At 37.0% G+C, this 144,179-nt stretch overlaps 2 protein-coding genes across 4 annotated transcripts; one reads left to right on the forward strand and one right to left on the reverse strand.

Annotated features, from left to right (window-relative positions):
- Nucleotides 1-21,448: 21,448 nt before the first annotated feature.
- On the reverse strand, nucleotides 21,449-100,404 carry arid3c (AT rich interactive domain 3C (BRIGHT-like)). 2 transcript variants are annotated; one of them, XM_084413906.1, is made up of 9 exons: nucleotides 100,118-100,404; nucleotides 98,125-98,757; nucleotides 86,791-86,877; nucleotides 48,044-48,116; nucleotides 35,964-36,147; nucleotides 32,946-33,193; nucleotides 27,070-27,357; nucleotides 25,070-25,159; nucleotides 23,065-23,848 (listed from the first exon to the last, which is right to left on the reverse strand). In XM_084413906.1, the coding sequence occupies exons 1-9, from the start codon at nucleotides 100,154-100,156 to the stop codon at nucleotides 23,676-23,678; spliced, it is 1,815 nt and encodes a 604-aa protein (XP_084270032.1). In that variant the 5' UTR covers nucleotides 100,157-100,404; the 3' UTR covers nucleotides 23,065-23,675. The 2 variants fall into 2 exon arrangements, with proteins under 2 accessions (XP_084270033.1, XP_084270032.1); XM_084413907.1 differs by lacking the exon at nucleotides 86,791-86,877 and having other exon boundaries at nucleotides 21,449-23,848.
- An 11,547-nt stretch (nucleotides 100,405-111,951) lies between these two features.
- Nucleotides 111,952-133,146, forward strand: npr3 (natriuretic peptide receptor 3). 2 transcript variants are annotated; one of them, XM_084414478.1, is made up of 8 exons: nucleotides 111,952-112,931; nucleotides 119,398-119,520; nucleotides 119,949-120,124; nucleotides 125,621-125,756; nucleotides 127,830-127,924; nucleotides 128,082-128,199; nucleotides 128,331-128,415; nucleotides 131,237-133,146. In XM_084414478.1, exons 1-8 carry the CDS (start codon nucleotides 112,253-112,255, stop codon nucleotides 131,346-131,348), a joined length of 1,524 nt encoding a protein of 507 aa, XP_084270604.1. In that variant the 5' UTR covers nucleotides 111,952-112,252; the 3' UTR covers nucleotides 131,349-133,146. The 2 variants fall into 2 exon arrangements, with proteins under 2 accessions (XP_084270604.1, XP_084270603.1); XM_084414477.1 differs by having other exon boundaries at nucleotides 128,328-128,415; nucleotides 131,237-132,618.
- The last annotated feature ends 11,033 nt before the right edge of the window (nucleotides 133,147-144,179 follow it).

Consider the following 144,179-nt stretch of genomic DNA (forward strand, 5'->3'; position numbering starts at 1 on the left):
TGTCCAGCAGGTGGGGCTCAGAGCAAATCTACCATAACCAGGTTCTGTTTATCACAGAGGTTTTCGTTCCTGATCAGTTTTATTTCTAATGCTTAAAACTAGGATTCTTATGTTAGATCTAGTCCTGGACCAGCATAAGAAAGTACCTTATTCCTTGAGTAAGCTATTAACTGATGAGTAGTGCAGAAAGCTTGCCTTTAAAGTGAGAAATGGTGTAAATTGTGAAATTTATGACATGATACAGGTGATATTTATGCAATGAATTAGTTTACTTGTATGTTGCCCTTTAAAACTTTTAAAACAGAATTGTTGTAATCCACTTGTTTATGTCTGAACCACTGTCAATTTTGGTAACACTTTATTTTACAATGTCCTTGTTACGCATATTACATGTACTTATTATAGTAATAACTAATGCATAATTACATGCAACATACCCTAAGTAGCCTACATATTAGTACATAGTAAGTAGATGATATTAATTAATATTACTCAGTACTTAATTGTATAATTACAAGGACACCTTAAAATGAAGTGTAACCTAAATTTATTTTGATCCATGTTCCATATTCTGTTTATATGATTAGATTTATAAGAACCCATTTGAATACCTGCTGTACTTTCTCTAAAATCTGAGACAATTTTCTGACAGAAAGACAAAAAAAATCTCTTTGTATTTCTGAGATATTATAGGTATTAAAGAGTATATAGCTAAAACTGCATGACTGGAATGGGTTGTTAACTTGGAATGACTTTAACAATTTCCAAATCATTTTCAGAATGCTTAGATATGGTGGCCTCACAGTTTTAACTTTCAACTGTTCCAGTGGGCTAACCTCAGTATCACTGCTAAAGAGATATAAGCTACACATTTACATGACTCATTCAACTGCCACATCATGGAAAACTATACATCTGGACAGTTTCCCAGAGAAGTGCATGTATGTGCATGAAATAAAGGCAAAAAACAAAACAAAACAAAAACGCTATCGATTAATCCTTCTAACCTCTAAATCATACATTTGTCATGTTGTTTTTAAAATTAAATGATATTTTTGAACTTTCAATTGGGGCTGGTTTGCACCACAGTGACATTTCCAGTTACCCTTTACTTTAAATTTATCAGTAGCTAACAGCTCAATCACAATTTGGATTAAAACAAAACTTGATATCACAAGTACCAAAAAATAAATATTTGGCCGATGGAACAAATATAAGAATAAATATTATATCAGATGGCAATGATTGCTTAATAAGAAACTGTCAGTCTCACTGAACTGTTTGTGGAGTCAAATAATCCTTCACATTACATATTTTGTTTTATGAGACACTGTAATGCAATTCGAAATACAATTGGAAGTAAATCTTTAATATCTAACTTGTGATTTATGAAAACTGTGTATGACTCTCCTTTGTGCTGTTTCACAATACAAGGTTAGCCTATATATTTGTGATTGAAGAGGTTGAAGTGTGTTGAAGTCCATGACCTAGGTAAAGCGCCCATGGCATCTAATTACCCAGCCTTTCCCACTTGAACAACCTGCCATAAGAAAACACTCACACATACAGACACATAAATACCTGCCATAGAAAAAAACACACATAGAGGCGAACAAACACCTTAGCCTTTATTAACCTTAGCTCGTGTTATTGGCAGTACTAGACAGAGACAAGACCCCAATTACTGTTGAAATCAAAGTTGCTACCGTTAGGGCTGCGGTGGAAGCGTGTGGAGGTTATAGCGCTGGAGTGGCTTGTTAGTCCGCTTAGTGCTCGTCCATTGGGACTCTCCGTTTCAAATACCTGTCTCTCAGAGCATTGTTATTCAAACGGAAAATCGAACAGCCCAATGTTGCTCTGGTCATTCTGGCAAGTACACAACATGCTGTGGGCAATGGTTAACAGTAAATTGTAATTTAGACTCTAGTTCAGACACAACACCATTTTATATGTTTGCCCATTTGTATTCTTGGACAGTGTGGCATCATCACGTTAATTAATTAGAAAAACTTAAGTTGATCTAATTGTACACTGATCAGACAGAGAGATCAGTTGACCGATCTGTTGACATAAGTTGGAAAAAAAGGATAATGACTGGCTTACTACATATTAAGCTTTGCTCTTAAATCTGGTAATCACTAATCCCAAACCTTGTCTTAAAAGCTAATATAATGCATTTATCTGATGCATTCCAAAAAGCACAAACCATCATTACCATTTGAAGAAAGGTAGACAGGGAGGTAATAGACATGGGGTCTGTTCTTGGAAGAGCATATCTACATCAATGCAAGATACGACATATTTTAGACAGATTCAGAGTGGCTTGTAATCTTGCTTTAGGAATTAATGCCCCCGAATAAGATGCATAAGTGTCACATGTTTAACAACAGATGCATTAAGGAGTTATGCAGTTAAGCTTAAACAAAACCAAAACAAACTTTAATCAAAACAAACATGGTTTTAATCTTAGACTGAAAGGATTATATCCTACCAAAATATTGGTAGGTTATTTCACCTGTCCAAACTCTAACGGTTTGCTTAGTGGGAGAGTATAGGCTGGCGCGGATTAATGCACAGGCTTGCCTAGGCTGCAGCCTAGGGGCCCCACGTGTGCAGGGGCCTCGGATTGGCCAGACAATTTTTTTTTTTTTACTTAAGCGCAAAAGCACAGCGCCAGGATTCCAGTTTTGAATGGGCCAGACCAATTGTGGGTGGGCCTTAAATTAAAAACCTTATCGAATCACTGTTTAACCTAATAAAAATTACTGACTAATAGGCCTATACTGTTATATTATCTGTGCGTATACATAATATAGATTTTAATAGCTTGATGCTCTTTAAATATTTTGTTGCATTGTTTCGGTGCATAGGACAGACCTATCCGCGATCGCTCTCCATGGTTCTGACCAAAGAAGAGCGCTTTGGAATCTCCATTACGCATCATACCTGAGCTGCGTTTCCCGATAACGCTGTCTCTTAGCGCGCTATGAAGACTCATAGGTATAACTTAACTAAAGGTATACTAGTCTACCACTAAAGGTATACCATTGCTTGGCGTCTTCAGAGCTATCAACCACTCGCGAGGCAGAGGCGCTGAAAGGCAGAGGCGCTGGCGCCCTCCTAGCAACGGCCGCGCTATCATCCTGGGGTGGCAGAGACGAAGATGTGCTAGGTGATGTGGATCTCAGCTCTCTTCATCTCCTGGTTGCAGCGATGACTCTGAGACTGTGTGCGCGTTTAAGGTAGCCTACCTAAACAACGACTGTTGCAACAGGGGCCGAGGGCTGGGTTAGAAAATAGTTGACGTCATTATGTTTTTTAATTTAATCAATGTTGATTATGAAAGTGAGCATGCAGCATGAGAAAGATATTATACATCATGAGATGCGCAATGTCTGGAGACATGGAGTGGGTAAAACATGATTTTGACCACTTCATTGAGTCTTGTTTTGAAGTCTCTTTTTAAAAGATTTTCGTTTTGTATAAATTGTATCTTAATTTTGATCAATGTTTTATCAACCAATTGCCTGTATTTACTAGATAAGAAGAAAATATATAGCAGACAATGTAATAAGGCGCCAACACGATCACTTGCATTGCACGTGAACTGGAGGGCGCCGAAACTCAGCTTTTGCCTCAGATTTGAGAAATATAGGCTATCTATTATAGAAAGCTTGAAATGTCTACTTGCAAACGAAAATATTCAAAACCAAAAGAAATAGGCTATTCTCTGAATATGTCATCTGAAATGTGCATTTCTCTCTGGCGTTCATGGCGAATCCGCATCGTCAGCTTCATCTTTGCAAATGTCTCATTGCTTTTTAGACACATTCATAATCATTACTTTTACCGGTTCTTTGTGGCAAGCTTTATGCGTGCGTTCGTGCGCTTGAATGCGGCTATGTAAACGCTCTTAGGGTATATAGCCTAAGTAATTAAATTAATGTAAAGGGGCGATTTGTCCACGAATGGCTTAAATGAACAACTACTAGTCGACTAGAAAAAAAATGTAGTCGGAAGCAGCCCTTATTCCACATGTTTTCGAACCAGGCAGCAGGCCATTCTTCTGGGTTGAGCGAGCGACCCTGCGGAGTGAGTGAGCGGAGCGGAATATTCAGAAATGTGCTCTCCGCTCACGAGCTCTGATCGGAACAAACCCGAACCTCACTGTCTGCTGAACTTGCACAGAAACATCAAAATGGACATAACCAGCTTTTTAAAATTGTTCTTAAAACTAAACATTTAGACTATTTTAGCACAAAGTATGAGCTTATTGACGATTTTTTATAATTCTTGACAAATTAGAATATATTAAAAGGTTGTTTTTTTTGGAAGAAAAAAAAACAAAAAAAAAAAACAAGTAGGTGATTGGGTAGATGTGAATTGGCCACCACTTGAAGGAATGTAAAGGAAACATTGTAGTGTTGGCTCTCTCTTACGCCAACATATACGCCCGTTTCTACGCAATAATGATAAATGAGGGCCAATGTGTGTATGCCAGTTCACCTTAGTTGCGTGTGGACCATGCATGGCACTAAATAAATTTTTAGGGGGGGCCTCACACAAAGAGCAGCCTAGGGGCCCCTGACCACCTTAATCCGCCCCTGAGTATAGGCTATCATTCATTCACCATTTCATATACAACTTTTAGTGATTCTATGGAGCAGCTCTTGCCATACACGGGAGACTGTCCATGAATTTTCTTAGCGATGATTTTTCCAGGGTAGGTTACTTTAGCCAACTCTCCAAATTACATGGCTTTGGACACACACACACACACACACACCTCTGAAAATGTAGGGAGCGTGCTAAACTGTGTACTAATCACAATGCAAATAGCCATGATTCACAATACAGCAGGGTAGGGATGGGGCCGATCCGATCCAGTATCGGTATTGGGACCGATACCAGCGTAATTCACGTATCGGATTTTCCAACCTGCGGAGATATCCGATATCCATGAGTCATGTCTGCGCTTTAACGTAGTCTGCTGAAATGACTCCAAAAGTGATTCCCGCCGGCTAGTCTGCTAGCTGGCTGCAAACTGCGGAATGGATTTCCTGAACGGAGGTGCTTGAATATTTTGAATCCATTCGCAGAGAAAAATTGATGCGCGTAAAAAGCAAAAGTTTGAAGCGAATCCCAAAATCCGCTTGTCTGTTTGCAAGATGCTAATGTTGACAGAGCGAGGATCACCCTTCAGATGTGTGTGTGTAAGATGTTTACACTTGCACTTTTCTTATATTTCAAGACTCTTGACATTTTGGGAATGTAATAAATATTGACATGACAATCAATTTTAAACCCTTACAGTTGCATATTTGTTTTCAGAATGGGATTTTTCCTGTTAACAGGATTTCCTGTTTTTCTGACTTCCTTTTCTGACCTTATACTTACCTCAAGTTGCCTTTTGGGACATACATGCATACATACGTACGTACATATCATACTTGCCTGTTGAGAGAAGTTTATTTCAGCATCAAATAAAATAAACAATAATGATAATAATAATAATAATAATAATAATAATAATAATATTAAAGCAAACACAGCTCTGGTATCGGAATAGTATCGGTATCGGCCGATATCCAAATTCAGGTATCGGATCGGAAGTGAAAAAATGTGGATCGGTGCATCCCTACAGCAGGGTGTAATGTTGTAAGTTCGATGATGAAGAGGAGAGGCAGAGAAGATCAAATATAAGTCCTTTTATTTAAATTAAGTTAAATCAGGTAATCCAATGGGTTCAAACAGCAACAAGATGGCGTGTAGCACATAACACACAAACAATACCTGACAACTGAAAGGAGCACAAAGTGGAACTTAAATTCACAGTGATAATGACAACATAAATAGGTGTGATGATAGAATGAGTGTCCATGATAACTGATAACTGGCAAGTAACTAGGAACTGATGAATGCAAACTAAAAGTTCATGAAAACGACAGTGCCGGTAAAGAGTGGCCGAGGTGGAGCCAGTTGGCTGGAGGACTGAGGTGATGCCGGTGTGAGTGAGGACCCCCATGAAGCCTGAGGTATTGAGGAGCCTGACAGAGCCATAGGGGTAGAGGGGTGGAGTGCAGCCGACAGCCCTGAAATCTGTGACAATGGTGGAGCAATGATTGACTGGGGTGGAGCCAGTGGGACGAGGGAGCTGAAGGGACGATGATTCCCAAGTGGAGCCAAGGGCGTGAGGAGCCAGGGCGAAGCCAACTGGTTGACGGTCCAAGGTGGAGCTGAGGGCTTGGAGGGACGAGGCGGAGCCAGGGAATCCCCATGCCACGGCGAAGCTGGTGACTGAGAGCCCCAAGGCAGATCTGGGTTGCATGCTCCGCCATAGGGCTGAAGGAATCCAGAGAAGGCAGGGTCTAGGCTAGGGAATGGCTGGCTTCGGTGGAGCAAACAGGAGAGGAAGGTTGAATGCGGAGACAGACTTGGTGATAGACAGGGATGGTGGCGACGAAGACAATTGTGTGCTGGACGGGACTAATGGTGATGAAGAGACATTAGTGCAGGAGGGGACCAGTGACAGAAGGTTTGTGGGTGGGAAACACTACCACCGTATTGCAGTCTATTAGCTACTCTTCCTCTTCCAGCTCCACTAAAACTTCCACAGGCATGGATGTAACTGCCAGCTCACACAAGTTATCAGACAGGTACTCAGGCTTCTCTTCCTGAACGAATTTTGCAGATGGCACTGACTTTGTTGTGGGCTTTGGCTCAGACATGATGTCCATTGCGGGTAATGTAGGGGTCTCTCGGTTCTGGCTCCCTATCTGCGGTGGGCGTGGTCGCTGGGTCTGGCTCTGGGGTGGTGACGGATGGTGAATGGGGCTGGACCCTGGCGGCAGGATCCTCTTCTAGCGCGCCCGTAGTAAAAGAAGATTAGTTGACCCAAAGGGCAAAGTTTATGTGTTCAGCCAGCATCCAGCAGGAGTTTCCCCGTGGCATCACCAGCCGGATCTCATCATTCAGTCCGATCCAAAACCCCTCCATAAGTGCAATGTCATTACAATGGTGGCTGATGCTGATGAATTCCTCCACAAATTCTTCCAGGTCTCTACCTCCCTGAAACATAAAAATCTTGGCCCCATTCGATCTGTTAGAGCTCCCCATTGGGGTGACATTAAGGCAAGATCCATCTTTATTTCGTTTAAGGTCCGAAATTCTGTAACATTGAAAGTCTGATGATGAAAGGGAGAGGCAAGAGAAGATCAAATATATATATATATATATATATATATATATATATATATATATATATATATATATAAAGTTTATTTAGCAAAAGCAGATAACTCCAACAGTTGGTTTTGGGCAAAAGCAAATAACTCCACATTTCATGTTTCAGAGTTAAACAAAACCAAGTAGCCTAATTGCTTAGCCTGGTTAAAACCAGACCATTCTCAGTAGTAACTGAGTTATGGTCTGGCAAAGCTTTTTGAAGTGACTAGCAGCCTTGTTACCAGACCTGAATAATACTCGTTGATTCGCTAAAACGCACTTATAGGGTTGTGGTCACAAACAACAAGGGTGCTTGTCGATTTCTGCTGTAAAACATGAACTCGCGATGCCTTGACAGTGGACAATACCGGCTTTTGTGACAAAAACGTGTTTAGGGTTCAGTCCATCTTGTCAGGCGTCTATTTCAAATGAGGAGATTAATGTTACAAAAACACACCGGCAGGCATTATGGTGAGTAAACGAAATCGCACGCTTTTAAGTGCTTAGACGGACGTTATGTGAGAACATGGAGAGTGTCAAAATAAGGTACTTCATATCGCTATTTTACGTGTGGCATGCATATCGATATATGTGATGATAGAATGAGTGACCATGACAACTAATGACTGGCGGGAAACTAGGAACAAAGGAAACATGTAACTGATGAATGCAAACAAAAAGTCCATGAAACCACTAAGACACAGATCGTGACACAGGGCCTTTATTAATGTTGTTTAAAATGTTAAAGACAATGTTTTCAATAAAACATAATTTTATGATTCATTGAAGCAACAATATATAACTAAACAAAACAAAACAACAACATTAATGAGAGACTGCAAAAAAAAAAAAAACACCTTCCAAACCAATATTTTTATACATCTAAATAATTTATATTTTAGAGTTGTCGGGAATGATTTAGCAGAAAATTGAATAAATACGACTCACCTGTTTCATATAATTTTCGTACACAAAGAAATGGAGCTCCTGCTGTGGGTAGCTTGAAGCTGAAATTTTGTTGTCACAACTAACAAGAAAAAGTTATGGCAAATCACTGACTGTTAAACAAAAACTTATTTGTTCATATCTTTGATAAAGTGTCCTTCATCCATGTGTACACTGGTGCCTTTAAAACACATTCATCCATACAGAGGAGCAAAGCCAAAAGCCAAACAAAGGCTGCATCTGAAGTTGCATACTTCCCTAGTAGGCGATAAACAGTGTGACAAAAGGAGTAGATTCAGTCACAGATATAAACAGTCAGAGAAGAGCTTTATTGACAGCAACAGAGCAGATTGGTGAAGTAGGCAGTTCAGAGATACTTTAGAAGCAGAAAATAACTTGGTAATGTGAATATTTCTTGTCTTACAGGTTCAGCAGATCATGGATGGGAAGACTGGCGGCTGATGGAACACACACCTCACCTGGATATAAAAATCACCTCACCTGAAGAATTTCGGAGCCTGATGAAGTCGGTATAAATGTGTTTAATACTACAAAATATGCCCGATGTTACAGTTACTGCACTTGCCGCCCAGAACAAAGGGATTGCTGAAACTTAAATGGAAACACGCATCTTACCTAATTCAGACTAAAACACATCTATTTAGCCTCACATACTGACTTTATTTGTAGTTCATTCTGTTTTAATACCCTGTATTTTCTTTCTAATTTTTAGGAAAAGCACTTAATTGCCATTGTTTATTTCTATACCTAATGTCATACACTTGCAATGAAGCTAAAAATATAAACAACTACATCATTATGTTGATATCCTATATTTTTACAATAAAACTTACGACAAACATGTCTTCTAATATCCTCAGTTTTTGCGTATACCGAGCTGCATCGAACACGTAAATTACTTTCCTTGAACCCATTGTGCGAGTTCACTTTAATACCGCGTGCTTTATATACATGTTGCTGCTGATTGGACTGCAGTTCTGAGACACCCACCAAACAAGAGAAAACGTATCTCAAACCCCGTTGCACACCGGTGCACGCCGTTTCCAGGAAACATGACGTTCAACCCGGAAACCGTAGCAAAACGTTGCGCACCGTTTTGAACTTGAGCGTGCCCCAGGTAAGTAGTCCATTTCATTGAAACGAAACCAGACAATCAGCTGAGACGAGGTGTGTGCATTTATGGCTGGCTTGATGAAGGTGCAGATGAGGTACAGGTGTGCGTGATTAGTATTCTGGTGAGGAAGTGTGCTGTGATTGGCAGGTGTGAGAGCCTGGCAGATCCGTGACTGATACTTATGCTATTGCGCTAGATAGAAAATATTTGCGCTGTGTACGAAACAGAATACTTTCCTGTATGCGAAAAACAGTACGCCAAAAGAGATCAGAGACATTATATGTCAAAATTCATAGTAGCCTATTTGAAAAGCAGTAGGCAACAAGTACACGGATGACCTACTTTCACCGTGCATTCAATGCACTTTACTATTCCATGAGGCCACGGGAGAGGATTTGTGAATGGCAGTGTAACGACGCAATTGACACTGGTATATGGGAGGCCGGATGGGACGAAACACATTATAGCCTAACACTTGCACAGACTTAGACTTAGACATTAGACTTGCACAGACATGTGAAACACGGATGAAACAAATTGAATAATAACGAGATGTTATGTCGTTAAAATGACAAAACATTTATAATTTTATAACTTTATAATTCTCATAATAAAGAGATGTCCTTAAACTACATATTTTCTAGGCCTTAGCCTATAAGGACATGTAGGGTGACCAGTCCCGAAAAATTCGGGACAGTCCCGAAATCTAAGCTGTTGTCCCGAATCCCAAATCCGGCCCTAATTGTCCCGAAAATTATACTAAAGCAAAATCTTGAGTAGTTATTGTCTGATAAAACATTAAAAACTGTCCGTGGAGGTTGAGTCGTCCTGCAGCCAGCCCCTGCCGGCTGCAGCATCTTTTTTTCTTTTTTTGAAGTTCTACAAAGATACCATAGGCGCAAATTTAATATGCATTGATAAACGAGCGCAAGTTGCAGGAGCCACGAGGATAGTGAATGTGCAGGCAGCCAGTCGTAGAGGAGTGATTGATTGGTCGCGGCACTGTGTGCAAAAAACTACTTCAGCCTAATGTCTGATGTCGGGTTGCACAAAGCAAATCATCACACAATTAATTAGTTTTCTTATTTAATGATCGACAATTTAGTTGTAATAATAATTTTGGCATAAGGCTTATTAGCGTTAGGCTATAGCCTGAAAGGTCTGATTTACACACTGTTACAACAGTCATTGTTTTGTTTTTTTTCCACATTTGAGTTCATGATTTTAATGTTGTTTGTTTGTGGCAGACTAAAGACTAATGGCAGACTGTTGATCTTTGAATAAAAATGTGTTTGGTTCAGGTTTGAAATTCATTATCTTTTATTATAGGCTATGTAGTCTAATGTCATAGTAGCCCCCCCCCCCCACCCCACCCCTCCCCTTTATGCCTTTATGCCTTTATATCCACATAAAATGTATATAGCCTATCTTGCCTTTATCATACTTCTACGTTCGAAAAGCTGAAGCAAATAGTAGCAGGACATTAACGTGATGTCGTGAATAACGCTTAACGTGAAAAACGATTAAAGTGGCTTAATAAGTGATATCAAATTCTGTACCTTATTAATAAACCATACTATGTACATAAAAGCAGATGAGCCCAGAATTGCAACGCATTTAATTACACGTTAAGCGTTTTCCTCCCATAGAAACCCGTTATTATAAAGAAAACGCTTAACGTGGCTTTCTATGGGAGGATGGCATTGCGGTTTCCACAACAAATCCTTTAAATGGTATTCAATGGAAAACAAAAACAAAAAATATAGGCTAAGTAGCCTATAAAATAAACATAGCCTAGTCCACAAACAGTATTTATTTTAAAGCCTTATTTAAAGCAAAACTGAAACCAGCGTTGGGCGTTTATCTGTAATAGGCTAAGTGTTGTATTTGTATATATTATTAATATTATTAACCCTAAAACTGGGGCGTAAGAATGATTTTTTTCATCAAATCCTTTTATCATTTATCACAGCCTGGTCTGTCTTGAGTATGCTGGTCACGTGATTTGTTTAAAAAAAATTGTGATTAATTAGTCAGCCTGACCTAGATCCAACATGGCTGCCAGTGGTGCAGGACATTCAGATTTTGAGATAAGTAAATATATATTAAACTTACTTTTCTTTTGAAAAAATAATACTAACACTGCTAACATTAATTATGAACATTGTCTTAAGGTGCTGAAAAAGAAAATTTATAAAAATGTTGTTCATGTTGTTATTTAGCACGTTTTGAAATATATGTTACACCTGAGTCACATTGCCACTTTTGGGTATAAAAAAGGGATTAACTTTGTATTCATTTTTGTAACAATCTTTGTATTCTGAGTTTTTTTTTTTTTTTTACAAATTATAAAATGTACAGGTTAAACTGATACAGCCTGTCTGTCTTGAGTATGCTGGTCACATGATTTGCTTCAAGTTATCTGTGATCAATTAGTCAGCCTGACCTAAATCCAACATTTTTTACCATTTTACCAATTTTCTTTTTCCATTTTTATGGTAACGCAAGGTCCGATTTCAAAACGATTTAACAGGCTGAATCTTGAGTTTGTAAGCTTTCCAATGATATATAATATGTCAACATTATATGAGTTGAAGTATAGGATATAATTGTTTTAAACATGCAATGGCAGTTACAGTTATAGATTTGGTCCTTTTTTTATACCCTAAACAGGCAATGTGATCTGGGAGTCACAACTCTTTTCTCAATTTTCAAAAATTCTTTTGGATATGATTTACTTAAGTCCAGATGATATAAAAAATGACATGAAATTATTTGTTGCTTATCATTTTCTACTCTTGCCTGTTTAAGGTTTAATAAGTGCATTTTTATGTTTTTATTTATGAAATTATTTATGTAGCCTATATGACCGCTTATGGGCGGGGGAATGGCTCAAACTCAAAGTTTTATTTGTTGGAAATATGAACTGAATTTAGAAATGCTTTTGAAATGAAAAACTTTGCATTTAATAAACAAAATATATTTTTTAATCAAGATGGCGTTTGGAGTGGTAAAATATTTCCCTGTTCCCTGAATCAAGGGCTTGATATGAGGAAAATGTTTAACGTGTAATTCATGCGTTGCGTTCATATTCTGGGCTCATCTGCTTTTATGTACATAGTATGGTTTATTAATAAGGTGTGTACAGAATTTGATCTTTTAATCTCACTTAACTCGTCTCATTAAGCCACGTTAATCGTTTTTCACGTTAAGCGTTAAAATGTCCTGCTACTAATTGCTTTCAGCTTTTCGAACGTAGAAGTATGATAAAGGCATGATAGGCTATATACATTTCATGTGGATAAAGGCATATTCTGTACATGACTACACATGTCCTTATTAGGGCTAGAAAATATATTGTTTTAACATAACATCTCGTTATTACGACATAATTGAGTGGAAAAAATAATATGTATGTGGTAGCAATGCAGCACCGTAGTTTCATATATATGCGCAAATATATGTTTGTACGCACAAATGTTTCACATGTCTGCGAAAGTCTAATGTGAACGCGCAAGTGTTTCAATGTGTTTCGTCCGTGTTTCACATGTCTGTTACCCTGGAAATCCAGAGTTCTCGCGAGAGCACAATTTGAATTTTCTCAGCATGTCACTCTGGCATTGAGTGATGATGCTCATTAACTATGCCCTTATAGCCGAGCTGCACCAATCACATCGGTGTATCTGATATAGGCGGGCAAGAGGCGAGCTAAACAGATGACGACAGCTCTAGTGACAGCGCAATCACGACAGCGATTGGTCGTAGTATTATCCAATTGCGTGCAGTGAGATTTTCAAACGCATGCTTGTTGCCGCCCCTCGAGTTGGGCGATTTTCATTACTCATTGCCAGACCCTTAATCTTTCGGATTTGGGTCTGTATTTCCAGGCTACATGTCTGTGCAAGTCTAATGTGAACGTGCCAGTGTTTCAATGTGTTTCGTAAGCGTTTCAATGTGTTTAGCAAGTGTTTCAATGTGTTTTGTCCGTGTTTCACATGTCTGCACAAGTGTAATGTGAAACCACAAGTGTTTTAATGTGTTTCATCCCATCCGGCCTCCCATACTGGTAAGTCACTTGACAGTAACAACATGGCGGATGTAGTACGTCCGAAATTCATGCATACTACCCATAATCATGCTATATAGAACATACTTTTTTTTTTAACAGTTGCTAAGTTCAAATTCACATGTTGTACCTACTCAGACAGTCATTGATATCAGATGCAGTCTCTGACAAAAGTTACGCGGCAAAAAAATGATACGCTATCGGAGCTGCGAAGTTATTTGATGAACTGCTGTTCCGTATAAGTGGAACGCTGGGCAAGAACTATCCATGTAAACTGTTTATTAAATTATGTTATATTATGCATTCTATGGCATCATCTGCTGGAAGCCCAAGGACTGGCAATAAAACCACCATTAAAATGGCTCTTTTGTAATGCAGTAATGGGGCAGTAATATTGTTCAGGACTGCATTTGTAAGGCAAAACAGAAAAATAAGCAAAGTACTAGCGTGGGCCAGCTGTGTTTGTTGGGATGTCAGCATGTTAGTGGCAGCACATTCATCATTGTGCGACATAGCTTTAGCTCTGCTTTGTGTGTTTTGGTGAATTTGCATTCTAAATGTTTCATATTATCTTCACAAAGGCAGGTGCAGTGCTGGCTTGGTAGGATTCGAACACCTAGTTTTACAACAAGCAGACGTACAAAAAAGACGTTACCTAGTAGGCTATTCAGTGATTTATCTCTGTTGATTTGGCATCTAGAAACAGCGTGATAGTCATTGGCTTCTGATGTGAAGCGTGACAATCCTGATGACACAAAATGGAAAGCAGAACTATACATACAAATATCCACATTGACAAGATCAACAGATTTTTCTCTTTGTTTCAAGATAATGTTTGGGCTACTCTAAACAGCCACTGACTTTCTCAATAAGCCATGAAAAGTCTTTTGTTATTTTGCTGAGCTGCGGTTGTGCCCTGATAAATTGTACCAAACATGCCAACAATTAACTGAAAATATCAATGCTGCCATTTTACTCTGCTTATTTATTTGTTTTTAACCTATGCACAGAAATAAACCAGAAAATGCAGAACAAGGAAATTGTCATATATCATTTTATCATTTGACTGATGTTTGGTCAGTAAAATCCACTATAGACTATTATCAGTGGAACTATGGTAATCAATAGATGATTTGTGTATTGACTACATATCCAGTTTCCATAGCTTTTATCCCTATGGCAACTAGTGGTTTTGTGGCAAAACTACCATTTCCTTTCACATGAGAATATTTCTGATGGCTTTTTAAGTACCTCCCTGACCATCACATGGTCAATTTTATAAGGCAGGTCATGAACCGTGACCTAGATAACTGAGGAAAATAATCCCATCACAATGCATTAGTGCCTGACGAGTCCCTTCTTAATAAAAGGAATGCACAACCCTTCCCCCATTATCTTTCATTCTCACCATGTCAACGAACAAAGAGATGGACATCCAGTCTATGTTCTTCCTAGTTGAAAAGGTCTATCAGATGAGGAAAAATCATCTGAATGTTTCACACAAATGGAAATAGCAAGTCTAATGTGAAATCTGATGTTTGTTGTTCACCACTTAAAAAGAAATCTTCAAATGCAAACTGGACTGTTTTACAAACAGATTAAAAAGTCTAATGCTACAGAAATGGAACTGGAAGTTAATTGTAAAATAGACATATAGATGTGCAAATGTGTTATTTTCTTTGAAATGAATTTTATAAGTGTTTTTATAAATAAGTTATATTAATATGCTAATTTCCATACCACCTCTGAGGTTTTTAGTATATCACACAAAATGGATCGTTCCTCTCAGGTTGCTTTTGAAGTGACACTCCCTTTGAGCCTTTGAGTTGCCCAATAAATTTAATCTTCATCTTTCAGCTTACCACACCCTTAGGCAAACCTGACAAAAGATACAAGCCATCTGATCCAGGATCAGCAAAATACTGATACAAAATATCACTTTGCCTGAAGGTTTTTGTCTTTAAGGTACAATGCCATTGATATGTAAAAAGAAATGAATACGATTCTCAGAAATCCTTGATAAAACTGGTCTGGTGCACATAAAGGACGACAATCCCGTTTACACTCTTGATGGGATAGTTCACCTAAAAAGAAAATTAAGTCATAAATTACTCACCCTGGTGTTGTCCTAATGCTGTATGTCCTTTTTTCTTTAATGGACCACAAAAGGAGAAAAAACAAGTCCTGCTCGCATTCATTCATATAATGGCAGTGAAGGCCAACCAGCATCAAGCTTTTTAAAAAAGATGCAAAAGTATCACAGAATGATCCCATGTGACACATGTTGTATATTCCCAGGGGTTCTGGGGGTATTTGATATGAAATTTAATGTATTATTTTAAGAATATCCTGACCTTGGTCGTTGGTCTTTAGTGCATGGCTACACGAACACGCACGATGCGAAGCCGTACACTGAAGACCAACGGCCAAGGTCAGGATTTTTGTTAAATGCATACTTTTTTGAAAAAGCTTGATGCTGGTCACCATTCACTGCCATTATATGGACGAGTGCGAGCAGGACATTTAAAAAAAAAAAAATAGCAAGAAGGGCATACAGAATTAGAACACCAGGGTGAGTAAATGGTGACTTAATTTTCATTTTAGTGTGAACGGACTTTTCCCTCCACAGACGCACGTCGGTAAACTAGGAAATACACTTGCGCTCCCCGGGGCGGTTCAGCGCAAAGAGGAGGCGTGTTCTGGCGCAAACGTTCCCTGATGCTATTTTGCAGGTGTAGAAAACAATTCCGCCACTGACCAGGAAAAACCTAGTTTTGCGCATGTTATTAATATGCTATTTTAAGGGCGCATGCTTGGCCATAATCAATGTAGCGTGTGCACAACGCACATACACTTTGATTCTCTCATCTACACAGAAGCAGCAGTTTTCATTTTTGCAAATCATACATTATTACAATAGCTAGATAGATAGATAGATAGATAGATAGATACACAATTTATTATAAAAGCATACATCTAGCTTACACATTTACCCAAATTATCATATGCCTGTTTAACCGAAGTTAATTTGGGTGGGTTTCTCCATCCCCATGTAACTTTTCTCTCTTTTACGGCCGTGACGAGAGCGTTGCTCTCCTGTACCGCTCCTGGCGTGCGCCTGGCAAATCCGCCGTTACAATAGCAGTCCGCCATGGAAAAAGCACGTCTGCTCTTATAGGGAATGTGAGATGTCGCTCTGATTGGTTTATTTCACGTTACGCCCAAACCACACCTATGAATAATGAAGCTACTTCAGACCAACCCATTTTAGATTAGCGTCGAGCGCAAGAGTCATTTATCCCTCCGGTATAATAGCAACAGCGCCCAAGACCCGCCCACAAAGATACTTGCGTTTCGCGCTTGATACTTGCGTTTCAGATCGTTAAAATAGGGCCCATGATCTCTTACATAACTTAATTCACTTCAGAAACAAATCTTTCAAATGTCATGAGATCATTGGTGATTGTTTCAAATGATATAGAAGTTATTCATATTTACTATTACCAGTTCACGCATGCAGAAAAAATACAGAAGCCAATTATGCCTCTCATAATAACGATGATGACAGATATGTAGTCACCGTTGTTCGAGTCTTCCCTCAAAGAAAAAAAGTTGTGAATAAAGTTTTTCTTTTATGAAATCACAAAGTTGGAAGCTAATTAATCAGTATTCAGAACATGATACCATCGCTGGTATATGCTGTGGTTGCTGATTGGTATTGGCAGCCCAAAGCCGGTGCTCTTAGATCAGCTGAGCTAATCATCTCTGACAGCCATGAGGTGATTCTAGTGAGGAATCCTGCTCCTGAGGTCAAAGTTCACCACTGAATCAATGGTCACCAGGACAGCAGTGGATGAAAACAGCATCTTTGTTGTTGTTTCTCTTATCTATGGCTCATCAGCCAGTGTGTAAGATGAGTGAAAACAACCCACAACATAATCATGTGGCTTCATTTGATTTAGGTGGGTGAGTTTTCCCTTTCCTTAATCAGGAAGCCTCGAAGAAGATGGTGATCAATTACACCTGATAATAAACATCACTGTGCTGTCCATGAATGACAAATCATCATATTCATAATTAATCTTATTGGCTGACATTATTCTCTTGCTGGAACAGAAGTTCAGGCACTAAAATGAAATTAGACAACGGGTAATATGCAGTCGGATTAGATGTTCTCAGATGACCCAAGGCAGGCTAATCTAACCTTTTGGACACATGACCAGTTTAATGCCCGTCAGTAATACTGGTCTAAATTTATAATAATAAAAAAAAAAACCTGAAATAAAGAACGTCTCTGCTAACAGTCTAAGACATGACTGGCCTTTTGAAATTAAAGGATAAATATCAGATCGATCCGTCTTTACTGCTTTTAAAGGATTAGTTCACTTTCAAAACATTTTTTGCTGATAATTTACTCACCCCGATGTCATCCAAGATATCCATGTCTTTCTTTCTTCAGTTGAAAAGAAATTAAGGTTTTTGAGGAAAACATTCCAGGATTTTTCTCCACAGAATGGACTTCAATGGCAACCAACTATACCAATGTTCAAAGAAGGTTCAAATGTCTGTCTCAATGCAGCTTCAAAGTCTCTACACGATCCCAGTCGAGAAATAAGGGTCTTATCTAGCGAAACGATTGGTGATTTTCTAAAAAAATAAATATATATACTTTTTAACCACAAATGCCATCATTGTACCATCTTTGAGATGTGCCACGTATTACGTCATCACGTTGGAAAGGTCATGAAAAAAAATAAAAATAATAATAATAAATGAAAACAAAGATGTCGGACGATTTTGAAGTTGGAGGAGAAAATGAGATGACATTTGACATCCCTTCCCTACCTTTTTGAACCGGAGTACACAGACAAATAACTTGGTACACAACGAGCATTTGTGGTTAAAAAGTATATACATGTATATATATTATTTTATTTTTTTGTTGAAAATGACTGATCGTTTCGCTAGATAAGACCCTTATTTCTCGACTGGGATCGTGTAGGGACTTTAAAGCTGCATTGAGACGGACATTTGAACCTTCTTTGAACATTGGTATAGTTGGTTGCCATTGAAGTCCATTCTGTGTAGAAAAATCCTGGAATGGTTTCCTCAAAAACCTTCATTTCTTTTCGACTGAAGAAAGAAAGACATGGATATCTTGGATGACATCAGGGTGAGTAAATTATCAGCTAATAACTAATCCTTTAAGTGGAATTTTCCTACAGAGTAAAAAGTGATCAGTTGACTTAACTTAAAAAAAGTGAGGAAACCAGTTGCCTTAAAATCATTAAGTAATAAACTTCATGTGTAATTGAAAAAATTAAGTTATGTGAACTTGACAAGTCCACATAACTTAATTTTGTTTCAATTACGCATGAAGTTTTTTTTTTTAAGTTAAATCAAACGATCACTTTTTACAGTGTATGACTTTAATGCAACTTAAAGTTTAACAAGAGAAAGTACATGGCCTGGTTTCACAGACAGGACTTAGATTATGCCAGGAGAAGGCCTTAGTTAAATTAGGACATTATAGTTTTATAAACATCAACGTGCCTTAGAAAAACACATTACTGTTGTGCACTGACATATTTTACAATGGCACTGCTGTAATTGTTATATGGATTGAGACTTTAATGCATTTTATTGTTTTTAAAGTAAAAAAATGGAACTTAACAAACAATACTTTGGCTCCATTACACATTGGCCTCACAAAACTCTTTGTCTACCTGTCCTGAACTTGAATTGATGGTCTCCCTGACTTTATAGTACCTACATTGATTGTGAAGGTGCTTGTCAGTGATGCATAAAATTAACACTGTGTTATAGGGCATGGATTTCTGTCAGGCCCTGACAAGATAACCCATTATTGGACGACGCTGCTAATTTGTTTTTGTTTATTCCGAAGTGTAATGTAACACTCCTTGAGCCTCAATGATAACTCTATTACCTGCAAATCCCAGGAAAAACCATTGACAGACACTAATCTTGGCCCTACTCCTAATTACATCAGGTTCTTGGGTCTTAATGAAGCGATCTTTACTCCATTTTAGCTGCTTAATGCTGCACACCCCCCTGGCATCATTAGTTTAATTGCCTGTGTTTGCAGTGCGGGATTTTGACCTTTGTCCAGCCGAGTCAACTTTTTTCTGTCCCGGTCTTTTTTACTGTGGAAATGAATTGCTGATATTCGCTCTATAATGCAGAGCAGCTGTTCTTTTAAATTCAGGACCATTTGCTCTTTCCACTCAATCTCATTATGTTTTAATATGAACATAATGAGACTGAAGGCCGTCTTGCGCTATATACATCTTGTCGATTAATGAACACTTGTTGCTCATTTTGCCTTTTGAGTGGACAACATTTTAACACAATCATTTGTCAGTAAACATGGGCTGATCAACAATTAAGTAAGCTTTCATTAGTATTCCAACCTTAAACTCTGGAATAAAGTGTGGATTTTGTCAAGTTCTTGTTAAAATCATTTGACATTAGCTTTAGATAAAAGCATCTGCTAACATATGCAGTACTGTTCAAAAGTTTGGGGTCAGTAAGATTCTTTTAAAATAAATGAATATTTTTATTCAGCGAGGACTAATTAAATTGATCAAAAGACATTCAGTAAAGACATTCGTAATGTTATAAAAATATTTCAAACTGCCGTTGTTTTGAACTTTGTATTCATAAAAGATTCAACAAGAAATCCGAATTAAGCTGTTTTCAACATTGATATTGAGCAGCAAATCAGCAAATTATAATGATTTCTAAAGGATCATGTGACACTAAAGACTGGAGTAATGATGCTGAAAATTGAGCTTTGCATCATAGGAATAAATACATTTTAAAATATATTCAAAGAGAACAGTTATTTTTAATTGTAATAATATTTCACAATATTACTGATTTCACTGTATTTTTGATCAAATAAGAGACTTTATTTTCTGACCCCAAACTTTTGAGCGGCAGTGTAAATAGGCATCCGGCGGTTCCTCCTGAGTTTTTATGTTCAGCTTTGTTTCCCTCTAAAAAAATATAAGACCAATATTAAATATTAAACAAATATTCGACTTTTTTCCAATAAGACTAATAATTACAGCAATTATAAGAAAAACTCAACTGGACATTAAAGTGGAAAGCAGTACTTTATTTCTAATTATGCTACAAGTCAATGGCAAAACAAACAAACGAAACAAAAAAAAAATCTTTCACCAGTTTTTTTTTTCTTCTTTTTTAACCCCTGAGCACCACAATCCAGCTTTCCCATAATGCACTGGATTTATCCAAAGTGAATAAAAGGAAAATAAGCTTCATACACAGCATATAATAGGATCTAAAATCTACCAGCATAGCATCGTTGACATAGCTAAACAAGGTAAACAACATGTTATTCTTTAAGCACATGAGTGAATATTTTTTTTTCTTAACCTTTATTAAAATGATAGTCTTTTTCATCAGTAAGCCTGTGAGCGTGGTTTCGTAAAAGCTTTGGTTATGGAATCACTCTGATTCATGTTTTTGCTTCACAGTCAGCAAGCACTCCAGAGTTCGTCCAGGATTTGCTCTAGAAATAAGAGCAGTCTCTTCATACGCTGATCAAGAGGTAAATTACATCGAACAACAGGAATCAGACAATTGTGCATTGATTGTGCCCTCTGTAATTCCACATAAATATAGACTATATATTTCCATTAATCCTTGCACCTATACAACAACAAAATGATGGTCAGGTTTTCATTAATCGTTAGTTGTGCTAAAAGTCTGGAAACTGCTATTACATTCTTAGATTGCCATTTGTGCACTGAGACTAATTGAATATACAGCTTGGCTTTTTTTTCTTTTTTTTTTTAACATTTTGATCCAAGTGGATAAAATCAAGTTTTGCTGCAGCAGGATCAAATGAAACCATTTCTCTGCTGTTTGAGATTAAAAGTTAGGAATGACAGTATTGGTTGGAAATTGTCAACCCAACAACATTGTCACATCTTTGGTATTTGTAAAAATAAGTCATGTTCTGAGCATGTCTCCACATTCAAATAAAGAGAGTGTGAAGGAAAATAATGGATTTTTTTTTAGTTAGTTTTGATTTAGATTAGGTTATACTTTTTGAAAGCCACATTATGTTGTGAACAGAAATGATGACTCAAACACTGGCATCAATGGAACTGCTGCAAACCGTGAGCTAAAACACTTAATTAAATGCTAAAGGTTGCAGCTTAACTTACGATATTTTTATAAGATGTTTTCAAATCTAATTCAAACATCTATTCATACTATAAAGAAGAACCTCGATCAGATCAATATTGAATCGATTTGAGCAGTTGTATACATAAAATAGAATCCTTCTGGTATTTTTATTTCCCTCCGTGCATAAAAAAAATGCCACTGACATAAACAAACAAGCAAAGCAAATGACGCTGTGTTGAGCCCAGTGTGGTCCAGCCTCTGGTTTTGCAGCACAATCCACGCAGGCAAAAGCGAATTTGGACCAGAAAGGCTATGATTAAAAACTGGCTGCTGTGAATATGTTGTTGGCACAGTCTATAACAAATGAGGTAGATGTGTGTTCATTATATATTTCCCTTCTTTGGTAAAACAATACAAAATAGAAAGAAAAAAAATCCAGTGATTTGTTGAAAAACAAAAAAAAAACATCAATTTTCAAGTGGCTTCACAATAAAAATAATAGAAATGAAATAAATGAGGTATATCTTGTTTTCATAATCTATTATCTGTGTACAGGTTTGCAGGATTTGTGAGGTATTAGGCTGTGATATGACTTTTTTTCTTTAAATAAATGTGATGTTGCTAAAAGCACTGAAACAGCCCAAGATTAAAATGAAGACATGAAATGAAGAGAATAAAAGTAATAATAAATACAACATGAAATTGTCTACTGAATTCTAAATAAAATGACACAATAAAATCCTCCCGTTTCCTTATCAACAGAAAAGAGAAGAAAAAAAAAAAAGAAAAAAAAGGAGAACGGAATAAAGGACGAGAGGAGAACTCTCAAATGCAAGTGCATTGTTGAAAACGTGATGAAAACTGGATTCTATTCACAACAAAGATCCCACCTCATGATCTGATGCCTAAGATGAGCCATATTCAGCCTGTTCACGGCACATAATCTTCTTCTCAAGAGCCTCTCTTTTCTGGTATAAGTACTCGAACATTTTTTTATGATCAACGTTCAGCTCACAGTCACACGTCACAATATCGTCTGACCCCCGACTTCTGAAACCAGTATTAACCAGTGTGACCCGTTTTTCCGTCTACTAAACCATTTAATGAACACTTAAAACACTTTGCTATAAAACCCAAGCTGAGGTGGTGGAAAATCATTAAACATTGTCGACAAGTGTTCCCCAAATAACTCACTAATCAATAGAATATATTTCGCCGCGGCCACAGGCCAAAACCGGTCATGAGAGAATAAAGTAGACTTAATCCTGTCTGCTTTCTTCAATATCAAGCTATACAGGGCTGATCTTCCACATACGGCAAGCATTCATGATTCTCTCAGTCTTTTAAAGATTGTGTCTTTCCAAACATAAATGTAAGCAGTGATACAGTAAATAACCTTTCTCCCTGACAATTTGTATTCAAGTTAAATGGGATGTGCTTTGGTTAAAATCGAGATATTCATATTTCAGCTTGATTGAATTCATTATGGTGACCTTCCATTGTTCTTTTTTCTGATGGTTTGCAATGGCATTTGATATGTGTGATGGTTGTGATAAAACGGCATTAATCTAGTAGGTTGCTCTTATTCTCTTTGGTAATAGCTGATAATAGCTCTTTGCTGTTTAATTCAAGAATGCAACGAGTATAGATGAAGAGGAAGGACTCCTGTGCCAAAAATGAAGGATCTGTGTAGGAAAGTGAAGAATCTTGCTTTGATGCAACATTCAAGCAGGCCAGCGCTCAGTCTGAGGAACATCCCATCCCCTCGAGCGTCACACCGCTCCTTGTGTTCATGGCATTGTCACGCAATACGTTTTAGTCACTCCACAATGAATAACACGTCCTCAGGAGAACAAAATTACAAGCTGCAACTTGCTGCATATGTGAATGTAACACATTTCAAATGTGCGGCTATCAGCTGTAGGTGCTCAGCCTTTAATTCTAATGGAAGTTTTTTCGGTGATGGACACTCCTTGTCCTGATTGCAGGGGGAGGGTTAGAAAAACAGTAAAAAGTGTACATTGTACATTGAAGGAGACAGAAAAAACTGGTCCAACAGTATGACCTAAAGACCCTGCCTTATCTGACGTCGGGGGAGAGTTGAGTGAGAGAGGTGTTGTGGGCTCAAGGGGAGGTGGCTGGTCCGTGTGAGGAGGCGGTGGAGGAGGAAGAGGAGGACGGCTGCATCTGGGTGCTGAGCCCTGGGCTGCTGCTCTTTCCCTGAGAGCTGTGTTGGTGATGGACTCGCTGGCTGCCTGGCATGAAACCAATGGCTGGCTTACGGGCAAACAAGACCCCTGGAGTCAGCAGACAAATATTTAGTTCAAGTTAGATTCAAGGAATATATACACCAAAACCACCCTTACATAACACAACATCAGCAGTTCACTTACTAGACCAATTTGTTGTTGTTTTTAAAATGCATTAAAAATATATATATTATGGGATAAATATTATGAATTATTTTTATTACTAATATTTTCATGCAATAATAGAAACTACATGTATAAGTCAAAAAACGTTCATCTAAAACATTTTATTTGTATCATTCTTAAAAAAATATATATATATATTTCAACACCCCCTTGCTCAATCGGTTTCTATACTTTTGTGGGAATTTTTTAATTAGCACAATACTATATATGTATATTGAAGTATCAAATTTTTTGTTTAAATCCATATGAAAAAAATGTGCAGATGCTCACTAAAGAAAAGCTAAGATATTGAAAAGAGATGAGGACAATTAATAAAACATTTTATTTAAATAAATGACATGGTATGCTACATGAGTTTATGCTATGTGAATCAAATTAATCACTTAATTGCATATATAACAATATCATATTTTCTATCAATGTTCTGAGAATATGTGCCCAAGCTAAGATAATTTCAGATATTATTATGGCAGGCAAGTAAATTTTTAATATTTAATATTTTATTTTTATGCCTCTGAACTTGTTACTGTCTGAGTTTGTCAATCTGTCCGAAGTAGACTAACACAGGCCTATGTAAACGTCACATCTTTGTTCAGTGTTATGCACCACGACAGCAGGATTTAAAAAAAATATCATATCATTTTTACATGTTAATTGGTTAAATTTTTAGCCCTAGAAAAATATTTTATCTGTATGTTCAAGGGCTGTACATCATTACAGGGAACACATCTTCAGTGAAAAAAGGATGCCACTTCAACTTGATCTCATGAACTGTTCCCAGCAAGCTTATGAGCCATCTTCTGGTAATTACTGTCTCTCGCACATCAGGCACAAGCACTGTATCTAGCTAAGGCGGAGGGCCTTTCTCTCGGGCACGAAAGACAATAAGCTCCATCGACCTCCTGGCGCCCAGGCCCAATTTTAAGATATTTAACTTTTTTAACTCTATTGGACTTGCCACTTCATTACGATGGATTTTATAGCAAAGACATCAAATTGTGTGGAGGACTAAGCGAGGGGGTGCTGCTATAACTTATTGAATTTCCTGCCTGCAATTACATCAGCAAACGGCGCTCTATTTACCTGTGTAGACAACCCCATTTATTTCTATTGACATGTTGATGCTGCTAATGCCGTTGGTAGACAGGTTCAATGCAGTCTCTTGTCTATCATCTGTCAAGAGAGGAGCCAGAGAGCGAGGAAGAGAAAAACTCAATATGAGCATTTATAAAAGGAACACAAGAAGCAAGAGAAGCGTGCCACCAACTATCGGTGATAACTCATGAGTGACAGGATAAGGAGGGGTTTATTAAAAGAGTTTAAGGGGGGGGAGGGAGGTGATAACTGTCAAAAGATGGGGCTTTCACTTCTCTAGATAGGAAACTGCACAGAATGTCTGTGCCATAAACATTTCTTCACTGCGATCAAACATTACACACAAAGTATTCAAGAGAAATATATTAAAAGGATAATTCTCCCTAAAATGAACATTCTCTCAATATTTACTCACCCTCGTTCCAAACCCATAAGACTTTAGTTCACCATCAAAACACAAATGAAGACATTTAATGAAATCTGAGTTTTCTGGCCCTCCATCGAAAGTCTATTCACCTAAAACTCCACTTCAAAACATTCATAAAGAGATCCATTTGAATCAAGTGGTTTCTTCCAAGTCTTCTGAAGAGAGATGATCATTTTATACGATGAATAGATTTAATTTATTATTTTATTCACATATAAAGATTGATCAGCAAACATAAACAGAAGCTCAACCTTACTTGTTTGACCACAAGAATGAACCTCATTGGTTCTTGCACATCAAGCAAGGATCATTGAGCTTCCGTTAACCAAATTTTAATGCTCTATGTAGATCCGCTGATGTTTATATGTGAATGCAAGCCTAAATTTGATCTGGTGATAATTTCTCTTCATAATTCTTGGATTAAACTGACCGATTCATATGGATTTATTTTACAATCTCTTTACAAACGTTTTGAAGCATCAGAGTTTTAAGTGAATGGACTACCAATGGAGAGACAGAAAAATATCTTCATATGTGTTCTGAAGATGAACAAAAGTCTTATGGGTTTGAAACAACATGAGGTTTAGTAAATTACAGAATTTTCATTTTTGTATGAACTATCCCCTTTAAGTAGCAGACCATTAGATTCATTTTCTGAGTCAAAAAAGGATAAAACACATGGGGATTCCTATTTCCAAAAAGTTAGCATCTGTCAGGACTTTCAGTTTTTACTCTGTCATTACTTTGAATACTTGTGTGCAGGTTACACAAAATAACCTTTAATATAATCTTTAAATTGCAGAGTATTTCTGTGTGAAAGTCCTGCTCAGCATTACAGAACTATGCTACATTGTCCCGCCATATAACGAGGCTCTTGGTTTTGTGGGTGGTATAAGAGTAACAGTCACGTATGAAGACAACAAAACATTACTCATGACCAGCCTGCAATCATGACACACTGTCATTAAGTGATGAAGGTGCACTGAAATCATTAACATCAGACAAACGGCCCGACAGAAATCACTTTTCTTCATCAGTAAAGTTTCACCATTTATTCACAACTAATTAAATAGATGTTTGTTTTTTGAGAATGTCTTAAACTCTTATCAATCCTCTCTCATAGGTGACCCTTAGTCTCTTAGAGACCCTTAGTCTCATAGTGTCATAAATAAAATAAAAATTTGTCATTCATAAATTATTCATCAATAAAGTGTTATTCATTAATTACCTCAGTTTGGTGAGGGGAAATTGGAAGGTTAATGTTTTGTCATGCTATGTTGGTTATTTGTGATCCTTACTCAGCCTAGAGTAAATAAACTCTTCTGCCCTAATCTACATGATTTGACCCATAATGCCCTCTCTCGTCTCACTATTGACTCAGTCCACAGGATTTTATGGGTCACTCTAGGGAAACACTTCACTTTACTGCCATTTATATTATATTTACACACAAGTTTGCGTCGTACTTTTTTTGACACTAAATAAAAATAAAGAGATTTTTTGTAAAAACATATACAGGACAAAAATATGTGAGAACCATCTTTGGATTCCTTGCCCCCACCTCTGTTGTTCAGTTTGATGTTCATGGGTAGCTGGGTTGCCATGGCGAACAGATTCTGCTGCAATGCATGCTGCATTATTCTCTGCTGCTCCTCTGCCATGAGCATCACTTTCTTCTCCGGTGGCTCTCCAGACTCCAGCTTCTCCCGTAGCTGCTCCAACGCGGCCGCCTGCACAGCTGCTGCAGCGGCAGCCTGAGCCGCTGCAGCCTGGGCCGCACTGTGGTGGCTGGCCAAAGACACAGGGATGCCCACCCTGTTAGTCAGGCAGCTGGACAGCATTGAGTCCTCTGTGGGGCAAGATAACATCATGAAGTCTTTGTATATGCGACTATAAGACAGTACTTCTCAAATATTTTCAGGTGGCAATACACTTTAACAGAAACCAAAAATAGTGGACCACCTAGTGGAGGAAATAATTATTTGATCCCCTGCTGATTGTGGAAGTTCGCCCAGTTACAAAGAAATTAAAGGTCTATACTTTTTATGGTAGGTTTATTTTAATGAATAGAGACAGAATATCAACCAATAAATCCAGAAAAACACATTATATAAGGATGCAAATTGATTTGCATTTGATCGAGTGAAGTAAGTATTTGATCCCCTACCAACCAGCAAGAATTCTGCCTCCCACAGATTGGTTATGTGCCCATGTGAAACACAGATTAGTCCGGTCACTTTAAGAAAGTACTCCTAATGTCAGCTCGTTATGTGTATAAAAAACACCTGTCCACAGAATCTGTGTCTTCCATTCCAACCTCTCCACCACCATGGGCAAGACCAAAGAGCTGTCAAAGGACATCAGGGACAAGATTGTAGACCTGCACAAGGCTGGAATGGGTTACAAGACCATCAGCAAGAAGCTTGGTGAGAAGGAGACTTTAGTTGGTGTGATTATTCAGGAATGGAAGAAATACCAAATGAAAAAGCAATCGGCCTCGGTCTGGAGCTCCATGCAAGATCTCGCCTCATGAGGTAAGGATGATCATGAGAAAGGTGAGGGATCAGCCCAGAACTACACAGGAGGAGCTTCTTAATGATCTCAAGGCAGTTGGGACCACAGTCACCGAGCAAACCATTGGTAACACACTACGCCACAATGGATTGAAATCCTGCAGCACCCACAAGGTCCTCCTGCTCAAGAAGGCACACGTAGAAGCCCGTCTGAAGTTTGCCAATAAACATCAAATGATTCAGAGAAGGCTTGGGAGGAAGTGCTGTGGCAAGATGAGACCAAAATTGAGCTCTTTGGCATCAACTCAACTCGCCGTGTTTGGAGGAAGAGAAATGCTGACTATGACCCCAAGAACACCATCCCTACAGTCAAGCACGGAGGTGGAAACATCGTGCTTCTGGGGCTGTTTCTCTGTTAAGGGTGCAGGACGACTTAACTGTATTGAGGGGCTGATGGACGGGGCCAATTTACCATCAAATCTTGGAGAGAACCTCCTACCTTCAGCCAGAACACTGAAGATGGGTCGTGGATGGGTCTTCCAGCATGACAATGACCCAAAACATACCGCCAAGGCAACAAAGGAGTGGCTCAAGAAGAAAGCACATTAAGGTCTTGGAGTGGCCTAGCCGGTCTCCAGACCGTAATCCTATAGGAAATCTGTGGAGGGAGCTGAAACATTGAGTTGCCAAGCGACAAAGAAACCTTAAGGATTTTGAGAAATTTTATCTGTAAAGAGAAGTGGACCAAAATCCCTCCTGAGATGTGTGCAAACCTGGTGACCAACTACAAGAAACGTCTTACCTCTGTGCTTGCCAACAAAGGTTTCTCCACCAAGTACTAAGGCATGTTTTGCTTGGGGATCAAATACTTATTTCACTAACTGAAATGCAAATACATTTATAACCTTTATATAATGTGTTTTTTTTCTGGATTTTTTTGGTTGATATTCTATCTCTATCCGTTAAAATAAACCTACAATAAAAATTATAGACCCTTAATTTCTTTGTAAGTGGGCAAACTTACAAAATCAGCAGGGGAACAAATAATTATTCAAATAAATATGAATCTGTCACACCGATCTTGATCTCACTACATTGGCTGCCGGTCAAATATAGAATTGATTTTAAAATCCTATTGTTTGTTTTTAAATCCATTCATAATGAGGCACCACAGTATTTGTCAGACCTGCTACACCCTTACACTCAGTCATGGTCACTTAGATCAGCTAATTCTGGTCTATTGCAAGTTCCGAGGACTAGATTAAAAAATAGAGGAGATCGTGCCTTTTCTGCCATCGGCCCTAAATTATGGAATAGTCTCCCGGTCCATATCAGAATTGCCCCAACTCTATCGGCCTTTAAGTCTACCCTTAAGACTTATTTCTTTTCTTTGGCGTTTAATACATTTTGACTCATTGTTTCATGATTTTACTTTCGTGTGTTATACCCATTTTATAATTGGTGTTTATAAATTGTAAAATGTTTATTTTTACATTTTATTATTACTAGTCTTTTTACTATTTTCTTTTTTCTCTCTCTGTGTGTACAGCACTTTGGTCAACTTCGGTTGTTTTTAAATTGTGCTTTATAAATAAACATTGTATTGTATTGTATTATTTCCCCCACTGTAAATCTTGGGGAAAGTAGCAACTCCTTGAAACATTTACCATTATTTCACAGGTAGATGTTAGCCTGATAAGGCATTATTGCATAGTGCATACAGTACTTCTACCTGTGCCTATAGGTCAGTATTTACGTAGTGTACAATTTACCCTCAGTTTACCATATATCTTTAAATAGCCTCACTTTTGCGATGGATAATTTTGCCAGGCTGCCGTTTCACATTTATTTCATTTTCTGCTACTTTGAGCTAACATAAATATGAACTGACTTTTCACTATCAAAGAAGTTAGACCAAACACTTACATAAAAAGTATAGCAGTTGAGAAAACAATGCAACACCGTCTTTAAAGGGTTAGTTCACCCAAAAATAAAAATTCTGTCAGTAATTACTCACCCTCATGTTGGCTTAGGCTCACTATTGGCCAGCATCAGATACATGACCAGCGTCGGCCAATAGTGAGCCTACGTTCTAACGTACAACCCAGAAGCTGGGTTACGTTCACTACGTGAACTCACTCAGATGCCCACACAGAAGAAAATGAATAGTTGAATAAAGTCGTTATTTTTGTTTGTTTTTTGCGCACAAATGTATTCTCGCTGCTTGATAAACTTATGGTTGAGCCACTGTCACTTGGGCAATTTTAACGATGTATTTACTAACTTTTCTGGGATGGTAGATATTTATTACCTTAGCAGCCTATGAAGGAGTGAGCCAGCACTCAGAATTCATCAAACATATCTTAATTTGTGTTTCGAAGATTAGTGAAAGTCTTACGGGGTTGGAACAACATGAGGGTGAGTAATTACTGACAGAATTTTCATTTTTGGGTGAACTAACCCTTTAAATCATGGTAATATTGTGAAATATTATTAGAATTTAAAAGGACTGTTTTCTATTAAAATGTAATTTACTCCAGTGATGGCAAAGCTGAATTTTCAATTACTCCAAGTCTTCATTGTCACATGATCCTTCAGAAATCATTCTAATATGCTGATTTACTGATTTTTATCAATGTTGAAATCAGTTGTGCTGCTTATTTATAATTTTTTAATTTGTTGAATAGAAAGTTTAAAAGAACAGCATTTATTTGAAACAGAAATCTTTTTTTAAAATGATAAAAAAATATGTATATGTCTTTACTGTCACTTTCGATCAATTTAATTTGTCCTTGCTGTAAAAAAGCATAAATCTTATTATGGGTGTATAACGTTACACAAAACTGACGGTTCAGTACGGTACAGCAAAACTAAACATAAAATTGCTTTTTTTTATTAACAGTGATTTACTGAACAAATTGTGTCTCTGTTTTTAAATTAATTCAGTTATAAATAAAAGTTTCTTAAGGATAAAAAAAAATTCTATATAGGAAGCCATTAATTGCACATTACTATAATATTAAAGGTTAACAACAGAGCCCAAACTTTTAGTTTACATTCAGTTGCAATTTATTTTTAGATACATAATCAACACTCAAATAACAACAAATTGTAAGCAAACATGTAAATTAAGGCAGTTTTTGCATTAACTTCTAAATTTAATTATATGGTTTTACTCCAATTCGTTGTTGAAATATAATCATTTACACACTGGCTGTCATTTTCTTGACTTTAGATTAAATAATCAAGACACCACTAACAGGTTAAATAAAATATAATGATTATATAGGCTAATATAGTGCATATATTTAGCAAAAGATTTAATTTCTCTAGCTGACTAACAAGCTGTTGACACTTGCCTGAGGTAAATGTAATGCTACATTGGATATTGTTTACAAGCTGTTTTATCTTGTCAAATTGCCCCTGACAGTAGACAACATGCGCTTTTCGGTGCAAATGACAGCAGCTTTCTGGCAGAGCGGGAAGGAAGGATTTGAACAGAGAGATACAAGGCGCGGCATGTTAAGAGTGTTTTGGATTGCATAAAATAATAAAAGAAAAGAACAAAATCATGGTGAATGAAGTGGTAGACAGAAGAGGCGATTGGGATGATTTTTGATGAAACTTGGGAGGCGGATGGCCGTTACTCTTTCTTGCATCTTAGCATGTGGTGTGTGCATGTGTATGTGCATTTGTATGTATGCACTTGTAAATGTGTGCGTGTATGAAAAAAAGTCTCCTAAATGAAAACTGTGCATCCCAGTGTCACAAAAAATACTTTTATATATGTATTATAGGTAATTAATTTTAGTTATTTAGTTAATTTATAATTTTATTATAATAAAAATCAGTAAATTCATTTTTGTCTATTTACAAACTCACCATACACAGTAATGGCCAATAACTGTAATTTATTGAAAGCCATCTTTTTTCTGAAAAAGATGACACCTTGCACTTGAAGACAGCACATTGTTTTAGAATTTTACAGTCAAAACGACAAAATATGTGAAAAACACCTATTTTAGCTTCAGGTTCTAAATGGTTATCTGACATTAATTTTGATACTATAAACCTAATCCTTTAAAACTGATTCTATAATTATTTTTTTATGTAAAATGGTTTTGCAAATGGAAAGGACGTTGCTCAATCTGAATAGAGCTTTTTATTCTACACATTAAGATTCAGAAATAACATCCCGACAGGGAAGTATAAGTATGACTCAAGTCATGCAGTAAGCACTGAGATCTATTTAAAGCTGCTTTGTAAACACTAAAAATACTATCAGATTTGTAAGGGTCTTTGATCCTTAAAGAGTTGCGTGACTTGTCCTTTTCCATATGGGCACATTACTGAATCATGAAGTAGCCCATGTCTCTTTGTGTTTCATTGCTCCTGCTGGTGTGATGCGGAAACTGGCAGAGTGGGCAAGAGGAAGTCCTGCAAGCTGTTTCCTGTCTGCTGTGATGACCATTCAGGCCAAAGCGTGAGTAAGAAGTGCACTGTTATTGTGTAAGAGAGATGACTTCTCCTTTGGAGGATCTAGGTTGTAATTTAGATGGTCTGCAATAACATTCAATTTCCTGATGATGGAATTCCATTTTTCTGTCTCTTTCTTTTCAAAAATCAACAATTAATATAATACTATTAGTTTTAGTTGGTTTATAATGGTTAGATTATACCTCATTTAATTTTCATTTTTATTAATTACTTTTATTATTTTATTTATTTCTCCTTGGTCTATATTATTTGATTGACACAGTAAAGAATTATTGTGCAAGGGAGGAAAATAATGTATGTTCAGCTGTATTGTTAAAAATACATTAAATTTCATCTTAATATTAAAGTATTTTAACAGAAAAAAACCCCTTTTAAGTAGTAACAGAAGTATGTTGTGCAAAACGGAAATACAAGCACAAACACATACCATTCTTGATAACAGAGGTCTGATTCAGGTGCCCGCCGTTGGGCATGCTGGGCATGCTGATGTGGGGCATCTGGAGTTTGGGGGAAGACAGCAGTGTGGGGGTGCCCACAGGGGAGTAGTTGAAGAGGGTGGAGCCATAACTCTGTCTCCGCCCTTCACGACGATTGCTGTCGATAGCTGCCTGAAGCTCCCCGGGAGAGCTCAGTCCCCGCTTTTCACATTCATAAGGATAGAGGTACTTCATATACCTGCAGAGAACAAAAGACAGAACATGAAACGCGTTCTGTGATGTACAACCCAATCACAATGACACGACAGCTAATAAACAGTAGGGGTGGGAGAAACAAAAAATGTATTCTCCTATGCATTGCGATTCTCTCTTAATCGATTCAGAGAATTTAACCGCAGATGCGCGAAGGCAATATGTGAATGTGTCTATGTGTCGAAAAGGTTGAATTACAAGAGTAATCGTAGACAAATACATTTAAGATTTAATGCGAGATGCCTAAAGATTCCCACCTTTAATAAAGTGTTTGGACGCTAAAGTCACATTGAAAAATATATGAACGTCATTGTATTAGATGCACCGACCGACCGGCCAGGGACCGGAATCGGCCGTTTTTCCGCATGGTTGGCCTGGACCGGTGACCGGCCGGTCAGTCTCACATCTTACCGATTCTGAGCCAGTCCATTTTGTTGCCAGCGGCACAGGCAATGACGTCACTGCGTTCTCGCTCTCTTCTCTCCGACGGCAAAGTGACATACACACACATCTCCTCTCACTCACTTGCTCTGATTAAATAATGCTTGTATTACGCATCATTTTACAAATTCCCGCAGATTTCGCGCTCACACCAAAGAGCGTGCACCACTGATCTATACAAGTATCTCAGTCTCAAGCAGTTTGTTAGTCACAAGTACCAAAATGAGAGGCTTACTGCGTTTAAATGGTCAAATACACACAAAATTATGTCAAAATGCCCATTTTGGCAAGTATTCAGTTAAACACAGTCAGTTTTGAAACATAATTAGTTGAGAAAGATAACGCATGTTGTGTAACAGTATACTGGATCCGTGCATAAACTCTTAAAGTGACAGCAGCCTAATATTCCTGCTGCTGTCTGTCATGTTAATAAAAGAACAAAAGACTCTCTGCTCTTGACTGAATATCTTGTGTAACTAATTGTAAGCATTAATCTGTATTTCATTTTTACAATGAAAACTAACCAGTGTTATTTCACATGTGATTACATTAACGTCTGAAGTATTTCTTACCTGAACATACTGTATACCCACTTAAAAAAAATCTCTTTTTACTCTACTGCATTTATTTGTGCTGGTGTTTGTTCTTTTTTTTACTGTCTTTTTACTTGTTTTTTTTTATTGAAATAAAATTTTGCATTGACAAAAAGTAGATTTTTGTTTGTATATACTGTCAATTATAGTTTTTTGAAAGAAAATCATAATCTGCAAAAATCGGTATCGACAGGTTATAGTTACAGAACAGAACTCATCTTAAACTTATGCATGTTCACCCAGATATCATTGAAAAACTTGATTAAAGAATTCATCTGCATTACACCGAAGCACCAAACAACATTTGAGTATCAAAAGGTAAGATGCAGGTTTTTGTGCTGCCGCCGAGTAGTGAAATATACAGTGTTTTTAACATTTATTTTTAATCATGAGTTCTAAGCAATCTCATATAACTCTGTCCTCATTTATTTGTATGTTCATCTGTAAGTGTTATTTGGGCCGTTTAATATTAGGATTTTGTTTAAAATCCCCCACCGCGGCACTACCCCGCAACATCAAGCCCCCAGCACCTCCCATATGTTCCCACTGCTATGCACAGGTGTAATAGCAGAGTAACCAAAGGTGTAGTTCATCACATTAACTTTATGTTCCACTAACAGCTGACAGAAACAGAAAACTTTTGTCTTTCTTTTCGAACAGTATATCTATTGTTTTAATAGTCACCCTATTATATATTTAATGCATGTCATTTACATTTTTGAAAATAAAGGAGGGGGGAACACTACACCATAATGTAGTGAGTGCACATTCTTGCTCTCAACAGTGCTGTGAAATCTAGATTTCCTGCATTCCTGTTTACATGACCTAGATGAGAGGTGTTTGTTCAACTGTCTACATAAAGAGCATTTTTTAAACAGGCTCATAACTGTTTTCAACATTTATAAGAAAAAAGAAATGTTTCTTAAACACCAAATCAGCATATTAGATATGATTCCTAAAGGATCACGTGACACTGAAGAAAGATGCTGAAAATTCAGCTTTGCCACCACAGGAACAAATTACATTTTAATTATATTTTAACAGAGAAAATGGTTATTTTAAATTGTAATAATATTTTACAGTATTGCTGTTTTTACTATATTCAAATAAATGCAGGCTTAGTGAACATAATCTTTCAGAAGCATTAATAAATCTTACATTCCCCAAATTTTTGAATGGTAGTGTGTATCAATATATCAAGAAACTCCCCAAAATGAATATCATTTAAATACATTTGTGATATATATTGTGTTAGATGAGGAAACCATTGGATAAACAAAAAGCAGCTTTAGAAGTCAATATATTGTCTACACCAATTCATTTTGCAATCAAGTGTGTCAATGTGCACACAGGAGTCTGACATATTTTTAAACATGGAAAATATATTTGGCCACTGTGTTGTTTTGTGTTTTTAGATTCTTCCACCATGAATTCCGCATTTGAAGTTAAATAGCGAGCCCTAGTCTTTATTAAATTCACAATGTGCTGATTCAAGAAAGTGCAATGCCTTCACAGCATTATTGTTTGCTTAATGGATCTCAATTTTGCTGAACAAATGTAGCCTATCTTTGTAAAACCTCTTTCTAACTTTTACCAAACACTGTAAAATACACAGTCTTCACTCTCTCTATTTTAAAAGCAGATAATTAAATTGGACAAGATAGACAAGAATCAACTGGCAGTTATCAACAAGTTGTTCTCGTCTGAAGTTATCTCACTCACTGTGTTCGGAGGGTGAAAGCCGCGCTGGTGATGGAGGTAGGGAGGTTCAGGCCTTTGGTAATCTCGCGCCATATTTTCTTATTGATGACTTCCACTAAGCCGCCTTTTTCGGTGACAAGCTTGTAGAGAGTGTAGAGATCCAACACCTGCTTGGCCATGATAGGAATCCGATTCACTGGAGTCCCTGCAGGAGCCAGGGAAAAAAGCACAATATCCACAATCAATGCCATTAACTCAAGCTTATTGACGAGGCTCTCGGCCGCTTATAAGGCCAATCAGTCAGGCATAAGTAAAACGTCCGACAGCTTCCCACTCCACTTAGCAAAAATATCACTTTTTGCCTTCAGTCAAAGTCACTGTTTCACCACCAGTGAAAAGAAAGATTCTGGCTTCCATGGCTTCTTATTTGTAGAACGCGTGTGTTTATAATAAGAGTAAAATCTCAATTAGTAAAAATGATTTCACACCGTATAGGCTGATCAACTAAAAAAAATCATTTACCATGATCTAATAAGTACCATAAAGCCCTGTAGTTGGAGATAATCATTTTGACAATAAAGAGCAAATGTTGCCAAACATCTAAACTCTCAGATGTCGATGCTTAAACACTGCTCTCCTTCCAATTGCCAGTTCATTTGCTGAAAAAAAAAAAAAAAAAAAAAAACCTTGGTGATAATTTGTACTCACGATTTAATGTTAGGTTGTAATGTGTGAAGAGGATAAGCCCTTTGTGTGCATCTGAGACCGCCTGACCTCAAGATAATTAACCTGTATTTTGCTGATAGAGTTCTATTGTGCCCATTGGATTTGCCATAATAGCAATCAATACGCAGAGAAATATAGAGCAAACAACAGCAAGCCAAGCCACATTCTGAAAAGAGCAAGGAGAGCAGAGCTATGGTCTATCAAGGTAAAAACACATCAATTAAGACTTGTAATTACGGCTTCATTTTGCCTCTTTGGCATGTGAACTAAGAGACACTATTAAAACTAAAGATTTATCTGCCTTCTCTCTGAGACAATGCTGGCATTAGATCTAAAGTAGCACAAATGTCCAAAACAATCGATTGATGTTTCTAACTTCTCCTCAAACTGACCACACAAGTCACTAAAGTAAAAGTAAATATCAAGGGTCTTGATTGGAAGAAAAAAAAAAAAAATAATAATAATAATTGTTTAGAGCAGTAGTCTTCTAATAATGATCCAACACAATACCAACATTTTTATTGTACAGAAAAAATAAAGATAAGGGTCTTTAAAATCACACAGAAATGTATTAATATTAATAGAATATGACATAAAATAATATTAATTGAAATAATATTAATCTCTGCAAAGAACACTTTATCTATATCCACTAAATCCCTTTATCTGTTGCAAGTGACATTTTGAGTGTACTGTATGTATATACACAGTAGTGGCTAAAATGTATGTCTTTTGCCTTTATTCATTTCAAACATATTAAAATGTATTAAAGCTTTTTTAAGCTTACTGTGCTAAGAGTGTAAAACTGCTTTCAATTGAGATAACACAATGAAACATGCAAAATTGTGCAGACTTTTTTTTTGATGCTAAAATGAGATTCAAAGTTTGTACTCATTATTCCCTCCCTATAATTCAATCAATCACTGTGGCTGGCTTTCACTATATCATTAGACATTATTTTGTGGGTTTTAGTGAAAATGGCCAAGAGGAAGGAGCTGTCCTCTGCAACCAATGAGGATAGTATCAAGAGTGTCAAAACGCCATTGATTGAATTTCATAATAAAATGGACAGAATTTGAAAGCCGAGACTTTGTTTCTTATCACAAGTAACAAAGCACAAAGCGATTATTCGATGGGAGGCGCACTGCAAATAATGTTTGGTCAAGGGAAAAAATGGGCATCTGGCAACCCTGGCTTGAACTACGGGTCAAATAGAGCCTGCTTTTATGTTGTTGTTGTTTTTTAATTGTTAATGCATTATTGTCTTGTTAACTTGCCCTAAATTCAACACAACACACATTTTCTTCACACACAGTATGAGTTGCAGTCTGACACGTTTTTCCACCCCCTTTTGATTGATAGGATATAATCGGCCCTGATCATCGGCTGTTTTTAATGGCTGATAGTGAAAATAATTGCTTTTATTGGCCGATCCCGATTACTGGCCGATAAATCTGTGCATCTCATATATATATATATACACACACGCTTTATTTCCTGAAAGTATTTTTTGGTAACTCTTTAGTTTAGGGTCCAATTCTCACTATTAACTAGTGCTTATTAGCTTGCATATGACTAGGATATTGGCTGTTTATTAGTACTTATAAAGCACATATTAATGCCTTATCCTGCATGACCATATTCTTTTTCCCTTAATCCTACCCAATACCTAAACTTAACAACTACCTTAATAAGCAGTAATTAGGAGTTTGAGGCATAAGTCATAGTTAATAGTTAGTTAATAGTGAGAATTGGACCCTAAACTAAAGTGTGACCCATTTTATTTCTATGTAAAATAAAACCCAGATTTCATGATAAGCTGTAGTTTGCCTGTTAAATACCTCAACCAAGTTTAGTGTGCTCTTCATCCCAATTCAACAAACTCCTTATATTTTGATGGTTTAATTAAACTTGTATGGTAATTAAAGGCAAATATTGTACAAATATCCCCTTCGGTCATCACTTTTGGCCACTACTATGTGTACATATGTACGAAGTTAAAACACAATAATGCACAAATAATTATTTATTCCCATGCACAAAAGGCCAAACGAAATGAGGCTGGAGCAATAAATAAAACCTGACTATACAAAAGCCACCTTTGGACTGAATCTAAACCTGGATAAGCGTCTTTAAAACAAGATTTACGAGCGCTCGATTTCCGAGGTGATGTATTCATCTCCTCTGGTCCCCTGAATAAGATGCAGTGAATAAAGGCCAGTACAAGCTTTTGTCATCCCTAACAATTTGATCTGCTCATGCATCATTATGACAATGAGTGATTATGGAGTGCAGGGAAACACGTTTTGCCAAGCTCACATAGCTGCCTACTGTTAATTGCTCACTGGCTAAAAAGGTTTAATTGAAAATGTGCTGAAGGGAATAAGCCGGTGTCGGGGCCAATCATCTATGTGGCTGCCTTCATCAGCAGTCTGCGTTTTCATCATTCACTTCAGCCAGATAATGGAAGGACAACGTGTCTGCGATTGCTTGCTCTTCCGAAGCATGAAATGAAGGGCTAATTTGTAAACACAACGGTAGAAAAAAATCTTTATCCATGTGTATAAAACAGGCAAATTGCACTGACCAACAAGCTTGAGTAAGTCCTCTATGATGTGTTTGTCATGAACAGTAGGTAGCTTTACATTACATTTATTCATTTGGCAGATGCTTTTATCCAAATTGACATTTAAGAAACACTTCACGGTTTGCAGTGTGTGTGTGTGTGTGTTCACTGCTCCTAATTAACTTGGATGGGTTAAATGCAGAGGACAAATTACAAGTATACCATACTTCACGTCATGTCACCATCACTGTCTGCTAACGCAAAGGGGCCTAAGGGGCCAAATAAAGGTTTATATTCTATATTCCTATATTCTTTCCATTTTATTATATATATAAAAAAAAAAAGTCAATCATCGACCTAGGTAAAAAATGGAGTATAAGTGTAATTTTTTTTTTATATAAATAAAAATGCCTCCCTTGTGTCCTAGGCTATCAAGCTGATTACAAGAGGGTGCAAGAAAAAAATCGACATTATTAATTGCAACAAAGTAGAAGATTATGTCTAGCCATATATGTATTTTTTCACCCTTTGTATTATGCATTAATAATGAGGTTCTATACACTGTAAACAAACGTTTTGTACAAGTTTAAATAGACAAACTGAAAAGAAACACTTCATAAAGTGGCCCATTGTTGTTAATAGTAAGAATCAAAATCTTTATTTTCATTCTAGATTATCTTAGCAGAATGGCATTTCCGCACACTTCAGGGTTGTGCTTTGAGAGTGTTATCAGCCTGACTTCCTTCCAGGTAAATAGAACTGAAAATATGAGGCAGTTCAGTTCGAAACGGGGCATGGTTCGCATGAAAAATTTAAAATGTGAAAGCTGTCATGCGGCCCCGGGTGCGCACCGGGGTACCGAACCCGAGGCTAACTGAAGGAGGTGGTCTGTGTTCGGTTGCTCATTCGAGTGAATGTGAAAGCAACATGGATTGCGCATGCGTTTTAGCCAATGACGATGTATTTAGTTCAATAAAACACATTCTGTATAAGGGATGATGGTGTTGATGATTTACCTTGGATATGAGCGAGAGTGAGCCTGAAGTGTATTCGCGTATGGCGAGTGCAATCAGGGCAGCAAATGAATGGCAATCCGCTGTCTCCTCTAAAGATTCAGTTTGCAACGCACATACAGTAAACCCAAGTGTCATTTACTCTGCTGCGTATAATAGCGCCAAATTAAAAACAAACAAAATATATTGACCATGTTTTGTTTTCTTTTACGCGGCGTGCATGTTTGTAATGACGTAAGATGAACGCGAATGCACCAGGGTTCAATAGAATCAAGTTGAGTCAAGTGTAAAACCAGACCAACACTGCGAGGGGCGCCGGGAACAATTGGCCTCGGACCGCAGCAAACGTGCCCGGTGTGAAAACGCCCTAAAAGACTTGTTTTTCAAGGCCGCTGATGGCCTTTCATTCTCTTCATTAGTATTTCAGGTAATTATGAAAGCGTCAAATATTGATTTATTCAAAAGAAAGTGCTGATGCTGCCCTAAGATGTGATCAATTTATTGTTGCCTCCCTGTGGGAATCATGAATCAAAGTGGGAATTTATCAGTTTACAATGGGCAATAACACTCGCATTGTTCCTATTGCTTAAAGATCAGGGGTCGTAAATGAGCCCATCACTCCAAGTCTCTTCCACGATGGATGTATTTATTCTTTAGAAGCCATCAAGGCAACTTAAAAGAAAAGGATACAATTAAGTGATTTACATCAGTTGTTTAAATCTCATTTCTCTTCATATAATGAGACAGCCATAGTAGAGCTAGTGTCAAACAAAGAGGGTTTCATAGCAGCAGCACCATAAAACAACAGCCTGTTTCTGAAAACTTCTGGAATCACATGATGTCTCCATTTTGACAGAGGTATAATTTGCAGTACACGTTTCATTTACAGGTCTTAAACAGCTGGTCATAAATACTTCTCTCTATATAAAGCTCTCTGGGGGAGCAGGGAATATCATCTACATTCTTCCATGAGCGGAGTTAAACACAGGACTGTTTGTGTTGAGCTGTGAAATAGAGGCAGCCATTTTGATGTGAAAAAAGATACGGCCATCTCAGTACACACAGGGGCTTGCGACAACCGATTCGTATTTGACAGGTTATGATTGATGATGGCAAGGTCCGGGGGACACTGGGAAGGCCAATGACCTCTGGTCTCAGGCCAGGCCTACAGGGGACAACAGTCCTGGCACGAATTCACTCACAGCGGGGGGAGAACCTTTCGTGTATTGGTTTTTAATGTGTTCCGGACACATAGTGAAGCTGAGAAGATTTCAACCAAAGTTTTCATTTTCTTACTATCGTCAAGCGGTTACTTGATCCTGTGACTGAACTGATGTGGAACTTCTTTCTGGGAGGGAAATCTTTTGCTTATTTGCAACTATCCAAAATTCTCTCTAACAGGAAAAACAGTAATATTGTGAAATATTATTACAATTTCAAATGTTTTGTATTTAAATATATTTCAGAATGTAATTTAAACTTATGATGGCAAAGCTGGATTTTCAGCAGTCGTTATTTCCATCTTCCATCTCACATGATTGGAGATTCACTTTTTTTTTTTAATTATCAATGTTGTGGAAATTGTGAATTTTTTTTCAGGATTCTTTGAAAAATATAAAGTTCAAAAGAAAAGCATTTATTTTTTGACATTATAAATAACTTTACTATCTATTTTAATCAATTGAATGCATCCTTGGTGAATAAAAGTATTAATTTCAGACTGGTTTTTCTGAACCATTACTTTGTGCATTTAAATTTTGGCTGTTTCTTAGACACAGTTATTGAATGGCTTAAAAATACTTTTCAGGGCCATTTGAACTACTTAAATTACATTTTCTTAAATATGATAGCTCTAATTCTTCCCTTTCTTTATAATTGGTAAAAAAAAAATCTCTTTGTATTCGATAGAACAACAACATGAGGGTAAATGATGCTAGATTTTTCATTTTGGGGTGAACTATCACTTTAAGATTTGCTAGAACCAGAAACTGTTTTTAATAAATGTTAAAACTCAAAATTCTTGCATTTTAGATATGTGCACAACATTCTGTGCCAGTCAACAAATATGACACTATTCACACTGCACGTCAAAATACATTTAAGACGCGTGTCCTACTTGTATTCTGAAATCTTTGCTAGGTTGAAGCTCAGATTGCACAGTAACCAATACTTGTCAACGATCTAAACATGAACTTGGTATCACTGATCATTGACCTTTCCTCTATTATACTGTACTGCTAAAATGTACCTACCAAAATAATGGCAGGTGGATCTTTGCATCCTGTCATTCATCGCTTTACAGACATTTAGTTAATATGTAAATTTAAGAGAGAACTGATGACAACAAAATGAATTTATGCAGATGTTCCCTTAAGAACATCTTGCAATAAAAAAAAAAAAAAAAAAAAGTTGAGAAAACCCTTAGTGATAATAGTAAAATAAAAATGGCAAATTTTTTTTTATAAAACATTATTACAATAAATAATAATAAGCCAAAATGCTAAATGTTTGGCCATGGCCAAAGACAAAAAGAGTAAGAGAAAGCCCTAAAGCAGAGGTTCAAAGCCTTTTTATCAGCTGAAACCTTAAGACATTCATTATTTACTTGTATGCACTGATATTTTTAGTTATGCTAATCTATCAATAAATATAATGAATTTTAGACATGCATGTCTACAAATGTTACTATAGTTATACAAGTGTCCATTTATATATATATTTTATTTATATATAAAACATATTGTATATATTTATGTTTTTTTTTTTTAAATGAAGACATTTCTATCACCATCTAATCAATTTCCTGCAATATTATTATCAACCCCTAGGGATTTGTGAACCCCCAGCTGGAACAAAAAAACCTAAAATAAAAGGCAAAATCTTAATCACAACAAAACCTGCCTGATTACAGAATGTCAGCGATACAGATAGTATTCGCCAGGGAAACCTGTTGTCAACGTGTCAAAGAGCTGCGATAATAAAGTTCAGGAAAGTCAGGAAAAAACTCTCAGCAAGTACAGCTTTTAATAAGAGCTGTAATGTGATATTAGCTGTTTGTGTTTTCGTCTCAAATTGCAACATGCCATTAATCTTATTCAATCCAAATATGTCTTGAAATGTCATTTATAATATGCAGTATGTCGCTTGTAATATGATCCCTACCAAATTTCAAACAAGAAAAACCACTAACGACGTGCTGCAATGAACACCCATGTCAGTGAGGGCAGCATATTTAAAAATTTCACCGGAGCAAGCGATTTTGCTCTAGTACAAAAATTATATATAAAATTATCACCTGTCCGGGTTCCTGAAGCGAAGGAAAATGGACCTATGACAACAACGTGCACAATCAGATCTGAGGAGTTTAACCACAGTCACTGACAAAATATCCCATAGTACTACTGTAACTTTGACTTTTTGATTGCCAAAAATAACATATATCCATATGCAGCATCTATGTTTAGACGGTAGGTGTAGACTTGCAGAGGCACAATCTGTTTCTATACTTCAGCCTCATAAGCCCCAGATACCCAGTGACCCAAGAACCGCCCCGGTCTATTAGCATCTACTGAGTGAACATGTATCGTGAATCTCTGTCACAGTGGTCTCATCTCAGTTAACAAACAGCTCCAACTGTCATTCACAAATCACCATGATGAGTTTCAATACTTAATATGGAGAATGTTAAATGGGAGTTCCCATTCTATTCATGCTGTCAGTGTGATAAAACAGCTACGAAAGCCACTCGGTCAACACCATGGAAACATGATTGACAACACAACAGTAAAACAAGTACAGCAGGTAAACCTGGATTATGTGCTGAGAGATTCATTTGATCCATAACATAAAAAAAGCTTTATTCTAAAACAATAGGGCAGATTTTTTTTATTTTTTTAAGATTAAAGTGTCAATCACAGAAAAAGCATGAACTGATAGTTAAATGAATGTTTGTTTAAAATACCCCAGGTGCATAAACATTTACATGTTTTATCCAATCTGTATAAAAGTAAGTGAACCCTTGATGAGTGCATTAGGTGTTCTATACAGACCAATACAGATTTATACATCAAGCATAAGAACAGAGGCAGCAAAGGCAGATTTAATTACAGCATATTTGATCTAATGCCTTGAGCTGACGGGAAGAGCTTCACTTCGCTGCATTCAGGCATTTTTATGTGATGGCATCACTAGACTGGGTGACTCCTCGTTGACTGTCTCAGATGGATTAGCCCACGGCGCAATAACAACAGCATGAACCGTGATAAAACCTGGCCTGCATTCCTGTCATCACAAATTCAAACAGATGAGACAGAGTTAAATGACAACTCAGTCCTCTCTGTCATCTGTTGCCTCTCAGGAAAAATACATCAGATATCATGTGACCTGTAACTGCATTAAACCAAACCACCAAGTTCTGCTAAAACAAGAAAATCTGTTGCAAAGATAGTTTGACTAGTCAAAAATGGCCACACAAAAAACTGGTATGGAAACTGTGACTAGTATGGAAAGCTTCAGAAAAGATTTACTGTGTATAATACTAACTAACCATTATTTTGATGATCGATTAATCTGACGATTTATATATATATATTTTTTTTACGATTAGTCGAATAATCTATTGATTATTTTTACGATTAATCAAATTATTTTCTGATCAGTCGATTAATCCTTTACTTCCCCTAACAATAAATAATAACTGTAACTTCTGCCATTAATATTTCAATGTTTTATTCAAACATTTTTTATATATAAAAAAAAAAACTAAGTGCAAAGAATTAAAAGGCATCTATCAGTAATACAAATGTCCGTGATGGCTGCATTCATAGTCGCTGTTTGGGATGAACAGCAAGGAGTGAGTCTTGAAATGTCTCGTTAATTCTGCAGATTAAAGTATCTGCTTGAATACATATCTGTATGAACGGACAGCTGAAGTCACAACCACATTCTGCGACAGTATCAAAAATGCCGATGTCCATAACATCTGGAGGTTTTATCAAAATTGACAGTGTGTTATTAAATAACAATCGAGTCCAATTGTTGAGGCTTGAGTTCATCCATCAGGTATCGAGTTCAGAGAATATATTACTATGACAGTCTTATTAAATCTTGACCTGTATATCATTAGAATAACTTGTAGCTCTATAGCTTCAATATTTGACCACTGTATATGATAAAAACAGTTAACAGTGACAGTAATTTCTGTCAGAAATACACATCAAACATGCAAAACCATACCAGTTATTGGCATTTCAAATGAAATAACGAGATGTTTTCAATCATGTCTGCTCCTTTTTATTTGGATTCTCATGTTTACTTAATATTTCTTTATACATAAATGTATTTATTTTCTTTATTTTAATTTTTCAGTAAATTATGATATCCGTCCGATCTGTCACTCACATTACGTGTCATAACTCCCACCATTCTATGACGAAAATCCGATAGCTCTGCATTCTGTCCTCGTAACTAAACTAACAGATAGAAACGTTTGTAAAGATGAAACATTAAGCTAATAAATAGACGATTAGAACAATTAAAGCAGAGGTTCAAAGCCTTTTATCAGCTGAAACCTTAAGACATTATTTACTTGTATGCCCTGATATTTTTAGTTATGCTAATCAATCAATAAATATAATGAATTTTAGACATGCATGTCTACAAATGTTACTATAGTTATACAAGTGAAGTGTCCATTTTTATATATATTTTATTTAAGCATGAAGTGAGCTCTGAATAAGCCAGCTGTCACAATGTTGTGAGCAATTCAGTAATAATATATTGTATTACTATTACTGAAAATCTGCAAGGATTTTATTGAGATCCTGCCAAGTACCTTTAGTGTAATGTGTAAGGAAGCCACAGTCACAACTGTTAGAAAAGCACATCATTGTTCACGGATTAAGAGAGCGTTTCTTGCTCAATTCTTCTTTCTCAGAAAACAATCTGCTGCATTTTCTGTTTGTCTTACAGACCACTGCGCCTGACAAGTTCATAATAAAACTTTTCAGTCAATCATACTCAAAGTACATTTCAAACAAAAGTGGTGTGATATTGGCTGTATTACAGCTATGGCTTTTAATGTACAATAAAACGTAAAAAGTAAACTTTTTAAAAGTAAAAAGTAGTGCTGGACAAAGATTAATCGCGATTAATCGCATCCAAAATAAAAGTTTGTGTTTGCATAATATATGTGTGTGTACTCTGTATAATTATTTTGTATATATATAAATACACACATATGCATGTATATATTTAAGATTTTTTATTTATTTATATATAAATTATTTATATTTATAGGCTATATAATATAAATTATGTATAAATATATATACAGTATATACATGCAAATATTTCTTAAATAAATACATGCATATGTGTGTATTTATATGCAAACACAAACTTTTATTTTGGATGCGATTAATCGCGATTAATCTTTGCCCAGCACTAGATTTAAATGACAACTAAAAGGAGGAAAATCCTCTGAAGAACAGAATTATATATTACATATTCTATTCTATTTGGAAGCTGATGTATTACTTTGTTTACATACACTACCATTCAAAATTTTTGGGGCAGTTACGATTTTTTACCGTTTTTGAAAGAAACCTCTTATGCTCTCCAGGCTGCATTTATTTGATCAAAAATACAGTAAAAACAGTCATATTCTGAAATATTACAATTTTTTTCTAATTTAGCATATATTCTATATTTATTATTATATTTTATTTTATTTAGAAATATATCATCTTTATATTCGATTGTATTATGAAAATAATCAAATACATTGTTTGCTCACATAGATACTACAAAAGTGTAACAAGTTTACGGAAACAAAATCAACTCGGACGTAAACCAAAATTACAGTGAAAATACACTATACTACCAAAACAGAGGTTTTGTAACATATTACAACAAAAACAGTCCTGTGTACTTAAAAATAGCTCTGTCCCGTCTTGGAAAGTCTTTAAAGGCTGCAAACTTCCTCATATTATGCAAGGCCATTAATGTTCCTCTATTTCCTCTATAAAATATCGGACACTGATGTCGGCTAAAGCACCTCGGTGGGAAAAACCTATCCGATGATGTACCTCCCTCCTCAATAAAGCAAAAAAAATATAAAAAATCATTATGCTATGGCGGCTAACATAATACCAGGATGCTGCCTTCCCCACAGTGGCAAGGTCATCCCCTCAGGGATGGTTTCACATAATCTGAGAGTAATTATAAAACAAACAGCAGAAGCCGTTGTTTCAGATAGCATCAGGGGCAGAAACACGCCGCAGTGGCAGAACACTTCAGAGAAATGGACGGTTCAAGCAGGAAACCTGAAAAAGCCTATCACAATAGTATCTACACATTCTCAGCCTTTACCAAAACAATAAACCCTGCATTTCTATTGTTGGCAAGACTGCAGATGGGTGCTTAGACATTTATGATGCTTTGTTTCCAAACACAGGTGGCACACAATTATATCAAACCTACTTATTCCAATTGCTCTTATGAAATGAGATCCTCTTTATATTAATTCTTAAAAAAAAAAAAACACTGAAAACCTTTTATTTATTTTTAAAAACATTTTTTAAAAAGCTTGTTTTGTTAATTGCTTTGCTATGACGATCGGTGAACACAATTTTACGATATGGAATATGGCTAAAATATCACCAGCAAGTACTATAATTACCATAATTATGTGAGCCTTATCATCTAAAGGCAACATGTGGTTTTGCAATGTGGGTGTGAAGGGGTGTGTGCTTCTGCCATTCGTGATCTGAATAGCTGTACATAACAAGACTCACCTCTTTTTTGCATGAAACTGAAGAGATCGTCAAGAAACTCCTTCCTTTTTTCATCATCGTCCAGTTCGTATAGCTGTGAAATGAAAAAGAAGATGCTTTTTTAGTATTGTGAGGATTTTGCTTTGAGTTATTACAGTTATGAAGTCATAAAATGTGAAGCATATGCAAGACACCCCCATCTATCGTTAAATGCATTATATTAAGGCTGGATGCTAATACATCCACACCAGTGGGAAACCACATGCATTTTAAGGGCGCTTTTCAATTTATTGGCATATCCATTATGTTTTCTCATCCTGTCCCCGCTCTCTGAATGGACATGCTCAAAAGAGCCTTTTAAAAGCCATCTCGTGAAGGAGAAGACTGCAACCTGATGGAAATATGTTCCTCAACCTTCACTTTCAATAAGTCTTAGGCCACGTTAACAGGCGGGCAGGTCGATACAGGAAGACAGAGGGATGACCTTTGGAAACAGCGGGGCACATGGAACAAGGCCCCGGAGATAATAACCGATCATTTAGGAGTGTATTAGCTGTCACCAATATTAAAGGACCAATGCAATCAATGCCTCGGAAAAAGGTACAGTGGGTTTAAAGTGTGAATACGACACAACAGGCTTTTACCCATATGTGACATTTCCAAGCTTGCAGCACGAATAAAACATGTTCTGTTCGAAATACGACGAGCAAACAAAGAAAATCGTATGAAAGCAGCTCTAAAATGCAGTAAAGCCTGTCAAGTTACTTGCAACTGACATGTCAAAATCTATGCGCTTCATAATTTCAAGATGTATGGCAATAAAGATGACATTTGAATCAGTCTGTTCATTTAAACAAATCTACCCTTGCTAAGTAAGTGGTTGTCCATATGTGTGGGTTTAATCTGTTTGTGCAGATCAACTGTGTGGCAAGTTATTGAGCGACATAACGTAAACCCTAACGAAACAGGCACAGAACGTGTAACATGAGAATTCGGCTTCTCTTAAAGTATGCAGATTTAAACGCAGATGTTGCGCAAGTAAGACAAGAAAACATTCTGGGATAAATCAGGGAAAATATACATTCCAAAACCCAAATTGGTTTGAAATATTTTATCAAAACTAAAGAAACATTTTAAAATAGCATTTCTCATTTTTAAACAATACCAGGTGAATTTTTCCACATCTTAAATACATTGCTCACTTTTATCATTTATTGTCAATGGCACCACTCTGCCATATAACAGTAAATTAGAGATTCATTAAGATCGAGGTGATGTAATTGTGACACTGTCACTTTCAGAGGTCATCACTAAGCTAGGGTGACCAGTAAAGGGGTAATTAATGACATCTACAACGTTGCATTAAATATTAACAGATGGAAAATACATTAGAGCACCGCTTCACCTCTGAGTGGTCCATTACGGTCATATTAGGTCTATTCCCAGCATCATGACTGCAGGAATGCAGAGCACTGATGCATGTAGTCTCACAAGACTCACGTAAATCTAAATCTTATATGAATTTGAAATCACTGATTATATGGCGTAATCTATTTTTTGTTAAATTGCATACAGTGTTGTCCAAAAGCATGTCACTGCACTGCCGAGCTGAGATTCAAAATCGAATTTATACCCGAAAAGGGACAGAAAGATTTAGAATTTAGTTTATAACGTAAATTATAAAATGAATCAGAAATATTAAAGATTCTCCACTATGTCTAGGTCACTATTTAAATAACAGATATTCTCAAACCATGCTGGAGAATATGATAAACAGGTTTTAAACAAACATGTGGAGTTCAGCTGCTTGAGCGCAAAGGGACAATGGGAGACAATCCAAATAATTCACTTTCCAATTGCATTTATTGTGCTAATGACATAATGTGTGATACAAACTGTGTATTAAATTATAAAAATTATAAATATAACTAAATCACTAGTGTAAACAATTGTTCATTGATTTAAACCTCCCTCACTATCTGCACACAAGTCACATGTCTATGTCATTCATAAGCCATTCTGTCTTCCTTACTGATAAAATCAGTTGCTGAGCACATGCGTATGATCATTATAAAGCGTCTCCATGATTCCTTGTAGTTTCGAATGACACAAGCTGCTTATAGTGTCAATACCCCAAGGCTGCTGTTACACTCTGTGTTCACAACCTGACTCAACCTTCAGCAACTACTGGTTCAACATGTATGGACACAAAAATAAAATGGACGAATTACAAACAAAATATGCCAGTGACATACTTGCATGTTTTATAATCTAATTTATTTGCAGAACTCATCAAAAGCAGGAAACACAAAGTAAAATATGCTTTTAATCTTGATCTCAGTATATCACTCTTCTTTAAGTGTTAATGCTGAAAGAAGTATCTCGCCGGGATTTCAGTAGAGGGAGCTCTTGACAACACAATAAATTATCACACACAACTGAAATGGTCAGCTTCTACCAATACATTTTTACCAGGGCTTTCAGGACAAAACCAGACCTCTCCTGACTGACATTGAGGGGTCCAGCAAATCAGGGACACTGATTCCCAGATTGGGAGTCAGAAAAAACCCCCTACTTTTTTGTGTTGTACAATTAATGTCCAAGAGAGACATGTTTCACAATCCTCAAATCAGGTACGTGGGCTGGTGACAGGGTGACATTCTTTGTGACTGAACACACACACACACACACACCGCTCACTTTGACAAAAGCAATGAAGGGGGAGCTGGGATATGACTTTGAACCCAGTTAAAATGGAGCTTCAGGCAGTCTAGAGCTGTTACATGCCATACTAAAACCTGGAAGCTCAGCAGAGACCGACTGTTGACCTAAAAGTTTGGAAATGTTTTTACTTCTATACCTCGTGACCTCTGAGACACTGCAAATAATACACACTCGGTGTTATACCAATGGGCGTGCTCATTCAAAAGCTTGGCTAGCAGCACAGATGTAAGGGGAAAATAAAGGGGAAATTAAAATTAGTGCCTTTTTAAACATATTTTTATTATGATCTTTCCAAAGAGTAATTTATTAGACACTGTCACAAATACCCGATTCTGATTTGTCAATCATGGCATTCTGTTGTCAAACTTTTTTGTATTATGCCCCCCATTATCCACAAGTAAAATATTACGATTTCTACCTGATAAAATATTTTAAAACTTGGCATAACTATAAAAATGTATATTCATAAAATCTATAAAATGGCTAAATAGTAACAAGATTTCACTAATTTATATGACTTTGCCAGTTATAGAAATTACACTTTTAAAACAATTCTTGTTGAGGGGGTGAATAACAATAAGAACTATCTTGATTTGCAGTTGTTGCAGCTTATTTTAACACTTGCTTCCTCTTTATTTTGAATCATTTTGAGTCATCTTGTGGCCCCTGGCTGAGAACCAGTACGCTGGCAAAATACTTCCTAGACTGGGCTAGTTTCATGGCTCTCAAAGCACTCTGCAGTCTCTTTATTCTCACTAAAATACTAATTAAAATCAATATTTCATGTCCATTTATCCCTAATGTAAGGTTAAAACAAGAGTAAAAGTACAGAATTTGTTTCTTCAGAATATATGAGTGCTGTTTATATATATATTTATTACAGACCACTGTCCGTAACTGGAGATTAAGAACAAAAAGTTAGAGGAATATATAATTTTGTAGGTAACAATCACCATCTGTGCTAACAACAAACCACTAATTAACAAGCATCAATACTGGGGAAAAAATCCCATGACAACAGAATCGATCACAAGAAGCTCCCTCGTTGTGTGTGGCACTGATAGTGTGTGTGTGTGAACACGTGTGTGTGTGTGCACTGGGTGCCGGAGCTCCTGGGAAACTGCTGGGCTTAATGTGGCTCTGTGTGTTTGAATGTGAGTGTGTGAGAAGCACAGGCAAGGGAGCAGGAGTTAATTAGAGAACAACAGGACTGGTCACGCTGGCACTGGTCCAAACTGGCCGACTGCCAGTGCTGCTTTCATTCCATTACACACACACACACACACACACACACACACACACACGCACACACACACACACACACACACACACACACACACACACACACACACACACACACACACACACACACGCTCAGCTGACATAATGAGATGTGTAAGCTAATATGAAGAGCTGATCTTTGTCTTTCCTTGATGGAGTTCCTCCTAATGGCATTTGATCGGGTACTTGAGCTGACGGACTGGATTAAGTGGCAGTGAGTTGAGCATGTACTGGCAGAGCTAAGTGTTATTTTACAGGCCCAGTGCAGGATGCCTCTTTAACTCCCATGTGGGAGGTGTGAGAAAGGCCCATCTGTGATGAGCATGGACCTTTGCCCAGACTAAATCAGATTGTCATGGTGTAATTGTGTACGAAACTGATTTCAAAAAGCTGTGTCGCACTTGAAATTAAAATGGATATTGTCATCACATATTGTATCTATTAAATGTTCTACAAGGTTGTATTACAGGCTAAAATAAACCACTAAATTGAGTATCATGACAATATTTCAGCAAATTTTCAAAAGTGTAGCTTTTCAAGTAACAAGCTTCATTTTCAATGAATGCAAGAGCGAAATCACTTTTTTTGTCACACTGTATGGAACAGTGGTTATTTTTTGGGCCGCCTATTAACTATCCAAGTCACTTACTGCACCCCATCGAATAAAATGAATATCAAATAAACCTTACCTGAACATTATTGTGAATTATTATTCTATTATAATAAATATAATAAAATATTATTCAAATATTAAAACATTTAATAATTATACTAAAAATTATAGGTAATAATTACAATAACAACAACAATAAATATTATTATTATGGTGTCATTAAAAAGCATGTCATTGAATGCCAAAGAACATAATTCATTTTGATAGTGTTCATGTTATTTTACATATACAAAGTGTTAAAATATTTACAACAATGACAGTCATTTTATTATAAATGATGCTGTTAATCACTATGTTTTTAAAGGGCACCTATTATGCCCCTTTTCACAAGATGTAAAATAAGTATCTGATGTCTCCAGAGTGTGTATGTGAAGTTTTAGCTCAAAATACCCAACGGATAATTTTTTACAGCATGTTTCAATTGTCATTTTTTAGGGCTCAGAAAAACGCACCGTTTTAGTGTGTATCCCTTTAAATGCAAATGAACTGCTGCTGCCGGCCCAGGGGGCGGAGCCTCACGAGCTCGCGCTAAGAGCCAGGACAATCTCATCTGATAATATCAAAACAGAAACTCTCAGTAGCAGGGTTCATTTCGACTCGGAGTCGGACAATAATGTCCACAGAGCCAGAGAATATATGCTGTATGGAGATAGAACAGGAATAGTTTAGTTTAATTACGGTTATTTGTCATCTGCTTTTATCCACTATTAATACAAGCCTGCTGTAGCGGACCCCGTCCGAATGATGACCAAAATATACTGATGAGTTCAATTAAGTTTATTGTACCTCACACAAAAGATGAAGCCTTAGTTTTACTCCAGAAAATCACTGTAAGAAACACAGTATATAAGTGTGCATTAAAGTCTTATCCATAAACTCTCTCTCTCCCTTTCATTATCATTGAACATACACAGCGAAATACACAAAACACTCGTTAGAACTAACAGTAAACAAATATATACACACCTTTTCAGTGGGTGCTTAATCAAACTGTATATCCACGACTGGATGAGCTGTCATAAAGTGTGCGCTCTCACTTTCATTTTTGCCGTGATCAGTAACGTTAGGCCTGTCGCTCTGGAGACCGTAAGCTGGATCACGAACAGTACAGATCCATCCTCGAGTAACAACGAGAGTAAATGAAGACTAAGTTCATTCTTACATTCAACAACAGCACACCTCAATCGCTTAGGAGACATTCTTGTCTACAGTTGCTCCAGCGTGGAAACAATGGCGAACTGTGTCCAGCTCACTCAGGGCGGGTCTATGCTCAAACTGCAGTGTCAATCAACAGTCGTGGGAGGGGCCTGTGCAAAGTGACGTCACATTGCCCCGAATCTGAGAACAGCTCGTTCTGAGACAGTGCTTATGATTTATGGGGATTTAAAAAAAAGCACTTGGTGGATTTTTATCATTATAGGGTGGTTGTGTACACACACTGCCAACACACATTTATGTTCAAACACCATGTAAAAGTGAATTTTGCATAATAGGTGCCCTTTAAGTTCTTAAAGGAGTAGTTCACTTTAAAATGAAAATTAGCCCATGATTTACTCACCCTTAAGCCATCCTAGGTGTATATGACTTTCTTCTCTCAGACGAATACAATCGGAGTTATTGCTTCTGAGTTTTATAACGGCAGTGCATTGCAACCATCAGATTGAAGCTCAAAAAAGTGTATCCATCCATTATATAAGAACTCCACACGACTCCGGGGGGTTAATAAAGGCCTTCTGAAGCAAAGCAATGAGTTTGTGTAAGAAAAATATTCACGCTCAAAGTAAAATTCTAGCTTCCGGCCAAACGCAGTCTACTTGCGTATAAACCGCAACTTACGACGTCGGAAGTAGCGTAGTGCGTCATGGCGTAGTGTAAATATCAGCAGTACGTCGCAGTACTCGCATAAGTTGTGCTTTACACTTAAGTCGAATCCGTATGTTCGTTTGGCCAGAAGCTAGTTATTTTACTTTAACTTTTATTAAAAAGTTAAGTTTTATTAAATGTTACAAAAGCTGTATTTTGTAAAATTGTACTTTGTAACGTTTTAAATATGAATATTTTTCTTACACAAACTCATAGCTTTGCTTCAGAAGGCCTTTATTAACCCCCCGGAGTCGTGTGGAGTTCTTATATAATGGATGGATGCACTTTTTTGAGCTTCAATCTGATGGTTGCAAAGCACTGCCATTATAAAGCTCAGTATGTTTATTAATATAACTCCGATTGTATTCGTCCGAAAGAAGAAAGTCATATACACCTAGGATGGCTTGAGGGGGAGTAAATCATGGGCTAATTTTCATTTTAAAGTGAACTATTCCTTTAAGCCTTATTTGGACGGGACTAGTTACAATTCTTATCACTCGACGTCTGTGATTTCATGTACCGATTCGGGACTAACACCCCCGTGTTTATTACAGAGGCCAAGTGTGTGTTTTATAGATGTGGGCGTTACAGAAGGTCATGTGCTGTTCTTGCGTGCATCATGTTTGAAGTATGTGTCTTTTAATTTATTATTTGTTAATATAATTTTAATTTATTATAAAAATCCTATTTATAGCAGCGGGTGAGCAGTATATTACTCTTACCTGACACTGATCTTAAAATGGACAGTCTTCGCAGTTTCCGCGATTTGGCTCTATTTATTGATCGTATGTTATTTTTTCTTCGGATACCATCCATACTGAATCGAAATGAAAGCATGCAAAAGACTGGTGCGTAAATGGTAGCTCAGGTAGGTCAAAAAACACATTAGGAGTAGCATTTATCGTTCTCTCTCTCTATCTATCTGTCTAATTTTAAAATAATCTATAGTTACCTATTTATTCAGTTTCTTCTGTTTACATTTTCACATGTTCGGATTGGTCAGTAGCCATCATATAATGCAATCCTGGCTCAGAAATCAACCATCACTTCTGCTTTCATCAAGAGAACGTGGGGATGGTCCATTAACTGTCTTTCACCATTTTGTTTTACGGTGTGATTTGTGGACTAACGCTTTGTCCATGAGATTGCAAAAGACGTCTGAAGCTACTCTGACTAACCTCAAATTCCACAGAGATTATCAGATGTAAAAATGCATCTGAATAAGACCCTTTTTCAGTCTTTGCATCTGTTATTTCCTCACATCTGCTTCTGATAATTTTACCTTTCACATTAATGAAATTCACTGTGCTAGTACCACAGATTGACCTCATGTAGGGATAAGAGAAAAAAAGAAAAAAGAAAGAGAACGTCGGCTGTCTGACAGAATTTAAGACACTTTAATGGCAAATCCCCATAGTGCAATTAAGGGATTAGGCTTAAAACTGCTCTGCACTCACATTTCACTCTTTAATTACAAGTGAAAAACACAGCAAATCTTCATAGTCACTCAAGCAGAGCCCCATGAATTATACATACTCTGACCAGGACATTTTCTGTATGCGTGTTTTCCATCAATAATTTAAATGTAAAAGCATGTAGCCATCTTTCAAAGGTTTGTATTTTCTTATGGCAGTACGCTGGTCCCGGATTACAGACAGTGGCTTCATTTCTATTTTCAAACCTGACCTCTGAGTGGATGTATAGAGAACGTAACGGCCTGAACTGGCAGGCGCTACATAATGGATTTATCAGCTTACACATACAGTATCATACAGGGGTGATTGTTGCCTTTTTCTTAAAACTATTAAAAGTGAAAGAGTCATAAACACTATAGTGATGACTGAGGAGCAACTGATAAAGCTTTATTATACAGAATAAAATCTGAATGTACCCAAACTGTACATTGCATTCTTGATTACTGATTAACTATATAAAGCAATAAAAAATGCTTTTGAAATTGTGGGAACTTCACAATCAAAGATTTACAGGTCTTTTGTGGCGCTTCTCTCTGTCTGATGTTGCGAATAAGTTTCGATATGCTGTTGCGGGTGTGGAATATCTATACTAGTCTCAGCTGCAGACGGTCCGTTCAATGAGTATCTAATGAATATCACACACAAAACTTGAAAGCTTGCATGATCTGGCAAACTCTAATCTGATTGACTGTCTTTATGCACACAGATATTTTATCAGTCCTTCTGGAAACCAAGACGCATTTACAAGGTACTGGACTAATAAAATAACAGCTTCAGAGGAAGAACTAATCACTGGATTTGCCAAAGTTTATCAGATAAGAGACATCTAGAAATTCTGATGACACATCAAGTTTACACAACCAAGGTTATAGTTTTTTTTTTTTTTTTACAGTACAGTAAAATGATCTATCTATCTATCTATCTATCTATCTATCTATCTATCTATCTATCTATCTATCTATCTATCTATCTATCTATCTATCTATCTATCTATCTATCTATCTATCTATCTATCTAAAGTATTTATCAACTTATAAGCTCTATCTGTCACTTGTGCATAGGCATGTGACGCTATCAGATTTTCTCATTACAAAAATTGCTAAAGCTTTTATCACAGCATACGTAGCCTGTTGTTTTTAAAAGGGTAACTGTGTTATTTATGCCTTTCTGTAAGTGCCACCATGCATCTCATCCACGCTGGGATTGTTTACATCTGAGTGCCATAGGCGTCGATTTCGGGGGGGACGGGGGGGACGCGTACCCACCAGATTTCGTCATGAGTCATTTTGTACCCACCACTTTTAACTTCCGTCCATATTAATTTGACTTTTGGTTCGATTTTTTTGACCGTTTTCAGTGGTTGTGAGGAGCAATATGAGAGAGAAATTTGGTAATCATTGTCTGACCCAACAAAAAAACATTATAATATTCATTTTATTTTATTTTCCGTGTCCGCATTTATGAGGGAAAAACAACGTGTCAGTTCTCGGTTACGGACGTGAGCGCTCTTGAAAGCGGCACTAAAAGACTGCTTTAAAACTTTCATAGAGACCTCAAACAGAACAGCTGCCTTTCTTTAAAGTGAATTTCGTTTTGTATTAATTATATCTTAATTTTAATCAATGTTTCATGAACCAATTGCCTGGATTTAATAAATAAGAAGTAAATATAGCAGATAATCACGACATTGGAGGCGCCGGCGAGTGAACTGGAGTTCGTCTCATAAATGAACCGAAACTCAGCGTATAATGCACATTCACATTCACAGCGTATTTAGACACATTTAGACGCAGTCATAATCATTACTTTTACCGGTTCTTTGTGGCAAGCTTTATGCGTGCAGTCGTGCGCTTGAGTGCGGCTATATTACGTAAGCTCATTATCCTGTAGGCTATATAAGTAATTAAATTAATATAAAGGGGCGATTTGTCCACGAATGACTTAAATGAACAACTAGCCTACTAGTCGACTAGGAAAATAACTTTTAGTCGGAAGCAGCCCTTATTACACATATTTTCGAACCAGGCAACAGGACATCTGGGTTGAGCGAGCGACCCTGCGGAATGAACGAGCGGAGCGGAATATTCAGAAATGCGCTCTCCACTCACGAGCTCTGATCGGAACAAACCCTAACCTCACTGTCTGCTGAACTTCACATCAAAATATAACCAGCTTTTTAAAATGGTTTTTAAAACTAAACACTATTTTAACGCAAATTATGAGCTTATTGGCGATTTTTTTATAATTATTGACAAAATTAGAATAGCCTATAGTTTTTTTTTTTTAAGTTTTGGGTGGGCCTGTTGAAAAGTGGGGCCGTGCCTGAGCTACAGGACATCGTCTTTCAAAACATAACCTGCGCGAAAGAGAAAAAAAAAATGAATGCGTCATTGTACCCAGCACTTCTGAAAATGCACTTCCGAATGCGTCTCTGTCCCCAGCACATTTCAAACCAAACTGACGCCCATGCTGAGTGCACATGCCTCTTTTACACAATGGTGTTAAAATGAACCAGTTATTGGAAACGAAGCATTCTAAAAACACATTCTTAAAACCTAAACTATTTGTGCAGTTTGACAGAGCAAACTTAACTTGCAAGTGTTACGATGCCTTAACCTGATATAGCTTTAACTCAATATCAGTAGTAGTAGTATCAGTACCTTAATTGCATCACGCCATTAACTGAATGTGTCTTTCAATTATTTGTACAGTAAAAACAAAATGAATTGTGATTGGTTGTTTTACATCTCGGTCAGATGTGTCTTAGGTCTTGGCGCGTTCAGCTGTATACGTATTCACGTTTCATCCAGACAGATCTGGCGTTTTGGGAGCCTGAAACCGCTATTTTTTTAGAGTGGATAAATCTAAAAACTACACCCTTGCATTTTCGTGTGTACAGCCAATGCGTATATTTTGTGAAACGACGATGTCATCACCCCACGTGTCGACCCTAGTCAGACACCGCTACGTCACGTATAGCAACAGCAACTGTGGACTTGTGCTGCAGAAGCTACCGAGCCTCTTTTATTTCTTTATTTATTATTTTCTTGAATGTATTTTTTTTCCCTTTATTTTACTTCATTTATTTATATTTTATTTCTTATGCTATGATGCTTGTCTGTTGTCTGATTAAGACATTTTTTATATTTTGTTCCAGGTCATTTATGGTTGTTTATATATTGTTCAATAAAGTAAAAGAAAAAAAGAAGAAGAGGCTACTGAGCTTATTGTATATAGCTTGCAAGGTTTATGGCAGAAAGGCAGTAGTCACTAGTGAAACATCAGTTCTTTTTTGCTCTTCACTTAGGGGTAAAACAAAGTTTGAAATACCTTTGCAATGATATACTGTTAGCGAATATCCCGATGCCGCCCACGCTGCTGAGAGTGACGTTTAGATAATATGTGCTGTGCGCTTTCCTCTCAATAGAAAAATAAAAAGAACGTGAACGTGTCACGTGACATCAAGTTTATTTATATAACACTTTATACAATAGATTTCTTGTCATGTCAGTGTCTCTTTCAGTTCAATTTCTACTCTAAAGCAGCTCTCCAGTGTGTTGATGTTTTTACTCGTGTCTGACCCCGACAGACAGAACAAAAGAAACGGACTTGAGAAGAAGGCGTAGCCTCTGGCCATGTTCACACAGCAACAGAATTTGGTTGTCAGTCCTGTATTTGGGTCCTTCATACGGTCACAGTTCAGTTATTTAAGGGAGTGACGACTGTATTCTATTACCGAACTCACACCAGTAAATTTTCAGGGCTCACAACCGCATTCTCAGAAAACTTGCGCTGTGTGAACTGAACCGGACTGGACAGCTAGTTGTCTGTCTGTCACGTCACACAGTGCGAGAGAGAGACTCTGCGCTGCACAAACATATGCACCGTGTGTCACAGGCTACGCTTTTCGCCCAGATATAAAAGCTGCTGTCGGTTAATGAAAATTTGAACTTGCGGCTCGATTGGACAGTTTTATGGATGCTGCCATCTTTGATATTACTGTAGCTATGGCTACTGGTAAGAGAATACGGGTTTGACTCCTGTTGAACGTTCATACAGACAGTATTCGAGACGTTACTATAATTTGCTGTGTGAACAGGACATTTCAAGACTCACACCTGTAAGTAAACGCGGTTGTCAATCCCAAAAACTGACAGCGTTCACGTAGCCTCAGGGTACACCTATCTATTATATAATCACCATGGATCAATGGTAGTTCGAAGGCGTTTACCAGCCAGACTGAACTTTTCCAGAAAGTTCACTTTGGCAAGATGTTTTGAACTCCTAAAATGAACTCCAACTTTGTTTGGCCTAATTTTGTTCGAAATGACGTCCCACCAATTCTTTGATTTTACTTGAAGTATATCGGGCTTTAGCTACGTTGAGAATACCTGTACCTATGACACCTCTACATTGTCTCTACATGTTGATGCTAATGAATCATGTGACCCTAACTCAGTGAACAACATAAGAAAAACCTCCAACATTGTGTTTATACTTTGTTGGTTATAATCAAAGGTTTCGCAAGCGTGCAGGACTCGCGCCGAACAAAAACTCAGGCAGTGTTGAATGGATTCTGTCTAACTTAAACACATCTGATTGGCCATTATGTTCACACGCTTAACATATATGTCTGTGATTGGTTACAAAGCTCAAAGCTGCAAAAACGTGTTGTAAATAGAAACCTTTGACGCTCTTCACGGAGTGCAAACATACCAGTACTGCAGAACGGCCTTTGACCGTTTATTTCAATGAAGGAAAAACTTTGCAAGTGTATAAAAGAGCTTTCCGTTTACACGCACATGTATGAAAGGGGTGTGTGAGCTGTGTCTGGAAAGGTTGAAGGTTAGAGTAGTCTACCAACCTCTCATTCAGACTCATTCATTATTTTTTTCTAGTGTCGCCTTCAGTTGTTGTACAATGACTCAGCCCTATTATTACCAGCTTTCCCTTCATCTTTGCTTCTTCAAAGCCACATGCCCTCTGGTCCTGTATAATACAGATTTAGTCACACACAAAATCATTTGGCCAAATCATCTTATTATTGCTGTCAATTTTTTATATCATGAGAGATATACTGCATGATGTTTCTTGTTGTAATTAGCAACAAAACAGACCTCTTTCACATGTCATTTCTCACCGCTCCCTCAGAATTAATTACGACCCACGCTAACATATCATAAGCTCTTATGAAACCAGGTAATACAACATAACATTCCACCTGTCTCCCATTACCTATAAAAATGGGACATCTAATCTTGATAGATAAGCAAGCTTCTAGGCATTTAATCCAACACTGGGTTAAATCAATTATTCAATGTGTCCCCATAAATGGGCTCAAAAGAGCGCCTTTTGAGTACAATTAATGTGACAAATGTGTTGGGCGTGTGTTTGATGGATGGCGTCCACACCCAAATAGTTTCTTTACATGAAAAAGAAATGTGTATAGGAGTCATGTTTTCAGATTAAATGGCTCATAACGCATCAGGAAATCTGATGATAAATTAGCAATCACAGGTTGGGACTACACTGGAAAGATAATACAATGACAAACAAATCTACACCACCTGGCGAAAAAAAAAAAAAATTAAGTGGATGACTCATGAATGACAATTTCAGAGATACCAAAATGAAATGCAGATAATTAAAACAACTTAACCACTAATCATTTGCATCACCACATTCAGGCTTAAAAAACATGCCATTACAGGTTTATAATTATAGATGACTATATATAATTATAACTATATATATGAAGACTTCAGATGCAAAAGCCTCTAAGTGCCATCTGAAATTTCCTTCTAGAATGATCATTTTAATCAAGCTTGTATGTTTATGTTCAGTTATTTCACTTTAATGGCAATGAAAATGACCTATTAATTGTCATTAAAGTGAAATTACTGAACTTATATATGCAAGCTTGATAAAAATACTAATTTTAGAAGAAAATTTCAGATGGCACTTAGAGGCTTTTGCATCTGAAGTCTTCATATATATATATATATATATATAATTAAAGAGTTGTCATAAATATTAAAGTTTTTTGTGGTATAATGTACCACATGGCTGAAACACAAACCATTTTTCTCAAAAACACTTACAACAAAAGCCATGCTGATGATCAAATTTATAGTATGTGTCCAGTACTACTTGGGAAAATAGACAGAAAACAGGCCATGAGAAAATATATCATATAGATTTGCCTTTAAATGCTAATCAATAATTGCATCATTATGCTGTAGCGATGACCCGCACAGCATAAACACAAAGAGAGGCTGCTGACATAAAGACTGTACCATTGATATATTGATCGCCTCCCCCAATCATTAATTTATGGAAAAATAGACTCAGCACGGTCTTGTGAGAGGGCTTTGTTTTATTCTGGAGCTGAGGGGAAGCGGTAGGGCTCTGTAGTGATAATAATGTCATCTGCCTGCCATCATGGTCTTCAAGGTAGTCATGAGAAATAAAGGGCTAGTGGTTTGTGTGTGTGTGTGTGTTAATGTGATGGGGGAGCATCATGATCTCTAATGCAGACATGACAGGAGAGGAAGAGAAGCTACATCTCTGGCCTTCACCTGTGTTTGAGCCAAGACAAGGGTCAGGCATGATTTATGCAGTAATGAGGATGCAAGGAGTCTTTCTGCTATCTGCATCTGTGTGAGTAAAGATGTCACACAAATTGCAAGGGTCTAGTCTACCCTTGCAAAATATGGGTCTAGTCTACCACAGAATATTGAAAACTATATTTTGATTAATTAGATTTAATAAATGTATTTATTGTACATTTTTAGTTTTTTATTTATTATTGTTGTAAAGTAATTATTTTGCTTGAATTTATCATTTGTAACTGAATACAATAGAAGAGTATTAATGTTACCACCTTTCACTTGTGTTCAAACAAAGCTCACATACACACACACACACACTTACTGAACAACTAAACTGATTCCCCTCCCAGTTCACACAAAACAAATCAATGTAAATTAATACTTTATTAATATAACATTCTTGATAAAAAAAAGTGTTATAAATACAGCAGATAAATGACACAAATTAATATAATTCATCATATTTTGTGGGAATATAGTTTAATAATAATGAGATGTGAGTTGGGCAGACCCTTCTCGACCCAGTAATTCAAACACTGACTTCCAATTAATACTGACGATTAAACCAAAAAAAAAAAGAAAACAAGAAGAAAACAAAGTTTGTTTGATGATCTACATGAGAACCAATGGAAGGAAAGAGGCACAGTATGATCGGCTGACACGAACAGGCCACGCCCTGATCTCTGTCCAGCGACAGCCTCAGAAAACAATGTTGAGAATGCCTGTGTGTAATTTTGCCACCGAGCACATTTAGAATCCGATCCTACAACTGATAAGAACATTGCTACAGCTATAGGGAACTTAACAGAACATTCAGTTCTGTTCTGAGTAACAGTGTCTGTTTGTCTGGACAAGTGGACATATACATGAGGTTTCATTTCGGAGTTTGGCAGTTAGCAGTGGCGTAAGCTCATAGGATCTTGAATCTCTCTGGCCGTTTCCCACACCATCCCGTCATTAAAATTTTCTGTCCCTCATCATTTCTTTCGTCCAGTGACTGGGGCCCCTCCTCCATCCTGTTGTAATTGTGTGATGTTTACCCTCCAAGCCCAAGGCCATGTCTCTAATTATCCCCACATGAAAACTGGAATGTCCAGCACTGTCATTAAAAATAGAGCTAATACCCAGAGCCCCGCTAGCAGCAAAAACAGGTGTGATCGTTATAACCAAACCCTGAATCCTTTCCTATTTAACTTCACACTTTATTGTTGGGTCAAGTAAAAAAAAATTCTAATTCCCTTCTTATACATTTGTAACTTTTGAAAGTTTGTGATGCTAACATGCTAGCTATTCAGCTTCACTGTACGGCAAGAGAGAGCTCCTTCTAGCTCGGGTCAATAATGCATGCCGAACGCAGGACTAACGAAGCAGGCAAATGTTTAATCATTGCATACAACACAAATGGCAGAATGAGGCCACATCCACAGAATAGTGCAAATGCAACCTCAGCAGAAGCACTCAATGGCCAAAACAATGAGGGCTTTCGTTCCCCGGCTGCATGGAAGCTGCTCCATATTTCAGTTTTGCTGATGCACAGGGGTCAGGTCTGATTCAAATGAGCCCCCTCCCCTTCACTGTATGTTCAGGGTTCTATGCTCTGTCACAGGCCCAGATGCATGAATTGTGGTTTTACTTAAAAAAATTGCGGTTTGCTTAAAGTCTCAAAATTATTTGGCCAATAATTGTTTTAAATGGCTTATTACATTTTTATAATACTTTATCTAATATTATTCAATCACAGAATACCCATACATTTTGGTATTAAAATGTTATAATACTGTCTACAATGTGAAAAATCGATATTAATTTTAAGATTTGCAAAAGAGACTACATTTAACAGTGTTAGTAAATTACTTGTATCAAACATGACTTTAAAATATTTTAAAACATATATTTGAATTTAGAGCTAAGTGAGCGTTAGGCAGCAGCTAAGGCAATCTAAATGTTAAAATATAGAAAATGAGAATGCACAATTAAATATCCAATATTGATATGTTGTGCATCCTTAATGTAAAGTGACACTAAAATCACTATAACAATTGTACTGCATCAATTCGGGACAGTACAATGCAGTTAAACATTATAAATGACTAGAACCTTTCACTCCAATTCCAGTTCATTAGATTTACCGAAGAAGCTAAAACAAAGGAACATTTGTGAACATTCATCACTATTTTTTATTTATAATAAGACTTTTCATAAACATGCAAAAGACATGACCAACTAGAACCTAAACCACATGCTAAATTATAGCCAGTTCCTCTGAATGACTAACCTGAGCAGGCACAAAGAACACCCTGACCAAATTAAAATGTTAATAAGTGTTCGAGAATCAACGATAAAGCATTTGATATTGTGATGTTGTTTCACGCTAGCTGCCTGTAAAGAATGCAGGCTGTGCTTAATGTCCTCAGCTAATTCTGTTTCCCCCTGAAATGCTTCCTGTCCTGAATGAATGTGTTAGGACAAAAGAAAAAGGTTAACACTAAATGAAAAGCATGTGATGTCTGGACAAGTGTGGAAAAAGCATAGTTAGTAGTAATTGCTTTCCAAGAACACTGAGGATGTTAAAGCAAGTTTTTGACCTTACATTAAAGATCCTTCATCTTTTAGTATTTTCTGGGCATGTACAGCACTTCTTAAAGCTCTAAAACATAATGAAGGAACCTGCATTAATGCAGTCACTTTAACAGTTCTACTTATTTATTCTCAGTCTTAATTCTCATGGACGGCAATGTGCCTTGGAAAAGATCATTTGTTTTTCGTTGCAAATGAAAAAAAAAGATGCATGGGTTGAGAGAAACACTTCAGTCTGTGTGTGGGCATCCTGTTTGATTACTCAGTCTCCTTACAGTATATAGCAACTGAGAGGATAAAGTGTGAAACCGCTGTGATATGTTTTTCAACATTTATGTTGACAAGCATTACAGTCATGTGAAACCATGATAACGGTAATAAATAACGGTTGCAAAATGAAGAAGTGGGTAAGAAAGTGTCATTGCAGCTATGGCTATATCACATGGTTCAGTTGATAAGGGAGCAGCAGTTATGACCAAATTGGCATTTTTCTTTCAATAGGTGTTAACAGCTAGACAATTTTTGATTGCTGTTATCACATGATCAATGACAGGTTTTATTCATTAACACATGACTTTTCTGTCTTTAAGCTGTAGGAACATTTTGTGTCTTTTGCACAACGTACAAAGACCACCATGTGAAACTTAAACAGAAACACTGCATTATTATTTAATATGTATAATAATTGTTATACCTCTATATTTTAAACATAAAAACATATATTGTGTTTTTTAACTGAACATGAATTCCAGTGTCTCAGTATTTGGTGTGTCTGCCTTTTACTTTATGACAAGTTTGTGTAACAGATCATTACTTTATTATTTATTTTTCATGTTTAATCCTAAAACTTTCTATGGTCTCAACTCAATTAGACATGTCTATAATATTCAAACACCTCAATTCTACAGTTCTAATAAAAAGGAAAAGGTTAACAGCATTCCCAGTATATTTACCATACACAACCCAGGAGCCTGAAAAACCACCCATCCCCCATTAGAGAGATGTAACACGTCATATGTCTATATGATACAACCAGCAATGCAGACGTATGGGGTTTTAACTCTGAAACACTTCAACTGGGCCCCTTTCATATAATATAAATACTCGTGGGGCAGAGCACCAATGAAGACAACGTTCAATGGCCTGCAAATCCCTGCATTGGGCCCCTGTTCACAAAACTACGGAGTGTAGTTTCTATGTTTAATGAGCAAAAAATCCTCCATAATATGTCTAAAAGAAATACTGCCCTTGTCGAATAGAATAACTGGAATAGCGCATAATCCAAATTGCGTGATTGCAACCCTACACTCTGATTCCATAATCACAGTCACTTATCTTGTTTTTGTGTCATGCCTATCTTCATTTATACTGCTGGATACAGCTGTTCCATATGCAATATTGTATTTACATAAACAATAGTTAACAACTTGTAAAGCACTGAATCACTCTAAATTGTACACACTCTATTAAATCATGTTCCCAGAGCAAATATGTTCTTCCCCACTAATGTTTTAATTAAGTTTTTACTAATGAGAGCCTATAGGCCATCAAAGATCATTTGCTGCTGTTTAAACCCAGTGACTCTAGGCATTATTAGTGACATCAAAGCCTTCCGCTTTCTGAACATACATGTGTTTTTGAGGCCAGTAACATGACAGCACAGCTAAAGCATTCATTCAGCCTGCCGCTTACCTTTATCTTTTTTTTTTAAGGGTTCACATGTAGCGTAGCTCTGTCAGGACTCATGCAACTCAGATTGGAATAAAAAGTGTATTTTGAAATGCACTATTTTTTTTTTTAAATACATTTTCTGAAAAAGAGAATTCAATGCTTTTAAAGTTTACACGCTTACATTACAAATTCATTTGATCCCCTCCAGCCCAGTATAAAAGTCAACAGCCCATTGAGTATGAGTGGGGCCATTGCTTTAGCAGGCAGCTTTAAAGTGTCTAATGGTTTAACTCCTAAATTCAGAGGGTGGTTTAATGTGCTGTGATAAAATATTCATTCATGTGCCTCATACAGACCATTAAACCTAAAAAAAAAAAAAAAAAAAAAAAAACCTGTATGTCTTTATCTGAAGTACACCCTGACCTCTGCTTCACTTAATAACACTAACAATTTATACTCAAATATTAACCTAGCTGACCATAAATGAGTGGACTTTCATCATATTATGCACTGAATGTATGCAGGAACAATCAGAATGGCTTTCATTTGATACTACTGGTCTGACACAGCAATTAAGTCCTCCTGCTTTGTGAATCAGGCCTTTGAATAACAAATAGAAAGTCACTTTTTCTGATTTTAATGCTAACCAAAAATATCAGAGACATTGTCTTGCTTCAGATGGATTGAGTAATCTACATCTTCAAAATGCAGTTATTATTAACAATACGAACAGCAATACACCATCACAATGAAAGCACATTTCATACATGAAAACTGCAGCAGAGCAGAAAGGATAATAAAGCTCTGTGCATTTCTGTGACAGAGGTTTGAGCTTCATAATGATAGAGAATCACATCATTATAAAACATGCCTCACCTCATCACAATCGGTTCTCATGATACATACTGTTCTCTGGGAAGCCTTACATCAGTGCTTGATAAGAAACAGGCTTTTTTAGCCTGTCACCAAACAATTTTATCAAAAGGGAACTCTGCATGACCTTAACATACATATTAATGTTCATTTTCTGTGACAGGAGCAGATTTCAAAGTAAAAAACAAACTGAAATGACAAATTAATCCAAATGAATGAATAGCTGCAAGTACTTCAGGGCAAACTAGGTCTGAGTAAATTATTATTATTACATCACTTTAACCCCAAAACACAACTTTAACCCAAAAAACACAAGTCATGTGTCAAATTTTAAAAAGATGAATAAATCAGAAGGGCTGTACATTTGATCAAAATTGTAATACGCACTAGTGTTTGTGAATATTAAACTGCAAAGATTGCTATTTAAATTTTGTGTGTCTCTGTGAGAATAAGTGGTGTAGTTTCTGTTACACATGAAAAATGAAAGGAATCATTCAAATTTCAATAGATTACATTTGAAAAGATTAATTAAATTATAAAAGCTTTATGTATTCATTTGATTGACACCATTTTTGATGATACATTTTTGGGGTGGGCAATATAACTAAAATCTTGTATCACAATATGAGTACTTTTTTGTTCCACGATAACGATATGTATATGTATAAGTAATATGTTTATACAATTAAATTTCATAATTCTTGTCACTAATTTCAATATCACAAATAACTAATAGTAGCTTAAGTAAAAAAAAAACTCTCAAACTTACTGAATACAATTAAACAGTCAGTGGAGTCAATTTACTGTGTAAATTAAAATTACAAAAGTGATTCACTCAAGAGCAGTGAGAGATTTTCTCTCTTTTGTTGTTTGATTAACATTAATGACACGGACGGCAGCAGGTATATTAGGCTGCTGTCACTTTAAGAGCGAATGCACAGATCCAATTTACTGTTACACATATGTCTTTTTACATTCACTTAGGACATAAATGACAGTGTTTACACGGATACTTGCAAAGATGGGCATTTTGACACATAAGTATGTGTATTTAAGTGTTCAAGCCCAATTAGGTGGCAAAAATAACTCTCAGACAGCCTTCAGGCACTATTATTGTTTAAACTTTAACAAATTATTAAATGAATGCAAGATACTTTTTGGATTATTAAAATTGTATTTAAACCATTAAAACCAGATTTTTTTTTAAATGGACAACATGGAATTTTGGGGGGAAATAAAAATAGAAGAAACCAGATGTTATGGCCCTACTCATTCAACTTGACTTTATTCAAGATGCAATTCAACAGAGGCTAACTGATAAACAATGATTTGTTTATTGTGCATTCAAGTTTATTTTTGTATTTATTGTGGAAAAAAAGTATCCATTCAACACAATCACAAATCAGCTGGTAAAGGATTGTATTCATTACTATGGCTGGGAATGCTTTAACTTTGTGGTTTATGATCAATGCTCTGTTCTCTTAAACTATTTACCATTCATGTCTACACAGGAAAAGCTGGACATACGAATTCCTTATCAGCAGCCTAGATAATGTCTTCTGTGGCTGTGCAGAGGATGGAAACCAGTCAATATGCTTCTGTCAGCGTTGGAATGTGAGCAACAGTAATTTACTTCAGTCTAGTACCACATCGGCTATGTTAGATTGCAAAAAGCTGCTAGTACGAAGTTCCAAAACCAAAGCACCAACACACTGTGCTTGCCTCTATAATAATCAAAGCAATTCTGTTATCACAATACACATCATTTTATAGGCTTCTCGCTCTTTGTGTACATACTATAGAAGTTTAGTGTGGAAGTTAGCCAGAAAATAATATACATCTTTAATATACATCTGAGAGAAATACTCAAAGCATTAAAGGTTAACACACTTAAGGTCAGGAAAGCACAACAGACTTTTCTTCGACCCTCATGTGTATCTTTCAGCATATTTGGAGAGATTTTACTTTCTCAAATGAAATCTAAGCCTCATTCACATGAATGGGAACAACTGCAAATGGAGGATGTAAACTGAGGCTACAGGATGAGACTGTGGCTAATTGCACTCCTATAAAAGCCCAAAACAACAATCCAGACCAGAGATTTGGTCAGTTTTCCCAATTCTCCAGGAACCACACCCACACACAGGCGAGTCAAATGCTGCCTGCTACAACCATAAACATGTCCCACATGCTTGATTGCTTCTCAGTGAATACTTAACTTAGCAGTGATAATGGAGGTGTCTAGTCTGGAGGTGCAAACGGGGGATGTTTGTTTGTGTGTGTGTGTGTGTGTGTGTGTGTGTCGGTTTGGAGAAAGAAGGAATCCAATCAGACTGATGGCTACCAGTGGTTTTTATTTCATGGCTTTGATGTTTACGGTTGGACTCTTTTTTCGTTTTCTTTTTTGGTAAAACTCAATGTAATTCCCTTCTTTAATGAAGACTTATGATGTTGGCTGCAAAATGTCAGGCACTCTCTGACCCACCTCGCTCAGACCTTGTATTAAAAAAACTACGTCTGGATCTAGTAAAACTATCCTCTGTACAATACGTATGTTTACGGGAGATTGTAAGGTTGCGGCTTTAAAATTCATAGTGCCTATGAAAAATGAAAGTTACATCTCACATTGTAAAAAGCTTTCTGAAGTTTTAAATGATACCCAAACACATTGGAAGGTTCCACTAGAAACACTCAGGTCTTCCTCCCTGTCTGGCTCTTCAGCCTGCTTGTTTGAACACGCTCTCACTGCTCCTTATTAGAACACAATAAAAGACAGGAATGGAATGGGAGGCCTCCCCTCTCCCAAAAGAGCACTCAAAGCCCTGGAGATGGAGACCAGATAATTAGGTCTTGGTCTTTGATGCTCCACCATGGCAAAAGGTGAGTTACCGGCTCATTTGTAACACAAAAGTTGGCAGAGCAATGCAGGTTGGAGTAAAGCGAGGGAAGAACAACAAACTGAACGGTCATTTAACTGCATCCCATTGAGGGCCTGACACTGAAACTTCTGGAATGTAAAGGCTAAAGAAGTCCACTTTTCTTCTGTGTTACCCTGTGGTTTAGATGGTGTTGTAAGCCCTCAACTTCTGCTACCGCCAACCAAACATTCTGTTCAGACCACTTCTTCAGAAGTACAAAGATAGAGCACAATTCACAAGCAACTGCTGTTTGCTAGAAAACAAAATATGATCGAGAGTGGATTATTCACTGTATTAAGGTGTTTTATTATAATATTTACTATAATATTAATGATATTCATTTAAATAACGCATACGAACGTTTTTTGAAATATAAACATTTAAATGGTGGCTGTTGTAAAAACATGACGAATTTAATTTATTCAAACACATTAAATATGGAGGGACAGGTTAAGTAAATTTAGCTAAATTCATTTACAGAATTTGAAAGCTGAGACGTTGTTTCATATCAGAAGTAACAAAGCACAAAAGTTAGTATGATTTATTGGATGGTAGGCGTGCTACATAGTTTTGTTCAATCATCAATCGATTAAAACCGGTATTTTTAGCCCAGCCCTACTAGAAACATTTTAACAACGATTCAATAGGTTGCAAAAAGTTGAACATGGACCAAAACACAAAAGTAAATCCTGCTAGTCCTGTGTAGAATTAGATTATAAAAAGACAGCACCCCATTTAAGGGCCTCAAGAGTGACTTTAAGACCTGTGCTGTTGGGGCCTTAAAATTTGTGTGTAAATCCAATAAACGTCAGAGTCGTAGTTAAGAAAATGTGCAGGGCTTTTCTACGCCGTAATCCTGTACCAGTGATCCGGTTCTTACTAGTATAGTACCTGAGATGTTCAAAGCATGCAAACATATCAGAAAACTCAACCAAATCCAAAAGCAGACAAACAAATCTGTGAAGCAGGAATGCAAACTGACAGGCATGCAAACAAATCACAAAACACCAAAAGCAAACAACTCGACTTGTCGGGTCCCAAAATGGTTGTCCCAAAAGTTACATGATAAAAACTTAATTTTATTCCATGTAGCATTTGAAATTTGATTTCTGATCCATTTTTCTTAAAATGTTGTTTAAATGAGATATTAGTGATAATAATTTTTACTTTCTGCTTTGTTAGCATCTATTTGGATCTGTGTGTGATCTTTGATTTGTTTGCATGGTTCAATTACACTGAATACTATACTAGACCAAAAAAGGCAGAGGGAAAGTCCAAATATTTCGCAAAAAAAAATGAACTTTGAAATGATAAACATTCCAAAGCCACGCCTTCATAGCGCCCCTCTTCACTTGCTCCTAGTAAAGACAAAGACCAGCAATCCATAACCCTCCAACCCGTGTGTCTCTGCATGTATTTACTCAGATGAACACAGAGGACTCAATGTTTTTCTTTTTCTGCCTCTGCTGACAGGTCCTTCAACAAAAGGAGCCTGCCATAGTGGGAGGTCTACCGTGGTAAGTGGCTGCCCTCGCCTCTGTGCTGTCAGCCTTAGCGACATGTCCGCTCGCCCCCTGACACCCGGGAATAATGATATTAGTGGAGGGTGGAGGAGACAGGACGTCAATGGGCAGATTTGTTCAATTTAACCCCCCTGACCCCGTTCGTCCCTTCAATCTGTCAGCCAGACCCTTCCCTCTCGTGCTAAGCAGCTACCAAGGGGACAGGAACAGAGAAGGCAGAGGAAAGAAACAGAAACAGAAGACTAAAAAAGATACAGGAGAAGGCAAAAGCAAGCAGAAAAAGAAAAAGGGAGGAAAAGAAAATGAATGAAAGGACAAGAATACTGCTAGATACTAGAATTTATACTAGAATTGAGGGACAGGTCACCAAAAATCATTATTTACTCACCCTCATGTTGTTACCTGAATGACTCACTATAACAAATCAAACTGAACGAAGATTTTCAGTAACGAATCATAACTTCAATTTTAGCCTGTTTATCATCATATGACTTCAGAAGAATTTGAATAAAGAGCATGGGTCACATGGACCACTTTTAAGATACTTTTATGCCTTGTTTAAGCCTTAAAAGCGCCTTTTCCCATTTGTTATAACCACATGAACACATTAAAAGATAATCTCCTTTAGTGCTCAACAAAATCAAGAAAGTCATACCAGTTTTAAACAACATACAGTATGGGCGAGTAAATAATGACTGAGGTTGTCATTTCTGTTTTCAGTTGTTCCTTTAAATATGTACAGTACCATTCAAAAAAATTGGGATCGTTAAGTTTTTTTATTTTTATGTTTTTGAAAGAAGTCTCTTATGTTCACCAAGGCTGCATTTATTTGATCAAAATACAGTAAAAAGTAATATTGTGACATAATATTACAATTTAAACATAACTGTTTTCTATTTGAATATATTTTAAAATGTCATTTATTTCTGTGATGGAAAAACTGAATTCTCAGCAGTCATCAGTGTCACATATATAGTGTGTGACTAATATGCTGATTTCATGATCAAGAAACATTTATTACTATTATCAATGTTGAAACCGGTTGTGCTGCTTAATATTTTTTTGTGGAAACCAAGATTTTTGTTCAGGGTTCTTTTATAAATAGAAAGTACAACAGCATTTATTTGAAATATACTGTCAAAAATATACTGTCAATTTTGAAAAAGTCAATTCTGAACAAATAAAATAAATGTATTTCAAAAGAATAAATAAATAAATAAATAACTTACTGACCCTAAACATCTGAACAGTAGTGTAACTTTGCAGCATAATCTACCTAAACAAACTACTGTTCTGAATAAGAAAAGATCTGCAAACTTGTCCCCATACTATGACTTTTCGTCTATGTTTACTCAGTCAAATTTCAAGGCAAGTCAAGTCAAATTTATTTGTATAGCGCTTTTAACAATACACATTGTTGTTGTTTTTTTTTACAGAAAATCATGATGTTAATGTTTATAATATCTTAATATATTCATGCCTTATAGTAGCATTTAGCAGATTAGAGCTGAGCTATAATATTCCTTACATTTTGGGACATTAAAAGCAATCAAGCATTTGAGATGTTCTATAAAATATATTTTACCATATTTGAGTATACTGTAAATGGATAAAGTATATATCCACCTTGAAACAAAATGTAGAAAAAATCAGGCAATTGAGATTTGCTTTGCAGTGTATATTGCTTTATGTGAATAATAGTCTATGCAGATAAAGTTGGATATAACAAACTCAGCAAAAATAAATAAATAGAAAATTAAAAAAAAGTTGTACAGATCTTTATTGTAAAGGGTCTAAACAATGGCTTCCATGCTTTTTCAATGAACCATAAACAATATTGCACATGCACCTGTGGAAAAGTCCTTAAGACACTAACAGTTTACAGGCGGTAGACAATTAAAGTCACAGTTCCAATAACTAAGGACACTAAAGAGACATTTCTACTGACTCAGAAAAACACCAGAAGAAAGATGCCCAGGCTCCCCGATCACCTCCGTGAACAAGCCATAGCCGTGCTGCAGCGTGACATGAGGACTGCAGATGTGGACAGAGCAATAAACTGCAATGTCCGTAATGTAAGGCGCCTAAGACGGAGCTACAGGGAGACAGGAAGGACAGCTGATTTTCCGTGTGTCCATGTGTCCCCTCAGACGTGTTTGAAAACTTGCAAGTGCCTTGGTGGAATAATGAAGTAACATCTCTCAGCAAGAACTGGCAAATCTGGCTCAGTCCATGAGGATGAGATGCACTGTATAGCACTTAAAGCTGCTGGCCACACAAGACACTGACTGCTACTTTTGATATTGCCCCCGTCCCCCCTTGTTCACAGACTCATTATTCCATTTCTGTTCATCAAATGTTGGTGAAACTTGTTTAGTCTCAGTTGTTTTATGTTCATACAAATATTTACACACAAAAAGAAATTTTCTGGAAAAAAAGCAGTTGAAAGTGGAAGGATGTTTCTTTTTTGCTGAGTATATAACTTTATATATATAAGAGGAATGGAAACACAGAATACACACACAGACACACACACACACAATCAAATGAAGAATCTGCTCATTGGCTACTCGAACATAGCAGTGCACCTTGCTCACAGTGCTTTGTTTGCTTCCTCTCCATTCTTGCTTTCCTCGTTTCTAAAGCATGAATCCTACTCCATGTCTCCAGACATCTGTAAGAGATTGCCTGCATGCTGCTGCAGCACCGTCAGCCAGCTGGAGCCAGGCCAAGTAAACGCTGCCAGAAAAGTCAGCAGGCCACGCGTGTGAACAAACAGTATGGAAAGAGGTCAGAGAAAGTGTTGTGTGACGCAGACCTTGGAAAAAGAGGGGGATTGGAGGGTGGGAGGGGGGATGACAGAGACTCTCGGCACATGAGCCTGCTTTATTTCCCCCATTATGACGGATGGCTTCTTCATTCGACGGCAGCTGCAGCTGCTTTTGGAGAAGCTGAGCAAACATGACACTATTGAAGAGGACTGACTGAGATAACAGCCAGAAAAAACCAGGAGCATGGAATTACAGTTATCTCACCACTCTGTTTGGCACTACTTAAGGCCAGAGATCGATATGGAGGTGTAGGACAAGAGTACATATGTAAATGTCCACTGGTTGACATTGTTCATGTCACATTTTTTTACTGTTGAACACGAATGTAATTCTGTATATATATAATAATATATATATACAGTGCTATGCATAAGTTTAGACACCCAAGCTAAAGTTGACTAAAAAGAGGAATAAAAAATCATCTTTTGGAAATTGAACTTAATGCCTTAATTAAAAAAATTAGGAAAAATCCAACCTTTAAGGACACCAATTTTCTTTGTGAATGAATAATGTATCGTAAATAAATAAATGTTCTTCCTTAAAATACAGGGTGCATAAGTCTGGACACCCCTATGTTAAATTCCCATAGAGGCAGGCAGATTTTTATTTTTAAAGGCCAGTTACTTCATGGATCCAGGATACTATGCATCCTGATAAAGTTCCCTTGGCCTTTGGAATTAAAATAGCCCCACATCATCACATAGCCTTCACCACCTAGAGATCAGCATGGAGTACTTTCCATAAGATCATCTCTCAATGTAAATCAAACCAGCTATTAGGCTAACTGAAATAAAAACATGCTGATCTCTAGGTATGGTGAAGGCTATATGATGATGTGGGGCTATTTTAATTCCAAAGGCCAAGGGAACTTTATCAGGATGCATAGTATCCTGGATCCATGAAGTAACTGGCCTTTAAAAAAAAAATTCTGCCTGCCTCTATGGGAATTTAACATAGGGGTGTCCAGACTTATGCACCCTGTATTTTAAGGAAGAACATTTATTTATTTACGATACATTATTCATTCACAGAGAAAATTGGTGTCCTCAAAGTTGGATTTTTCCTAATTTTTTTTAATTAAGGCATTAAGTTCAATTTCCAAAAGATGATTTTTTTTATTCCTCTTTTTAGTCAACTTTAGCATGGGTGTCTAAACTTATGCATAGCACTGTATATATATATATAATAATTCAATTCAACTAATCACAAACAAATATTTGCTGAGAAACCCCCTACTATCAAGTTCCGATAGTGGAAAATTAACTTATTGCAGAATTTACATATACAGATGGGGAGCACTATTAATTACAGGGAATCCAAAAATCGAAAATAAACTTCAAAATCGTACAACTTTCAGTTTGTTCCAGGTTTAAATTAGATTTAGGGCTTCTCAAATATGTAAAAACCCCATTTGTTCTAATGCTACTGAATACTTGATATTTTTTCACTGTAAAAATGTAATTCTTAAGCTTAACAAGGAACTGTGGTCGTTAAAACCCATTAATGAAACAATATCTCTCTGAGATCTGTAGGTTATTAGCAGGAACTGATTTCTAAATTCAGCACTCAGAGTGGATTAGTCATTAAATGTGCTCTTCATGAGTGCCATATGGCTCTAATACACTTGGGTCCATGAACAGTTAATCAAAATGGTAGTATAACTCAGACCTCGCTGATGGAAATGCACATATCCGCCTTTAAACCAATATAAAGCTATGTGAATAAATCATAGGTAACCAACGTGAGGCAGTTGGAAACGGTTCTCTCTGTACAAATAAATAATGCAAAACAACACGACCAAGCAGTAAAACTAAGAAATCCAGACTCATGGATACATGTTCAAAAGATCAAAATGGCCCTGCATGAGACTTCAATTGGAGCTACCATGAACTATCAAAACTAACTGTGCTGTATGTGATGTTTACTTGGTTAAAACGGTAATTGTTTTATGACAAGAATAGTTGAGATTACTGTTTTTTTTTTTTTTAATTAGAGAAGTACTAAAAAAAGAATAATTACTTTATTAAAGCACATTTAATTTTTTTTTTTAAACAATTTGTTGGAGAAACTGTATAATTTATATATATATGTGTATAATTGAAAGAACAATATGCAGGTTGATGGTTCTAGTTGAGATCTAAAACTCCAAACAAACAAGGACATCAAATACATTACATATTACAATATGGCTTTATATTACACATTCAAAATTAAGCCATTTAAAGAAAAAGTTGGGGGTCAAGATTTTCTAATGTTTTTGAAAGCTAACTAAGGCCGCATTTATTCCAGTGATGGCAAAGCTGAATTTTCAGCAGCCATTATTCCACATGATCCCTCAGAAATCATATCTAATACGCTGTATTACTATCAATATTGAAAACAGTTGTGCTTCGTAATATTTTTGTGGAAACAGTGATGCATTTTTTTCAAGACTCTATTTGAAATATATTTTTGTAACAATGTAAAAGCATTTAAATTGAATGCATCCTTGCTCAAGTTCTCAACAAGGAACACTGGAAACAACAATCATTTTCACTAGTACTACTGTAGTACTAAAGCAATGCAGGGGATGCAATTAGCCTGCACTACATGCTCTGAATCAATGGAGGGGCAGGACTAGTTATGTCAGTCTTTTATTTTGGTTACATCATCTGTCAACCGTCATACGTCAACTTTCATTTGCCCTCGTACTCAGGGAAACTGAATGATGTTGATAGCCAGTGCGGTGATATTGGGTGCTTACAAGTACCAACGAGCAGTAGCATCACTGCGTCTGTAGAATTTATTACCCGAGACCACCAGCACTAAGTTCATATCACTTTCACCCAGAGTAAAGTTGGGCTGCGGCCAACACCGGCGAACAAAGAGGGAGCCGGAGCCCTGAATAGATCTGTGATGGATGAGCTTGTGTTGACTGCTCTGTGTTATAAGATTTGGTGTGTTTGTGTGTGTGTAGTACAGGGAGAGAGAAAGTGTGTGTGTTTTGTGTATGTATGAGTGGGTCAGGAGGGGCTGGTGTTTCCCACAGCTTGTGCGTGCTGAAGGCAAGGGGCTCTGTCATATCAACAGTGCAGCTCCTGTGTGAGCTAACCTTTTATGGTCTTTGACAGCCAGGCTCAAGATGGCTACCATACCACACAGAGCCATCTTTATTGACCAAATGCTAAAGCAGACCACATTACATTAGCCAAACAACCAATCCAACATCACCGACATTAGCGGTATTAGCATTACATGTAGATACTACACACAGAGGTAACAAACCTAAGCCAGTTCTACAAAATGAGCCATCTAACCTTCTAATAAACTGTTTGTTTGGTTTAAAGGATTTGAAGTTTCATTTCTGTCCTTATTGCTTGTATTGTCAGCTCCGACAGACACATTTTTCATGTAGGATACAGTGAATATCCCTCGGCCACGTCTTGTTTGATTTAGCAGACCTTATAAGTGGGTGAAATGTGTGACTGGTGGCAGTGTGTGAGTGTGTCTGTGTGTGTTCATTGCGAGCTCTGCAATTCATACAATAATGCTGACGTTAACACAATGCCAGTAGAGTAAAAGATGATGAGGCACATGACTGTGTCTACATGTCTAGTCTAAAAATGACTACTCCTCATTTTGTATCACAAAATCCCCAAATAATTTGCAAGTATAATTAATTTGTTAACCAGCAACTTTAATTTAAAGCATACATACTGGGCTGTGTATCAAGGCAAATTTCCTGAGTATATATACTGTGCTGACATGTGATCTGCATTGCACATTACATCTAAAAGTAATTCTGATTTGTTTTGTGAAGTATTTTTTTCTTTTTTAAAGTGTTAGTTCACCTGAAAATGAAAATGATATCACCATTGATTCACTCTCATGTCATTCCAAACCTGTAACTTTGTTTTTTTATGTGGAACACAAAAGAAGATATTCTAAAGAATGTCGGAATACAAACAACATTGGATCCCACTGACTTCCAGTGTATGGACGACAAAACAAAAAAAACACACGGGCATGTTTAAAATATGTTCTTTTGTTTTCTATAGAAGAAAGAAGTCATACAGGTTTAGAACGACATGAGGGTAAGGTGATTTTCATTTTTGGGTGAACTATCCCTTTAGGTGTATTCCATCATTCTATAAGCTAAAGGCACACAACTCATCTAATTGCTATCTAGTTTCTAAATCTGTACTTAACCTGCATCTGCAATAGTTTAACTTCATTATAATAACCTAATTTATATAACAGATGATCACAAAGCACACCATAAATCAATGGACATATGGAGCAAGTCTTTAAATGGAAGGAAATCGCTAGCTTCATCTCATCAATTCCCTTCTCATGTCACCGATCACAAAGGGAGCATTGCACTGTCACATCACAGCATACGGCAGAGGGGGCGGGGCTTAAACCAACACATCCACCGGGCTCTTTTGTAACAAATTCTTGCCATACAACTAAGATGGATAAATAATTAAAGAAAAAAGGTCAGTCCTGAGAGAGAAGGGGGGGGGGGGGGGGGGGTATGAAGGGATGGAGAAGCAGGAGTGGGGAAATGGGGGGGGGGGGGGGGGGGTGGGGGTTAAGCTATTAAATTTATGACTCAAAGTGCCACATCATCAGTGGGGGATGCCATTTCCTGCCAGAGGAGGGGGTCAAACTAGAATTGCAAAAGCAGATGGTGAAGATATCACCACAAATTATACCTTCAAACACAACTCAAGTTTTCTTGTTTAGTGTTTTGGTAAAAAAAAAAAAATCCTATCTGTGTTGTTCATCTAATAGGTCTGAATGTTCAAAATGTAATGCTAACCAAAACCATTTCTCTTATTGTAAATATGCTGATATCAGTGGAATCATGATACCACAGACTAACTGAAATATTTAGTGTTAAAACCAATATTATCACAACTTCTTTAGCATTTCTTATTCAGGCAAAAAGAAGAAGTGCAATTAACCATAGTTCTTATTTGAAGACATTGCTAACACCCATCATGCATCGCAAGTTCCCTTAGATCACTTATACACCATTTAAATGTTTGGGGTCGGTAAAAAAAAAAATCTGTTTTTTAGTTTTTTTTTTTTTTTTTTTTTTCAGAAAAAATATAAATAATTTTGTAACAAAAGCCTTTAATGTCACTTTTGAATACTTTAATGCATGTTTGCTAAATAAAAGCATTAACACAAAAAGATCCTACTGACCTCTAACTTTTAAACGTTAGAGTATATACAGTATATTAAAGCACTACATAGTAGCTGAAATGTTATCAATGCATTTACTTGTTATAATCTTAACTATGTCTTTAGAATCCTTGTCACGCTCAATTCTCCTTGTAAAGACCATCTGGAAATGATCTGGTGAACAGCACTGGCCTGTCAAATTTACTGTTTATCATAAAACATTTGTCTAAGCAGATGATACACAGCAGGACCACAACGTATAAGCCAACAAAATGACACTGACAGAAGAGGACTTTAAGTAACAGCTTTACGGCACTAGCTCTGAATTATTGAAGAGAGGGAATATGAGTCGTGGTCAGACTCAGCTCTGAGGAATCCGGCACATTTCTCCTGCAATCGACAAAGAAGTGGAACAAACATGAGCTTGTCAGAAATACACACTGAAGCTATGTGGAGACACAGTTGAGCGGTGAGTGATGAGGGGTGAAAGGTGAGCACTATATATACACACATCTACACACACAACACGCCAACGATAGACATCACACCTTCCTAAGAAATGCAGATCCATATAATTTACTCCATATATATCAATTGACAAATGACACACTATCGTACAGGTTTTAAGAACGAGAGGATTGCTCTACCAATCGCCTTACGGGATAGTGTGTGCCACGGCTGATTTCACTAACCCTTTGATCTCCTTAATGATCAATGACCAAGTGAGGAATCTATGCACAGCAAGCCTAGTTTTATGGCGATGAGAGGGGGTGAGGTCTACAAATAGGTCAAAGGTCATCAGATTCTGCTTATGCTAAACAGAAACGAAGAGTCAGCAAGCTTATGCTAGATTTCACAGAGGCAAATGCTGATTAGAGAGGATCGTGTTTCTCTGGGAGCCGTCTTAAAGTGACAGTAACAATTTTTTTCCAGTTCTGACTTGATATGAATAATAAAACATAGTCTGACAATATAGATAATTTACAATATTGCTGTTTTTACTTTATTTTAAATCAAATAAACGCAGCCTTGGTGAACATAAGAGACTTCTTTTAAAACCATTAAAAAAAAACTTTTAAAAGGTAGTGTGCCTCGCCACGCAACTGTGTAGCAAGGTCGCTGTACAAGCTACTTCCTCTCTGCTATGTGCTGTAAATTTTTATTGGTCAGCGATCACCCCCTGAGGAGGGGCCAGATCTAGTGCACGAGCTAAGAAGAATTCAGTTCTTGTGCCTAGGATCTAACTCAAACCCAAACTACAGAGGTCTTCACTGGATGTTTCTTTTTTCTCAAAAGGGTTCGTTATTGATCTTTCATCCCCCTCGTGAGCAGCCTTGAATAATCTGTTTCCCTCTTACTTCTTTTCTACACAGTTTATCATGAGCGCTGAGGGGGAGAATGGAATCAAGGAAGGAAAACAAATCCATTATCTTGTCAAAATTCTATTTAACTTCATTAGGCCTCATCCTCTGAGAAGTGGATAATGTCTTTGGTTGATAACATTGACCACACTGTTAAAAAGCAGCCAATCATGACTGGACAAGTTTCGACCCCAACAGCTTCATCAATAGGCTACACAAAAATTACGCATGGCTGCACTTTTATTAGTATACAAAAAAATCATCTTACATTATCTGTGATTTCAGCAGCACAACTTTTACTGCTTTTTGTTCACTGTATAAACAAGTTGACAGACACTTGCTCTGTTGCCCAATTTAATGTGCTATTTGGTTCGAGATAGGCCGGACAAACCAAAGTGAGGATGTACAGCTCTCTAGGTCAGCTGTGGATCTATGGCATTATGAGATATATCTGGTTTCTATTGATTTAGTGAGGACTTCAATCAGAATTGACTGATTGCTTCCCCGTACCACTTTGAGGGAGGAAGGGCGTGAAATGATCTAGAGTATTACACGGATATGACTTTAAGCTCTATTAATCCAATTGTGCACACGTGTATATAAATTAGATACTAGCTGGACTGGCTATTTTAAGGAAACAATTCTCACCTGTGAAACAAATAGAGGGAGAAAAAAGTATGATTTTTTTTTTTTAATTAATCCTGCATAAACATTTTATGCAGAAATAACATGTTTTTTGCTATCATAGCAAAATATCAAATCGGCAGGATTTTTGGGGCCAATCAGCGATCACAGGAAGCAGTATCGACTGATACCGATCACCAATAACAATCATGGAGTCTATATGAAGCCTTCTTTTTATCATATAGCATTATTTATATGAATGCTCCAAGCAGTATTTTATTCCAATCAGGCTTTTTTAGACTTTTTCCAAAAAAATAAATGAAGTAAAATAATTATGTCACCTAATGTTTGGTCACACAATGCATTTTTGTTTTTACAGTGGGTCAATGTTGTTGCACAATAGCAAACATACAGTGCAAGCCTGATTTCAAACTTTGAATTGGATTTACAAAAAAGGCAAGTAAACAAATTACAAGCAGTAGCACAAATAAATTAAATAGAATAATGATACAAAAGAAAAATACAGTGCTTTAAGTACAGTGCCTAACAGTAGTATTCACATAGGAAATACTACAGACATTTAATAAAGAATAAAATGTAAAATAACACTGAATAGTCTTCCCTGAATAAATTAAATACATAATAATCGTTACAATTAAAGTTACAAAAGTTCTTCAGTCAAGAGCATCTTTTATCTTTTGTTGTTTGATTAACATTAATGACACAGACAGTAGCAGGTTTATTAGGCTTCTGTCACTTTTTTTATGCACGGATCCAATATACTGTTACACATGCGTTTTCTTTCTCAACTGTTTACGTTCACTAAAGACATAACCGACTGTGTTTACCAGGATACTCCCCAAGACAGTAATTTTGTACATACCTTTGTGTGTTTTTGACCATTAGTGCAATTAGCCACAAACAGAAGAAATGAGTTTGATACTTGCGAGCTGTTTTTGAGACTGCTTTATGTGTGTACGCTTTGAGTGTGCAAGTGTTTTAGAGAGCGAGCAAGAGCTGAATGGTTTAAACACGCTACGCTTATAGTCAGTTCTGTTTAGTTAGTTTCATTTTTATGAACTTTTAGTCTGTTATTTTCAGTCACGTGTTTCCTTTGTTTAGTTTCCCGCCACTTATGAGTTATCATGGTTACTGATATGATTAGTTCTCTTAGTTCAGCTGTGTCTCCTTATTAACCTTGTTTATACACTGAAAAAATGATTCGTTGAAATTAATTTAAAAAAAATTATTGAAATGAATAATTTTTTTTAATGTGATTAATATTTTTTGGGGATTTTATCTACATTTAAACAAATGCATTAAGTTGAACTTAATAGATAGCGTTAGCCAATCAATCGGAGCACCCCTAGCAAGAAGCCCATTTTAAGCTGTCCCTTCCTCTGCGGAAGTGCTGATATTGAATACAAATGGAACTGAGTTCCGAATAGAATGAAACAGAAAATGAAGTGTAATTGGTACACATGCACTACAAACATTCAATAGTCACTATCAGAGGATCCCGATGCTCTTACACAATATTGAAATCTTCCACAAATGGCATGGACAAAAGCAGCCTCTGCTCTTTACTTTTATTGTGCACTGAAGTTCAGAGTACACTTTCTTTTTGCTCTGCTGACAGCTGGAATTTGATTGGTTCAACAGTTTGTTGTTACCGTAATTCACATAAAAGGCAGCAAAAAATCTGAATTTCCTTACAATCCATTTGTGTTCCTTGATTTCTGGCTGGAGTAACTTGGTCTTTGACGCTATACAGTAGAAAATATGGATATTTCTTGAATTCAGACTTGTTTTCTATGACGCCGTATATTTATATGGTGATAAACGCATCTCATTGTTTATAAATTAATATTAATCTTGCTTATTGAATAAATCACTGACAACCTGCATTCAGTGATACCAAGCTATATATTCTTTAAAGACCATTAGAAAACTACACTACAATAACAAGTACATCTCAAAAATTACTAAAAATAAAAAATAGAATTTACTGGACTTCTTAAAGGGATACTTCAGGATTTAGCATTAAGCTTTGTATTAGTAGAAAACCTGTAGTATTTTCGAATTACCGTGCTTTCCACCCTCATATCCCCGAGAGACGAGAGATTTATGTATTTTTTGTCTGGAAAAAATCCTCCGATGATGCAAAAATCGTCATTTTGAATCATCATCGGAGGATTTTTTGGCCAGAGGCTAAAGACTACAGCCAGTAGTAGGGGCTGTCCCGCATGTTTTCAAGCCGCCCATAGAGGGTGGGATCGCACTCACAGAATGTACACACAGTGTCAGCCATCTTTTTTTGGAAGCGAAGCTAGCAGGCTCTTGTTCTGCGGAGAAAGCTGAGTAGTAGGGGTTACCATCCTCTTTTTCCCGGACATGTCCGGCCGTCGAGATCGTCCAAAATGTCTGGGATTAGGCTTTTGCTTTCTGCAGTCGCCATTCATTGTTTACATGCACACCTTTTGTTTCAATCTAACTGAATTCATTCCGATTGGTGAATCTAAATGTAGTGTTTACATGAACGCTAAACAAGTGATCGGTTGATGTGCGTTATAACATTGCAAAGAAAATTCCCACTCCTCCGTGAGAGATACGAGACCGGTGCGTCTCACAGGTGTCGCTCATCAGTAGGCTAATCACGCCACCATCCTGGCGCCGTTCTCCCGCGGGCCTCAGCCTCGTCCTGCTCGCCACAGTAAACATAATGAATGGCGACTGTAGAACGCAAAAGCCGAATCCCGGACATTTTGGGCGATCTCGAAATCCCGGGCAGACTCGTCACGGAGACTCACTAGTATCCTAGTCTTGTTGTTTAACTGCGCGCTCTTACCGGTAGGCGTGGCTTGGGAGTGGCCACGTAGAGCAGCGAAGCAAGTGCATTCTGGGAGTTGTTGTCTTTCATCCACATAAGCCAAAAATTCATTTTCTGGCTTTTCTCAGTCTAGAAAGCTCCAAATTCAAAAATAATTTCACATTTCTTCTACATAAATGACCCATTTTAAATACACATTCATCTTTCCAGAGGTGAAGTATCCCTTTAATTAAACCTCATCAAAACATAATAAATGTTTAAATGTAAAAAAAAAAAAAAAATCATGTGTTCACTACGACTGGCAAACTGGAGGAAATCAAACCTTCCTGCTTCTGAGGCTATGTGCTTGACGAATTCTCTACAGAGTAAAAAAAACACATCAAAACTACAGGCATTCAAGACGAATTTAAAAATACCCACGTTATGTTTCTTCCCATTTCTTCACAAACCACATCTCTCTGGCTGTCCCCCAGAGGTTTTTGTTAGTGTTTACTGTTGCTTTTTACTTTAAAATGTGAGAATATTTTAGGTTTCGGCCTTCTTTAACAACAGAACCAGATGGAAAAAACACAAACCCTATGAGCAAAACGCAACACAAGCTTGTTTTCATTTCAAATATTTCATAGTTCCCTTCAGACCTGATAAATCATCTTTACAGCAACAGGAAAGGAATTGGGTGCAGGGCAAATTCTGTAAAACAAACAATCCCTAGGATCCAGAGGCATCTGATGCTGTTTCAACTATTAATTGTTCCCTGTTTTTTCACTGCCATGGCACCAGCAAGCAGAGGTTTCTTTTACTGACCTGCGAATCTTTTAGCACGGAGGTGTGGAAGTCAGTTGGAAGTCAATGACATCCATGGCAATAGTACTGAAATGGCTCTTGTTAAATGAGTGAAATGATCAACGGCTTTAAAACAGAGCTGTCTTCTGCATTAAAGCGTCTGCTGTAATTGAGGTTTCTTTCATGAAGGTGGGGAATGTTGTATCACATGCCTGTGGAATTCAGGCTCTAATTGAGCCTTGAATTCATTGCTGGCCATTAAAAACAAAGCAGGCCTTCTATGCTGCATGTGGGTTGTGAACTATGTAGGGCACTGGCCGGTCAGTTGAGTAGCACTTATTCATGAATTCAGCACTGGATTAAATTGGACCTTGATAGTATCACACTTTGTAGTTAGGACAGACATTACTTTGTCTCACAAGTGGCTTGTTGATGCTTTGCTGCTGAATTAATTCTTCCTTCAAATAAATGAATCAGGTTACATTTAAGTGGTTTCATAGGGTTTAAATAAAAAGTTTACGTTCGTGCATGTGTTCTACATCTACCTCTTAAAACATTTAAAGGGATAGTTCACCCAAATATGAACATTCATTCATAATTTACTCACCCTTATAACGTTCCATATCTATATGACTTTATTTATTCTGTGAAACATAAAAAAAAGATATCTTGAAAAATGTCTGTTTTTTTTTTCTTTTCCAAACAATGAAAGCCAATGGGGTGCAAAACCATTACAAAAAAATTTAATAACATTTATTCGAGTGAACTATCCCTTTAAATGACTTGGGAGAGTTTGTACAAAGATTCCACACTGGTTTTTGTCTTTAGCACTATCATCGAAACAGGCGCAAGTTCTCCAGATTGTCACTACTGTTTGGTTGGAGGGGTTGTTACATAGAGGCCTGAGGCCAGTAAAAGGGGGTGTGCGTGCAATTTGAATGAAGAGATGAGGAATGGGGGGTGGGGATGATTACTGACCTCCTGAATCAGAGAAGAAGAGCCACCGCCACCGAAAGCAACACTCGAATCTTTCAGCTTCCTTCCTGGCCCGCTGCCTTGGCCTGACTGAACACATGTCAAGGGCAAAACTGAAATCACGGGCTGAGACGTAGAAAGAACTACATTTGACTCATGCTAATGAAGTCAGCAATGAAAGACGGCATTTGTTTTAAACAAAGTAAAGGTCACAACACAAAACATTCTGGTGTTAGTTGCTTTAGTACCAGACATTGTACTAACAGGCAAGTGAGTTGGATTAGCAATACAATTTTATATTTGCATTTATATTCTCAGACAACAGCCCTTTCATTTTTCTTTCCACCCCCATTTTACCCTTACATACTTCTCCCTGTCTATTCACTTTATGTTTTTCCTCAAAAAAAAAAATGTCAACCCCAAACCCTGCCGTCTGTGCTCCATTATCTTAAAATCTCCTGTGGGATTAAGCAACAAGCTAATTTACTAATGTTACATGTGATCTTTAGCCCCATGTGTGTCTCTGAATCAGACTGAATGGGTCAGGCTGAGATTACCCTCCATCTTATAAATGATTCAACTGCTGAGGAAAAGGGTGTTACTACTAGCATTACACTAACAGTTTACATAAACAGACACAACTAACACAAAGATGTCAAATAGACTTGATTGATTTGGTTTCAAAATGCTATTCAGCTTAGAGAGCACAATCATCAGTTATAACTGTAAATATTCAATGATGTTCCCAGCAAATTTAAAGACGACACATTTGACACCAGCTCCTAATCAGGTGTGATGCAGAATAGTAACGAGCAAAAAAAAAAAAAGTTAAGTAGAATTCGTTTAGTTTATTATTCTCCAAATTTTTTGATAATTTTGGTAATTTTGTTACAATAGCTTACACAGCACAGGAAGGCTTTACTTGAAACTGAACTAAATTTACAAAAAAAAAAGACAAGTAAACAGTAATACAATAATAACAAATAAACAAATTGCAAACGATAGCACAAATAAAGAGACAAATTAAATGACCAGTGCTTTAAGTTTTTCAAGTGGGTATAACTGTAGGCTAGTATTCAGGTAAGAAACACTACAGAAATTAAATAAAGTATTTAAATGTAAAAAATACACTAGACAGTCTTCATTGTAAAAATGAAATACAGATTAATGCTTACAATTTGCTACAAGAGCATGGATTGATTTTCTATTTGCATTATGTTCTTTGATTAACATGTAAGACAGCAGCAGGAATATTAGGCTGCTGTGACTTTAAGAGTTTATACATGGATCCAATTTACTGTTACACAACATAGATACACAACATCACCCAGATGGGCATTTTGACATAATGTTGTATTTAACCGTTTAAGCGCAATAAGCCACGGAAAAGAAGTAAATTTGGAACTCACAAGCTGTATGAGAGGAGGCTTTATGAGAGCGCCACTTGTATAGATCAGTGGTGCACGCGCATTTGGTGTGAACGTGAAAGCTGCGGGAATGACTATGCGCAAAACAAGCACTATTCAACTGGAGCGAAGAGAGTGTGAGAACACGCAGCTGGTATCGGTGTATCAATACTGCAGAAAAGTGGTATTGGAACCATTTCAGATATTTCAGTATCGATACATATCGAAATATAAATATTTTTGAAAACACTCATTCGTAGGGATGCACAATTTGGCAAAATAAATTGTGATTATATATCAATATGACAAAAAAAAAAATTATAATTATTATTATTTTTACTAAATAAATGTTTACATAATTAAACTATTTATATATTTCCCTGTACAATAAAAAATACTATATAATAATATTTATGGCAGTCTTAATTTTTCATTTTCAAACATTAAACTATCAAACTTTTATTCGGCAGGAACCCTTAAAACTTTTCTATTGTTGACAACAGACGGTTTATCCAATTTTTTCATACACCCCATGACGCTTTGAGCAAATTATGGGAGTAACTGAAACTGTAAACAATCAGTGAAAGGTTCGATCTATGAACGCAATAATATGCTTTTTTATAAAAACTTGGTACAATGAAGTGACATTTTTCTACGCACCCTTCAACCAAAAAGGAAACTTAAAAGTGTAAAAGCATTAACATTACTACAACAGACCATAAATAACCCCAAAAGCTTGATTCTTTCCGCAAGAATATTACGGATGGGTTAAATTTCACTGTAGTAATATTTGTCTATATTATGTAACATGCGTTGTCTTGATCAAAAATGTTTTATTAACTTTAGAATTGACTTGAGTAATAATATTCAAACATGCTTTCCATCATTTTGCCATAAGAAATATTCTATTTACCCGCTGTAGAAACTTTCCAGTAAACACTGCTAATAGGGATTAGAAGTGAAAAGGGGAGACAATAACATTTTTAAAGCATCCGTGTGAAAACAAACCTGGAATGAGACGTGAGGATTTGGGGAGAAAAAACGAGGGATTCTTAGTAAATTACAGTTAATCATTCACGTGATATATCGTAAATTAAACCGGGAGAGCAGACCACAAATGTGCAGTAGCCTATATGTTGTCTTATCATACTATTAAAGGAAAAAAAGAAAATAATCAGAAGGAAAAGATACTCGGCCACAGATATTCTTGTGATGCCATATTCTTCTGATATCTGAAAATAAAACGGAAATTGTACACCTCATTCAGTCAAACTGGCTGATAAAGTTTATAGCGCAACCTTATTATTTGAAATGATTTGTTTCAGTCTTATTTAGTAGAAGTTTCCCACACCGAAAGTGCCTCTGACTCCAATAATTCAAAGCGCAATAGGCTCGTCAGGAAAAAGGTGGATAACCGCTTCTCGTTGCAAGTATGGGAAGATGTCACAATTATACAACATTCCTTTAAACCAGATTACACAAATAGTCCTTCAGGCAAGCCACCAACTAGTCAGTTTTGTAAATCCCTAGAATTAAACGCATCTTCTGGATGTGACTGTGTTACATCATGCAGCCGTTTTGTGCAGTGTGGTCAGACAAATTGCTTGTCACTGGACACTTGTTGCATCACACCTAATTAGAACACAATGCGTATACTGTATGGACATATCTAAATGCTCGACCAAACCAATCCGACAGTAATAAACTCATAAACACACAAAAAATGTGTGTGTGTGTGTGTGTGTGTTTTGTGAGGGATCATTAGGATGGGGGGATGTGCTGATGAAGCTAATCCTGTAAAGAGAGTATCTGATTCTGACCGTAAGCCTAAGACACTCAATGCTTGATTCCTCCCTATCTTTCATTACAACTCTTCACCTTAATGAATGCTGACACGTGAGGCCATATGGGCCGAGACTGATGACATGAGACCTCAGCTGCTGCCTGCTGCCATCTAATACTCACTGCACTGTATGTGTCTTACTGATACTGACACAAGGACAAATGAAAACTAAAATGCAAAGCCAAAAGCAATATGATCTAAAAGTGTTTTACTGCTGAGCTCCAGCTTAGCCTAAACACACTGCAAAAGATCAGGCATTCCTTTACTGACCATTACTCTTGAACTGAAGGTAAAACGGCTCTGTATGTCCATTAATAGCTCATTTACTTCAAGTAGCAAGAAAAATGTACGATGAACCTTGCACAGAGTGTGCAGTAAATGACCTTAAAACAATATATCACATGTATAATGATAATATGGCATTGCTGCACTCAACATGAAATAATACAAAAAAATTACTGCACCATATTCAAGCATGTCAAAAGTTATCTACTGTACAATCTGTGAATGTTTCTACTGGTTTAGGTACTGTATATAGATTATGTATTCGAAGTGAACAGAACGTTTTGTTTATATCCTGGACATAATGTTTGCACAGACTATGCCTGGCAACCATGATCACAAAGTGTATTGCGAAATCAATCCACAGTGACGGCTAATAAATGACCAATGATATTCCCATGTTTTAGACAACAGTGATTGAAAGTTTCTCAGACTTCATGAAGCTAGGCGTACTTATCAGTATTTTCCTGATCTAGAACTGATAAAAAGATAACAAAAACATATTATTACTAGAATATTTCACTGCAAAATTCACAATTCACAAGGGCTACCTCTGATCACTTGACTCCAGCATACAGGAAACCACGCAGGGCACATGCATGCACTCTAAATTGTGTGTCCAAATGATGCCATGTGTTCTACAACTGCTTGAAATCACACCTCATTATTCAGATTAAGGGCAAAAGCTAGTGTTGAAAAGCTATGGAGACCATTAATAGGGTAACGTTATGTATTACAGTGCCACGCAAAACAGAGTATACTTGTGCTCGGAGAAGGTGTCACTTCTTATAACCACACCATATTAGTATTTGCTGAGTTTGTTCACTGCCCTATGACTTTTGCAAGCTACACAAGAAAGGCCAAGTTTCCTGTAATTAAAAAGTGACATCTACATTAAAAAGGCAAGTTAAACAAATCCATCTCCCTGTAGAGATACAAATACAGATAAGCTGATAATTATTATGTTATGCAGTGTTTACCATTCATTAACTAGAATCTAATCTGTCCCTCCAGTTTCAATGAACCAAAAATATATTTAAACTTCTCTATATAACATAAAAGGTCTTTGACGTTGTGTTTTGCACCATTGCTTTGGCAAAGTATATGTCAAACTAACTAAAATCGGAAGCACAATATGGCTTAATCCCCTTATCAAATTGTAAAAGGCTACAACTTAACCAAGTCTGTTTGTGCTGCATGTTTCAAAGCAATGCGCTCACTTTGTTCATGCGATCAGCCCATCTAAAGTGTTTAATTTAGAGATTTATATTTTTTATTAATTTTTAAATGATTTATTTCTAATTTATTAAATATTAATTCAAATTAGGGCTGCACAATTAATTGCAATGAAACCGCATGCGATTTGGAAAAGGCTGTGATTATTTTATGCACAGCTTGTCAGTGCAGTGCGGCTGATCGGTAGTAAATGCTGCTTCATCTGAACGCCAGAGCGATAACGCCCGTCATTCCAGGAAATCCCTATCGATTGAAATGCTTTGATTGATTAAACGTGACCAATAAACACACAACTGCCTTATTCTGTGTAAGAAGCCACATCATCTCACAGAAGGATGCTCAACTGTCATTATGAAGTGAGTTTGGAGTAAAATCATGTTATTAAATGTTGTCTTTTGTTGGACAAGAGGTTATTAAATGCTTCTCATGTTTGGAAAGCTGTTTGACGCGTTGCTTTTTCAAATGCACGTTATAAGTGATTCAAACTCACGGTGCTTTCAGAAGAAGCAGCGCTTACAGAGCCGTACATCAATGACAAGCTGCGCATACAAAATAATCGCAGCCTTTGCGATTTCAAAATAGCGATAAGCCATCTTGATTTAAGTGCGATTACATGGAAATTGTGATTAATCGTGCAGCCCTAATTCAAATTTATATAAAGTGTATATATATATATATATATATATATATATCGGCATCGGCCATCAAAAAAACATTATCGTTCGTCCACCACTCACTGAACGGCTCAGTTTACAGTGAATGAATGCAGTGAACTCCATCTCTGTATGTGCTGTAAGTTTAGCGTGCAATTGGGAACGCAGCAGACACCAGTTACGCTTTATTTTCACTTTCACATAATTTCTAAAAAAACTTTTATGGCCAGATGATTACAGCATTTCACTTCAAGTGTTTGTTAAAGGCAGGGTAGGTAGAAATGGTCTAAAAATTTTATTTTTCAAATTTGTTTAAACTTTATGTACATATCAATACATAATTAAAATGTAAGTACTCTGAAAAAGAAAGTATCAAAATCGAGTGTCTGTAGACCTCTCACGACTGTTTTAAAGACATCTCATTATTTCCATTCACTCCACCCCCTCATTTCTGTGCTTCTTCCAAAGCCACGCCCCCAAAACACATGAACGCGCGACTCCGACCGCTGAGCTAGAGGACGCATTATTTACCTGAGACAAGCGGAGGGGAAGGGGCATTTTTTTGCCTGGTTTGCCTTCACTAACTGCATATGCCGGTACTGTAAATTTAGATTGCTCTTTCTCTGCCATTGTTTTGGTATTCCTAGGTTCAGTGCCTTCTTCTTCTTCTTCGATAGATTTTATTGGCAGCTTGCAAACATAGTGCATTACCGCCATCTACTGGACGGAGGTGTGATCAGGTTCCGTGCCTCTCGCACTCCTCAAATCAAACGGTCGCGCGCAAGTGGGCAGGTGCTGTGTGGCAAAAGGGTGGTTGCCATGGTTGCGAGAGAGTGACAGTCGCCTAAGCCAATCCTTTGATTCGTCCCGAATCGAAATAATGAGCTGTGTTTAATACAGATTAAACGGTCTAGACTAGAGTCACTTGATTTTTATACTCTTTTTTTCAGAGTTCTTACATTTTAATTATGTATTGATATATATAGAAAGTTTTAACAAATTTGGATCTTTAATTTTTAATAAATCCTACCTACCCTGCCTTTAACCTGTTTTCACAGAAACTGCAGTTTTCCACCAAAATAAAAGGTCAACTGCAGTTTCCTTCAAAATAAAAGCCCTATGGTTATCTCTTGCAGTTTTAAGTGTCGAAATTAGGACAAATGTAGTGTAATTACCCTACTGTAGTGTAAAGTAAATTAATAATATACTTATGAAATATTCCTTTATTTTACAGTGCATTTATTTTAAAATATATGGCTGTCATGGGAATAATAATAATCTACAAATTATTATTATTATTATTATCATTATATTCTAATTGTTTAGATTTCTAAAACACCAGTGTTAAATTAATGCAGACTGAGACACTATATCACAACTAAAAAGAGGGCTGAGCCCCCTTTAAATTTCAGGCACAAGTCAATTCCCCGTCTTTTCCCTTTGTTCAATTTGCAGACTGAACATGGGTTGAAGCTCCTAATTTTGAACTCTCAAAGTGCACCAGATTGATGAATTTAACTTTAAAATGTACAACATTTTCTTCCATGGTCCTGGACCCCCCCTAGAGGGACTGAGGTACACCCACCAGTCCCAAAATCCTGTGAGAAACACTGTTATGGCCAATATTCAATACAAAATTATATAATATATTATATAAAAATAACAATAAAACATACTAGTAATAAAATTAATAGCTTTACAAGTGAATTTTGGCATAAAAAAACATTAAGCTATAAGTACTTAATTATACAGTATTTATTTTGAGATTTGCTGAAGATTACATTTACATAGGGTAAAGATTACATAGGGTAATCTAAATGTAAAAATAAAGAAAGCATATACACAATTCATATGTCTAAATGATACCATGTGGTCTACAATGGCTTGGGTTGAGTAAATTCATCTATATCAGAGCTAAAAATTCAACCTCTTTCTCAAGATATACTCAAAAAGATGCATACATACATTCACTAACAGGGTTTGATGACCGAGACAGTGGCAAACACAGTGAAAGTGGAACGCTCTCACTTTGATGTGACACTGTTTTTGTTATTATAGTCAGTGAGCAAGATGATATAGCTCTAGGTGTGGGCCTGTGATCAGTTCTGAATGTTAAGAATGGTTCATGTTCAGAGCAGGCTTATCAGCTCTCCTCAATTCTGGCAGCTGATGACATGTCAACAGGGATTTTATAACAACCCACCAATTGGACACAGCTAAAGGAGGCTCTTATTTATAAGGCAATCTAAAACTGAAACGACTGGAATTCTATTCAATATTTCCACTGACAGCACACGTCCAAAATGAACCTGCCACAGCTGTCGGAAGGCCTGGGTTAGCTCATACCACAGAACAGAAGGCTAACGATAGTGCTGCTAGGTAAAAATCACAACCTCTGTGCCATATGGAGAATTAGCTCCATGCATGTGTTTTAGCTTGAGACTTCATGCTGGGGCACTTAATGGCTCTCAGGATCCCAGAACATATGAGCAAAGCAGAGCAATCAAACAGAAGGGGATACCGTAGGGGTGGAGCAGGCCTGTAAAGTCAAGGAATGTCTTGTGTTGACACCGGAGTTACTGTGTGTGTGTGTGTGTGTGTGCATGTGTCGATTTCAAAGAAGGACTCCAAACATTTTTATGATGGTATTAATGGGCTTGAATTGAAGTGTGTTACTTGAGAAGACTTTAGGACTGGCCATTTAAATATATCAGCAGACTATCCGCAGAGGCTCATGGGTTAAGGCTGTTTTGGGCGCATATAGCCTCTGTCTCTCACTTCCACAAGTTTTTTTTCCTCTTCACAAAAGTATCCAGCAAAACAAAAAGGTGCATATCTTTAAACCCATGCCCACTGACAAAGTTTGTTTAACGACAAAGACTGCTTCGCCTTCCTGGCTGGGGGGGGGGGGGGGGGGGGGGAACGTTGTCTTCCTTTCAATGATTTCACAATTGCCTCATTTCCTATTTTCTCCAAGAGATGTTTTGCTTAATCGTGAGTGTTTGAGTAAATTAGGTCACAGCTGGCTGCCTCGATACTCGATAATCTGCTTGGAACTGCAATTATAAAATGCAAACAGATTATTTTGAATTTACACAGGTTTCAAACCATTACTTCTAGAGACTGAAACAGTTGATATGTCTCTTCTGAGCCTTAAAGCAAACAGAGTTCAGAGTTTAGAGAGTGCTAATATCCTCTGAGGCAAAAAAAAAAGATATATAAAAAAATTTCATTAGACTAATTTAACTAAAGCGGACTGAAGAAGGAAAGAGAAACCTCCTTTTCCACAAGCTTATAGTGAAACCAAACACCACTGCCGGGTTTCCTCCACCCCGTTCAGCCCTGCCCAGCCCCCTCTATGGTCCTGTAAAATCCTTGTTATGGGAAAAAGCCATTATGTGAGTTTTTTTCATGTTTGCAAAACATGGCAGAGAGAGACGGGAGGGGGGTAGGGTGAGGGGGGATCAAACATACGCCCCGAAACCAAAGTGGAGGTCGGACTGAGTAATCAAAAGAGTGATATTTGCTGAGGGGAAAAAGTACACTCTGTACCTTTAGTGAGCATTTGATATGTGCTTCAAATAGGTTGAGATATAGAGCCTGCTGATAAAGCATATTTACTCTAAAGTGGAGCCAGTTTGATAAACCATACACTATCGTTCGGAAGTCTGATGTCAGTGTGGTTTTTCAAAGAAATGAATACTTTTATTCAGCGAAGATGCATTAAATTGATCAAAAGTGACAGTAAAGATTTTTAGAATTTTATAAAAGATTTGAAGTAAAAAAAACAGTTTCAGTGCTGCAGAAAGCAATGACATTTGTGCAAAGCAAAGAAAACTTGCGCAAACAAACACTAAATAAATAAAAGTAAAAGCAATAAATGTTTAAGTGTACAACAGAATGTGATTCTCTTTGTGGACACACACACACACACACGTTTGTCTGGCTAGACTGTGGTGAAGTATGCAGTTTGTTCCTATTTCGTAATGGCTTGGCTTCGAGCCGACCCATACGCAGCCTGAGAGGGATATCCCAGCGTTATTGGGAGGGAGCCAGGTTGGAATGCCACCAGGTCTAGTTTCCTGCATTCCTGCCAAAACTCTACGCAACTACTTGCTTTTTCCCCCCTCTCCCCTCACTGTTTTTTGACAATAAACGGCCATATGGCAACCGGTCTAACTTAGTCTCTTCCGATCCTTCCCTGTCCGGCTCTCTTTCCTATCTATTCTGTTTTCCTTTCTTGAATGACTCATTTTTAATATCAGTGCAAATAGAATTGCTACACACATCCATCTTACGCTTAACTGAAAGAGTTATTTCGATCTTTGGGTTTAGTTTTAATTAAGAAATATTGTACAGAACAATTTGAGCTGACTTTGAACATTCTTTCAAAGCTTAGTATGGTCTATCTTTAGCGGTTTAATTACTTTCGTAAATACAGACACCAGGAATTTGGTCACACAAGTTTAATGCTTCAGTCTATTTTTACATTCCTCAAAACAGCCATTCTTATTTCAAGAAGGCCTTCATAGCATTTAGACATTTTTTTAAAAGTGTTGAAAACAGGCAGTACACTGGCTCCAGTCAGTCTGCCAAATGCCATCGGCATCCTTTCATTGTTTCTGCATTTCACTTGATTTGTCCAAATAGCGATTACAAAATGCATATCCTAGACTTCTGCAAAACAACATTAATTGTTATGTAACACTGTCCTCAGTAGATTTTTTTTTTTTTTTAAAGAAAAGATTGTGGTTGGTTGGTATTAATCTCACATGATAAATTAAATTAATATAATATAAATTAATATAAATTAAAACCAAACTATCTATTTACATGGTGACAACTGCAGTTTAAATTTCTTCTGTTGAATTAGTTTGAGATTTTCCTCAATTTCATCAATGTCAATCAAAGCAGATGTCTTTATTCAAACTGCATTGTATCCCTTACGTTAAGCCAGTGCTTACACTAATGCAGACACTAATGTGCATGTCTCATTTGGCCAGGTCTCTGAATGATCTATCATAAATAAGGAATGACCAGACCAGTCCATCCAGGCTCGTTCCGTATAGATCTGTGTTTGCTTAAGAGCCTCACTCTCAGTGTATCACTCTAAATTATCCCCTGAGAATACAGTGGAACTAAACTGCTGCAGCATAACTCAGAAACATTCTCACTCGCACATAAATAATCCTGAATTTACAGTTGTTCTAGTTGACTTTGAATAACTAAAACATCCAGTTGCAATACAAAAATCTGCTTTAAAACAGTCAAAACCAATTGAAGCCACACTAGTATTTTGTACTCACACACATCAACAGCAAAGACTCTAATAAAAACACATTTGTTCTTTATGTACTCTGCAAAAACACTTTTAGACCTAAATTATGAAATGTTTATTGTTTAAATAATTTAAGCAAGTATTTAGGCAATTAATCTTTCTAAATCCAAAGTAGTCCAAAAAGTGTAATGTACTAAACCTATTACTGCAGTAAGTTTGATTTTACTTAAAAATGTAATGCAGTGATTCAACTTCATAAGTGGGAAAAATGTACAGTGCAGGCTGTTTGTCTAGATGAAACTGGACACTAAAGCAGCAATTAAACATGATATTATCAATATATAATGTCAATGCATGAATCAAGAGTCTGGACTGTATAGTTTACATTAAGATCAAGCATTAAAGTTCTAGCACTGCCATGTCGTTTCCTCTGGAAAATTCTTTTTTTTGTTTATGATGACGACTAGCTGTTTAGTTATGAAAGATACTGGGACTTCAGCAAGTAGTTTCACACAGGACTGAACCCAATCTCACTTCATGCTTTTAAACTTTCTACATTAGTAATCACCATACGGTTCACCAGAGTGCACATTCAGTGGTTATTAAAGTGCATTTCTAGAATCTCACTCATGGACATACCTGTTTGAACTGTTCCTCATAAGTCCATTCGTGGTGCTGCGATTGTGATTGTGGTGCCAAACCACTCGGTGATTCAGCCTGTCCTGGACCTGGATAGGGAGGCTGGATTCTGGATAGATGTATCGGGGTACTTTTTGGAGACTGCCCCGCACTGGGATAAACAGCATGGCGCGGTGGGTAGTGCGCTAGGGGTCCTTCCAAATCTTCATCCCCTCCACCCTCGTTCAAACTGTCATCTTCATCCAAGTCGCGCTCTTCATCATCCATGCCGCGGTCCAAGTCTAGGTCAGCATCATCATCATCATCATCGATGTCGGAGTCGGCTGTGCGCTCATTTGGGTGGCCGGAGCTCGAGTTCGGAGCTCCCGCAGCGAACGCTCCCCTGACAGCTGCTTGATAGTGGCGGAATGCCAGAGCTTGTTGATGAATCTGCGACTCCACCATAGACCTGATGTCTTTATCTTTTTCGGCTTGGCGGATCTTCTCCTCCAGGGCGAGTCGAGCCGCCTGCTGTCGCTGCAGGTTCTCCATGACCGCCTCCAGCTTCATCCCGCCGCCGCCGCTCGACTGACTGTGGGCGCTGGAGGAGCTGACCAGCAGAGGAAGAGTGCTCGCCGACGAGAAAGCGGCTTGCTGTGGGCAATACAATACAAATGTTAAAATTCAGCTGGAAGCGTGGTGCGAATTATGGGGGTTTAGTGGAGTCAGACCCCCGTTAATTAGGACTTGAGCCCCCTGCAAAAAGATGCCAAAATATTTTGTTGGGGATGGGGGAGGGGGAGTAAAGTAGGCAACATATTTTTCATACAAGTGGGCTAGTTGGCGTTTTTAGTAAGTATAAAAGTTACATTTTAAGTTAGTTAGAGCACGTATTTTCACATATCATCAAAAAAGACGGTAACGAACAGAAGGTATAGCCTATAAGTAAGCTAGTTCACACACTGTCAATCAGTTTCAGGCGGTAGGCTACAATAAAACGTAAAAACATTTTGTATAATTGTATTGTAGTTTTTCATATCAGAACTATAGTTAGGCTACAAAAACTATAATCTACAAAAACTAGTTTTTACTTTATTTAGCCTACCTAAGGTATTTTAGGTTGTTTAGCTAGTGATAAACTAGTGGCGCCAAATTACAATGTGCCCAGACAGATTGATCACGAAAATTACATTTCATAGTTTTAGCAGACGTTCTTTAAAATGTATGTAGAAAATATATGTCAAAATGTATTTAAAAGTATGTCGAACTTTAGTTGAAAGTCATTTCCATAGGCTACTGGTTGAAATAGTTATTTTACTAAACAGCTGTCTAGTAGGCTAGCCTAAAAAAGGAAAAACACTGTAGGCCTATTTTTTTATATAGAAAAATACGTGACTGATGCACATTGTAAAAATCTTCTCATCAATGTCCTAACTTTGTTTCCATTCATTTAACTTGTCCCGTAATTTGTTATTTTTACTAGTTTTTCTTCTTTTACTAGTTGAAAAACTGAACTCATCACTGCAGGTAACTAAGGCACCGCTTTAACTTAATTTATGCAGCAATTCAACTTTTCAATTTAGTGGACTAATTTTTATGTTCGGATGACATTACCGATCAAATCAGTGCAGCAGTTCAGGATAAAATAACTTTGCATGTAACTTACTGGGTTAGGCAAGAATCGTGGTTTCCTATGGAAATTATTCCACTAACAAGATCAACTACATAAACCTGACGGTCAGCATCAATGAAGCAATGTCACATTTCTGATGCGATGTGCAAAAAACGACCTCGAACTATTCAATGACAGAAATATGACAATGTATAGCCTATTGCTATTGACGGTACAGTAGCTATAGGTCGAAGGGCTGTGTAATGTAACGTAATGATTGCATGCGGTAATCTATAAACAGTTTATAAGTGCACTAAAGATCGAAATACAATATTTAAATGAATGTATAGCCTACCTAGTAAACAACTCTATTCTACCCGAGGAGCAAAAGCGCGTGCTTACCAGTGCAGATTTAGTTGCTATGCTTGTGTTGTCAACCATGCTTCTCCCGTCAAATGCGACGAATTTGCTCAAAAGTGACCTTTTTCCCCCAAACAAAGTCAGAAGTGGTTGTATTCCCGTCTCAACATCTAGATCTGTGTCGTGAAAGCAAAGAAATAGCTCTATTTGAAAGCGGTTTCGCGACGCGCTCGCGGTCTCTGAGCGATTTGGCAACAAGTGGCTGTAACTGTAGCGAGAATGACCTCTGAGAACTAGAGATCATCAGATCAGTCCCTCTGCCTCCATCTGCTCTCTACACGTCAATAGACATGGATATAAGGCAATCAGGGCAGGGTCTGCACTCAGCCAACAGAAATACAGCTGAGCAGCTTCCTGCGCGCGCTTCTCTTCAAATACTACTACACTTTCAAATTCATTTGAAACTAATTGAACGCTTTAACAGTTCATATTTAACAACACGAATGCTCCGACTGAGAGCTGAAAGTGTAGAATAAGTAGAAAGAGCTATTCAAAGGTCGAAGATGGTTTTAGCTTTGAAACGCAAACGTAGGCTATAGCAATAATTAGGATATAGTATGATCTCACTCGCAAGATGTTCTTCAAAACATATGCGCGCATACATTTCTACATACTATTTATTTGTATGATATATAGCTGCCTATATTAAACGTATTTTGCACACACATATGCTACATCTATTATTAACAAGGCTATGAAATAAGCTAGGGGTCACTGAAAATACTAAAATCCCAGATTTGATTTTAAGATGTGAAATTTAGGCAGTGAATTAAATGCAACTGTTTTATCATTAATGTAAAATGCAGCCAATGTTCATTCATCATACAGAATAAAAGTCAATCTGTTGCATTACACCAGCATCTAGACAGACTTAAATAGTGCTGATAAATATCGAGTGTTATAGTCTTCTGTAAATATACCCTTCTGACTGCAGAACATGTAATTGCCATTCGCCCTGCAATTATCCAAGATTTGTAATTATATGAACCGATAAACAGACTTACAATTGAATTCCATATAATTTCAGAAAAGTAGGCCTGCATTAGTCATTACCACAGTTTTTAGGGTTTTAAACAATTTTGTGGTAATGAAACCAAAGCCTTTGGAGCATCCTCTGAATCATGGCTGTAAGATAGAGAGAGAGAGAGAGAGAGAGAGAGAGAGAGAGAGAGAGAGAGAGAGAGAGAGAGAGAGAGAGAGAGAGAGAGAGAAGCAATGTTTAACTGTCATACATTTGATGTCTGAATAAGTCCAGATAGCACTGAACAGCAGGTAATTTCTCCCATGACCCCACTGCTCTCTGATTATGATGAAATATCCCATTATCTTTTGACCCCAATAACTCCTGCAAGAACCCTGTGTTGCTTTATGCCCTCGAACTGTTGAGCAAAATTGATAATCATTCCACGGTTACAATCCATTCAAGTTAATGCAAGGCTAAGGTCTTGAACTGACACTGATTAGGCTAGAATGATGGTTAATATGTTTGACACAGTGAACTGTGCTCAGAGAAATTTCTCAATGACAGGATTGAAATCACACACTTTACACAATCAATAAATTATAATGTGTGCATATCTTAGAACAAAAGTTAGACTTTTCTATTATAACTAATAAAAAGAAGATACAGTATTTGGGACACATGCCAAAGATCTAATGGAATTAACTTTAATTAATTGTATCTAATGCAAAACCTAGACTATCAAACTGAGGTTACCTTTGTCAAGGTTATGTAAACATAAGCTCTGTTCTAACAATGTGAGATAAACTTCTAAGTGGATTAAAATAAATGTTAACTGTTAATGGTGTGAAAAAAAATTGTTTAACATCGCCACCTGCTGTTCATGATCGGTAAATACATCAAAACAATACTATAATTTAAGAGCCATTACTGAGCTATGTGTTCTTTATACTTTAGTAAGAAATGAATGCCACATTTTAAAACAGGATGAATGTAGTGTTCCACAATGCTAATGCTATTTATTATCATGACATTTTTCATGATCCAGTTTCAGCTATAAAATGACTTGCTGTTCTGGAGACTTTCTTACTACTGTGGTTCAATAGTAGCGTGATAGCGGAGTGTGCATCGCCGGTTAGAATACAAAGGAATAGGCTGGATGGATCTTTATGGTTGTTTATTTTCAGATGGGAGAGTATAGAATGACTAGTTACATATGCGTGTGTGGTTCTGTCTCATGGACGCACACAGTGAAGAAAGAAAAAGAACGAGGGAACATGCAACTAACGCCGATGCTCAGGGCCTACTACTAACTAAACACAGAAGCTCTCCTTATTCGCAAAATGACTGCGCCCCTAGTGGTCGGCCTGGGAACTGCATGCAAACTACTGTATATAAACAGTCTTGTCTTCTTAACACTTACTGTCAGATTATTTTTCATGGCACTCACATCCTCAGAAACACTTAGCTAATGAAAACATGGAAGTGTTTGTCCTCTGCATCAGCTCTAAGATAGCAACTGAGTGAATTCAATAATACTAATACATTGGCTGGCTTAACAGATAAAGCACAATGGTGTGATTGAGAGGAAAAAATAGCAGCAATAACAAAATTACATCAGTGTAGCTGAATCACTTATTACATTCATCATGACAACAAAATCATGACTATATTCAGAATTTAAGTCATGAATGTGCCATATGCAAAGTAATCATTTTTATGCATTTTTTTCTTCGGCTCAAAATAGGTAAAAAAACTGTATAGCAAGTTCAGAAATTCTCAAAAGATGTACAGAATACAGGTAGCCTACATCACATTTATATCTGAACAAATTCTACCCTACCTGACCTTGGTTTGACTTTAGTGAAAATCTAATTTGTTAAAAAAATCAAGCATAAATGTTCAGTACATTTCAAATGTCTTTTTTTTTTTTTAAGAATACTGATCAAATTAGTGTAAAGAACCAACGAAAAAGAGAAAAATAGAAGCATTCCATGCATTGGAAAGTAGAAGGCAGGGGCCATAGGCGGAGGGTGAACCAGCTCCAGGGTAAGGCTATGCGATTCCTCCTTAAAAACACATTTAAATAGAAAGTCATGAAATATTTACGTTTCATCTATCAACAACCTACATATCCCAGGATTAAAAATTCACGAACCACTATAATTTGAACAGGCAAGCCATTGCCTTACACAATGCAGCAAAACATAAGTTTTCTTCTAATTCTGAATGGATTATCGCCTAAGCATGCTAATAAAATGGTTAGTTCCAGTCCTTGATTCTGATTGGTCAACAGCTATGATCGCTTCACCCAACGGTTCAATGTATCACTACACAACACCTAGGCTATAACAACCACTCTTAAAGGAACACGCCAACTTTTTGGGACTTTAGCTTATTCACCGTATCCCCCAGAGTTAGATAAGTCCATACCCTTTTCATCTTTTATTTCACCCTTTTCAGAAGGCGAAGCACTGCTACTTCTGCCGAGTGATTTACTCCCTCACCACGGGGCTTCTCAGGTGCTGCGAGCAAATCACTCCGCCCAAGTAGCAGTGCTTCGCCTTCTGAGAATATAGTTCCCAGTATGTATTAGAAGATGGCTGTGTCTCATGTGACCTTATTATTTGTACACGCTGTGACTTTACAAATCACAACATGTAAATAGGAAAATGTTGGTGTTATTTTGTCACTTACTGGGAGCAGTATGCTAGCTGGAGCCGTTTACCTCCAGTCTTTGTGCTAAGCTAGGCTAGCGGTGGGTGCGTCAGACAGAGTTACGGCACTCACGGAGATGAAAAAGGTATGTATTAATCTAACTCTGGGGGATATGGTGAATAAGCTAAAGTCCCAAAAAGTCGCCGTGTTCCTTTAACATAAACATATGTTCTCATTGATATTGTTCATTGAAGCTATAGAGACAGAGTGTGAGAGATGAAGTAAGCGAGTGTACCAGCATTTACAGTAGATATAGCATGTTCCTTCAGCTCAGTCCTATATTCGTAATAAACAATCCGTTTGAATGTCCCCTGCTATATCTTGTCGTTTTAACAGTCTGTTGCGTCTTGCTTCTCAGTGTTCACAAGTTTCAGTCCTTTCAATATAAAAGTATTCTCTACTGACTGACTCACTCATAAAGACAGTCTTTGCCCCCATCTAGCGTCGAAATAATGTAACTTCTGTTGCTGGTCACGGTCAGGGACTATTTTTGGCTATAATATTTGTATTGTGTGGTAACCGTTTTATAAAATCAATAAGGTACTCGAGGTATCGTGAAAAAGTCAAGGCTGATAATAAAACATAAAAGCGCTCCCTTATAATCACTCACCTTAATTCATCACGAATTCACAAAGTTCTGCTAATCGATTAAGCTGACAATAAAATGAATATATTATTTAGCCTACATAATGTCTACACTTTTTTGTTACAGGTTAAACTATAACTATAATTTGAGTGTGCAGATTTCAGTATTGGACAAAAACTCTGGCGTTTTGAGTGAGGGGATTCTAACTTAAAGGGATACTCCACTTTTTTTGGAAATAGGCTCATTTTACAACTCCCCCAGAGTTAAACAGTTGAGTTTTACCGTTTTCGAATCCATTCAGCCGAACTCCGGGTCTGGCGGTACCAGTTTTAGCATAGCTTAGCATAGATCATTGAATCGGACAGGACCATTAGCATCTCTCTCAAAAAAATTACCAAAGAGTTTCGATATTTTTCCTATTTAAAACTTGACTCTTCTGTGGTTACATCGTGTACTAAGACCGACGGAAAATGAAAAGTTGCGATTTTCTAGGCTGATATGGCTAGGAACTATACTCTCATTCCTGCGTAATAATCAAGAAACTTTGCTGCCGTACCATGAGTCCAGCAGGCGTAATGATATGACGCAGCGCCTGAAAATAGTCCCCAACTTGGTAACTTCCAACGTGACCGGGACTAAGTTTGTCTAACCTATTAGACCTATTTTCAGGCGCTGTGTCATATCATTACGCCTGCTGCACTCATGCACTCACGACTGATTGGCCATTACGTTTAAGAAATCATCAGATATGTTTGTGATTGGCTACATTGCTCAACGCAGCAAAAATACGTTGTAAATAGAAAAACCTATTTATATTAGTTTCGATGCTCTCAAAGAGCACAATCGCCAAATCTGTTTATGATGAGAGTATTCGCTAGAGTGTAGAATTCAGTCAGAATTTAGAGTTCAGCTCGCGCACTGAACAAAACTCTGGTGTTTCAGCGATTAATCTTAATGCCTCTGATTGGCCATTGCATCTCAACATATCGTGTGTGATTGATTATAGTGCGCAACGCTAGCCTAGAAATCTAGACGCACGCAGCAAAATTTATTTTGCAGCCAGGGTAGTCTAGCAACTCTCCGTTGACTTTCGGAGCTGTAAAAACCTAAATTGGATCAGGCCAATCACATCGTGTATAGAGTAGGCGGGGCGGGCTTAACATAATGATGACAGAGTTGTGACGGTTCCCTGCTACTTGAAAACAAAGAATGGCTGCTGCTGCTGGCGAATAGTCTTTCGAATCGGCTTTGGCCGCGACTCTGGAGGACTTGGAGTTAAGTTTTTCTTTGAGAAAAGAGCAAAGAACGGCACTTAAGTCATTCTTAAAAAAGGAAGATGTGTTCGTAGTTTTGCCGGCCAGATTCAAAAGTTGAATCTATCAACTAACGTTAGCTCCGCTGTTGGGAAAACGCTCTGGTTGGTTGAAGCGCTGTCCTATTGCGTGCAGAGTGAATTTGAAAGACAGCCGTTTATCCCGCCCCTCGGATTGAGCCGTGTCTATGGTGAGTTGCCAGACCTAACATCTAACATCTTGATGTAGGTCTGGCTTGCCAGGCTAGTGCAACGCTGTAAACCGTCTAAAACACGTAAAAAGTATGATGCAACAAAAGCAGATCTTAATTTAATGCCCCATGCCGCAATCAACACTAATTTTCATTTTCACTTTATTACTAGATTTAGTTTAAATGTGCAGGTGCATTTTTGTTCCAATTCCCCGTTCATTTTTTACCCTAAAGATGGGGTACCTTCCATAAGATCGTCTCTCACTGCAAATCAAACCAGCTATTAGGCTAACTGAAATAAAACCATGCCAATCTCTAGGTATGGTGAAGGCTATGTGATGATGTGGGGCTATTTTAATTCCAAAGGCCAAGGGAACTTTATCAGGATGCATAGTATCCTGGATCTATGAAGTAACTGGCCTTTAAAAAGAAAAATCTGCCTGCCTCTATGGGAATTGAACATAGGGGTGTCCTGACTTAAGCACCCTGTATTTTAAGGAAGAACATTAATTTATTTACGATACATTATTCATTCACAAAGAAAATTGGTGTCCTTAAAGGTTGGAGTTTTCCTCATTTTTTAAATTAAGGCATTAAGATCAATTTCCAAAATATTATTTTTTATTCCTCTTTTTAGACAACTTTAGCATGGGTGTGTTCACTTATGCTAAGCACTGTATTACAGTAGATAAATCTACCTGTTTAGAGATTATAAGCAACAGCTGTTTAATGACATACATAAACATGAGAGGAAGTCAACATGTTGACCAAGAGCTGCATAAGTTAACAGTTGGAAATGGAACAGCAGATGATTATGATAATTATTGTGGGTCTTACCTTTTCTAATGCATTCCAATTATTATTTTGCATTGAATGCAATGTGAGTATCGATGAATCACATTTAAAAAAAATTATCTTGTCAGTTCAAACTACATGATTTACCTATATGATAATGAACACATTATAACGCATTCTTTTATTCATAAGTTTTTGAAATATTGTTGATCAATTCAGTTTCAGATAGTGTTTTCCTCCTTAATATTATGTCCAATAATATGTTCCAAAATAACACAACTATCGTACATACCTATGTGTGTACTTCTGCAAATGTCTGGAACAAACTCTTAATTGATGTACAGTTTGATGTCATTGTGTTGAAAAGTCTATGGGTTGAAAAGGAAGGCTATCTACCATAATTACACCTCCTTCCCTCTATGTGGGTGCATTTTATTAATTATTCTCCCCCTCCTGACTAATGACCACTGTAGAATCTTATTTAAAACTGTATGTATTTATGTATTTATCAGTGTCTTAACACAGGGAGGTAATGCTTTGAAAAGACAGCATTATTGCACTGGTGTGTTGGGAAATGCAGCCAAGGCTATTTTAAAATAAATCAAATGTTTGTAATTAAACCTGTCCTTAAGGTGCATGTGGATGTGTGTGTACAGGTTTGCATGCATCCCTTGTGTAGGCCAAATGAGTTTATTTTGCTCAGCTCCTCTGTGCATATTAATGTGGTCATCAGGAGTTGATTTTATATGCAGTGCTGAGAAAACAAAAAATTAAATGATTTCTGTTAATCCAGTGGTCAAATGCTTTGTGGCCACCTGACAATATATATATATATATATATATATATATATATATATATATATATATATATATATATAATCAATTATGAATGATTTGCTGCCATTGTGTGAATAAAATGTATTCATGTAATTAATAAAAAGTAACTGTAGTCTGATTATAAGTATTTTAAAACATAATAATTATTAGTACTTCATTTTTTAAATTTGATTATATAATCCAGATTACATGTAATCAGTTACTACCCAGCACTGTATGAGTTCAGATGCAAAAGCCTCTAAGTGCCATCTGAAATTTTCTTCTAGAATGATCATTTTTATCAAGCTCGTATATTTAAGTTCAGTAATTTCACTTAAATGGCAATGAAAATGACCTATTAATTGTCATTTAAGCTTGATAAAAATGATCGTTCTAGAAGAACATTTCAGATGGCACTTAGAGGCTTTTGCATCTGAACTCTTCATATATAAATAAACTTGACTTGATTTATTTATGTGCAAATGTTTGAGTGCACCTTGAAGAATTGCTGTTTCCTTGGATCCCTTTGAGTGAAACAGCCAGTAGGTGTCTCAAAAACACATCTGTAGCTCAGCAACAAGTCAGCAGAACTGATTAGAAAGGCACACACACACTTACAGGTATTAAAATGAGATGGGATTAATTTATAATAATCAATAGCTAAGACAAGAGATGTTTTAGATCACTTTTGAGACTGGATACTTTTGGAAAGATCCACTATTAATTTGGAGACTATAGTTATCATCCTGATTATGGATTTGTAGTTATGACTTTAGATTTGGCCAAGATTAGACTTTAGATTAGCTACTTGGGCTTTAGATTATTTTTAAAGTTTTTTTTCTTTCATAGTGTCATAATGCACTTTCTGAATGTTTCTGCTTGCAAATGAACTGATGGTGAGAGTCAAAGTAAATAATTTTATACTGAACTAATCTAACAACAGAGCAATTACACTTACGTATGTGTCTATTAACTTTACAGATAACCTTACATTTAAAGAATTGAAATACTTTTTGTCTAAAATTAAGTAGCAGTTGAAGACTTTCAACGTTCAAAAAGAGGCTTTATATAGGAAGCAAGTGGCAAACATGTTTTTACACCATTGTAAATTGATGACGCAAATGCAGTTTGCTGTTGCTACATGGTTCAAAAACATTTAATAAATGAAAAGGAAGTGTGAGAAAAACAGAAACCCATCCACTCAAAGTTTACAGTTACTTCTTAAAGCGAGGAATGAGGTGGCACTTATGCATGACAACCGCTGGCTATTGGAAACCATGACTTTGCCGGCCTTGAGCTGGAGACATTAATAGCATAATCAGGATTAATGCAGAACACAGCCCTTTTACTCGCACTGACAGATGGCTTCAATTACGTGAGCACTTTAATACATTTAAGAGAGTCATAAACTCATCGATTAGATTAGCAAAACTCATAACAAGCATGGGTCTATTCCAGGAATTACAGAAAAATTAATACATTTTCTTAGGGAAAAAAGAGATACAAATCTGAAAATGTAAGACTTTAGGATTACAACACACTCTAAAAAGTTTAACTATGATTTACAATTTTTTTTTTGGTGAAACATTTTTACACTCCAAAAAATTTAGTACATTTTAAAGCTGTGAAATCAATTAAATATACTGTATGAATTGAGTAAATGCAAGTAAAAAAATTAAGTAAATCTGAGTAACTGCATCTGGTACATTAACAAATAAAATTGAGTAGAAATAATTTAATATTTAAACATTTAAAAAAAACATATTTATGAGTAATATTAACTGTTTTTATTTATGAGTAATATTAACTTTTTTTTAAACCTAAACCTTTGTAAAATAGTATTCCATACAACCACCAGTATAGGCCTGCATGACATTGGCCTTTATTGTCGATGAGTAAGTTACAGCAATACAGCATATTTTACACTGTTTTATACAATATTGCCTACATTTAAACTCATTTGACAAACATTTTAGAAGTAAAAATGAAACATTTAAACATTCAGGTAGCCTAATTCAAGTGTAATCAACCAGTCTGTTATCCAATTTCCACCGGATCAGCGCTGGTTCTCGTGCCGGAGACGGACTCGTGCTCTGCGGGTGAACTTCGAACTTCAGACCGCCGAATTAAGTGACTTAACTGAATTAAGTAATATTTTTGTTTCTTGAAACAGATCAGTTTAATTCTCCATCCTCAAATATATTGATAGAAATTTCACAAATATATTAAATAAATAATCGGTTAGTCAAATACTAAACTTAATATAACTTAATATAACTGTAAATTTCAGATCAAATTAACAGTTGGATTTTTAGTCAATTATTTTGGTATGTTTAACTCAAACAATCAAGTAAACGATATTCAGAGATTTTATTAAGTTAATAAAGTTAAATATTACTGTAATATCTACTAAGCCACAGAATTATTTTTTAGAGTGCATGACTTACACAAGTAGCATGTGGAATTGCACAAAGATAGAACATAAACAGAATTATCCAAGTTTGAATGGCTATGGAGCATTTTTGGAAACATTTTCTGATTCAGTAACCATAGCAATCCCGTGGGAGAACTACACCCAGGACCACAGAACAAAAGACACTCTCAGCATATTGCATCTCAGAAAGTAGGGAGTCTGATATTTATGTGGGAGTACTAGGTCTGCCAGGACTGTCGTTGTACTTTGGCCATTAGCTAATTACAGGGACGTACTTCACTGCAGTTCTCTGAATGGATCTTTTAGTTGCTGTTATCTTTATATCCATTTGGTTTATTCAGCCAAAATGTGTAATACCTATGGGGCAATCATAGGAGCTGGGATTCAGCATTGACTGAAGCCACAGACTCAGCGCACCATTTAGCAGTGACGTGAATAATAAATATTACATCTGGAGAGTTTGGCTGAGCCATTTTTAATCTGCCGCTAAATCTGTCCTGCTATAAGGCCTTCTTATTCTGAAATGTGCTTGCTCTTTCTCCGAGTCATACCATTAAATGTACACTTTTGTTGCATTATTATACATCTTTCTAATTATTATACAGATATGGTTACACAGAGCAATATTATACATAGTATAATATACATATACATTATATGCTATACATATAATAATATTTCAAACTAAATCACATCAATTTTCAAAAACCTGCATATTATTTAGTCAAATCTGTGATGTGTTGCTCTAATTCTACCACTAGATGTCACAATGATAGTGCTTAAACAGTTGAATAAAGCTTAACGTTTGCATAGATGGATATGAGGCCCAGACAGAGAACAGTTGGCTATCAAAAATCTGACATGTCATATAAAACATGAGATAAGAAGATTATTGATTGCGGATTTAATGTTTATTTAATGAGTTTGTAAATCTCTTACATGGACATAAATACCATCATTTGGAGTCAATTCTGGTTTTACATCACAATGGTGAACTATGATGAGCTATATCTGCTAACATTAGTCAGAAGTTTGTATTAAGAACATTTTACATGATAAGCGGGTCATCTTGCTTGTGTTCTTGCTGTCTTTCTTATGTTTTTCAACACATCAAAGACTGATATACCAACTGCTGACTACTGCTTCAGCTCAAACATGTTGCATAATGATTATTGTAAAATTGCAGTGTTGCTTAAGTGTTAGCTAATAAACAAACAACAAGTTTTATTTCACCATAAAATTATAGATTAACCAAGAAAAAATATCTTGGGGGAACCATTGGTGTGCCCAAAATCGTTAACTCATTCACTATTCCCTTTACAGTGAATATCACATAGTCCACCCTATACAGATATGGAACATTTTGTTCCTTCGTCAACCCAAATGCAGTAGCAACTAGCAAGTATGTATAGCCTACTTGTTATTGATGCCATGAAGTATGATTTTGGATTTATGTCATTGCACTATAATGCAACAGTAATTACTAGATTACTGTATGAAGGCTACCACAATCAGCACTTGATTGATTACAACTGGTGCAAACTGCTACGGCTAGATTTCTAACTGGGACTAAAAAGGGTTATTCCCCGTTTCACAGACCAGGCTTAAGCCTATATAGTGCTAAACTAAAATGCCGTATTGAGATGTTTTAACTGAAAACAACTTGCACTGACATATCTTAAAATATATCAGTGCCATTGTTTTGTCTCAAGATGCACACACAGTAAAGTTTTTTTCTAAGGCACGTTTATAGGCTTCTGTGCCTTTTATTGCTGATTAGGCATCCGATTGTATTGTTGGGTTATAAAACAATAAATACAAATCAACAAATACATTTAAATTGTAATTGTAATGTCTGAACACTATATCTTGATCATTTAATCCAGACTGAAGTTGTGGGCTGTCATGAATTGTGACACTGTAGCTTTAAGGAGGGGGCGGGCTGCACAGCGATGACGCAGGAATAATAATGAAAGGATGCTTGAAAATTCCTCCTAGACTGCAGCGTGTGTGGTGACCAGCCACTTCACACATCCTAACAAGAGTAATTACACAGGCAAGCGGAGAGTTAGACAGAGACTCAAAGAAGACTCCAAACAGGGGAAGAGAGAGGGGCTCTGGAGAGACTCAAAGAAGAAACATAACTCACTTATAAACAGAGAGAGTGGGACTTTGCCATACTTAAGTTCAATTAAGGATACGTCTTAATTTATATAGCAATCTACTTGGTAGAAAGAAAAAAAAACTTTAAAAAGCGTAGGCTCTTTGCAAAAAAAAAAAAAAAAAAAAAAAATTCGTTCATTGATGTCAAAGATGTCATGTTTCATATCACTATGTCTGTCCATTTGGGTAGTACTCATGATGCCTGGCAGGACAAGTGCACTGAATGACAACATCGACGTGATGGTCTTGTTGCCTCGCAACAACACATACTTGTTCTCTTACCAGAGAGTTTTTCCGGCTATTGAGTACGCGAGAAAAAGCCTCGAGAAATCAGAACTGTTTGCAGGCTTGAAATTCAATGTGAGCTTTGAGAACTCCGGGTGCAGGGAGGACGCTCTCTACGCGCTCGTGGACAAGCAGAGAGAAGAGCGTCCCGACCTGGTCCTCGGTCCGGTGTGCGAATACGCGGCCGCGCCGGTGACGAGAGTTGCAAGCCACTGGAACATCCCGGTGATCTCAGCAGGTGCTCTGGCCACCGGCTTCAGGCAGAAAAACGGCGAGTTCTCGCATCTCACACGAATCGCACCAACTTACCTGAAAATGGCTGAGACGTTTCTGGCGATATCCAAACATTTCAATTGGAGAACGGCATATTTGATTTACGAAGATGATAAAGACGAGAGAAACTGTTACTTTACGATTGAAGGTGTTTATACAGTGCTTACAGACTCCCACATCGTCACAGATCACGCTGTGTTGAGCTCGCACGAGGAGAGAATAGACACCGACGGGATCATCACGTCCATCTACGGGAGCGAAGGTACTCGTTCACTCGTCCGTCAATTACTAAATGCTTTACGCAAGCCGTTTTAACATTTGTTCCTCAAGACGAATTCATATCTATTTTGTTTCTGTACACCTTTTCTTTAGCTTCAAGTATTTTATTTTTATTTTAATACTTATAGATACTAGTATGTAGCCTATTTAATTAGTCACTAGTAGCCTACTTATTAATTATGCAATAACCGAGTAAGAAGTTGCACGTTGTGGGCATTGAATTGCATGGGGTTCTGAAATTAAGTAATAGTATTCACTTCAGACTAGTATGTACTATGTAGCCTATTCCAATTGTCGCTGCCTATTTCTCATTTACTAGTTACTATTCATTAGGTGCTAGTTTGTTTTCTTCTATAGCCTACCAATAGTAGCCTATGTACTCCGCCTTTACAAGTAGCCCCCTCCTGATTAATAGCTTTAAGGAATAAAACGGCTTGCCATAGATGCCAAAAGTGTCTTACATACATTTGTTAAAAGCACAATCCCCTGGAGAAGTTTCTTGCCAGAACGGGATAATTTGCACAAGTGGAATGGATGGCTCTTGCTGGGTTCCTGATACTTTTCAGTTACTCTAAACAGGCAAAGGTCTCTGAAGAGAGAGACACCGTTCAATTACTAGACTAGATCTTAACTATTAGACTACACCACAAGTGGTAGTAATCCACATTGATACTAAATAGCCTAGATAAGACTGCATATTTCCAAATGAAGGAATTTCAGTATAACATGATGTAAATGGGAGACATTTCAGATTTGGTGACGATAAAGGGGTACTTAAATGGTTTGTACTTTAGGGGTACATAACGTAACTTACAAAATGTTTAGAAAACGTATAATAGCTTGAAAAAAAATCTGAAAATTCTGTGCAGTTAGATTTCTTTTTCACCAGTGGCTGTTCTCTGCAGTAAGTTGTGACTCACTTCTATTCACAGGTCAAAAGGGTGGATTTGCAAAGTATTGCCCTTGGTCAACACATTTCCTTGTGCTATTAAGTCTCTTTTAGTTTAAACTGGAACATAGTTTTTCCGGAAGTGTTGTATAATACCAAATGATAATGCATTAGTAATCCTAACAGCAATCCCAGTCTGGAGCATGTTGCAACAGACCAATATAGAACAGAACAATATACAAACGTGTCAAATGCAGATATTTTCCTAACTAGGGCTGTTTTGATCCTTTCCTGATCTCCTCAAGCTCCCCTTCTATATAGATAGGTAAGAGGTCAGTTGCAGTCCATAAGAAAGCCTGTGGAAAAAATGATCAGAATTTTGACAGACAGTCAACACTGAGCAAGAGCTGTAGGAATTTTGGGGAGCAATTTTAGGCTTTAGCACTCCCCTAGACATCCTCAAGCACTTTTTAACAGCTTTTCTCATGGCGGGTAAAGTCATGCGCTGTCTGCCTGGCTGATTCTCAATAACCAGAGAGGATACACCCTCCCTGGAGCTCACTCTGCTACTATTGGTGTTGGATACATTGTGGCTCTAAAATATATGCCTGCTGTGAAAACTATGAACTGTCTGCAGTTATCCTTCTGTTATCCTTCTTTCAAACATCATATCCGTCTGCCCCAAATCTGTGGCATTTCACAGAAAGTCTCCTTACTGATCCTGTTTCATAAACAGTGCATTTCTCACATTCCTAGCAAGGATGTTGTCGATTTTAGAAAATATACACATATACCTCAATACAGGGCCCTATATCACTTTCTTTCCTAAGACAGTCCTGTGCGTTGAAATGAACATCTTACGTTTCTTAAGCTAATATTGCATATTGCGTGAACGCTGGTAAGGAATGTTTCACCAATTCTGAAAATGTCAGTGTGGAATGACTGAAACGGGGTAAGAGGTTAATGCTGTCTTGGGGCTGTTTTGACACCAACAATGACAGGGTAACAGCTCTTGAGGCCTTTTATAATTCATTACTTTTTCTACCAGTTCACAGCAGCTAGAGGTCCTCAACATGTTGCGATCCCTCACAGCAGCTATAAATGTACAAGTATGGAATGCTCCTCGAATAATGACATGTACTTCCTTTGATCTGTCCATCACAGGCCATGCACAGATTTGAATGTGGAATCTCAGTGATGGGATGCATTTTCCAGGCCACCACCCAAACACTCAGGGCAAAATTTGACATCTGTTTCAAGTGTCTTCTGAAGGATAACATTGAACTGCACATTTATAGTCACAGAATACACTCAATGTCAATGCACAAGGTGTCATTTCTCTGCAAAAGTAAGAGTATTTTATGAGAAATACTGCCATTTTTATATTGTTTACATTAAACAAGCAGTGTGGCCAAACATTTTTCAACTACAGTATGCACAGTTTTGTTTTTTTGAGGATGTGGGTATTTCAAGCAACCTGTCCACAGGATCATCACCATTGGGGGACTCTGTGAGGGTCAATCATTCAGTCTGCTTAATCTCACTGCCTTATCATGTCAGCATCTGCTCTCTGCTGTTATAAATATATAATGTAATACTGTTACAGTTTACCAAATACAGTTTTATTTGACATCAGCATCAAAAGATATGGGAATCTTTTCTTCTCCCTTTTAAAAACTGGTAAGCCTATTTATTTGGCTATCCTAATTATGCTTGATTGTATGGTTAGTTGCATTGTATTATTGGGATTTAGCATTGCTACCAAAACAGACCAGTGACCCACCAGTTGAGAATACAGCCATAGAGCAGCAGTTCAATATTATGTTTTTAAGGAGCTTGTGATAGTACTAAAGCAGCCATTTGTCCAAAATAAAATCTACCAGAATTGGTCTGTTTCAAGAAGGGAACATCACGTTAAAAAAAATAAATAATAATAATAATTTTGAAAGCTTTGTGACAAGTGACCAGATAGTTGGCTACAACCCTATGAGCATAAAAGTTTGTGTTTATATTACCATCAATTTCTGACATAAACTGTATAAATTAGCATATATTTGAATGCTAAGTGATCCAGCCTGTTCCATGAGGTAGATTGCTGGCATTGAAATTAGTATTCCAGGCATGGCAGATGCTTCATTGTTTGCTCATGAAAGGCTGCAGTGGTGTAAGTACTGTAGTAGCGAGTGCTGATACAGTACAGATGGCAAATATGCTTAAATGTATCTGGGTGTCAAAATAATAAATTACATTATGAGTTTGTACATATTTAAACTACTTGTCCCTACTGATTTCCTTTTTGTTAAATATAATTTTAACTTCAAAATGCAGACTGCAACTGTGTTCAGTGGTCAGTGACACAAGCATGTGAGCAAGTTGATTTATGTGGCTTCTTATAATAACAGCATTCATCAGTATCTACTCTTTCACACAGTTTCTCATAATAACAAGCCAGTACAGGTTGCCAAAAAGTTTTTGTTTGCCTGCAGTCATCTTTATAGGACGTCATTGGGATATTCTCCAGCGCCCGTGACGCCTGATTTGATTCATTGGCCATTGCAATGCCCTTGTTTTTGTTGTTGTCAGTCTTCACTATGCAGTTTTGAACCTGTTGCACGAGTCTGCGGTGTGTCGGTTGGCACAGCTGAGGCAAATGTAATAAAATACAGATAACTTTAATGACATATGGCCAAGCCTGCACATAAGTGCTGATAAAAAAAAAAAAAAAAATAGCACCAGTTTTTTGAAAACCTGTGGAGTGGGAGTGGGAGTGTTTTGTGCTCAATATCAGGACAAATCGGGTATAATTGAAAGATGACTGTCAACATTGGTAACAATCCGCTTGTTAAGTCACGACATAAGAAATACAGTTTTCGGGTCCAAGCCTCTACTAGTTTCAGCTAAGCTTTTAAAAACACAAGGTGTACAATACAATCTCTGGGCTCACAGTGTCCCAGTCACCAATATTTTAACGATTCATAAAAGATGAATCGCTGGCCATCTGAGATTTCGGTATGGAGATAAAGGTTAGGATTATGATTTTTTTGGTGGTATCACAGCACACCATGAGTTTATATTAGCACCATTTGCTGTTTGCTTTTGGCATCTGATAGAGTGTTTGGACACAGAAACGACACCTAGCTGTTGAATGTCTAACATTTAAAAGATGTAGTAGATGTAATCCCTATTATAAATACTATTTCTTTTAACATCATATCCCTAGTGAAAAAAAAAAAAAAAACTTAATTGTATTTGAAATATATTCCCTTTTTCAATAGTACATTGCAAATATACTAACAATTGTTTTTACTATCTTTAATATATGCTAATATGTATATTAGCATCATGCTTTTACCTATTTTCACAATACAACTTTTAACACACTTTAAAATAATTGTACTTTAGTATATTTTCTACAAATATATTTTAGAAAAATATACTTGAAGTGAAGATTCATTTCATCAATTTATCAATCTATTTTTTAAAAGTGTATTTATTTGCACTTTATTAAAAATATATTTTAGGTATATTTTAACTATGTGCTGGAAATTATCATAACAATGCATTGAAAGTGTACTTTCAATATACATTATAGTATACAATAGTATTTTTTACAAAGTATAGCTAAGTATTATTTGTTTATTAATGTGCATTTGTTATTGAAGACAAAGTGAGCAATTTGTAGTATTTGGAATAAGCCAAAGGTATTACTGAATATATACTTTTTACTCAAATATAATACACTTATGGTCGGCGCCGATAGCCTCGTGGGCAAGTGCACCGACATGTAGCGCTGTTGTGCTTCGGGCGAACCGAGTTCGAGTCCTCACTAAATACACTTGAAGTTACGCTTTACTACAATTTAATTACAACTAAAATATGCTTAGTACAAAATTAGTTGTTTCAAAATAGCACACTTCTAGTTAACTAATCATTAACACACTTGAAGTATACTAAATTAGTCTGGCTGCAAGTATACTTAGCATATTTTTTTTTTCACCAGGGATGTCTAAGCTGAACGTACTGTATATGAACATCTATTTTGTCAGATCTCCTCACCGATGCTAAATGTCAGAAGATAACATTTCAATGAGGATGGAATACGGTGTTGCAATGTTTTGACAGTGAATGACGTGAGCACAGAAGCACAAACTGGCTGAGTGGTCCTCTGGGAGTGAATTTACTAAGCCAGACATATGTCATTATAGCCCTGCTTATTTTGCATTATGTGCCATGCTGCCAAAGTTGGACAGAGGGGCAAGACAGTAAACCCTTATACTATGTAGCGATAAAGCACAAGTTTGCAAAGCGATATTATTTCCATGTGCACGTTCACACTATGCGTCTATATAGACCCCCAGGTGCATTAAATGTGGCACAACCAACGGTAAGTGTGCCATGTGTTGCCCCTTTGCATTCCTCAGCTCATTTGTAACTAGTGTCAGTGGGAAAAATCCAGATTTTTGAAATATTGCTGGCTGGAGCTGTACCCCATGGAATCGCTGGAAAGCCAACACAGGGCCTGTAGTGTGCTGTGCGCTCTGTAATTAAAGGGTGCTATAGTGCAGGAATACTGAGGTGAAGTTTGTCCCACTCAGCTGAGGATATTTCAAGCAGCGCATTACACTGACTGAGCTGTGGGGAAAGTTCCAATCCTCTGAATCTTCCTATTTATGGGACACTTTGCGAATATTATTATTTTTTTATTTTTTTAAACTCTGTTTGCTTGCTTGTTTGTTTATTTATTTTTTACCTCCTTGCTCCATGGGAATATATTTCATACCTGAGACTGTGTTTCTGTAAGACCAGGTCTAAAATAAGCTATTCTATGATACTTAAAGGCTTGTGCTTACATAATTGAATCAATGCCACATGTTCTTGTGAAGCTGGCCAGTAGCAAAAAGGTCATAATTAATCTTAAATGAACAGCACTGAACGTGTTCTCAGGATCAAGGCGATAATACAGTAGCCTACCTTAATGTGCATGTTGGATTCATGGTCTGTAAAACTCTTATGAGGACACAGTGCATTATTTTCTCTGCTATAATTAAAAATGGTCAAAGAAAAATGATGATTCCAGTTCTGGTGCATACAGTATTATCATATTAGGTGTACAAGCCTTTACATTATATCAGTTTTTGGAGTTGTAAATGACAATATCAATGACTTGTGGTTCAGTATGTGAGTCAGATTCATTGAGAAACAGCTCCAACTGTGTCATAAGTTGTGATTCATTAAAAAGAACCAGTGTTTTGCTCTGGAATCGGACTGTTTTATAATCAGCAAAAAGAACCTGCTCAGAAGAGTCGTTCGTTCTGTATGTTTCGTGCTGAATAGTTAGGCAGGGAACACTTTCAGAGTGTTTTAGGTCTGTGTACCGTCGTTATCATTGGAAGACACGTGTGAGAATTTTTATTTTATTTTGTTTATTATTTTCTTGGCTCCCCAACCTCGACATAAATGCCTTTTGACATTACTGTATACACATAACCCAGGTGGCGATGATAGCTTAAAGTTGTTGTTTTGAATGGCAAATAACACTCTGTTCCTTGTTGTTTTGCAGTGGTGATTATGTGTGCCACGGCGGACAAAATACGAGACCTCATGCTGGCATTTCATCGACGAAAATTAACCACCGACAGCCACATCTTCTTCAACATCGAGCTCTTTAACTCCTCTTCCTATGGTAAATCTGTATTCATGGTTGTTGTGCACTGATTACAGAGCTTATCTCTATTCTCAAGATGAGCCATAGTCAGACAAGATAGTCCTGTGACCCTGTTGCACAATGAAGCTATCTGCAGGTCTTGTGCTTCATAGAGATAACATTCAAGAGATATTTGGCTCAACACAATAGCGCCTGGGTATTGTCTGGTGTGCAGGTCCAGGATGTTCCACTGATGTTCCTGTGCATATCTAAAAGCCCCATTGTTGCAGAAAAAGTAACAGGGTAGATATTTTACCCATTGTCATTGAGGTTTTATCAGCAGAAACAGGCAAAACACGCTTGTATAATGCCCTTATCATGAGAGACATACTTTTCTATAGCAAATCTTGCAATATGTTCATTTGACCATGAATTTATTACAATAAAAACACAATATTATTTCACAGGGGATGGATCCTGGAGGAGAGGAGACAAATTTGACAATGAGGCCAAGGCTGCCTATAGCTTTCTCAACACTGTAACATTGCTTAGGTCCACTAAGCCAGAGTTTGAAGACTTCTCCATGGAAATGAAAAAGTCACTACAGCAGTCGGACATCCCTGTTTGTGAAGACTGCAGTGCTGTACGTGAGTCTTTGAAACTAAAATAATGTTAAAAATATACTTTCGTATTCAAAAGCCAAATATAAGATCTAAAGACCTTTGTTTCTTTTTTATCTGTTCATATTGGATATTTTATTCACGTTTCACCTTTTATTTGAACTTTATATTTTTACATAAAGTTAATTATTTAAAAAAAGTTATATATTTAATTTGTATATATATATATATACACAATGGAATATATATATTATATATAATATAGCATATATATATAATAATATATATATGCAGAATCTTCTTGGCTATTTTACAACACACCATCCTTTCCACTGTTAACAATATACAGGCAAATCAGCCAGCCAGTCAGTCAATCAATCACATTTTTCTCTTTTCTGCAATTCCATCCATTTTGTGGCCTGCAATATTCAGAGAGCTGCTGATTCTTTTATTCACACAGTTTAAAGTCAGAATACAATGCATTCACACTTTAAGTGCTTTTGAATGGAGTGACTTGGCGTTCCGTATAGGCCCCTTATTTTGGTCTGGCTCTTTGTCCCCATCATGTCAGCTTCCTTTGAGAAGCCATCAGAGTTTTCTTAGAAAGACAGTGGAAACTGTCTTTCTGAAAAAAAATGATTGTGGACGAATTGAAGTGCCAAGGTTAATAACCTCAGTGGGGGCCCTGACACTTCTGACTGGCTCAATTGCTATATCAACTGGAGCCACAAAAGATTTGAGCTGGACCTTTGTGGGGGACCACTACCATATAGAAATGTATTTAGACAAAGCCCATTCCCTCCCAAATATGAATGTCAAGACTTCAGTGTGCCAAGCACAATTATTTCAATGTACGAGTACACTTCCCAGAGAAGCCTTACCTGACAGAAGCACAGGCTAATGTGATGTTTCACAAACTTGGCCCTTTGCTTGTAGCTACCGCTTGTATCTGCTCAGTTTTTTTCTGACGGCGGTGTTCATGCGGAATTAATGAGCTGGATGAAGAATGCTCACTTTATTCATTAAGGAAGGTGATACATTTTTTGGAATTGGCTTACAGTGAGTGGTGTTCTTATGAGCATCTGCACAGATTTAAGCAATTCATACTAGCTGCCAGGAAATGCAGCCATACTCATTTGCAAAGAGCCCCCCATATGCATAACGTAAATCTTCTGGATAAATGACAGTTTCCACTGTTAACATTCTAGAAGCTTGGCTGTATAATCCAGCTGCAAAGTAAGACCTTTAAAAGATTCGTGAAATACAGATATTTAAAAAGTGAAGATCCAATGGTGCTGTCAATCATATGTCCTTAGTGACTAAAAAGTCTGTGAAAAATGCAAAGTATTTTTATGCACTGATGACCAGTAGGTGGGTGTGTTGGATTACCACTGTCATTAGGAACATGTTTTATGTGTTCAGTATAATGTATTTTATGTTTTATGTGTTTGATTGGATTTCTCCGAAGTTTCTTCCATGAGAAAAATACTCTCATTGCAAAATACTCTCAGAAGAAAAGGTTTGAAAATTATCTTAAAAACAGGCAACATTCTTCAGCATCATTAACTGTTTCTAGTTGAGAAACGTCATCACTTTAAAAGAAGGAAACTGTGAATTTGGTCAGACTGACATCTGTTGAAGAATGTCATCTGTTGGGCCAAATAGTTGTCATCTGTTGGCCCTCAGGTTTATCTGTTACTTATTTTCATCTAATTTTGGCTCGCCCGTCGTCGTGCGTCACTGCAGATTATCAAGTTCCAGCATGACAAAACCATTGAGGCTCAAAAAATCTCTAGAAATTCTTTTTGCACAGATTTAGCATTTATAAAATACCTATCTTCTCAGGTGTGTATAATCCAACCACAGCTTCTTGTGTTAAAGTTGAGCAATTTAGGGTCAAATTCCAGTAATGAGATTTTAATGCTTGGCGACTGACTCTAAGATGTATATTTACGTCTGTTCTTGAGTAGAACTGCCTCAAAAGAGGATCAGTGAAGCAACTAGGCGCATTCATTAGAGATGATCGAACTCAATACACTAGACTGCATATGAATTTTAGGCCACCCATGATTGCTTCTTTCCTTTCCTTCTTAACAACCCTTATCTAGAACAAGATATGCAGTCAACCACTTTGCTGACCATTAAGGGTCCCTAAAACCATCTCACAGGATCTGAACACACTGTGGCCGATTGGTTAAACTGAGACAAACAAAGGAAGTCACAGACTTATTATAGGCAGTTCATTCCGCTTCGTCTCCATTTGATCAACAGTGGAGGGTTTCACTGTTTTCAGAACAGACCTGCGATAACGACCAATATAATTCTCTCATGACAGCCTTTTACTTTATCTTATAATTCATGCAAAATAATGCTCAAGGAATGTTTGATCAGAAAGAAAGGGGAGCTATGGAGGACTAAATATTAAAATATATAAATGAAGACATGTGAAAAAATACATAGGCTACATGAAAAAAAAAGAAAAAAAAAAGAAAGAATACATGACCCAATGAGATGAAGTGTATTTTTGAATTGAATATACTTATCACATTGTCATTAATCTACTAATTGAATAATTAATTTCTGCATGTATTTATTTTTATTTATATTGTTTCTGGATTTTCTTCCTCCAGTATAATAAGAGAACTAAACACATTTTGCTCCCTCACCTGTTGCTTTAAGCAGTGCATTATAATTTAATTGTGGTACATGGATAAAGAATAAGATCTTTATATTTCTGTGAAGGTTTTCACAACAGGTCACCACAGAATATATACGACTCAGTCCTTGCAACTGGACTCTGATTCTTACCATTTGAAGAGGTTTCACCAATCATATGAAAGGCTTCATCATGTAAGGTTTTCGAGTGGTCTTCAATCAACGAGAAAAAGTTATTCTGCAGCGACAGACTACAAGCTCTTCACGTACAAAATAGATGATGTCTGAACAGTTGATTGTCTTTCATTCTCTCATTGCATTTCATTATGAAGAAATAAAAATATGAAAATAAGTAAAATCAAATATAGATATAAATAAGTGAAAGAATTCATATTAATTCATATATATAATATATAATTATAATTAATTAATATATATAAGATTATTGCGGAAATTATTAAATCCAGTAAACTAAAAATAAATTAACATCATTAAACATCATAATAAACATAATTTCCCATTGGGTCATTACATTTTTTTCTTTCATTTTTCATATTTGTTTCTCCATCTATGGTGTCTTAGAAGTTCTGTTCTGGCCTTTCTGTCATTGCAGCATACCTGGTAGTGACAGTGAGACTCCACTGGGTAATTTTTTCACCAGGGTGAGGAAACTGACATGCGGTTGCACCTTTTCATGCCAGAGCCTGAAGTTAATCAGCCCAAATAAACAGAAACAGGCTTACGGGTAAAAACAGTGAGTCCAGTGAGCCCTGAGGATGAGTTACATTCACTCTAATGATGCAGAGCTTGTTTGGGTTTAATCACTGCAGTTGGACCAATTATGAATTAGTCCCCTTATGGCGTTCTCTCTCCCCACCCAATAACTATGAAGCAATGTAACACATAAAAAAAAAATATATATATATATATATATATATATATATATATACTGTATATATATATATATATGTGTGTGTGTGTGTGTGTGTGTATATATATATATATATATATATATATATATATATGCTATATGCTTTATAAATAAGAAACTGATTTTAGTCAATTTAAAAGTTTTATGAGATAAACAAAAGTGAGATTAAGATTAAGATTGTGAGACTTAAAGTAAAAAATAGCCAGGCTAAATAGGCGATAGAAAAAGGGAAAAAACCTTACAGTGGATTTATTTATTTTTGTATAAATAAATCAAAAATATTTTTTTGCAAGAAATAACTTTATCATTTAAGATGCTGCAAACTGTGGAAAACCACAAATCTCAACAAGAGTGACAGGCCTTGAGACCTCTCCTTTAACATCTTAGTTAGAATAATAGAAATTTCATCAAACTATCTTCTATATCTCTTTCATATCACATTCTTGAACTGAGATGGCATCAGTTTTACACAAAATGTTAGCAATAGTGCCTGATCTTAAATATCAGCAGGGTTTGTTTCGCAATGAGAAAGCATGACATTTTTTGCATGAGGAATGTTTTGTCCGATACATTTTGTTGCTGAATCACAAGCTGTGCTCTGTATGAAAACACGGCAGGGTTTGTTATGCTCTGAATGCTTGGAGATTTCACCTCTGTTCACGCTTCCAAAAATGAATATGTATATAAACAGTCATATGACTATATCAGCTTTTCCTGCTGTTTCACTCTTATTAGGCAGTTGAGGGTGAATGTAAATATACAGTAATCTTGGCAGCCGGATATCGAAATCTCCCCCGGGCTGCAGACTGACTAAGCTCCAGGTTTTACTATTGTTTGCCTTGGGCTGCGCACATGCAGCATGCGGCTCTGTGGCAGGAACGGACCATTAATCCATATCAAAACATGAGCATCTACTAGTACGTGCTTTTCAGTATTCATGGCGGCTGGGTAGCCCTTATTATTTTTTAATTGGTTAACATTTCATTGAACAAGACAGTGCTGTTTATGGATCCTTTCCATCTTTTTCACTCTTGATGTTAGAAGACTCTGCATGCAGTTGTTCATTCATTTGCAGTTTAACTAAAATATGAAGTTGATAAATGAGCTGCTCTTAGATTCTCTCATGATAACCTTTGCTTTATCATATTTGTCTACTAATGTCTTATAATTCTGTGTAAATAAAATTTGGCCAACATTTCTTCAGAAAGCAAGGAGAGTTATAGAGGGCTGAATATAAAAAAAAAGACTGACGAAATGTGAAAAATAAATGGACGTGTACTGTAATAATCCACAGAAGCAATGTATTCAAAATTTTTATAAATTTAATCATCAACTGTATTATCTTAATGTACTCATTTATAAAACCATTTCAAAAATATTTAATGATGTATTTAGATTTATTCATTTTATTTATGAAAAATACAATGCTCTATTTGAATAAAAATATTGTTGTAGCCGATAGCCTCGTGGGCAGCACTCCAACACCTAAGTTCGAGTTGTCCTTTCCTGATCACGTCCCCCTCTCTGTCTACCCTATTTTAATAAAGACAAAGGCGTCAAAAATACATCTTATTGATAATAAGCTATTAGAATACAAAATACGATTCATACCAAAGAGAGTGTAAATGTGTGAGCCCTGTGATGGACTGGCCATCCGTCCAGGGTGTCCCCCGCCTGTGGCCTGAAACGCTGGGATAGGCACCCTGCATCCCCGCAACCCTGCAGAGGATTTAGGGGTTTGGGGTTGGATAGAAACATTTTTATCACTTCTCTATTTCTTACTCTAATATGCTTATGAAGGGTTAAAGCCTGGATATTGGCCTTTTTCATTGATGAATAGAGGTGTCTCTCTCAGAAGCAAACATCATTTTGATTAAGAAATTGCTGTCTTCACCTAGTGTTCCTCAGACCTTGCTCTTTTATTGCATTGCAGGTCAATATGTTTATGGAGGGGTTCCATGATGCTTTGCTTCTGTATGCAATTGCCTTGCGTGAGGTGATGAGTAACGGTCTGACGAAAAAGGATGGACAGGAAATCACACACAGCATGTGGAACAGAACATTTGAAGGTAATTAGGGGGAAAAATGCTGTGCTTTTTCCCGCAAAAGTACTATGGATACTGGACTGTGGCAGACATAATTTGCATTTTATAACAAAAATGTATCGGCAGCTGTAGTTCTAAAATGCAAATATACACTCAGAAGTGGGAGAATTGACTGGTTCAATTTTGTGTTAAAGTTCAGCGACAGAGAAGGTAAACAGTGGCAGCAAACTCAGCAGTAATCAAGTGAAAAACCTTGCACTAGCCAGACGGTGTCAGAATAGGATGGTTACATGAGAAAATAAACATTACACTTGCGTAACCCTTTGGTTAATCAGGCTGATTTTGCATGTGTGCATCTGGGGTTGGGATGCAGCATTAAATTAACATAAGGCCCTGAATGTGTTCACTGCATAACAGAGCACGTTCTATGAATTGCATTGATTTTATGCATGAGACTTTGGGAGTACCCACAAAATATAACATTACTTGCAAGGAAGGGATTTGAAACAATATAACATGATAACAGTATGCACACTCAGTTTGTAGTATGATCAATTACCTGCTTATTTAAATTATACAAATTATGTTAATTGCATAAGTACTCTATCAATAGTCACAATAGCCGCACAAATTACATCTTTTGACCACTTCAACCTATTAACGATCAACGGACCAATACACTGTATACACTTTCATTTAAAAGTTTGGAATCAGTAAGTTTTTATTTTTAATTTTTTAAAGAAATTAATACTTTTATTCAGAAAGGATGCATTAAATTGGTCAGTATTGACAGTAGTAAATGCTTTTCTTTTAAACTTTCTGTTCATCAAAGAATCCTGAAAACAACTGAGTTGACACAACTGAGACAAAATACGGTTTCCACAACTGAAGGATCATGTGACACTGAAGACTGGAGTAAAGGACCGTTCACACCAAGAACGATAACTATAAATATAACAATAACTATATTGGCGTCCACACCAACGCATGATATTGTTCTGTTTATTCTAAGCAATGCAGTTTTGTCGTCTTCCACTTTAAATGCGTGATTGGTTGTCGATGTTTTTATTGTTCATTAGGTGAAAAAACTGTTCTGAAAGTGATTCTAACGATATTGTTCATCTTTGCCATTGTCATTATAGTTGTGGCATGGACTCTGCTATTCTTTTACATTTATAATGATTTTTTTACAAATATATCTTTATTGTTATTGTTATAGTTATCATCCTTGGTGTGAATGGGCCTTAATGGTGAAAATTCAGCTTCATCCATCACAGGAATAAAGTACATTTTACAATGTATTAAAATAGAAAACGGTTATTTTAAATTGTTATAATATTTCACAATATTACTGTTTTTCACAGTATTTCAAATTCATGCAGTCTTGGTGAGCATAAGAGACTTCTTAAAAAAAAACAAAAAAAAAACATCTTACCGAACCCACATTTTTGAATGGTAGTGTATATAGCAATTTTCAAGAAAACATACTGTATAAATTGGTTGGTGGTTTGGAAACACTTTTGTCCTTTAACAAATCAACATCCTATTAAAAGATATTTTACACTCTAAGCTTATTATTAAGAAAATAGTAATGCATATTTTGTGCAAAAAGAACAGTGGAATCTGAACACTGACCAAGTCCCATTTTATTCCCATTATTATTATTCACCACATTTGATTCCCATTATTGTAGTTGCGAACAGAGGGTTCGCCAGTATTCTTGCCACTGTAATTCATTAAACTTCCCTTACAAAATAGGTGCTCAGACATGTCTGCAGCCCAGACCTGTCTCAATGACCACAGCAAGACAACTAAACGTGAAATAACAATGTTTTGCTCTGCCAGAATCATCAGGAACAGGGTCATGTTTTCCTGTTAAATTAAATAATATTTTAAACATCTCAAGAATTCAGGAACACAGATGTACAGATGAAATTACCATTTCTGCAGTTAAAGCCAACAAAAATGGCAGGAGGCGGATGAGATTTCCTGTTGTATTGCCCACCCGGAATTTGCTGATTCTTGCTGGTGTTTTCCTTGGAATGTTTGACTTTTCAAACTAATTAATTTTCTCATTCCTCACATTCCGTTATACAGGCATTGCTGGCCAGGTGTCTCTAGATGCCAGTGGTGACCGAAATGGGGATTTCTCTGTCGTTAGGATGACAGACCCAGAGGCAGGAACGCACGAGGTATGCGCATGTAATCATTTCTGCTTTATTTGATCAAAAAAGTCAGGACAGTAAGTGAAATTCAATCATTTCAAACTAATTTGCAGGATTTGGTTTACTATGTTTGTGCCAGAATTATGTCTGAAGTAAGGAAAGAGATGTCTTTTTATGCCTTTAGACTATCATGAACTTTTGCACCAATGGAACTTTCAAAACCATGCCAGGCTTTAAGAGGGAATTGTTCTCCTTGCGAACAGCACCAGAGCATCCAGCCCCAAAACACATTGAACCATCATGTAAATTACCTCTACTTCTTAAAGACTGACACTTTTTTGTAACAGCATGATATGCACATGTGTCATATATTTATTATTATAATTTATGTGCAGCTTTCCTTATAAATGGTTTCATTTTCTTTTCTAAGCAGGTGGACTAGGTGTATCGGCAGTGACTGGGCTAATAGTAGGGGGAATTCTAGGAACAGCTCTCCTCATGGCATTCTACTTCTTTAGGTAAACACCAAAAATATATATATTTGTTTTCATAAAATAGGTCAATGTATTAAAGTCCCCCTGTAGTCAATAATTGTTTGCCTTAAAACTCATCTTTGTTCACCAAAATGACACATTTAAAATAAAAAAAAATCCTCAAAAAAATAAAATAATCTAAACCGGGTAGCCCAAAAATGTCTACGTCTGTATCGCTCTCTACAACGTCGAACACATAACAGTGATTGATATGATTAGCCTTTTGCTTGATTACGTTATCAAACAGCTAATAATGTGTTGCACAAACCACGTTCCCGTTTGCCATCTCAGTCTGCCTTCTAAAAATCAGCATCCTTACAAATATTTTAAACAACTTAGAACATCAGTGGAGAAAGGCATGTAGTTCATCATAACAGTGTAAAATACATCATATACATAATTAACCCGCTATATTGCTAAATGTACATTATTTTTTATATCGACAGAAAAATATACCAGGATAACCTGGCTTCTCTTGAGACTCCCCTGCTTCAGTGCATAGTTAATGATATGCTAAAGCCCGTCCGCACGTTTACGTGATTGGTTACAAGGTAGTTTGTGATGTAAGGAACACCGGCGATCATAAAAACTGCGTTTTTGAGACTGTATTTGGTTCATTGCAGTTTTTAAGGAGAAAATACTCAGCAATGGTCTCAGTAATAATACATCTCAGTTTTATTGTTTTAGAACCATCTGCCCAAAACGTACTCTGTTACTAACATAACCTCAGTTCCCTGAGATAACAGGAACAAGTATTGCGTCACAAGACACTTTGAGAAAACTAATTTTTCTCTAATACTGAAGCCTTATTGAATCACGCAGTAAAACTGCACAAACCTATGACTGTGCAGAGAAACTGTAAGAACATATGGCGCTTGCAAGTCACCCACTTGCTTGACCGATGCTAAGGATAGCAGGAAGGCGGTCTTTAGCGAAAGGGGGTGCAGCTCAGCCGACTGGAGTGGCTTGAAGGGATGGCCCCTGTAGACAGGTCCCATGTTGGAATAGTACGGGGACGAAGCGGGTTCAGCCTTTTGGCCTCCCTCAGAAAACGAACAACTAAGTTGTTCCTGCCTATAGACTGGCCGGCCACAGGAGCGTGGTACGCTGCTATGGCCACCACATAGACTTTGAGCGTGGAAGGGGTACTCCCCTTGTCCAGCAGCTCCTGCAGGAAAGACAGTACCCACGAGACATCAGAGGATGTCGGGTCTTCACTCCAGACTGCACACCAATCAGAGAAGACAGACCACTTAAGGTTGTAGAGCATCTAGTGGATGGAGCTCTAGCCTTAGACATATTGTTTAGGACTCTCGTGGGGAGGCCCGTAGGCTCCCGTCAAGAGGCCAGACATGAAGGGCCCACAACTCGGGTTGAAAGAGGTCGACCTCTGCCCTTCCGAAGATACTCCAGATCCTGTGAACCATCTGGGGATGGAGCGTCCATTCTCCTGACGTCACATTGCCCTTTGGTTCGGTCTGCCTCGATCTGAGTCCAACTTGGTGGTTTATGTTGGACACCATAGCCATGTTGTCTGAGCGGACTAAGACATGGTGCCCTGTGGTGTCTGTGAGAATTTGTGAGCAAATTGAAGTGAGTAACCTCGTTTGATTATGTTCAGAACCCATCCTGACACTCCGGGGATGGCTTCCCAAGCCAGGGGTAGCGCTTGGCGGAGCGGGAGTGCTGTCGAGGCTCAGGCTCTGGCTTGAGCTGAGCGGTCAAAGGCGCAGGCTTCGCGGGCTGCTGAGTCAGCACGCTTCTCTGGCGAATTGAAGCTGCTGCAGAGCTGGAGCGCATGGGCAGGAAGTGGTGCATTGCGTGTGATGACCTCTGTCTTTGTAGCGTACAGGGCCAAGTCTGTTGTGCTGCACAGCTCTCGAAATGCAACAGGGTCTGGGCCAGACTCGTCCATGGATCGGAGGAGTTTAGCCTGAAAGATCTGGAGGTCCACCATGGTGTGGAGAGTGGAGCCCGGTGGGGGAGAGTGGTGACGGCAGGGGGGAGTCATCCTCTGAGCCCGAACAATCCTCCGTGTTAGAAGCCGCCAGTGACATGCTGTCATTGGGGAGATCCTCTTCAGATCCCCCAAATGAGACCAGGTCACTCGTGCCAGAAGAGGCAGTGGAGGCAGAAAGTGAGGCATGTGAGATCTGCGCTGACGTGAGCTCACTCGTTCTTTCTCCTAGGTTCCTGGGAGTAAGAGAATGGGAGAGCGCGAAGGGCAGAGCCGCTCTCTGAAAAAAAAGCTAGGTACCCCAGACAGGCACCACACTCACTTTGCTCGTCAGAAGCATTTGTGACATGGCATTTGCAACAACATTGCAAGGAAATTTGCTCTTATAGTAATCGCCAGATAGCCACAGGGGAGAACGCTGAATCAGCTTGCGTGCAGAGCACTGTCAATCAGCTTGCTTGCAGAGCGCCGATCAGTCAGCTTGATCTGCAGCAAGGCTTGTTCGACGGTGAGAAGGCTTTTTCTTTTGTCTCGGCGTCCAGTGAGGAGAAGATCTTTGTCGCTCGCTAAAGGAGAATTATTCTGAGATCCTATGTCAGATTTCCCCCTTATATAGACGGGTAGCCCGGGATGCAGAAACATAGGTTTGCGCAGTTTCCCTGCGTGATTCAATAAGGCTTCAGTATTCTGAGAAAAAGGAGTTTTCCCAAAGCGTCTAGCAACGCAATACGAGTGAACCGTATCAATAGGGAACTAAGTGCCCAAATGTTTATTGAGATAATAGAATGTTATTAGTACTGCTGATACTTGACATCTACATTCATGATATTGTTCTTCATCGCTCCTCAGGAAGAATTACAGGATAACCATTGAACGGAGAACACCTCGAGAAGAGTGTGACATCGGAAAACACCGTCAGTTGCGGGAAGACTCCATCAGATCTAACTTCTCTGCAGCGTAGTCTGCAGTCGTAAGTCGACTGCTGGGGTGTTCGAATTCGGGGAAGGTGCATCTCAAATGGGTCTGTTGGCTCATCAAACACCATCCCAGGAATCCAGAAATATTTATAGACATGCTGTAGTGTTTTTTCCTTGTAAATTTTTCTTGCTCTTCAATTCGTAAACTCAGGAAAGTTGAATTTTTGGAGGAGAAGTGCTCACAAGGCTTCTTGACTCTCTGTAAAGAAAAAGGGTCTTTTTTTATTTAGCTACAGGCCTTTTTTCCCTGAAAAAACGTTTCCCCTTTTTTCCTTGTAGAAGCCTGTCAGTTTTGTAGAAAAGAGTGGGCTAACTTGAGTCCTGTCAGCTGCTGGGCCGGTGGGGAGAAACGGTTATGAGATATTGAGAACTGTTAGAGTGAAACTCAGAACTTAAACTTACTTAAAACCTAACACTCTCCCCAGTGATCTCGGCATCACTTTACCTTCCTCTTCTTCGATTAGAGAATGTCCAGTAGAACACACTGATAAACATCCATTCTTTCTTCTTTGTAGACTTGGTTAGGAGGCACTGATGAATAAAAAACTGATGTGAACTTTAAAATGATGTTCCTCTCTGTCAACACGTATCTCAACAAGCTTTGATATATCAAATTTGGCTGCATGCTGAAACTGAAACACTGAACTGTTTTTATTTATGATTATAAATTCTGATTTTAGTCCCACTAATTATAATAATCGAATATAATTTCAACTCTCTGTCATATCTTGATTTACACTGCTATGTACAGTATCATACATGCTGCTGGGTGCCTCATAACCAAATGTTGTCTGATGGGTGTTCACGGTTTTGGCTTCAAGATTCAATTGATAAAACCGACTGTTGTAAAACTTAACCAATCTAAACTATGTCCATTCATGTCAAGATGTTTAAAATAGGAATAATTTCTGCTTTTGAAACTTGTCATGCTTTGATAGCAGCAAAAAAGTCTACTATAGACCTCCTCCACCATTACATTTTTGTGTCAGTCATTTTGTACAGCCCACTTTTTATTGTTAAACATCACACTTTTTGAATGCTAGAAAGAGTTTCAACGAAGAGATGATTCTGCTCAAAACATGCCTAATTCTTCATCGTCCTGCACTTTGTTGCATCTGTTAAGGTGAACTGCAGAGGCAAGCAATTCGTTTGGTTTAAAAAAAAATAAAAAGGAGGTTGTGAGAAAGTTATGTAATAGATATATAGATATGTCACAACATGATTTCATACACAACAGAAGCCGGTCTACCTATCAAAGAAAGATTTTGAAAAGCTATGTTCAGTTTATATTGCACATGTACATTTTTTAACTTTATGTCTTTAGATTGTCTTTATCAGGAGGTGGTTATCAATAATCTATCAGTTTAATAGCATATTATAAATAATATTTTTTAACTTTTGTGATTATTCAGTAATGAGGATGAGATGTAAATGTGAAATGTCACATTTAAAACCACCTCTATGGTGTGCGCGTCAAAAAATATAGGGTTTTATTCAGGCTTGGTATGATGGCAATTGTATACTGATGTAAGTAAATGTATCAACATAAGATGTGATGTTATTTATTGATATTTTTGTAGAGGTTTCATTTTTCTTAGTGTTGATTTTAACATTGTGTCTTGTGTGAAATATACAGAATCATTTTTGTAAACCGTATATCTGCCTTGTCAGAGCAAAATTTATCTGATAAGTATATTTACAAGGCTTTGCAAACACTCAGAAGAATTGTAACTTATTTAGATTGATACATATTGACCAATTAAAAAGAAAATTTACGAAATGAAATAGTTTCTCTGTGTTTACCACTAGTGCCTCTCATACAACTTGCAAATGGTCCATTCTGGGTAGGCCGACTTTAGTCGCAGCACATCTTTTGCTCTTAGTGTCTAAAAGTCATAACCAACAGGGTGGATATGTTTTCCGTGAGCTTGTGTCCATTCAGTGGACCAATGGACTATCATAGCTGTGGTCTGAAATTCCTCATAGATCTCCAAGAGAGTGTGTGCAAATGATCCCAGACTGCAGAGACACTATGTGAACACAGGTCATGTAGCCAAAGCAAACACAACTCACTTCCTTTGCTGCTCATCACAACAGGTGTCTCACACACAACATTTTTCCATTGCTAGTCCATCTATACAACTCCTTCTGAACAAATTCTAATGCTAAGGGATTGTTCACTCAAAAATGAAAAATCTGTCTTCATTTACTCACTCTCATGTCATTCCGAACCTGCATGGATTTCTTTCATGTGTGAAACGCAACTGATGGATTTCTTTTTTGGCTGAACTGTTCCTTTAAGATTCTCCTAAATGTTTATCTCACCAGACACTCCTCAAATTACCATCAAAACGATTAACCAATAGTCCGAAATCATGACTCTTAATGTCTATTGGAGTACAGTATGAGTTCAAGCACACTTCAAAGAACCATGAAATCCAAGCTGATACAAAGTCATTCTTTGACCTCACATCTGGCAATGGAAAACCACATGGAAAAATTCCTTGAATGCTTCTTAATCAGAAGACTACAGACTACGAGGCTGAACCTGTTGACTAAGCAAATAGCCTACCCTTTAACAGAGAAGAAAATGTACCTGTCTGTATACAAACACACTACAGCTCAAAATCTTAACAACCTGCTATTGTAATGCTTTTCCTTTTTCACATCTTGTTACATTGTCCTAGTCTTAACGCAAGGGAAGCAGATCTATTTTCAGCACACTTTGATGGAATGCATTTTTCTTTTTTTTCTTCAGAAATGCAAAGGTTTCCTGTAATCGTGTTCAAGTGTTTTCAAGAGGAATCCATTATTCAGTGCCTCTGCCATAACACATGTTGTAGTTGCTGGAGTGATTCTTAAATATTAGTACAGTGTGTGTCTGTGCAGGAAAGTGAATGACCATTTGTAGTGATTTGTGAAATGATCTTGTAAAATTCAGGGATATAAAAGCTGGCCGTTAACATTAACATTCAAGGATATTGGTACAGGTTTTTCCTTATGATTTTTTTTGATCCAATCACTTGAGCAACAAAATTAGTCACTAGAAAACTTACGATATCAAATATTTTTGTCACAAAACATGTCTACTTTTGAATGAAGGAGAAAGATTCCTTTTGCAGACAGATGGAGTAGTTACAGCATTTGCCAGCAGAGGCTAACTGCCAAATCTTGACCCCTGTGAGAAATCTAGCATTCTTTTTGACATCTGAAGACATGACTTTTGTTAAATATGGCATAAAAATCATATATTATTACTTTTAGTATGTAAAACCTGATATACTAGTTGTAAGTGGCTGTTTTATGATCTGAAGTGATACCCACTCATACAGTTGTTTAATATCCCACACCCAATCCATGGCCAGAGCAAACATTTTTTCATTCCTTAAAATGTGTTGCTTTCTCTTGTGAAATCTTATCAGTCCTTTGTGAAATACCACTGATGAAGCTTGAACAAAAGTGTCAATAAATGAATGCAACAAAATATTTCTTGAATGCCTTTACTGTAAAAAAAAAGAAAGTAAAGAAAAGTTTAATCAGTTTAAACTATACTGATGCATGCTAAGATAACTCATTAGAAACTTTCAGGAAAAATACAACCACGAAAGTGTTTAAAGTGCCTTTTAGATTCTTAAGTTCTGAAGAAGTTCAAGAAATTAAAATCTTGAAGAAACCTAATGCCACTTTTAAACGACATGTTATGTTCAGAAAACTTGTTCTAATGTAGGTCTTAATGCACAGCTGAAAAGAATATGAAAACATGCACCAAATCAAATGAATACATTTAAGTAAATTCATTCTAAATAAACTGAACTAGCAGCAACCATATACCAAGTTTTACACATAATAACAATTTCATATTTCCAAAAGAATCTCATTATTTTCCCTGAAGAATTAAAATGCATATGAATATAAGCATAATATATTTCAGAACATGCTGTTACTGAATACTAGAATTATTTTTAGGCCATGCAGTTATTTTGTTTAAACATCTTTTAAGCAGATTCAACAAATAAACAAATAAATAAATAAGTTGTCTAAATACTGATCTTACATTCCTTCTCTACTGCACATAAAAGCACGCTTAAAATTCTAACAGCAAGCAGCTCTGACATCCATTGACATCGCCTCCAAAATTCAGATTAGTGGTCAATCAATTTAGTTTTTACCTTTGGCTGACTATTTGATTATCATCAGTTTTAACTCCATTCAATTAAATCTATATCAATTATATTCTTGAAATCGTAACAAGCCTCAATGCAGAGGCTTAATTATGAAGAAATGCTTTACAAAACCCTTTACATAACATTTTTTATCAGAGTACCAAACTTCAGCACTCAACGGAATGCTCTCCCTTATTGCACAATTGCATGTGATGTTGGATAAATATTATTATCCAGGCGGGATGTTGTGAGGGATGCTTTCATTAAATTTACTCAGTGGCCAGATTAACATCTGTGCTGTTACAAACAATACAGCTCTCTGAAACAGCCTCAGTATCAACACTGCCCATTGCTCTTCCACTCCTCTCAGACTGCTTATGACCCCTGTGGCCTTAGTACGTCCTCACAGAGACGTCAGAGTTTCCTTATCAGTTGTGATTCTTTGTCCCAGAGCCCCCTGTTTGAAGTTCATACACATTTAAGTCTTGAAGCAATTTCAGTCTTCCTTCCTCCTTGATGCAGGGTTTCCTTTTCATCAGTCTTGTTCAACTCTGATCAATTTCACTTTCCTGCTACTCGGCCGTGCAGCGCTGTTGATGTTCAGGCTGAGGAACAAGCCACTGGGACTTCTCACAATGACCTTCTAAGGTCTGTCACAGTCTTCTTGAATGTTTTGACGGATGTTAAAAACTGTTTGCAATCAAAACCTCTGTGTTAATCTATTAATCATCTGCAAAATAATCTGTCTAAAATAACTTGCTTTATGCATGACGAGGCAAATCTAAATATGCTCTTTGTTCAACGTTAAAAGGAAAATATCAACATTTCATTACATTAGATTTGGTTAGAGAAGTCAAGCTAAGCAGCAAAGCATGAAGTATTATGTAATGCAAGCATTAAAATACCACTTGCTATCCTGTTTCCATAGCAATAGAGACATTTGAACAGTCCAGCAATCTGTCTCAGACCTTTTTTTATTTTATTTTTATCAGAATGAGTTGATGGAGTGGAGTGGAGTGGAGTTAAAAAGAGAACTGCAATCTCAGTGCAAGAAACCAGAGCCAATACTTCAAACCTTACTGTGACTAAAAAACAGCACTGATGATGTGAGGACCCCTTACGGAACAACAATATATGGGAAAATTATTACATAATGCATTTCCATATATGGGAAACTAGTGCTTATATTTTTCAATATACTGCAATACATGCATTGACCATGTATGTCTATATATTAATGAATATCAAATATTTATAAATGAAGACAAAAATAGCATTACATGTAATATTCCCTTTATTGTGTACATATATTGCACATACATGTTCCCATATAAATGTGAATGTATGTTCACACATATATATACACACACATTCACGGAATGAGTTACATCAGATTTCTAGTTCCCAGCATGCTTTGCTTCTGACTGTTAAAGGAGAGTAAATGTTAAAATGAAGTGTTATTTAATGTGTTTTGCACAATATTAATATAGGGGGTGATCTGTTAGTTTTTAATGCTCTATTATTTTTTTATATATATAAAAAAAAAATGTTTTCTGGTATGTCTGAGTTTTTGGGGTTCATAATATCTCTAATGGTAAAGAGAAAAACTACATGATAAATCAAAGTTCATAACAAGCACAACAAGTTCCACACAGTGTCATTTGCACAAATACAAAACACCATCATGTAACACAAATGACACAAAAATGATGTAATAAACATTAATTTACCAACATAAGATGTTGCATAAATCCATATATAACTGATAAGAAAAAACTAAGAAACATAATTATTAAAATAAAATAAAAAAAAACATCAAATGTGAATTGAAGTGTACTGCCAAAAAGGATATTTTACTGTAGAATTACACAGAATGTAAGGTTAGATCTTTTACAGTTTTTTTCTCCATATACAGTTAAAATTACATAATTTACATAAATTACATCATTTACAGTGTAATTTTAGGCAGAAAAAACAGTCCATTAAAGTCGTCATGAAATGAAAGTCGTATTAGTCTTTTTTTCCCTTTTGTGACTTATATTCAAGTGAAACGGCATCTCGAACAAGAAAAAATTTAGGGCAGGACTTGATCTTGTCCATCGGGAATTGATTGGATTGTTGGATATGTAGCGCTAATGTCCAATGAAGAAGAAGATGAAGAAGAAGAAGAACATAACACACAGGGTTTATTACAAAACCAACATGCAAAACAACGTGTAACACAAGACACGAACAATACTGGACCAACACTGAGTGAACAGGACAAACTTATATACACAATGGAACCAAACTAACTCATAACGATGTGTGACCATGGAGACGAAAGACAGGTGGGAACTCGACCAAAGGAATACATGTGATGAATAACAAAGTAAAAGTCCATTAAAACGAAACTAAGAATGAACATAACTAAACCTAACGCGACAGGATAGTTGTGGTTTGCTATTGCTGTGATCTCATGCCCTCACACCATTGAACACGTCATTAGAGAAGAAATGTTGTTGCCAGAGGTAGGGGAAGTTATTTTGATTAAAGATTACAAGGGCACATGAATTAAAAAAAAATAATGATGTGCTTTACATTTATAAAAAAAAAAAAAAAAAATCTATATTCTATAAAAAACAAGAATTTTCAATTTTGATTTCATGGTGACTTTAAATTTGACATCATGATGTTATAAATAAAGTAAGCCAATAGGTGGTGACAAGTGACTCTCTTTAAGAGCGAGTAATTTAATCATTCACTTAACCGATTCTTAGACAAACACTTATTCAGTCAGGAAGTGACTGGTTTTAGGAATAAGTCATAAAATCATTAATTCAAACAATTTGTTATAAAACACTGATTCATTCAATAATGTGTGTTTCTCGAAGATGGTTGATTCTGTTGTGGCTTTGTTTGAAACTATTTTCGTTGGCAGAGCAAAAAAACAGTAACTTGCAAATATTGTGTCTAAAATGAAAATTACTCAATACTTATTTCTTTGTTATTGAACAGCAGCATAAAAGTTTCTTAAAAAAAAGATTATTTTAAGGATAAGAAACAAACAACAATGTGCATGCGTCAGTCTGAGTCTGAACGTATGGTTTTGTAAAAATGTGCAGACAGAAGTATGATGGTTTACTTTATTAACCGGTTAATTCACAGTTTGTTTAAAAAATTTCCATCCTAGACCTCACTTGACAAGGAATGAAATTATAAAAACTGAAGCTCCTATTACACAAGCAAAGGAAACATTTTTACTTGAATTTGGCCTACTTCCAAAAGATCTGGATGCACGTCAAACCACGATGGTTCTCAGCTGTGTTTCCGTCTTTCATTCCCTTTAGGTACTCCCAGCACAGATTTCAGTAACTGGATAGACTTTGAGAAATACAGGCCACATGAGACGTGTTTGTAGTTTTAAGAATTAGCCCTGTAAGTTTAAGGGCAAGAAACAGGAGCATATAGTCATCAGGCTCAAAAAAGATCCTAAATCCATATAGTAGATTTTCATGTGAAATGTGTCTGGTCCTTTACCTTTACAAATTGCCTACATTTCTTGTGACATACATCAACGAATATGGATGTATTGACAGCATCTAAAGTGTTTATGTATGGATAGCCTTAAAAATATTAAAATCTTTATGAATCATCACTATTATATTTATACGATTAAGTTACATTTTACTAATTTAGCCTACAGAAATGTTTAAAGAATGTATGAAACCGTTATGTCAAATTAGGTAAATGTGCTGAATAGGCAATGACATTAAACATATTTAATTAATGCCATTGATTTAACTCAATAAAACTATAATTTCTAATGAGACCATGTTCACTGTTTGGGATTGTTTCAATAGTAAGATTTAGTTTTCTTAGTGTAAACTAACTTCAGTTGATGTCCATTTTGTTCACACTCATTTATATGGTAAATCAACAGTCTGATATGGAGTCATGTCCTGTCCTGATGACATTATTTATTTGTAACACTTCCAACTACTGATCTTCTTACATGTCCTCTGTTAGTGGACGTGTGGCATTTGTGGATAAGAAATATTCATAATAAACCTACACCTACGCCTAAGCCTAAATCTTCAGGTGATGAACAGGGTTGCGTTTCCCAAAAGCATTGTGAGAAGTAGATTGTAGAAACCATTGGTGGCAATGGTTCTATGATGTACTTAGGCTCACAATAATTTTGGTAAACATAGCCCAGCTCTGTGGACATGTTGCTGGGCAACGAATTTAGACAAAGGGCAACAAATTTAGACAAAGGGCAACTAATTTGAGAAGTGTCTGTTATCATAGTTTCTTTTGGACAGGCTTTTGTGTCAAACCAATAAGCCCTGTTTAAAATCAGCATATATACAGTCTCAGTTCTCTCAGTTTGCCTAAACATAAGAAGCCAGACCTCAATTAAATAGTCAACAATATCTACTCATTTCAAGCACTCAATAGCACAATAGCTCTTGATCTGAAGTTGACAGACTGAAGAATACGGCACAACTCATTCAGCAAACTGCATGTTTTCATTTGTAAAACACAAAAATTCAGATGGCTTATTTTCTTATGGAAAGGACTTCAGACGAGGAAAAGAAAACATGGGAATCATATTCATAGCAATGTAATTTGATTTATGCACAAATGTTCCATAGAGAGTCATGCAATTCGTGTCTCGGTACTCAGCTGGGGCTGTTTTCAAGCTTTGAAATGTTCTTTTAAAACATGATCTTAATTCAGAGCAACCAGCACGCCACACCATCAGACATCTCGTGGGTACAGCAACTCCGATGTCAAACTCCATTTGCTTCAGATCATTTGAGAATTTCATTGAGGAGTGCTCCCTTGCTCTCCTAAAATACTTGAGAGTGAAGCCTGGGGGGAAAAGACCAAGCTTTAACATTTAAAGCAAATAACATCTGACTTTAAAACTGCATTATGGGATGAAAATCCGCAAAGTACTCAGACTTTAAGAATGTGTCTGATCCACCCTGTTTTATAGCCAGGCTGTGCTTTTTTGTAGAATGAAGTTCTGGAAGGTTTACCTGACACATTCCCACGATGGCCGTGGTTTGGATTTTATTAAAAGTGCATGGGAACCGCCTGGGAGTGGTCAAGATGTTTCAATTAAATTACATCCATACCATTCTTTGTCCCCAATTATTAATATTTATAGCAGGGGTAGGGTGGAAGCACAAAACTGGCCCAGCCTTAATCACAATCCCATGTAAATGAAAAAAGTGCCACTGACACTTTTGGGCATGGTCTTGCTTAGAAGTTTCTGATTTATTTCTTTTCAGATCAGTCTGTGCACTTTAATTCAAATCTTTGGTTATACGACATTTTAGACTACACGCAATTTCCCAGAGTCCTCTCTGAAAAAATCTTCGAAAACATTGCACTTTTAATGAGGAATTAGAGTACAGAAACACAATGCCTTCTAACTAGTGATCATCACATATAGACTACAAAAGCGTTATTTCTGTGGACTTGGCCAGTCATGTATTCCATAACAAAATGTCTTGAGCAGCATTTAGCTCACAGGAACACTAATCTCTACAATGGTAACTTTAAATAGCATATTATCTTCAAAAATATGAATCATAAATTATGCCTTAAAGTTAGGCGGAGTGTGTGTAAGGCTGGGCAAGGCTTACCTTCCCCTGGCCACGGACTTGAGACTAGTGTGAAATTTTCTCACTCAAACCACTGACTGCTGCTGCTTCTGATTGCTTTTATCGGGAAAAGCTGCCCATAACTACTGGTCTAGGATTAGTTTTCAGCGTAATATTAGCACATTGGCATAACATATTTGTCAAACGATCCAAAACGTATTTGTGTTTGCGCTCTAAAGCAGGGATTTTCAACCTTTTAGGACACGCGCCCCCCTACGTTTATCTATTAAAGGAATCCATTATCTATTTCAGTAAGCACTGTTTCTGCAATTCCTGAAACGCCTCTATTTCTAGTCTTGAGTTTTCTACCAGGAACGTAAATGTCACAATATTCCCTATTTTAATACTTCCCGCCCAAGGAATATGCAAAAAAAAAAAAAAAAAAAGGTGCAAGGCCTGGTTAAGTTGCATTAGTATTGTGTTGAATCTCACAGTTATGGTAAGGGGTGTGACATTACCAAAACAAAATCAAAGCAGTTGACCAATCACAACACACTGGTCCAGCCAACCAATCAGAGCACACTGCACTTTACGGAAAGAGGGGCTTCATAGAGACAGGAACTAAACAGTGCATATATGACAGAAATTTGTGCAAAATAATGTGTTTTTTTAATGTTCAAGGATGAAAACATTCTAGTAGACCCCAGAAACAAAATCAAGACTTTGTATAAGGGCATGGCCTCTTTAAAATACTTTTTGAGTGTGGGGCAACTAAATGACATACAGTGTTTATAGGCCACACATAATTAACATAATTTAATTTAACATAATTTAATCACCAATTTCAAAACAAAATGGGTTTTCAAATTGTGGATAAAGTACAAAAAGCGAGCAAAGGCCACTTCCTTTTTAATCACCAAAAGGAAACACATCGCTCACTTTAGTGTAGCGGGATCTCATTGAGTTCCCTATCTGTCAGTTCCGTTCGATGTTATGTTCAAGACTGACAAATGGGACACTTGGGAGCCCCAATCATGGCTAATGGATTTAAAGTCCTCTTTCTGGTGGTCTACGGCACATTCAGCGGTGTTTCACCAGCAACAGTACATGGATAAGTGCAGTGATTCCCCTCTGGGCGTTTCAGCATAAACAGCAGTTTCCCTAAAAGAGCAAAGTGGACAGTGAGCATATTTTAAAGATGCTTTTCCAACTCTGTGTTTCTGGATGCAGTCGTTTCCTGTCCACATCTGACGGCCACGATCATTGTCTCACATATCTGGGCCAAGAGCACTGTGAGAATATGACCATGAATATATATGAATATTACCATGCACAAAGCAGAGCCACGAACATGGTTAACACCCTGGGAGATCTGAGGGTTACGGTGGAAGCATTTACGGTGGAAGCCACTCCCCACGGCCCTCCCGTTCCTCTAGCATGTCATGTGCTGTCGACCTGCAGAGTGATGGTGTGGGTCCTTCTCACAAGGGACCCATGTCATTCAGTGCTCTGAGTGAGGACCAGATGTCGATAGCTGCATCGGAGAGCGGGCTATTGTCCTCTGGAGTGGAAGAAGAGGCTGAGCTTCCCCCTTCGGGGGTGATTGCTCACGCCGAGTCGGATTCAGAGTTGATGATTGGATGAGTGGCTCCTGGATGCAACAAGCGGTTCACAGCCACAATCCACCTCAGTGCTTTTCTCCTCGGAAGTGCATGACGAGGTTCAGAAGTCATGGAAGGGACCTTTTACTGCCCAAAGCCGTTTCGCAGCCTTCTACACTCTCACTACCCTTGATGGTGGGGCCGCCAGGGGATACGTGGAGATTCCCCAAGTGTAGCGTGCAATTGTGGTGCAATTGTGGTGCACTTGTGCCCGCAAAGTGCCGCTACCTGGTGTAAATGTATGTGTCTCCCATCCAAGGACTGTAAGACGACGACAGCCCTGGCTGCTAAGGCTTACAGTGCCGCTAGACAAGCTGTCTCTGCCTTGCGATGGCCATCCTGCAACTATACCAGACCAAAAGCACTGAAAGAACTGCATGAGGTTAGCTCTGGCTAAACCTTGCTGAGATGCGGGTTGCCGACAAGGTATGCTTTCTCAACACCCCCATCTCACAAGGTGGCCTCTTTGGCGACACTTTTGAAGACTTCGCCCAGCAATTCTTGGCAGTCCAGAAGCAGATGGAGGCCTTGATGGCCCATCCAGCCCCGAAATGATACATCCACCACCAGGCCACCTGGTCCCCAGTCTGCTCGTCGCCGAGGGCGTCCCCCTGCTCTGGGGCAGGAAGGCGATGCAGCTCGTCCCTCAGGCTGCTAAACCCTCCAAACGTCCATCGAAGCAGACCTGATATGGGCACCCCAGAGATGAGGGGAGATGCTCTGCATCAGGTTGCTCCTTCGCCCAGAGGAAGGCTGGGTGGAGAATCTTTTATTTCCTTTAAAACAGTTTTTCTCTGTTTCGCCACTGGCTCAAGGGCCAGCGGTACCCACTTTTTCAATAAAAGAGCAGTTTCCTCAATCTTTGGGCTATACGAGGTGTGGTCTGGCAGTGAGCAATGTGTAACAGTGATCCAAAAAAAAAAATTACTTCTTGTGGCCTGCGTATTCACAAAGAGTACAAATAGCAATGCAGATTAAGACTAGGCGATTTCCTAGGCAGATATTGTCTTCACCTGTGCTTCACCCCAATATTTTTTTTTGGATCACTTTTACTCACAACATGCTATCCGGCAACAAAGGATTCCATTCATTATGCTAAGCTAAGCTAGCGGCGGCGCTGCCAGACTAAGACAATGCATGCACTGAGACAAAAATGCGTTTACCCACCTATCTAAATATAGGGGAGACGGTGAATAACCCCTATTTCAAAAAACGGTGGCGTGTTCCTTTAATAATGAGACATTTATCTTTAAAATTATCATTTGTATTTTTGTAACAAATATTTAACAATAAAATAAATAAATATCTTATAACAATATTTTAAAAAAATTAACCTCCTCTTTATTCACAATTTAAAATTCACATATAATCTGTTTTTGTTTTGCCACATGTTT

This window comes from Rutilus rutilus, assembly GCF_951802725.1.
Source record: "Rutilus rutilus genome assembly, chromosome: 7".
NCBI lineage: Eukaryota > Metazoa > Chordata > Actinopteri > Cypriniformes > Leuciscidae > Rutilus > Rutilus rutilus.

Coding starts and splice junctions, on each gene's coding strand:
- npr3 (XM_084414477.1), top strand. CDS start 112,253: ATGTCAAAGATGTCATGTTTCATATCACTATGTCTGTCCATTTGGGTA. Junction 112,932..119,397: donor GTCCATCTACGGGAGCGAAG/GTACTCGTTCAC, acceptor GTTGTTTTGCAG/TGGTGATTATGTGTGCCACG. Junction 128,200..128,327: donor AAAACACATTGAACCATCAT/GTAAATTACCTC, acceptor TTCTTTTCTAAG/CAGGTGGACTAGGTGTATCG.
- arid3c (XM_084413906.1), bottom strand. CDS start 100,156: ATGGTTGACAACACAAGCATAGCAACTAAATCTGCACTG. Junction 25,160..27,069: donor CATCAAACTGAACAACAGAG/GTGGGGGCAAGG, acceptor CTCTCTTGACAG/ATGATAGACAAGAGACTGCA. Junction 23,849..25,069: donor AAATGGGGTTGTCTACACAG/GTAAATAGAGCG, acceptor TGCTGACTCCAG/GGGTCTTGTTTGCCCGTAAG.